Here is a 144179-nt window from a genome sequence, read left to right as displayed (position 1 = left end):
TCGAGTGGACACGCCCGTTTATCAAGTTCATTCGTTTGTCCCTCCTTATGTGTTTCATTGAGTGAGCATCTCTAGGAAGTGGACATCGCCTTGGGAGGTCTCAGCATTTCTTACTCCAGAATGCGGTACGTCGACTTCGTGTACCCATACCTGGTGGACACATTTGCGTTCGTCACCAAAGTACCAAGACGACTACCCTTCAAAAAAGCAATTACTCAACCCTTCCGCTTTGAGGTACGTATGAGAAGAAACGGTACGACCGGAACAACGTCCTCTCAATGAACACGACGTGTATGCACAATCACCATATGTGAACATTTGGCGAGATAGAAAGAGCAGACGCTCTGAGTTTCCCAAGGCCTGGAAGGCGTTCCTGAACCGATTCGAACCGGTTCATGGAGGTGAATTTTGAGCAGATTGCCATGGGTTAAGAGCAAGCACATCCTTACGATTCTCAAATAACACAAATGTACTTTTGTTGTTGTTGCACACATGCGTTGTTGCGACACATCACTGGTTCACAACAACACTGCGTGTTACAGATCTGCATTTCTGGTGCAACGTTGTGGTAGCATATAGTACTATGGAAGTTCATTCATCGTATACCCCTGTTACGTCCTGCTGAGGGACTGGCCATTATTTTCACAGCTCAAAATCAAAATTTGGGGGTTGCTGAACGACAAAAATCGCGTACAAGGAAGCCTACAACTGCCAAAAGAAATCAAAAATAAACGAAAAATCAATAAATAAAACACGAACAATGGCGTTTATTGCCCTTTCTGACCACATATATTGAATTATGCCATGTAACATTACATAGCGTGCATGCTCAGTGTTGACTCAGGCCCGTTGGAAAAGGCGCCTTCCCGAACGAGCAGTCAGGCGCTACTATTTCTACTTCGGGAGCAAGAAATTTGGCTCGCCATACTAGGATCTCCGACACAATTATGTTTAGAATGTCATTTCAGCTTACATTTGGCGTCCAAAGTATCCGGTGATTAATCGGTGTTACTTCAGCTGGTGAAATCAAGCAGCGCAGGACCTCAAAACTAACGCAACTGAATGAACGCAATAGCTGCAAGGCGGAACTACCTCGCGCATTTGGGTTGCAGTTTTGTTTTGTTCAGCTTCGCTTTCGACTCTCTCATTACGCCTGAACCGTTTCGCGAACGGGTAACCGCCGATTTTTTTTTTTTTTTTTCAGTTCAGTTCCAGTTCAACAAAAATTATGAGATTTTAGTGGTTTTCAGTTTGGGATCAGTTTCAGTTACTCGTCATTTCAAAGAATAAGGTGGAGTAAAATGAGACGCGGTGTCATATTGGACACTTTCTTTTTTGCACCAGGTATCTCCTGAACCTGAAGTCTGATTACCTTCGGACTTGGCCAAGATATATTGCTACTTGTGTACTTTGCTACATTTAGGTACCGTCATGCTCGGCTGAACAACAATAGGGAGAAATAAGTATGAGCAGGTGAACGTAGGATTTGGAAAAAAAAATGGCGCAAAATTCTGCAGTTCACTTTCTTTCTATCTGCGTAGCTTCATTATGGAAGACTGTTCTATCAACGCAGGCTGGAATTTAAGATGCGGGTGTGCTCAGTTGACTGATATGAAAAAGAGAAAAAACACAGAGTGATCTCGGTTTATATGAAAAGCGACATCATCTTCTATTAAAACGATGTGCGCAGGTCAGAACGCTACTGTATTCGGCGTTCGACAACGAGCTTGTTACTGATGTATGGGAGTTATACGCATTCCCGGGTTATACTCCCTCTAAGCGCACAATAGATAAATCCGCACGGCCGCATTGATCGAAACTTATATGGCGCAGTTTGATTCTATACAGGGCACTGAGTGAGCCTTCTCTGGACAGAACCGTCCAGGAAAAGAAGGGCAACTTACTGTTTTGCATCCAGCGCATGTTATGCGAAGAGGTCATGTTATGTATAGGCATTGCAAGCCGCACTCTTGTCTCGTTTTACCACGGGAATCCTGATAAAACGGGGCATTTACTGCTTTGAGGCATCGTGCCTTATAGGCATGAACAGCAGAACTATGGCAGTCGTCGTCTAAATCAGACTTTTCTGCTGTTCATGTTCTAAGGCATTGAGGCTTGTGTTGTGTTTGTCTGTCTGTTTCAGGCCTCAGAACAGTTATTTTCCATCGTCTTATAGGAATGTTTGGCTTCAACCAGTCTGTCTAGCCCCTTTCACCGCAATCCGAGAAGACTGGATATTCTTACAAAAAGCTCGTACGATGGAATCTGTTGTAACTCGGTCGTAGAGAAAGCTACGACGAAGTCTAGAATCACGATGGCCGCGCGTCGCAAAATCCTCGCAGCTTACGGCGGAATCCTGCGAGAGCTCCCGAGCGGTCTTACGAGGAAAGATGGTGGCGTAGTTGGCAGCGGTGGATTTGGAGACGGTAAACAAAGACTAGGTAATACGCGCCCACGCATTGCATTTTGCCACACTCTCTTGGGGACCATCCCCCGTAGCGTCAATGGCGCATATATTGGTTTGATAACCTTCAACATGTGCATCAATTTCGCGCTCCGTAAAATTAGGCCGTCGAACACGTTTACCCTGTGATTAGCCTGTGATAGCCTGTTTAGCCTGTGATTATCAAGCTTGGCTATCGAAAGACCGAGAACACGTGCAGTAAGAAAACAATAGACCTCTACCCGACAAACGTCATCATGACATTGGTAGACAGACTGAAATCGAAGCAAAACGGAATGGGGAGGGCTGGGTTCCACGAATGGGCACTTGTTCGCTGCCTCCTATGGGAAGAAAAGTAGGACCGAAGGTCGCGTCCCTTTCAGGGACCATCGTAATACCTTCAAGACCGTGGCTTTCGGGCGCGACCTTGTTCGCCCCTAGCTTCGAGCATAGTTCAACTGTACCAAATTGGTGGCGCTGTCAAACACTATGACGTCATTTGTTTACAAACCGGGAGAGGTCTATTGGGGACGGACCACTTCTTCTTCTTCTAACGGGAAGACTCTACGATTGCAAATTTTTGTCATCGTTACCATAGTGAAAACGTACTCTCTCATCCGCTGGCTGTTTCTTTCCGAGTTGCAGATGGCAGGAAATGAGCAACTCTCCCTTACTCAGCAAAGTGGGTACCCCCCCCCCCCCCCCCCCCCATGACGATAGCTTTGTGAATCGTGCTTATGACCGCTCACGACGCCGTCGTACGCGCGTCGCAGGCTGCGACGTTTTAGGCGCATCATATCGTTACTTACGGTCGTGCTTGAGAATTCGGGCCCAGTTTCTTTACTCGAGGAGAAGTGAAAATGAAATATTAATACTGCATCCCATTTTCGGTATCATTTAACGCTACCTTTTCCTACTCCTGCTGGAAAACGTTTGGCTACTTCCTGTATACGGTGCGCCAAGAAAAATGGAAACAAAAGTAAGGGAAGAAAAGAATGTAATGTGGCGTGCTATTATTGTGGTGTGGCTTTAAGCTTCACAGAGTGGGCAGAAAGGTGTAATTACGTTGTTTTCACTACGCTATACTCTCCTGTGAGTGTCCAGTGCGCCTTATTGTACCTATGCTTGTTGTTATACTATCTATTGAATCAAGTCCCTCCCCCTTCTGTGACCCTGAGGGTATTGAAAATAAATAAATAAATTTGTGAACAGCCGCAGTCCCTGCAAGCCATACTTCCCGACAATCGCCGCACATGGCGAAGCCCGGTAGGCCGTTCGAAGACGCCCCACAGGAAGACCAAGAGAGTCCTTGTAAACATGGGCAGTGTTATGGTTAGCATATGACCAGGAATTGGTTGCTGATAATTGGTAATTTAGATTCACCTACTTCTTTCTTTTCTTCTTTTTTACTGCGACGAAGTTGTATCGGGTTCCCTCTACGCAAATTACAGTAGTAAGCGAGGCTGTGTTAAATTTGACCATCCGACGATAAGCAAACATTGTAGGACGCACAGAAACAAATTCAAAGGCTGTCATTGGAGACCCAGCACACTGTTTGGTTGTCACTACTCTGCTGTTGCAGGTCTGGTTGTGTATTTTGGCATCCCTAGCTACAACGTCTCTTGTACTTGGCCTTCTTTGGCGGTGGACGCCGCGCCGATTTCTTGTGGGCCAACCCCCGGACTTTTGGCTGCTGTTGGCAACGCTTACTCATCAAAGTACGTTTCCTCCGCCTAACTGTGCCTCAATTCCATGAAAGTTTACATGTCATGTTCTGTCTCCGCTTGCCCTCGTGACACTTCACAGGCGGCTGGCGCTCAGCTTACAAGACAACCAGCTTCCGGTTCCTGCTGGGCTCCTGGCTTTTGCTGACCACTGTGACTGCAAACGCGTACAGCTGCTTGCTCTTATCCCTACTCAACGTTCCCGAATACGATGAACAGATTGACACCGTGCCCCAGTTGGAACGTGCGATACGTGCTGGAAAGGTCGCCGCTGGAACTGCCAATGGCACGGCGCAGGCTCGATTTATCATGGTTTGTTAAAGCATACCGTTCATACGTTCTGTTGCACATCGCCGCCGTGAAATACGCGAATATGACACGCCCACGTTGCGAGGGTACATATGAAAGGCTGCATGACATGTTATACCCGGCATAAGTAAAAGGAATGGCAATTAAAAAAAAAACGTAACGGCAAAGTAAACATGCAGGAATGGGCAAGGGCAACGTATACAGGCTGAAACTTAATCGGGAGTTTTAGTGAGTGTTTTCTGCCCGAACCAAACGACCGATTCGGAAACATCTCCGGTAGCCAACTTAAGCGAGTTTTAGTAAACCGGACGAATAATTCCTCTCCAAATCTATTTGAGCAGCAAGTACCTGATATGATGGATCATTTACACATGGTTTTCTCCGTGTTAAACACTTTACACTATACCTCGCTCCGCCCGGATAGCTCAAGCTGGGACGAAATTCAGGACGTCAGTCATGGTGTCGTCAACGTGCTCTCAAGCAGATGCCTGCACTTGAGCGACTCCGTCTGGAGTTAATGAATGAAGACGATGCAAGAAGGCATTTTTCGCTTTGATGCCATATACGTTCACACTACAGCAGTGAACGCCGCGAGCGACGGAGATGCCGGTTAACTTGTCATGTTCACACATGAATCCCGACTCACATGACACATGTTCCCGTGAATTCCGCGGAGGCCGCGAATGTGTCAAAAGCCGCGACGCGGGAGTTGAGATTGCGGTGGTGAAAGCGCTCGCCGTTGTCGGCCTCACAGAGGTGGGCAACGTCACGACTGACGTCCCGGGCCGACTTCTAAGCGAACTGTGCCGACATATGTCTGAAACCCCCCTGTCTGTAGAAAACCGAAGAAAAATCCAGACAGTACAGCCGCCACCTGGATTCGAAACCGGGGTACTTCCCAGTCTCGACGTGACATGGCCAGCACGCTAACCACTGAGCCGCTTTGACGCTAGCTGACAGCGGCTGAGACACTGAGGCGACTTTGTACCAATGAGCGCGCTCCGCGAGCAAGAATGCTGGGAGAAGAACAGCAGCGGCACGGACAGCAAACATTGGCGGATACGTAGCCTGTGTACGAAATTCTAATCAAAGCTCTAATGCAGTACTAAATGTTGTACAACAGCTGACACAAGGGCAACCGAAACGTAAATATGAAGACCGAGTCGTAGCAGCTGCTGAGAGACGTGGAAGTAAATGTGTCGGGTGAGTGGAAACAGTAGAATGTATGCGGTGTGCTGTTCACAACGGGCACCGTTTTTTAGTTCTGTGAGTAAAATACAATATATGATGATATAATATACAATGAATGTATATTCTACAACTGTTATCCTGATTTGTCACAGCGACATTATACGTATTACAAGTGCGGACCTTGAGTACAGATCGAATAATTGAACGGAGCAGAGTTTGAAGTGGAGGACGGTAGTGCCGTCATTACCGCCGTTCGGAGCAGTGTGAACGAAAGGGTCACGAAAGCAGTAAAAGCAACGAGCGTATTACCCGTGTTCGCGCCCTTCCATGATGTAGTGTGAACATTGCAGGTTAATGAATTCATTTGTCACCCGCGAACATCTGTCCATAAGAAGACTACAAGGACTAAACAAACGACGAAGGGGAATGAGTCACTTTGCATACTTGTAACCGCCTTATATCCCCAAACAGGCTTTTCACCTGGGGCACACGTTCTGGCCCAACTACTCGACGCTTTCTATCGTGTGAAATGCAGCTATTGAACACGCTCTTGCCACAACTTGCCCAAAATGCGTGTGGAATCGTAACCATCCTCTAGGCCAGGGGTGCCGAACTCATTATTGTCCGCGGGCTGCATTGAACCACGGAGGAACTACGCGGGCCGCATACGACGGCTTTGGGATAGCCTCTTTCTGATATAGACGACACATCTTAGAACTTAAAGCCACAACGTATATATTTGGGTTACTTGGAGTTGCTCAGTCACAGGGTCAGCAATCCTTTTATTTGCTTTGTTATGAGGAAACTTTGCACGTTGTGGTGTTAGTTTTGGTATAGCTGTGAACGTAAGTTCAGATTCATCACAGAAAACGCCTGCTCGCAGACGTACGTTGGCACATTTGTCTTGCGACCTAAAGTCACGAACGATTATTGTTAGACGCATGTTGTACCGAACATGGACAGGTTTATCCGCGACAACATTCGTACCATAAGATGCTTTCGTCCAACGTAAGAATAAAACAAAGCCGCACCAACTTTAGTGAACTTGTCCTTATCGGTGCGTCGCACACCGGTTAAATCACTTCCATTTGTTCGTCGTCGCGAACGTTGTCCTCAGCTGCGGGATTGTTTTCTTTTTCTTTTTTTGCGCTAGGTAGCTACGCAGGCCGCGACTTCGCCACCGCTGTTCTCGGCGGTTCCACATAGTTCCACAAGCACTAGGGCAAGCACCTGGCATTTTGCGTAGCGGTGGCAATCATTCGTTGCCGGGGAATAAAACAAAACGACTCAGATCGAGTGAGTCATTACGATTTCTAATGCGCATGCGTGAAACACGAATCGGTCCTTTCGTACGAACGAAAATGACTCTATAAAACTCCCTAGTCTCACCCATAACCTCTTTCTACCACATTTTATCTTACGAAAAATTTCATAGCAGATTTTAACATAAGATGCCTATCGAAAATATCTTTCGGGAAATAATACTCTGAAGCAAATTGATAGTAACGCCTACTCAGTGGGCTGTTTCGCATACTCTGATGCTTTGAGCAATGCCTCTCGTTGCGATTTAGGATTGCGCAACATAACCGGAGAGACATTTATGTGATCCATACTCACTGCCTCACTAGATTTGCGTGAACCACAAAGCTTCGGTCAATGACGCTTTCCGAGATTCTCGCAATTATGAAAATAAAGTGTGTTTCGAATGGCCACACAACTGGTTGCTTCCCGAAGGCATGTGGCAACCAAAGACCACCATTCCAGATTGGTTGATTATACTACCGTTTTTTCTTTAAAACGTAAATGTGAAGACATCGTGAGCGATTCGAGACAACTCTGCATTATTATACAACTCAGGATATGACAGTGAATCCGTCAAAAAGTGCAGAATCCCCAGAGAGCAGAAATGGGCAGTCTCTAATTGTGTGGAACCACATTTTTAAAGACACCACTGCACAGCTTGCCTTTTCTCACCCATTAAATTGAACGAATTATAAGAATATAAGAAACAGAGCAGTTTGGGCGTCACTCTAACCCTTGTGTGATTTGTTGGCTTCAGCCCTTCAGCTCTCAGCTGCAGCTTGCAAGCTGTGGTAAAAAAAAAGAAAACAGCTACTGTATCTTAATTGTTATGACGTCAATCAGCAAATAAAAGCGATCAGCAGATGATCGTTGGTTTTCGAAATAGCATTCTTTGCCTGTGTACATTGCAGAGCTCAACCGCCGGGACATTGAACCTCATACGGCAACAGGTCGAGAAGAATCCAGACCTTTTAGTGGAGCGCAAGACACTGGGTTTGCAGAAGGCGGCAAAGGAAAGTTACAGTTATATCGACACTCGGCTGGGGTTGCGCGGTGCCCTTGCCGAGATGAATGTTTCCACCCTGAAGGTCTCGACGGGAGACTTCGGCACTACTTTTTTCTCTCTTGCGCTGCAGAAGACATGCTTCTACGGGGAGATTTTCAGCCGAAAGTGAGCCTTCCCTCTCCTTCTGCAGAAACTGAGTTTCAGTTTCTCTTTCGTTGAGGCTCTGAGGTAGAAATATGATCAGTGAAGCTGGTTCCATTATTTTTCTTATACAGATCAAGGCATCTTGTGGAGACCGGCCACTTCCTCAAGTGGGAGAGGGACGACACATTCCGCTATTCAGCAAAGAAGCAAGAGGTCGCTTCAAGGGACGCGTCTACATTCGATGTCCTCGACCTTTCAGACATGTTCGGCGCTACGATGATTCTCCTCTGTGGAGTCGCATTATCTACATGTATGCTAGCTCTCGAACTTCTGTTTGTGAGACCAGCACACTGACAGATTTTACGACTTCTCAGAGTTTCTTTTTTTCCCCTGTGTGTGTGTGTGTGTTGGATGCTTCGCTTGCTCTCTCTCAGAATGCCATGACGTCATTTAAACCCGGAGAGAAGGAAAGGGCGTGTAGTACATGACTTGGCAGGCATGAGTGAGAGAAAAGGCAGAATTGGCTTGCTGAAGTGATCGCACATTACTTGTTCGGTTTTGGAGAGAGAAGATGATATTGCTCCGCACAACACTCAGAGAAGATTCTTTAAACCCTGTTGTGCACAAATTATCTCTCCAAAACCTTGTACATAGCGAGGTACAACGTATGCAGCAAAGGTATATAATAGCACACATTAATCTGGATACCTCGGTATAGGATAGTGATGGATAACTATAAGCTATGCGAATACCGTATGTCTTCGCATATGTATGCGTGAATACTTTTAAAAGGATTGTGAAACCTTTTCAAAATTTTTGAAGAAAGAAGTTGTAAAGACTGATCCTTGTCTGCTAAACATGCACATGAAATCGCTATGTCTCTGCGTCTCTGTTGTTCTCTTCAGCTCCTCGCCCATTTTTGAAGTGACGCTTCAGAGTGGAGCAAGGAAGTGCATACTTTTCGGGTTCCATGACGACGCAGGAGGTTGTGAAGCCACTGGGGAACAGCCTTCGCTATGGTGCATTGACCTTCGGCTACTTAGGTGAAGCCTGCACAGGATGATTTCAGGCAGAACCAGGCAGGGTGATCCGGTCGACCTCTCAGATGTTGTTCGTTGCAATATACAGGGTGATCCACCAACCATGATAGAAATTCATAGTAAAAAACGTAGGCCCCGGAGAGACATGCGGTCAAGGAATTTTTTCTGCGAATAACTTTTGCCACATGTTGGTGGCACATTTTTGTTTCATTTAATTTGACGAAAAAGTAATTTCTTGAATTAAACTCCGAAATTTCCCGAGGCAACCTAACGTTTTCTTTGAGGAAATGGGTTCCCCGTGGTCATTTTACTCAGTATATCACATAATCCCACTCGTAATGCAATGGTAATTGCAAGCTTTACCCACGGAACAAATTTAGCGCGCGCGATAAGTGCGGGAATCAGAGCTATCTTATCAAAAATGAGGTCACCCGACGGCTTGTAACCATTCCCCCCTCGTGTGGCGTGTCAATGTAACTTCCTTTCTTCTCAGCTTTGCGCTCAAACTACGAGCCGTCAAAAAAGAGGCGGAGCCAAGGGCTCATTTTCACGAATTTTCGGCGAATTTATTTCGGCAATTGCCATTGCATTACAAGAAATTAACTTTCCGTCATTTGAAATGAAATAAAAATGTGCCACCAACATGTGGCAAAAGTTATTGGCACAAAAAATTCCTTGACCGCATGCCTCTCCGGGGCCTACGTTATTTACTATGAATTTCTGTCATGGTTGGTGGACCACCCTGTATATTGAAGCCTAGTGCTTAGGAAGTGCATTGGCGGGGGAAATAGCTGAAAAGATCTACCTATCTATCTAAATAGTTGTTTTTCTCTCATTTTTTTTAACAGTGTTCAAGACAGACCATTTCGAGCGCTGCGGTTCCTAACAACTTTCAGGCCTCGTATCTTCGTATGCGGTTATTTCTTTCGACGCTTATTGCTCATGTGCTGATGTATACTGTTTGCTCCAACTTTAAGGTTCTATAGTCAGTGACAACTTAAGTCCTACAATTGGGACCGCCCGTTGTCCCAATTGGTAGCGTCGCCCACACAGGACGTGGTTCATGTCCATCACACATGTTGTTCATGACAAGCTCGCATAGCGTAGTGAAACAAAATTCACTTCAGAAATGGCCGAGGTTCCGTTGCCACCACTCGAATGTAACCCCGTCAGAGCAACATGTATGCAGTAATTTGACGAATGTCACACACAAGGTGCGAAATGAAAAGTGTCTATTTCCTGCAGGATGGATGATGTCATGAGATACAAAACCGTGAAACATTATCCCCTTTCCCAATAGTTATTGGAAAGACAATTGACAGAAGTGGAGAAAGCGCCTGTTTCCGTCGCTCCTGTTGTCTTCATATCACTTCATCTAGGCAGAACACATGAGAACACAAAAACCTAAGTGCTCCTTTGTAAGGGCGTACGATGAACAGAGCTTGTAGAGCAGACCGTATGCTGTGCGCGGACGATGCGCAAAACGATGTCACCCATGTTAAACATCTGGTACTTGCAGAAAAGCAGCTACGCGCCGAAAAAGTGAAAATTTTGCAAACGCGGCGACTCTGCAAACGAGGCGGTCGAAATTATCCTCAGTCCTACCCTGCGGCACGTGCAACATGTTGGCACACTGCGCAGACTAACCTTACGTGTAACATCACGGTACCATTTCAGGCGACTTGGTGATTTTTTATCTGGCCACCTGCAAAACCTACAACCTGAAAGATAGAGCAAACAGTGCAGCGGCACAAAAGCAATATGCGTGGAAGAAATTAACTGCATGGCATTAAGGGCTACGAAGGTACGAGACCTGAAAATTACGATGAAGTGCAGTACTCGAAATGGTTAGTCTTGAGCACTAATTTTGAAAGAAACATCTATAACATATTTTCAACTATTTCCTCCGCCAATGTACTTTCTAAGCGTTTAGCTTCAATATACAAGGTGTTTCTTTTTAGCTGCAAAAAAATTTCATTAGGAGGGGTGTTACAGGAACGAAACTCGGACACCCGCTGTCATGAATATGGTCCCACTTTATTCCAGAGGGGCGGAATCAAACTGGCTGAACGAAGGTACAGCCCCGAGTGCCAAGCTCGCGATTCCTCCTTCTCTTTCGGTACTCGCGTGGACAGAAACGTCCTCGTGAATTCCCAACATCCTCCCGGGGGCGGCCGTGGTGTCCTCGTGGGCCTCTAGTAGGTACAGACGCTGAGCAGGACGCAACGTTTCTCTTCCGTTTGCGAGTCTGGCAGTGAACCTCCTGACGATCCCGTCGCGCCCCGCGTGCGTGGCTACAAAGATGGCGTTTTTCCACAACAATGGTGGGAAGCGGTCGTCTTCAACGATGACAAGATCACCAGGCTTCAGAGCCGTAGGAAATCCGCTAGCACCTTGGTGCACAGAACGGAGCTGGAGGAGATATTCCCTTTTCCAGCGCTTCCAGAACACTTCAATGGCTTGCTTACGTCGTCCGCTCCGTCTGCGTGACGTCAAGGGCGTGCTCTCTTGCTGGACGTTCTCGAGAAGCGGCAGCTTGGCAATACGACTCCCGACAAGGAAATTAGACGGGGTAAGAGAGAACACCTCTTGAGGGTCAGTGGATACGCTAGTGAGGGGTCTACTGTTTACGACCGCTTCGACTTCGTGAAGGATGGTGGCGAGTTCTTCGAATGTCTTGCGACTATGGCCGAGAGTTAGTCTTAGGGATGACTCCACCGTGCGAATCATGCGCTCCCACCACCCACCCCACCAGGGGGCGGAAGAGGGGTTAAACCTCCAAGTAATGCGGAGGTTGCTGGCGAAATCTTGGACGGGTTCCGTGGACAGGAGAGTGAGGAGGTGAGCGCATCGGGGTAAATTGTGGGCATTGTCGGAGTATACAATTGATGGAACACCGCGTCGGGCGACGAAACGGCGGAAAGCGAGAAGGAAAGCCGGGGCAGTCATGTTTGTGACGAGCTCGAGGTGAATCGCTCGAGTCACCGCACACGTAAAGAGGGCCGCGTATGCTTTAGATGAGGCGCTTGAGCTGACTCGGACATGCAGAGGGCCGCAGAAGTCCACACCAGTGACGTCGAAGGTGGTGGTCGGTGTTATCCGCTCGCGAGGTAGTGGGGCGACAGGCGCGGATTCTGCACTAAGTCTCGTGCGGCGGCACCGCAGGCACTGACGAAGTACGCGTCTAACAGTTTGTCGTCCCTTGAGCAGCCAGTATCCGTCGCGGAGATCGAGGAGCGTTGTATGAATGCTTGCATGGCAGAGGCGGAGGTGGGCATTCATGATAATGAGGGCCGGGAGGCGGTAATGGCTTGGGAGCAGGATAGGGTGTTTTAGGTTACTTGGGTTGGGAAGGCGGCCACCGACACGGAGAATGCGTCAAGTATAGGTCGGAAGAGTCTGATGGCTGATGATTGAGCGAGCCGCTCGCCGCGCTGAGGCGCTGAAATCACGCCGACGCAGACGTCACCTTGCGACCACCGAAGCCAGTAGATTTCTTCCGGATGCGGAGAGGCCCTTGATTTCGGTGACGCGGTGCTGGACAAAAGCAGGTTTGGACGGTAGGTCGGCTGTGATCCAGTGTAATGCTATTGTGGAATCGGTCCAAAAATAAGTGGGTAGAGATGTGAGCAACGGAAGTTGCCGGATGTGAGCAGCGAGGCTTGCGGCGGCGAGGCATCCGATGAGTTCAAGGCGTGGAAGGGAAATGGTCTTGAGCGGAGCCACCCGACCCTCGCTGTTGAGAAGACTGCAGTTCCACTGGCCTTGGGAGGCGATCGTTCGAAGGTGTAGCGCCGCGCCCTCGGCGCATGGACTTGCGTCAGCGAAAACGTGAAGCTCGCCAGAAGATTTCGCGAGGTCACATACCGTTGTCAGGTGGCGAGGCAAGCGTATGGTGTTGAGGGTTGGTAACTGCGAACACCATTCGGTCCAACCGGAGCGTTGCTGGGGAGCAAGCGGGGTATCCCAACCGTAACCGAGACTCCACAACGACTGAAACAACAGGCGCGCGGATATCGTGAAGGGGGTCAAGTACCCCAGGGGGTCAAGATGCGGGCTAGTGCGTGGAGAATGGTCCTCTTGGTGACATGGTGATTTGCGATGTACACGACGACCGAACCGACGTTGAAGGTGATTTCGTCGGTGGGTCGATGCCAGAGGAGACCTAACACCTTGATCATAGGCTGAGTCGACACGTTGTCATAGGCAAGGCCGTCGTGTAGAAACTGACTATTCGTGGTTGGGGAGTTAGACGCCCATTTGCGGAGCTCCATGCCAGCTTTGGCCAAGATTGAAACGGCGTCCTGATACATTCAGAAGGCGTCGGCGTCGGAGGTTGCTCCGACAATGAGGTCGTCGATATAAAAGCCATGTTTTAAGCATTCGGTGGTAGCCGGGTATCGGTCAGCGGCGCCTGCGAGATGATGACGTAGTGTGGCGGCGAGTAAAAATAGACTGGAAGAGGCGCCGAATGCAACTTGAGTCATTCGCCATTCCAGGATGTCCGGTAGGGGTTCTTGAGGTGAAGGTAGCTTCTTAGTCCAAAGGAAACGCAAGGCGTCTCGATCCTCGGGAAATATCGCGATCTGCAGATAGGCCTTGCGAATGTCTGCAATCAGTACGACCGGATGGCAGCGGAACGAGATAAGTTGCACGAGGAGGTCAGCGTTGAGATTCGGGCCTTGGTGCAGAACTTGATTCAGAGAGAGTTCGCCGGGTATATGCGAGGAGGCGTCGAAGACTACCCGAACCTTCGTTGCACAGCATCTTGGCGTATGACTGCATGGTGAGGAAGGTAATAGAGGTTCGGCGGCTGGCTCGACGTGTTGGGCACCTCTTCTGCATGACCTTCTGAGAAGTACTCAGATATCGTGTCGTGATATTGCTGCATGAGATGGGGCTGATCGCGAAGCGATCAAGCGCACAGCGAAGCGACTAAGGCGACGAAGCTGCGAAAAAAGTCTGGCCTCTGCAATCGTTCGGTTGTCCGCTAGTTCGCCGAAGCAGGAGTCCTTGACGAGAAGCGGAACTTGATAACGTTTGCCTATCTTGGCGACCTGGTGCTCAAACTCGTCCAACGCTGGGTGTAAGTGCACGGGATCGGAGGGGTCATCGGTGATTCCGATGGCGTCTAACCGCCACTCATCAGCCGGGTCAATGTCGAATTCACATGGCGGTCCTGCGAACGAGAGCGCGGTAGTGATGGCAGGACAGGCTGAGGCGGAGACGGGGTAGGCTCCTTGGACTAGCCATCCAAAGCGGGTTTCGACTGCGGTGAGACCAGGGGTGAGACGGCGAATATTGCCTGACACGAGGGTCCAATAAATATAGAATCCGATGAGAACACTGATGTGGGCGTCGGTGACGCTACCGGGAAGCGGGGCATCGGCCGCAACAAGCCCTAGGCCACGCAGTTTGCCGAGGGCCAGTATGTCCAGAGTCTGGGTAGTGACAGAGCACACTTCAGGAACTTCAAGGGCCTCTATAATGAGGGGGCAATGAGCGTGCTGACTAGTCAAAGAGAATGCTACCCTCTTGCAGTGGTATCTCATCCAGGTGGACAGCTCATCCCAGGTTACCCCAGATAATCGTAAAAGAGAGTTCTTTGCACCGATGTGAACCGGCATTGAAAGTTTCACAGCGAAGAGAGTAATAGAAGCAAATTGCGTCATTTCTTCTTGGATGGTTGCGCCCGTGTACCGCTTGATGCTCGAACATCCAGGGCTAATTTAATACTGGCTCTGCCCACTTCATGCTGAATGGTGCATTCTTAGCCCACTGATTGGCTCTTCACACCAATTGGTCAATTCTAAGCCTACCGATGGCTGGCCCTGATTGGTCCATACTAAGCCTATTGCAAGAAACTAACAGGAATGGGGAACTCGACGACACATGCCTAGAATGCAATCCTAAACGCGGTCACGAACCAGCGTTCGCTCTTGTTTCAGCAGTTCCTACTTGATTGAGCAAATACATTCGGTTGGTGGACGAAGACCAGCGTGCGTGGTAGGAGCCTTGCTTCGTCCAAAAGAGTACACGGTGAGGTCCTTGGTTCCGAAGACGGGACAGCAGAGTCTGTGGGACAGGTCCTGTCGAACGTAAGTGCGATGGCTACCGGTATCAAAGAGCACGCGGACGAGACGGTTGGCTTGCCGTCCAAGTGCCCAGACGGGAGCGGTTTGGAGGAGGATGTGCGTGGGACGGCAAGTGCACGTGGCCGTCGTGGTGGGGTTGTGCGAGGAGCGTGCAGGACTGGCGTTGGATGTCGCAGAGGAGGGACAGATGATGCTCATCGCTGGTGGAGCACGTCAGGTACCTGAAGGAACGGCATTTGCGTGAGACATGGTTGTATTTGCCGCAGCGGAAACAGCAACGCTTGGCTGAGAGAATTCTACGCTTGTCGGTGGAAGACACAGCTGCGTGGCAATCTTGAATAGCGTGAGAAGGGCAGTTACACAGCGGACAATTACGAGGACGGTGATTTGTCGAGCGGGCTGCTAGTGAGAGGGCTGTCGTGAAACTGGCAGGCGGCTCCGGGGAGGGACAGGGTCGCTGCTCCAGCGGTTCCCTTTGGGACACACGACGCTGAGCAAGCTTGCAATCCTCTCGGCTCTCGATATGACTGCGAAGAAAGGCCAGTAAGCTCGAAACTGTTTCGGAGCGTTCGTCTAACATCTGCCCTTCAGCGCATGGCGGCTGAAGAGGACTTGATGGCGCTTTCTCGAGCTGTTGCTGGCGAAACTCAACGGACAGCTCTTCCGGAATGCAGCGCATCACTACGCGGTGCAACACTACTGCGTAACGGGACTGAGGAACTCCAAGATTCTGTAGGCAACCGGTTCTAAAGGTGATGGTGTCGTAGAGCTCTCGCAACTTCTCTACACCTCGAGCCGAGGATACAGGGTGCAAATTGAGAAGCTAATCGAAGTGAGCATCTACGAGCGCCGCTGGTCGACCGAATCGATTCTGTAAAGTCGTGATCGCCGTGTCGTAATTCGCTTCAGCGATGGCAATTCCCTCGACGGAACGTTTCGCTGGACCCGACAAGTAGGACAGTAGATATTTAAACTTTTCGATTCTGGGCAAAGCTTCGCAGTTATGAATTGTGGTACGGAAGGGATTCGAAAACGCTTGCCAGTCCTCTGCCTTGCCCGCAAATGTGGGGATCTGCAACTTCGGAAGAGCGACCGTTCTAATGCTGGATGGAAGCTGGTGAGGCTCACGAGGAGCGGGTGCGACGGCAGGACTGGGCGCGATAATGCGACATGCTCTTGCCAAGGCGAGGTAAATATCGTCCGAGTAACGTGTGGCTGTAGTGTACTCATCTTCGAACGCGTCATCGCCGACTTCGTCCTGGATTTTGGAGTCCAGCTCTCGAAACTGTCAAGGCTTTTGTTGCAGCAGATGAGCGTTATCGGTGATCTCGCTGAGGTTTGGATTATCGGAGATGTGCAGGCTTTCCAACTTGTTAAGGAGCCGTGTGACCGCCGCGCGAAGGATGGTACGAGCCTTCTGTGGACGACTCATTGTAGATGACGAAGATGGCAGCGGTATCCGAGTAATTCCTTGACGCGGGAGAGCGACAGGAGAATCCGGGGTTTCAGCACCAACACATATATGTAACAGGAAGGAAACTCGGAGACCCGCTGTCATGAATGTGGTCCCACTTTATTCCAGAAGGGCGGAACCAAACTGCATGAACGAAGGTACAGCCCCGAGTGCCGGGCTCGCGATTCCTCCTTCTCTTTCGGTACTCGCGTGGGCAGAAACGTCCTCGTCGATTCCCAACAGGGGATTTGCCTTAAGACACTTTTACTTCTGTCATTAGATTGGTCGACGGGGCTGCTACTACGAAACCGTGTTTTTCCCAATCAAGAGACTAATTAACAGAGCTATTTTAATCAACTTTTTCAGTATTGACTTTAGAGAGCACATTGCAATTGCGATATTAAAGCCTTATCTCCGCATAATGCACTCGAACCACTGATGAAGCACTCACAAAAGCAATCACAGCGCGCGTGGCAAGCACTGCTCTGTAGGCAAGTAATCTGTAAAGGAGCGACAGTGACGTCGACATCTCTGGCCTCACTTAACGTGACAGAAAAAAGTCACAAGCAATTTAGGCAAACCGTTTTCGCGGCATGTTTCACGATCTTTCTTTTCTTGTTTTATTTTTGCTCGAGCCTTGTGCATCACCGCTACATATCACCGCCTATCGCACCGGGGAAGGGTGTGAGCTGCACAGCAGAATGAGAGTGATACCTCGAGAGACTCCCAACATATGAAGGAAGAAAAGAAAGTAAAAAGAAAGAAATACAAAACAAGTTCGGGAAGCATACCAGGATAATGGTTCCCTACATCCCATTTTCCTACATCGCGTATGGCATTTTTGCGTGATGTTAAGTGAGGGCGGAGATATCAACTTCGCTGACGCTCTTTTGTCGGCTACTTGCGGATTACAGTATAGACGAGAGCGGTCAAATGCTCAGGTCCGTAGAGCGCGCTGTGATTACTTTTGTGCTTCATCAGTGGTTCGAGCACATCATGCGGCCACCAGGCTTTAATATCGCAGTTGCGATGTGCTCCATAAAGTCAGTAATTAAATGAGCACTAAAATGCAGATACAACTTGCTCTCAAATGAAAGTCCGTGTTTCAATTAGTATGATGCAAGCAAAATTGGTTCACAAAGCGCTACCGTATAGAAGAAAACCGCAATGAACACAGAGCCGTCTTTGTCGGCAACAAATGCAATCCCCAGGAGGCAAAGATTGGCGGCATCCAATGAGACAGCAGGAGAAGCGCGCGCATACCTATCGTGGCTGTGTGGGTTTGAAACGGGTCCGATCGTAGTGTTACATATATGCGCGGCATGATGCGCACTGCGGCATTTTTCAATTCCGATTCTCTGAATAGCCCACAACACTTCTCGTGTTGTTCCACTCATAACATTTATCTCCACGAATTGAAGCTGGTTCCGACTCTGTAACGGAATCAAAGTTTCGAATTCTGATAACAAGTACGAAATTAACATAGCGTGCAACGTAATACGAAGTAACCTTGTATTTGCATTTTAGTGCACCTATAAATAGTTCATTAAAATGTTTCTTCTATTTAATCCCCTAACTGTGAAAAAATACGGTTTCCCAGTAGCAGCCCTGCCGAGTAATAAAATGAAAAAAGTAAAAGCGTGCTAAGGCCCCTCTCCCCTGTTTATGAAAACCCCGTACATTTGTACGAGAAAAATCTGAGAGGTCGACCGGACTACCCTGTCTGACTCTGCATGAGGTCACCCCACAGTTAAAATGTCACTTCCCGTCCGTCGTCTGTCTGCCGACGCCTCTCAGCGCTGTTCGGTGCCACCGTCAGTGGCGACTTGAAAAAAAAATTATATATTTTTAAATGCAACAGTTAAGAAATCGTTCAAATGAGGAAGGTGGGACATTGCGTGTCTAATCCATGGACCATAACATATGAAACAGAGCCATACATTTACTGGGTTGCATGCCGTTTCTCAGCCCTTTTAAATGAGCATTATTATGGTATTCAATATGGCCAAAAACTGCTGCGATGGTGCAAAGTAGTGCAGGAAAAGCATTCCCATAAAATGTTTCTGCGGCGCAATTTCACTACCAAAATCACTGCCGCGGCGAGAGGAGTGCTCGAATTGTAAACCACAGTGTGACGTCTCTTGACTGAAAGCTGTCATTCGTTGGTAGCAAAAATCGCCTGCTTTGAGCGGCTACAAGCATGGCGAGCTGTTCCTTGTTGAGTGCTATTCATTATATCACGTACTCTGAAACACAAAGTATATATGTAGCCCGAAAAACTAGTATTACGATCACTACAGTAATTTTCCCGGCTTCTGTGCGATCCTTCGTTGCACGTCTCCAACTGGGAAGCGACGTACGCGTCAGTCGTGTGATGCGGCGTTCAAAGCGAGAATACTTCCAAGGCGTTGGCTGTGGTGCGTGTGGGTCTCTCCGCCGTATACGCTAATTCCCAGTCACAATATGTCGTGTCCCCATATCACCTAAGTGTGTGGCCGTACAGCTCACCGGTGACGCAGCGTGGAGTCGGAGTTTCGGGTTGCGTGAATGAAAAAGGTGACCCCTGACTGTCGCGTGCTCATGGTGACGCCGAATGAGCCAGGAAGAAGCAAGACGCTCGCCTTAATTCAACGTCAGGGTAACAAGCCTGATACAAACGTTCGAATACGCAGCCCGCACTTCAGCGAGAAGTGTTTTTGTCGTACGTCAACAAAGGAACAGCAGACATTCCAAGGTATGTGGATATTCTCGCGCTCGCTCTGCATGGCAATGCAGCTGCCGAATGTACACCTAGCAAACACATCCCCTTACAGTTCGACGCACATTTGTCACGTCCGGGTGAGTTTCTGGTGCTGTAACTCCATAGAGCCGCAGACTCTCGGAAGAACTGCAGTACCGCTGTACACCGCACAGTTAGATTCGCGCTGCACACTTGGTTCCTCCGATGGTGTCAGCTGTCCCATCGCGGTCGTTGGCGGTCTTCGAATCCTTCATTTTGGACATCGCGTAATCGAAGAAAGTGAAATGTCTCGGAAGCTGCAACCAACGCTCCGGCCTGAGCGGATCACGTCACCTGGATCATGTGATCCAAGATCCAAAGAAGAGCTTCCTGTCCACGCGCGTCACATCTGTCACCTGTCTATCATGAAGGCGAAGGAGGGTGTTTCGCGCATGAGATTTCGGGGGGCTGTTGTAGGCGTCGCAATTTCGCTACTGTTGTACTAGTTATGGAAACACGGTTTTCGGGCGCGTAACCTTCCCTACCAACCAAAAACAGAAACGTGGTTGTGTGCCTCTAGACTGCTCCTCTAAGGCTCCAAAATTGAAGTGTAAATCCAGGCGCCGATATTGTCAACGGTATTGAGCATGACACGTCGATGGAGGTGCACGTGGATACCTCGAAAGTGTAAAATATACACCTTCGCGATGGTACGCATTACCTACAAAGCATAAAAAAATATGAATTACACTGGCAAATTTTCGAGACGTAACTTATACCCCTGTCACAGGGCAAATTGAATGTCATTCCCAGCGAATGACATTCGCACTGAATGACATTTGTTTCCTTTCACACGGTGAAATCAAATGGCAGTACATGCGAATGGTATTCACCCAGCGAATAAATTCACGGAACTCATTCGCTTTCCCCTCTCGCACCAACGGCGTACCCTCTCAGTAGAGGGGTAGGAAAAACGACAACGATAAACCCTTTGAAGAAATGAAAGAGGAATGAAAAGTTGTACTCCAATATATAATCACGAATTTTATAACACTTTTGACAGGAAGGAAGGAAGACTGAACACTGTTTTTCGGTGAATTAGCTCCGTTCCCAGTCGCCACGTTGCAGAGTGCGGTGCAGATAGGCTTCTTAGTTGTCTTTGCTCGTGGTACTTAGCCAATTAAGTGTCTTTGAAAAAGCAAAGATTTTGTGAAATATTCTGATGTTTCACTACTTTCGAGCAAAATAAATAAAAATATAACTAATGTACCTCTATAATGCTTTACACGTTCGGCCCTGGTGTCTTAATCATCGACACTGACGACATTTGCGAACGACTTTTTGTTTCTTCATGTAGCTCAACGTAAGACAAACGAATGGCATTCGATACGACTGTCATTCGCTGGGAATGCCATTCAGTTTGTCGTGTGATAGGGGTATTACGGTTCTCTGTCAGTGGAGATAACAGATGTTGCACGAAGGTGCGGTAGGCATGTGATAAGAAAAGCGGAGGTTTCTGCAGATATGTCCATGATAGTGACTGCCAGTAGCTAACGCACGTATCTACCTCTAGAAGGCGAAGAGGAGCGGTGAGGTATCATGCTTGTGTTATCAAAAAGTGCAGTCAAATCGGCGCACAACTCTGCCAGTCAAACAACGCTTGTCTGCAAAGTGTATCCGATGGTCATCAGACCTGCGACGGTCTAAAGTTGGTCAGGAGGGTCGAATACGTGGCTAACGGGTGTGAGACAGTAGCATAGAATAGACGCTAACGACCAAGAGTTTTCTCTAGTCCAAGAGAAGCCTGTTCTAATCCTATTCTAAGCCAAAAATCCAGTTCTAATCCAACACAAGCCAATTCTAAGCCCTCTGATTGGTCGCCATTAGCTCCGCCCCTTCTCGTTGATTGGCCCCATGCTAACCCTTCTGATCGTTGATTGGTTGACCGTAGCTCCGCTCCTTTATGCTAATGAGTTGGCTTGGCTCCGCCCACTTCACGTTGATTGGCCCATGCTAAGCCTACTGATCGCTGATTGGCTGACTGTAGCTCCACCCCTTTATAGTAATTCCTTGGCTCCACCCACCTCACGCTGATTGCTGCATTCTGATCGCTGAGCACATCTCCGTCCCTTTATGCTAATTAACCGGCACCATTGATTGGTCCATTCTAAGCCTACTGGTCCCTCTCCACATCTTCCAGACTTTCTAAGGGGTCTGATTGGCCTTCCCCAATCTAAGCCTACCGATTGGTCCTCGCTGGCCCATTCTAAGCCCACTGATTGGCTGGCAGTCCTGATTGGCCATTCTAACCCTACTGAACATAGCTTTCACTAGCGCCCGCAAGATGACGCGCTCGGCACTGGCCTTGCTATCTCAGACAGACAAGAAAAATACATTTCAACGTTTATTGAGTACATATTTGAGAAAAAGCATAGCAGTCTTGGGAGAGATTGATTCCTTTGATGCTGGGCGCGGTTCCTCGGAAGTGACGGATCATGTAGACGTCTCCTGGACAGCGGCTAAGAAAAATTTCGTCCTCCGTGAGTTGGCACTTCCACGTGCACTGGATGTCTTCATAGCTGTCGCTTACGTCCAGCGATTGAAGGCACGTGCGCAACGATCCAGTAGCGTTCCTGTCCAGGTTAATGCTGGACCGCATAGGTACAATGTGCCACTCTCCGATGGCCAAAATATTGCCAGGGCATTCGTGCGCGTACGTGTGCTTATCCTTCTCAAGCTTGATGCTTCTCGTACACTTGCCGGCGTCCAGTGCCAGCGCGCACGAGACGAGGGAGAAGAGATCGAGGTACCACATCCTTCCAGTGACACAGTACAAATGACGCTACACCCAGTGGCGTATCTAGGGTGTGGCAGGTGTGGACAGGTGAACAGGGGCGCCATTATGTGGTCGGGTGTGAATGTGCAAGTTCGAGCACTCAACCTGGCGCATTCATAAATGATCTAAAACACCCGCCATTAGAGAGGTTGTAGTGTGAAACCTAGCGGAACACACGAAAACGCATCCCCAAGGACATCATGTTAACCATGTTGCCATGGACGCAGGTAGCTCTAGATACGCCACTGGCTACACCTTCTCATCCTCTGCATTATCTCAGAGTGGAAAGAACGCCAGGTGAAATGCTGCCATCTACGTCATCCACTCGAGCTTACCATATTCGCAGCATCCGTACGGGTAGGAGTCCACGTCATTGTAGAGGTATCGTTTGTCGTCCTACGCCATCAGACTTCTTTTCAATTTCTGATGGTGTACATGCACTGTTTCACTCCCACTATTGACACCTGTTCGTGCGATAGTGTGCTTGAATAGGGTATCGCGGTACGTATCATGGAGGAGGTGTCTGCGCACAATGTTCTTTTTGACCCCTTTAGCTCTTGCTATCTGTTTCCCCCCAGCTAATTTGATGGAGTACATTTTGGCTTTCAAGCGTATTACCTCCTCTATGGGTATGCTATCCGTTTCACTTTTGAACGCGTCAGGCCTACCGCGATTCCTCTCGCTATACAGCGGATGATCCCGATCGAAGGAAGACAAGTCTATATGGTTGTCAGCGATCGCACGTAACTGATCTTCGTAGTCCTTGCAGAATAGGCCGAGGATCAGAGAATCCGTGTCAAAGTAGCAGGTAATCACCGGACAAGTGAGCTTACTCAGCAGAGCAGGGTTTCATAGTAGAACGAGTACATGGTTAACTTACTCAGTTCTAAAATCGTAAAGCCAAACTGCAGGGGGAAATCATATCGCACTTTTCTTTTGCACATTTCGTACACGACGGAAGCGGGGGACAAATTTTCCATTCTCACGCATTCCACCCGACTCCCGAGGCGACTCGCCGTCTCCTCATCGAAGGGTACTCGAATATCCCGCATATTAAATTTATTTAGCAGCATTCTCCCGAAGACCGCGTTATTTGAGAGTTTATATAATTTTTTTTCGAACGTGGTGCCCGAGGCAACGCGTCTGGCAACATTGTCCTCGATGTAGGAACGCAGGAATGGTGCCTGACGAAACTTTAGAATTCGGCGAATTTTCGTCACCCTGATGCCCAATCTACAAAAGAGCGCGAGCAGCGCGTAATCAACGATGTACTCGACCTTGTCCTTGCACGTGAGCAGCAGCTTTTTGCTGTTGAGGAGCCCTCGCTGGAATGGTGAGAACACACAACACCCCACAGCATCGCGATGTAATTTGTCTCGCCAGCAGCACAACGCTTGAAATGGTCGTGATGCCGGACACGGGGTAGATCTTGCACGAACTCCCGTTTACAGTACGCGCTGTGGGTGGCAGCTCTGTGCTGGGCCCGTTGCTCATCATTCAGCACCACTGCGGCGGAGCAGGCATTCAGGGCAATCATCTCGTCCCTCATTTCCATCAAAGCTTTCTCGCACTGCCTTGCGGAATGCGTCCTGATGCGCATCACCTTTGAGTCGTGGGTCCGCACGAGCACAACACAGAAGCTAGAGGTGACGTGACACTGCATGCCAACACCACTGGGCGCGAGTACGCTCTCCGTGCCCAACGCGACGACGTAGTTGTACTGCTGCATGTACTGTATTTTAGTAAATTCTATGAAGTTTTTGCCCAGTTCGCAAAATTCCAATATGATTTCGTTTACGTCCGCGCACAGGCGACGATGCTTCGCCATGCTCTTTTCCTCGGTAAAAGAGCGCGTGCAACGTTCGCATACGAAACGGTAATTTCTTTTTGGCAACAGCCGCTCGAGGGACTTGATTCGAAAAAAAATCCTGGTCTATACCCAATAAGTGAATTTTCTTTTCATACTCGAGTTTTGAGGGTCGCGACGCGTGCACTCCCTGATCTATGTACTCATACACGTACACGGATATCTTGTTTTTGCCTTCGAATTCGTCGTACTCCCGTGGTTAAGAGGTCGTAAATAATGTTTTCCGAGAAATGAGGTCATGGAGCTTCAGCGGCCACGCTGCATGTCCCAACAAGTTGGGGCCATCTGTTTTATATCAAAACTCGCGTACTGCCAAAGTTTGGAGGTCGTAAATCATGTTCTCCGAGAAATGAGGTCATGGAGCCTCAACAGCCACACTGCATGCCCCAACACGTCGGGGCCGTCTGTTTTATATCAAAGTTAGCGTACTTCCATGGTTCGAAGGTCCTAAATAATGTTTTCCGAGAAATGAGGTCATCTAGCTTCAGCAGCCACGCTGCGTGCCCCGTGGCCGCGCGTATTAAAAATGTAAACTGTTCTGCCTGATAAGACAAGCCTATCTGAAGAAAATAAAATCTCTATGAGCCCACGTCACAGCGGACTACCTGTATTACATCATAACCCTCTCATTTTTTCCACGCCGAGACTGGGAGATGACATGGGTTCGAATCCTGTCACGGGCTGTGCTATCTAAGGTTTTCGAAGCTATATCGATAGAATGATATGATAGGGACCTATAGCGCGTATTCATCGACTAAACAAGTATAGCTTGTGGGGAGCTATAGAGAATAAAGGACGCCACGCTTTTTTTCAGCAAGAAACAACTTTTCTAGCATCTTTATTGATTTTAGATCATTAGCGGTGAGATTATTGAAAAATAGGGATACAATGGTCTTCAGTGATTTCCCTTTGGCCAACAATGTCGCCACGTTACAACAGTACACACCACACATTGGAGAATACATGCTTTGAATACAGACATCATTATATTCGTCGACGACGAGACGTTTCAGCTCGGGTGCAATGGGCGGCAATCCGAAGGAATCAAAGTAGATCAGTTTATTCTTCATTTTCATGTAGAGAATCCAATGCTCCCCGGCTTGCTGTCGCCGATCGGTGAGGACAACGATTATTCCCGGTCTCTCCAGCGCGGGCAGACGATAGTCTCGAGCGTATACACCACAGAAGAGTGCCGAAGTGTAATCGTTGTACTTCAAAAGTCTCTCGATGTCTTGCTCGAACATCGATAATCTAGTGCGACGCTCCTGTTCTGATGCATGGACATGATTCTCACACTCTCGGACAGTATCCGTACAGTCGTGGGTTCGGCCAATGCGCGTCGGAACTTGAGTTGCAGACGAACGTTTCCACGCCTGATCGGTGGCAGGAGGACGGATGATTGATCGGGATCCAGGTCGTAGTACAGTAGGAACTTGTTTCCAAAGTAGTGATCGTATTCGTAGGAGATGTGCTTCTCGCACAGCTGCTCCAAGAGGTTGAAGTAGCTTCAGTGGTTAAGGTTATTGTTGAAGTCGAACATGTCCACTCGTTGCGTCCCGTTCACAGTGTGCGTCGCCGACTCAATGTCGCAGTTCACAAATCGATACGGGTCGCGATTGAATGCTCCCTGGTAGGCTAGGGTGGGCAGGAATGCAACCACCACTTTAGCCGGTATCTTCTCTGGATATAAATCTTCCAGGCATACATCCAGGTTGCCAACTGGTAGCGAACGAATACGCGATTCACTTCCGGCCAGCGTGTAGAGGGCCTTGCGCTGATCCAATTACGTTTCGTGTCCGAGGAATAGGCTGGGAGACACGGTGATTTTCTTTATGTACAAGGCGGCACTCATGATTTCCACTTTATGCGTGCGCTGCTCCTGATCGGTCTTCATAATTCGGAATTCGTCGGAGTCTTGATAAAAAACAAGCTTAATTTCCACTCCCGATATGAGTAGCTTAGGCTGCAGGAAAATGTCCGAGTTGATCTTGGAAACCAGATCGACGGTCTGGCCGCCCCGTGTGAGGTTGTATCGTCCGGCCGGTCCACGAGTGCGCATGTTGTTTTCCGATTGACGTGCTTCTTCTTGCGTGTACAGACCCGCTTTATACACGGTATTTTGCTCCGTGCTGCTGGCGTGAAGCTTCTATAGCTATACAAATTATTATTCATAATCATGGTCTGATTCAAGAAAACGGCTACGTTCTTGAAAAGCGAGCTGGCGAACGCGTTGCCGGGGTAGACCTCGTCGTAGGTCGTCCGATCGCCAGCGTGTTTCCTGTAGTGACCAATCGTCACGTACGATACGGACTTTCGTCACTATGTACGCGGAGTTCAAATCGAGATAGTGATGCCCCAAATTCGAGAGCTGGAACTATATGACGGAGGATATGTCAGCGACCGGGTACAATACATCGTATTTGCCTTTCACTATATGCCATTGCGTTCCCGGCACGGAAAATAATTGTTTCCGACTTATCTAGCACAGGAGTGTCAGGGCGTACGACGTTAATCGTGTCCATCTCGCAACTAAATTGTTGCCGCACAACAGGCGTGATTTATGCTGTCGAAGACTTCCGGTTTTCTCCTCTTTCTTCGCCCGGCCCCTCCAAGATCTCGAACAATTTCTTGTCCCGTATCTTTCACCGATCTTTTAAGCGCTGTTTGAAAAGAGTCTCCCTCTGAGACATTTTTGGTCACGCGCTGAGCTGCTGCGACAGCTGTCTTTTTAACTAGGGCGATACGCGTTTAAAGAGTGGAATAGCGAAACGCCCGAGCTGAGAAAAGAAATTGCGTCCCCTCTGGCACAGGTGCGACCTGTATACCGTCGGAACGCCGAATCCGTATATTGGTACTGCTTTAGTGTACATGCTTAAAGTTCAGCGTCAACGTCGATCTACCGCGATTTTGTAGCGGTAGCTTGCGACCCGTGTCGTCGCGTACAAAGACGGTGATTGAGGAAATTTTGCGCTGCACTAATTTAAAGCACTGAACAGGAAGAAAGCTGAAACTCAGTTGTTCTTTCGTTCTATCGTAAACGAATGGAATTAATTTCAGTATCTGATGGCGCCCGTTTCCCACTACGGAAGGCGTGAGAGATCCGTGTATATCATAATACAGTTAATGGGAAGCTCTATGGTCACTTCGTCGATGCCTGTATCATTTTCGGTAACCCAGTAGGTACGCAAAGTAATCAGATAATGTAAGCAACACGTTTTCTCGCAAGCTCAGTGAACACTTCTTCGCCCATGCATCATACACGAGGGAAGCCTCGGGTTGCAGATGCTCATTGATGGTGCTCACGAGAGCTTCGGGTGTTTCGTAAGAATTTGGTGGATGTGAAACGCGCCGCGTTTTCGTCTCTCGAGTGTTTATGTGAATGCCGTACCTCTTCACTATGGGATTACACGTGATGCGCTTTCGGGATCCTTCTACGTGGATGTGCTTCACATGAATTAGGTTCAGGAACTCGGTTCACAAGTTGAAGTTCCTCTTTGATTCTGTATCATTCGTCGCTCTGAAGAATTCGTTGAATGTGTCGGTAATTAGGGATTGGGCTTCCAAAATTAGATCATTATTGATCACTATCACCCGGCGAACTCGCATCATAACGGATCTTTCCTCCGCAAGCGGTAACACGTTTGGGACAGTGTGTACTCTAATGCGCTCCGGGTGATCCCCATCGATGTCGGTGATTCCAAAAGCGAGATGCAATGGTCTGTCGATTAATTTCACCGAGCGCAAGCGCAATGGTAGCTTAAACACGTAATGATCTTCCTTGTAAGTCCACTCTATCCCGTATTCGGGGAATATTTTATTCAACAGTGTGTTCGTGTCTTCGAACGTGAGCTGTTTTATTTGGCCCTTCTCTGTTGATAACGTTATCAGGTTATCCGGCGCTTGGTTCACGTTCAGGAAGCTGTTGGGAATGAAAAATCCCTCTAGACCGACAACATACGAATCATCCAAGTGTAGCGGCTTATGTGTAACGCGATCGTGAAGTCGATCCGCGTGTTGGATGGGTGCAGGTCCATGCTAGCGTTCGAGAGCAGATACACGTAAAATTCATTTTCTGACATCGCTGGTGGCCACCCAAGAATCGTGATCACTGGCCTATCCGAACGAATGAACCAAGTACTGCAATACCCCGTTGATTTTCTTCTTTCTAATCACCGCGGATATGAGTCGCTTATCGTACAAAGAAAGATGGTGGACAGGCTGCAATTTCTGGTCGTAGAATGATCCCAGTATTGCTTTCCCGTTGAATCTTTCATATACACTACGGGTGGATCAGTGTTTCTCTTTCGCGACACCTCGAACACTTTGGCCGTCCCCCTTTGAACGTAGCCTTTGGCGAACACGCCGCGATCTAACGCGAGCCTCACCTGGTCCCCTACTTTATACTTGCTCTCGCGCGGGGTAGTCTTGCGATTCAAACAGTTGAACAGAGCTATTTCATTTCCGACGTTCACGTTTTTTGGCTTTTTGCCCGTGACGGAGTGTATCTAGTCGTTATAGTCGGCCACTATCTTTGGCAGCGCGCTGATATAATGAAACTTCCCAGTACTAGTGAAATGTCTGGCTATTCTTTCTCTAATTGTTCTTGCATGCATTCACAAGAGGCCGCCTTCGTTACAATTTGTGTGGTATAGTGATTTAGTAGCGACTCAAAATACTGACGAATGGGGAACCCCAAAATTCGCTTCCATGATCGGTGAGGAGATTCTTCAGAATGCCATGATGGAAAACTCGTTGGAAAGCTTTCTTTACGTCCTGCGGGCACTTTGTGCGAATGGGGACCATGTACAGGTACCTATGACCGTTAAGATGTACTTGTAGCCCTTGTTAACTTTCTGATATTTACGCATATCCAGAAGGTCTGCCTGATATAAATCCCTCACGTGAGTCGCGATGATAGAGCGCCGCTTAAGTTTTTTCTTCACGGGCTTGTGAAGAGTGTAAGCATGTTCTTTTTTCAGCTGTTCGATGGCTTCTCGGCGCGTGAGCTTGTGATAACGTGGGTATTACGTACGTCGGTACGGATATCCGCAAAATACTTGCAGATTCGGATGAAAATTTAGCACTTCCTGCGGTATGCGGATCGGATGCGGATCGGACGCGGATGTGAAAGCAGCGGATCGGTAGCGGATCGGATGCGGATATACCGCGTGCTGTAATTTTTCGACCAGCAATTTATTTGTATTGCGCGCTTACAACGAGCGCATGCTCGGGTTCACCTTTGACCATGCACGGCCAAGACGGGAGAGGAGGCATTCTGGCATTTCGAACCATGCGAGCACCGGCGAGGTAGCGTCCCACACGTTGCCGAAGTCTCTCCATGTCGCGTTTTTGAAAGGTTTACCTTTGCTTGTCATCGTGAGTGCTTCCATGACAGCATGGAGGCATCCGAAATTATACCAACGTATGCTTCCTGCGGTCTTTACGCATCCTTCGAAACGTGCGGATTTTGCGGATCGGATGCGGACGGTGCGTTTTGCTCAGCGGATTGGATGCGGATGTAAACTGTTGTGTATGCTGCGGATGCGGATCGGACGCGGATAACGATTGCGCGGATGCGGGTCTGATGCGGATGCCAAAAATCTCATCCGCGCAGGGCTCTAGTCGGTACCGATCCACTCCACCTAACCCTTTCTCCTCGACCTTTCAATAGGGCCCCATATTTTCTCCAGCGAGCAATTTGGTGCATTTTCAGAGCGCTTACAATTTTCGAGACTTTTTCGTTCCAACTGGGTTTCTTGATGAGCGCGCTACGACGTGCTAATTAGCTCACGAGAGCCACAATGTTTGAGTGGTTGATTCGCTTCCTTCTATATACTAGCACATTATCCGCCTGCCAGGTGAAAACTTTCTTCAATTCTTTTCGCACAGATTTTACGCGTGCTTTATCAACGCCAGAGAGTAGAAGATTAAAATAGAATTGATTGGGTTCCGGTTTTGGTTTGGGTGCCGAATGGACGGGTTCCAGAGGAGGAGGAGGAGGATGATAGTGAGCGCGCTTGAGCAAGTAATACAGAACTTCCAGTATTTTTTGCCCACCTCTACGTCGTCCGAATCGTTGGATTTCAGAACTTCACCTATTTATATTCTATGAGCCATGACCGATGGCTTTAGATATCGCTCTCCCGGCGACTCCCAGCGAAGAGACCCCCGCCGACTTGAGAGTCCTGGGAGGAGCAGTGGAAGTATGGGGATGAGACCATCTCTTTATCTTTATTTTCATCCATAGCTCCTAGCGCGATTGATGATCATCTCCAGGACTCTTATTTCTTCCTGACATAGTTCCTGAAGCTCGCGTAGTGATTGCTCCCTGTAAGCCGAGAGGTACTCATCCAAAATTTTGCGTATGATGTCCCGCAGCTTGTTTGCGGTGAAACCGGAGCGCGATATGTGGCAACACATCTCGGCGAAGTTCTCTCGCTCGTGTGGCGCCTCGAAGTGGAACCACGCGGAGTTCATGCACCTGAGTCGCGCCATCTGGTGGCGCTCTAGTTTGGACATCTGAAATAGAGCCGCAGCAAGGCCACTGCCGAGCGCGCCATCTTGCGGGCGCTAGTGAAGGCTATGTACGGTAGGCTTAGAATGGCCAATCAGGACTGCCAGCCAATCAGTGGGCTTAGAATGGGCCAGCGAGGACCAATCAGTAGGCTTAGATTGGACGGACAATCAAAGAGCTTAGAAAGTCTGGAAAATGTGGAGAGTGATCAGTAGGCTTAGAATGGGCCAATCGACGGAGCCAGTTAATTAGCATAAAGGAGCGGAGCTGTGCTCAGCAGTCAGCATGCACCAATCACCGTGAAGTGGGCGGTGCCAGGCAATTAGCATAAAGGGGTGGAGCTACGGTCAACTAATCAACGATCAGTAGGCTGAGCATGGGCCAATCAATGTGAACTGGGCGGAGCCAAGCCAACTCATTAGCATAAAGGAGCGGAGCTACGGCCAACCAATCAACGATCAGTAGGCTGAGCATGGGCCAATAAATGTGAAGTGGGCGAAGCCAAGCCAACTCATTAGCATAAAGAGACGGAGCTACGGTCAACCAATCAACGATCAGAAGGCTTAGCATGGGCCAATCAGCGAGAAGTGGGCGGCGCTAACGCATAGGTGGGGAAGTTACTTTTATTTTGTAGTGCACTACCGTTACTCACTACTTTTTCGAAAACTAACGCGTTACGTTATTCGTTACTGTTGCGGTAGTAGGTAACGCGTTACTAACGCCGTTACTTCTGATAAGTAATGCCGTTACTTTTGCATTACTTCACCAGTTGTCCTTATAATATGTACCATTTTTGGTTGAGTCACATAAGTGCATTCCGCAATTCAATACATGCAATGTTGGGCACAAACAAGGGTCACGCATGAACACAACTTACATGTACGATTTATTGCAACGCAGAAGTAGTTGATGTTCAAAATTTTCATCGGTGAGCTTCGCCCGTTGGGCTGAGAGGATGCCTAATGACCAGTGAGTGCTCCTTGTCAAGGTTGATAGAGACGGTGACCTTTTATCTCATACAGTACAAATCCAAACAGCCAATTACTTGGTACTTTGTTACTTGTTCAGAGGGTAGAGGCTATTTTTCTGCCGCTTTTGCCCCATTCGTCCGAAAAATACCAGAGGGAGTGAAAAACAGAGGTGGTGAACAAAGGTGACACCTCAACCAGGTAGGTCAACAACCCTTCTTATGCATTCTTCGTGGGTGTCGATGTGACCTTCTTGTCATTGTTGAAGATGAATAGAAAAAATCGGGGATTTTCCCGGATTCTGCAGGCACGGTCCTCGCTCAAGCTTTCAAGTTCCCGAACACGCAGTAACGCATAACGCCGTTACGCGTTAGTTGTTAAAAATGTAATGACGTTACGTTACTCATTACTTTTCTCGCAAATGTAATGCGTTACCATATTTCACTACTCGAATGTAACGCGTTACCGGTAACGCACTACTTTGTAACGCGTTACTCCCCACCTATGCGCTAACGGCGACCAATCCGATGGCTTAGAATTGGCTTGTGTTGGATTAGAACTGGATTGTGTTGGATTGGAACTGGATTTTGGCATAGGATAGGATTAGATTTGGATTAGAACAGGCTTCTCTTGGATTAGAGAAAACTCTTGATTGTTAGCCTCTATTCTATACTACTTGCGACTTCGCACACAGAGCGCTGACAACGTATTGGGTTGAAAAACGATGAGAGGACATTCGCCCAGAAGCTCGTGTTGACCCCAATGTACTTGCGGGGGGTCATGAACAGTGCAGTTCTCTTGAAGTTCTCAATCGTCCAACGACATATACTCTGCAGTTCATAGTAGGAGTCGTATGCCTGGCGGTAATCCCTCAGGTAAGAGGTCTGCATGATGGCGTTGTCAAAAGATCTGTCACCGTGAATTGTGGCATGTGGCACAGGCTAACTGACTGTGGAGATGTGGAGGTCCCAGTGGACGAATTACCATTCTGGGTGCAGGTTGCCGGGCTTGCAGTACTGTGGTGTGCGATGAATGGCATGAAATTGGAGGGTGGGGGATTGGCGTGTGCGTACTGGTGGCGTAGTCGCAATATTCTCTAGGGAGAAGTAGAGAAGGATGAGCTATATACGCTGCAGAATTTGAGATACCTGTTTCCACGCCAGTCCACAACCTCAGAAAAGCAAAGCGAAATGGGTCACCGAACCAAAAAAATTTACACTAAAGCCAATGAAATCTAGTTTATTGGCTACTGTTCTGTTATTTTTGTCTAGATGTGCATGTGATGATTTTGTGAAAGGACAACTGATGAACAAGGCATGGAACTCCTCCGGCATGGTTCGAACCCACAGCTTATTTGCAGCTGAGTAACGCAACCAATTACAATGCGCCCAGGAAATGCATGTGATCGTGTAAAACAAAAGTAACACCGATGTTGTTTGAGTATGGCAACACAACTGCTGCCTGTTAGACTCAAAGTTGACAACACAAATGCTAAGTAAATCTGGCATCTGAGGACTTGCCGCGTTTTCCTTGTCTGATCTCCGTTCCCCCATTCCGAAAGTACTGCCTCAGCATCGTTCCTCATGGGAGTCAGAGCAAAAAAATTAATCACGTGTACGTGTGCAGATGATCCGATAGTTAGAACTCTGTCAGGTTGAACAGGGTAAATACACCGTAGCGTTCTGAGTGACCTCTCTTTTTGTCTTTTTTCGCGCTGTATACCGCAACACAAATTCCGTGACTACGACTCGAAAGGCAAGGGTCTTGACGTCATGCATTCCTAAGGTTCTGGGCAGCGTTATCAGCTACAGCCGTATGCACTTATCCTCTTCTTAGGCTTCCACTGTTAGTGCCGCATCCCATCACAGATGCACAATACCAAATACTTGTCAAGCTGTGTTGGAATTTTCAGCCTCTATGAAATGTCCTGAAGAAAGTCAAGCCAGGTGCTGGTAAAATTAATTTATTTCCGAACTTCAGTGCTTCTTTTTCTTTTTCAATAATACTACGATGCGAGCAAATAGACAGCCAGCAATCCCTTGAGTATACAGATGACTATAGTGGCATGTGGCTAAAGTCAGCGGAATGTAAATCAAATCTGGTTTAGATCAGATCTAAATGGAAGCAAAGAGGTACTCGCTCCGCAACTAATACCCCTGTCAGACGACACGCTAAATGTCAGTTACGAAACTGGCATTTAGCTAAAGGAGCATTTGTGTTCATGCCAGACGACAGCTGAAATGAACCTTAGCGATAACTGGCATCTGAGGCTAAATGAGGTTGCTAGCGCCCTTTAGAACGTTAAAGGCTAAGTCTCGTCACCAGTGCGCTGGCATGTATACCCTTAAATGCAAGAGCCCATTGACTGTTGATGCTGGTCAGACGCCATATGTAATTGAACAGGGTGATTTAACGATCCTGCTTCTGCATATTTGCACCCATTGAAAGGCCGACTGCGTAATGTGTGTAAGTGCACGTTTTGTGGACTTTCATTTACGCGATGGTTGGCGCGCCACGGCACGACCGCGTAGGCTCGTGACCTCTGTTCTGTTTGTCATTCGACCAAGAATGTTGTAATACGTAGCAGCTCCAAAATAAACGTTCATTTTCTGTGCAAACTGGTCTCTGGTATTCGACGGAAAAAAGAAAGAAAAAATGTAATTACAGTGCGGGTATGATGTAGTCACACTGGTAGTTAAACTACAATTTGATGCAGTAGTTGGTAGTTATAGTTCTAGAAAGTAGTTACAGCGCATCTCTGAACTGCCGTCTTTCATGAATGATGATGATGGCGATATCCGCGAATGCTTGTGCGCGAAAGTTTAATAAGAACTTAAAAATTATCTCCTCTAGAAAGAAAAAGTATTTCGAAACGAGAACGGTCCTTCGTGACATCGAGTACGGAAACAACATCCTGGCGCCCAGACATTCAACATTAGAGACGCTCAAAATATAGTAGTCACCATGTTGGCTCAGGAGACAAGGCGGCTGAGTCTGAGGCCGGAACAGCCTTGTGCGTAACTTGCCTATCCAAACCTGACCTAACTAAAGTTACGTAATCCAACGTAATGTATACTAGATCACTGCATGGGCCTAATTTTCAGGCCCGTGCCCGGCCCAGGCCTGGCTGCTATGGCCCGCACCCGGCACGGGCAGCTGTCTTCTATAGATTTACAGCCCGGCCCGAGCCCGACTCCGCCAGCCCGATCCCAGCCCGCCTCTGCTCTCGAGGCCCGGAGGCGTATTCAGATTTACTAGAGAGCACAGTGCAGCGAGGAAAAGGAGGCAGCTAATTGATGGAGAGTGAGGAGGTACACTCGAACGGATCGGCTGTGTTTCTCTGCCGGCAAGCCGCTCTGTCCTTTGTGCTTGCTTGCTTGGGAAGGCAACGCGCAGCGGCGCGTGGCCGATATGTATGTACCTTGCGGTTCAAGAGAGACTCATCTCCGCTCTATTGCGCATGCACCGGTGTTAGTTCCCCTTTCTCGAACTCTCATGCGAACGAAAGATGTCAGAACACCTAACCTAACTGACCCTCGTGCAAGACTCTAGCGCGCCCGCCACACCAATCGTCCCCAAATGTGTGTGAGTGCACGTTTGAAATCCAGACCCATTACACGAAACAAGCATGATCACATATAAAAAAGTGATAGTTCTCAGGTGAAAATACCATGATATCCCATGCCCAATGGGGAAAAAAGTGACATGAAAATTCAGCTGTCCAGTCTTGTGAAATATGTTCGCGTACATGCCCGACCATGGCCGGCGTTGTCAAGCCCGTACCCGGCCCGGGCCCGCTGGCTGAAACCAGACACCGGCCCAGGCCCGCATAAACAACCCAAAGCCCGGCTTCAGGCTCGGGCTTTCGGGTAAGCCCGGGCCCGTGCATGCTCTAATGTATAGGTATGCACACTGTCGGCATGTGCGTCGTAACCCACATGCTGCACATCCGTATCCGTATGGAGTGCACAGTACACAGTTCCGGACTAGGTTTTCGTAGTCCAATATCCCTTCAGTGCAAGTGGCATGCTTTTTGGTTATGAGAGCTGTGCAATAAGCACTCGAAACGATTTTTTTTTCAATGTCGAGATTACCGCACATATTCCGGCAACAGAGTTAGCAGTCACTTTTGTGTAAAATTACGATTTTTTTACAGTGTGCCATTGTATACATTACGTTCGATTACACAACTTAAGTTAGGTCAGGTTTGGATAGGCAAGTTACGCACAAGGCTGTTCCGGCCTCTGACTCAGCCGCGTTCTCTCCTGAGCCAACATGGTGACTACGATATTTTGAGCGTGTCCAATGTTAAATGTGTGGGCGCCAGGATGTTGCTTCCGTATTCGATGGCACGAAGGACCGCCCTCGTTTCGAATTTTTTTTTTCTTTTTAGTGGAGCATTATTTTTATGTTATTATTAACTTGCACGCAGAAGCATTCGCGGAGATCGCCATCATCATCATCATTCATGAAAGACGACAGTTAACTGCAGAGATGTGCTGTAACTACTTTTTGGAAGTTTAACTATAACTACCAACTACTGCGTCAAATTGTAGTTTAACTACCAGTGTGACTACATCACACCCGTACTAGTTAAAACTACTTTGCAACTGTAGAGGAGATGGTGTTCCTCTACGTGAGTCCTGATCGGCGATGATGGGATGTCCCAGCGGGCAGGATGGTCGTGGCCTCCCGCTAGGACGGTGGCGGTAGTACTGTCTGGCAGGCGCAGTGGCGCGCGCCAGCAAAGGCACGTCTTCATCGTCGTCCACGGGCCACCACATTACTCCCCCCCTCAGACGCGGAGCGGTGTTGAGCTAGCGGTTGAGGTCCGCGTCGATACGCGAAGAGGAGAAAGAGCGGCGACACGTGGAATAGGGACGGCTGGGCTTGGAGTCTTGTTCAGAAAGCGCAGTAGCAGCAGAATGGTTGGTGCGGGCAGGCGCTGACCGGGCGGGTTCCAGGGGCGGTTTGAAGGCAGGTAGGCCGAAGTAATTCAGAGAGGGCGGCGACAGAACCGCGACCGATTCGTGAGCAGTGAGCTCATAATGTTGTCGCCAAGGAGAGTGCCGGGGAAGACCGTCGTGAAGCACGGGAAGACCGGGAGTATAACTCAGTGGCCTCCGTGCGGGTCCCCGGTGGAAGGTTGGCCCGGTGCCCCTTGATTGCAATTGGATGGGCTACCAGCATCGTGTATGGAAGCCTGGTGGGAAGGCGAGGCGCGCAGGGTTCTTAGACCCCTAGCGTAACGGATGCGGTGGTGCGGTCGACAGCGGCGTACCGCGACCGGTACAGGAGCGTGATGCTCGGGAGGGTGCCGCTGGTGGAAGCCTGAGAAGTGACATCACGAAGCATGTGGCGACGTGACGCAGAGTGCGAGACCATGGCGACATGAGCTGGGTAGGTGGGTGAGCTCGGTAGAACCATGGTGTTGAGCGGCCGGGCATTGCGATGGAGTACGTTGAGTGAGCCGCGGTGAATTAACGTCGTCGCCTAGCGGTTCCTCGTTAGAACGGTGCATCGGACCTTCAGAGATGGCTTCGAAGGTGGGCTTGCAGAAATTTGGGATGGTATTGGGCCGAATTTCGCCAAACATGGTGTTCTTTGTTCGGGTCACCAAATGTAGACGAGTACAAATGAGATGTACATGCGTCCTGACCGGTGATGATGGCATGTCCCAGCGGGCAGATGGTCGTGGCCTCACTCTCTGCCGGTGCCGGTAGAACTGGCTGGCAGGCGAAAGTGGCGCGCGCCAGCAGAGGCACGTATTCATCGTCATCCACGGGCCGCCACACAACTATACCATGATGTAGTTATTTAACTACATTTGTAATCACTCTATTTTGTGCGCGCCGTTACACAGGGTGTCCACGCTAAGTGTGAACAGATTTAAAAAAAAATATATATGTAACACTTTTTCCAAGATGAAATCAATTGCAATATAGCATATGCTAAAGGGCATTCCCTAGCAGGGCATTAGCAGAGTCCAAAGGCAATGTCTTAATTAACTTTCATTAATTAACTTTTTAATTATAAAAGCTACAAAGTTGTCCCAATGAGAACATCTGTTCCTTTCGGTCACCTGATATCGTAGCCGTTTTCAGAACGAAAATCCGTTCGATAGATCGCCCGCAAAAAATTCGTGAAGGAACGCCATTTTTTCTTTATTTTGTTCATTGCGCTTCTTAGGGCGTTTATGTTTAATCGCCCGGAGGCGCTCGGAGCGGATATGTCGTCACGGATCTGGCTCGAGAGCGTATGAGAATTGGCTCAGATCCGCCCGCTTTGTGTTTGGATATTCGCTCAGAGTAACCTCCGAGGCAGCTCGCTTCGCTCGGAGCTTGGAGGGCGAGCTCGCAGATCCTTCCCACATTTCCTGAGCTAGAAGATGGCGGCTATTTTGAAATTTTGAGATGGCTTTCATCCAGACAATCTAGACCGCCGTACCACACTAACCAGTTGTGGAATTAGTGCTTGAAAATGCAAAACTCTCTGACAGATGTCGATAAACTTTATGTAACACAGGCTTTGATGCAGAGTTTGCAGCCAGCGTCGTGATGGACGAACGCGCGAGTGGCCCCGCGTGAAAGGCAAGCAAATCGGTCGTCGTCGTCTTCCACACACTACGTGCAACATATGGAATGAAACATGAATGATGTACAAAAAGAAAAAAGAAGGAACACAAAATCAGAAAAACTGACAGAAGCGAAACCTTCAAGCCACTAAGGCATAAACGGTGCCCTACGACGAACCCCAACGGAAGCAGACGACACAGCAATAGATACTGCGCAAGCGCAAAGCCGTTGTCGCTCGGTCGCGTATGGAATTTAATTTTCTCCTCGCTTTACACCCGACCGATCGATTTCCGGTTCGGTGACGCACTTCCGCTCAGCTCGGGCTCTGCTCCGAGCGAATAAACATAAACGCCCTTAGAAGACGCGTCTTTCTTTCACCCCCAATGTGAGAGGGAGAAAGAGCACACTATCGTCTCTCGCGTCCTGGAAAAAGATTAAAAGGAAACAGAAAATGCAACCCAAGATAAGGCCGGTTCCGATAGAGTCACCCGATATATTTGTTTTTGTTTTGTTTCCGCAAGTTAAAGCTCATCTTCGACGCATGAGGCGGCACTGTGCTCCTTCCCCCTCTCCCGTTGGGGATGAAGGAAATACGCGTCTTCTAAGAAGCACAATGAACAAAATAAAGAAAAAAATGGCGTTCCTTCACGAATTTTTTGTGGGCGATCTATCGAACGGATTTTTGTTCTGAATACGGCTACAATATCAGGTGACAGAAAGGAACAGATGTTCTCATTGGGACAACTTTGTAGCTTTTATAATTAAAAAGTTAATTAATGAAAGTTAATTAAGACATTGCCTTTGGACTTTCCTAATGCCCTGCTAGCGAGTGCCTTTCAGCATATGCTATATTGGAATTGATTTTATCTTGGAAAAAGTGTTATATATATATTTTTAAAAAATCTGTTCACACTTAGCGTGGACACCCTGTATCTATGCTCGCTTAGGCGTAGAAATAGTTCGTGGGGAGCGAGATGTTAACTCCCACACTCGAAACAATCGTAGCCACAGCACGCGCCCCTCCATACAATACTGATATAGTGATAAGTCATGCAAGTTATGGCCTCCAATCTGACGACAGAGGGGGCTTAAGCTTCTTGAATGTGGTGTGTACCTGCGTTGAGCATTGCAGTGCGTTATGTAGTTCTCTCCCTGAATGATACCGCTGAGTGAGCTTTTGCTGCCTGCGTCAGATGCATAGTGCTGATGTTTTGTGCATGCGTGTGATGCGCAATATGAAAAAGAAAAAAAAAATCTCAGAGTTGTCGATAATAAGAAGACCGTGAAGCACACGGAAGGCTAAGTGAAAAAATGCAAAGTAGTTGTAGCCCACTGTAACCTAACTACTGTAGTTAAGATTCGAAGGCAGAAAAAATAGGCGATGTCAAGTTGCCGGTGGTGAGTAAATCAAAGAGTGATATTAAACGGTAAGAACAACTTATTTATTTACACATGGTAAACAAGACTTTCGTGTTAAATAAAAAATAAGATTAAGTTGTAGTTGTCAATACCATTTTTGCACGTATACTTTTTTAACTACCATGCAGTAGTTTAACTACAACAGTTAACTACTGCACATCCTGTGTTTAACTGCACGTCTGCCACCTGCACGTTCGAAATGGCAGTTAAAGAAATGTCATTTAGTTAACTCTGAGTTTAATAACAGACCTTTAGTGCGCCATCTGACAGGCGTATAAGCTTGAGCACGCCGAAGCTCAAGAGGTATCCGATGTTTGTCTCCGTTCTGCTACTTCCTTTACTGCATTTTGAATAGGTACATCTAGCGCTATGGGACATTTAGTTTACTCTGGTGGTGAGGCTGTTGTTAGAGGTGTAGGATAATACCGGAGTTTGAAATCACCCATCCGGACGTCTCTGCTCCGAACATATACCTGTGGGATAGAAATGGTGAATTTAGTAACGTTCTGGAGAGACACCAATTGTTTCATTAAACTTCAACGACAATATCGGTTCGTCCGATCAGTTTATCATGCCACAATTCGCTGTGATGCTTTGCTTGATCGAGTATAATTTAAAAGTTCGCTGCCATTAGAATGTCTAAATAGCTGTGGCAGACTGATTTCACGGTCGCACGCTACACTGTCATTACGCATGGAGCTGAGTGAGACTGACGAACGAACAGGACCTATGAACACACCTCTATTTTTTTAACTGTATAAAGAAACGCTTGACAAAAATTTATAGGAAATTACCAGATGATCGGTAGCTTTACTGCGCAGTTACCATGCCAGCTCTCTTCAGCCATGATTTTTCGTCCCTTGCATTAGAAATTACTGGGAGAAACAACAAGAAACTCAGGGAGAAACAACGGGAGAGCCGGTCACATGATCGGGCATTCAGGTGCTCAAGGCGTTACCCAACGTCTATTGTGTAAATATGCTTGTGCCATCAACACCCCTCAACATGAAACAGATCGGTGCCTAGAATTCGGGTCTTATGAAGCAGCAATGCCACTGGGATCAGCTACTAATGGACGAATTCACCTTCTTCATGTCACATAGGAGTACTTCGCACATACCACATGGTGCAACAACAAACCAGTTGTGGATTCTCGAAGGGTGAGGTGACCTCACATTCTAATCGCCAAGTGACTACGTACCACGTAGAGGATGTTTCCCGTTGTTGCGAATGGTGGAGGAGGTTGAACGCCGCAGGCAGTAGTTATTATTGGAGCACCTGAGCCGCCACCGTCGTAGAACCGCACGTATTCTGAGACACAGGGCTGTTCCTCTCTTAGGTTCAGGTTCACAAAGTACTGCGTAGATAATTGCAAATAACCGCATTATACTCCAATTGATGTGATGCACTGTGTGTTGCATACTGTTAAAGATTGGACCCTCCTAGCAAAACACTCGACCCGCACTCGACGCAATCAATCGAGATGTTCTGGAGCAAGACTTGAGTGTGCATTAGAATGGATGAGTTGGCCTGTTGGTACATAGTTATACGAAGAAATTGGAACTGTAAGGACAAGGGACATAAAGAACATAAAGAACACACGTTCACGAGGCCGAATGTTCCTACCTGATTATGCACTTGCGTTTGCGCGCTGCACATGGTATATGAAAAGCAATAGCGGATGTAGAAGCATTTTGATGCTCTAGTGGGTATAGCCACCACATCTCAAGCACGACAAGCACATTATCCGCCGGGCAGCAGAAATATTGGAAAGAACAATATCAGGGAAGAACTTCAGATAGAAAACTAGCAAGTAGCGCCGTTCCTCCCTTACACAAGTGCTACGCCAAGCATGAAACTTGCGTTGCTTTCGCTTTCCATGTGTCCGCTGCTGATAATTATTTGCTTCACATCGAGATACTGTTACGATAAGAAACAACGCCATAACCTTAACGCCATAATTAACAGCTATGTCTACGAAACTTACCACCCAGACGAAGGGGGACAGAATTCCCGCTCTTATGTATGATGCCGCAATAAAGCCAGGTATAAGAAGAACACTTTACTTGCTTGTAACTGTTCGTTTTGTTTCCTTTATGAGATCCTGTGAGCGTTCACTCAGCATAGTTCGGGTACTACACGCAGCACCGTTGTCCTCTTGCAAACAAGGTGACTGCTTGTACCTTCATCATGCGTCTTCGCGGGAAGGTACAACGCAATGCGAATCCTGGCATGAAGTACAGAGAAAACAGGAGCTACATCTATCCACCGCCTTGTCCCTGTGGCGTCGTTTGCGATATACACTTTGACTTCCATGCTGCGCACTACGAAGCTATTCGTGGAGGATCGTTGATGTCTAAAAGATAGTTCCCACTGCAAGCAAGACTTTTGGACGCGAAACGTCTGTAGCTTCGATTTGATAGCCATGGGGAAATTTACAATACAACGAAATTATGCCGAATTTCACGACGCGATAACGCGACTACTAAACCGATAGTAACCAACTGGCTAAATCCAGACAGCATACACATGTAAGATTCTAGCTAACAAGGTCATTGCGGCGGCTGACGGAGTCCTTAGTTGTCGGGTGCGCGTGCGGGAGATACGGAAATATAGGGGTACGCGTACCTTCCGGACAGTCTCTATCGCGAACGAATGAAGCTAGGACGTCGATCGAGGTGTCGCTGGAGAGCGCTTGAGAGGTTCTACCTGCTCCCTAAAGGCAGTGTCCGCACAAACAATACAGTTGAATAGAATGTGCTATCGGTATTGTGGGTGCCTGAAATACGTGTAAGCGGAATATTTCGTATTGAAACAGTCGGGCACATCAGAAAATGAACTTAATAGGATTTTGCAGCCCGCTGCGCGCTTCCGACTGAAATCATGCAACATTGTGCGGACCGGACTGGAGTCGGTTGCGAGATCGGGCTCTCCGTCACAAAGTGCGGTCTTCCGACTCTTAATCTGCTACCGAACAGTCGATAGAAACATATCCGTTCATGCTTTCCTTGGTATCGGATCGGAAACAGCAGGGCGACTCCGTCAGCTAAGCGATTAGGAATCTCGCCGGCAATACCAATTATGTCACCGGAAGAGGCGAAGCAGGTTAGGGCCGTTTCAACCGGAAGCTGGCAGATGGTTTCAAATTCGATTTGAATCAAATGTTTTTGATGATAATGTTTTATGAACAAACGCGAAATAATTTTCCGAAACTTTTTTGGAGTTCTTTTTGGAAGCATCTCCAAGTGGATATCACATCTACTTTAGAATACTGGACACGGCGCACAAGTGGGTCATCGTTGCTTGTGAGCGTCACGCGTTCTTTTTGGCGAATTACGTGAATGGTGACTCACGTCACCACATGCTCAACTCTGTCTTGCCGTCTAGGAGTCGTCCGGCACTCTAAGACCTTATACCCTGCACTACCACACAAGACATAAACGGGGGAGTTCCCTTAATATCTTTCAGTGTACTACTCATTCCTTCGCTATGGCAGCCCGAGGCTGTGCTGCCCATGCATCGTAATCTCTGTGCCCCCTGGTGCCTGTCGACACGTTGAAACAGTTGACATCCTTCAAACGTATGGCACTCCCCTAAGTGTGAGGTGAATCATCGTATTTCACCACGTTACCAATGGGGTAACTCCTCAATAAGCATAATGCTAGTTAAAATGAAGAGCAGATGAAAAGCCGACTAGCTGATTGAACATGATGGAAGGGAACCCCGACAGAATGCAGTTGTTGGTCGATGAGAATGTATGTTTTCGCTAAAGTGACTGTGCCGCAAAGCCGCAGCATTGCGCCTTAAAGAAAGCGGTGAAAGATATGGAAGGCTGGAAAGCCTATGTACCCTAACGTGAGGAAAGCACTCAAAACGTTCAGAGAGACACAATGAAGTCGAGATATACGTACCGCGCTTATTACCGTTCCGGGCCTACTTGCTACGCACCAAGTCACCCTGGTCATGTTTCTGAACGAGTTAATTGTTCCGATGTATCCAGATGAGTTGGTATTGATGCTGTCACAGGGCTCAGTGAACTCTGGAAAAATATTTCGTTTCACTTTTCTTTTTTATCTTTTTTTTTTCTTTTTTTGCACCAGTGAGTGCCACTGGAGCAAAAGCTTAGCTTGACCAAAGAAATCCTGGTGAGTCAATCGACCAATGAGGAGCAAACACTCGCAAGAGGGAAGCACGCAAAACATTGAATGACACCACAAAGTCTGCTAAATAGAGCTCGCACTCTTCTTGTCAAGGAACGCGACAATGGCCTCGGATTGGTCTCCTGAAACCGTTACCCGCGATGATTGGACAAATCGTTTCATTGTCGGCCTTCTCGAGTAGTAGGAGGAGAATGAAAGCAAATCTTAAATTGCGGCTTCTTTTCCTTATCGATCATAAATAACGCAACGGATAAATCACACAAAGCTGGCGTCTAGGGGTTGGGGGACAGAGGGTAACTGCCCCTCCCGCCTGATCCCGCCTAAAGAGACGCAAAAAAAGACAACTTTCGGTGAGCAAGAATACGGGAGGGGGTGCATATTCCCCAGTTGTCCTGCTGGAGGCGAAAAGTAGACGCCGAGGCATAGTTTCAACAAGGATAATCACAATGTACGCACTATGTAGATGAGTAGGGATGGTAGCACGTCCCGCTTTGTCCTGGGTTGATGTCTCCTCAACTGGAAATAAATAATAAGTCCATAGGTAACCATAGAGCATTTGACACACATGAGGAGATTGCTCACTTGGTTTTGCAATCTTATGGTTTCAGCTGAAAAACTAAATGACTAGCGATCAGGAAAAATCAGGTTATTCATCTTTTGAGTCAACCAAGCACTAGCAAAGAGGAGGACACGGTGAGGAGACAGCGAGCACTCGCTTGCAACTGACAGTTTTTTATGAGATGACGGTAGCTTTATAACCGCTTGCACACTCTTGCACACCCCGTATGGTACCTACAGGATGTTACCGTAGGTGACTGACGACTGAATGACTAGATGATTAATGACTGCCAGTATTCCAGCTCCCATTCCCAGATTGAAAAAAAAAAGCTGTTGTGTTTTCGTTGCTGAGAGGTGCTACCAGAATAACCTCTATCCATTGTATAACTTCTGGCTTACTGGCTTATTTCCTTTTTCTTTCTTTCTAGCTTGGAAAACCAGTGTAGTACATTGCTCCATATCGGTTATGATTTCCATATTATATTTCCATATATATGATGCTCCATATTGGTTATGATCAGGCTCTCTTAGAAATACGGCGAATTTCCCCAGGTTCCTCCAAACGGCATGGTAAGATTGACAAACAGACGACAACGGTAGTCATTCCACATCATGATTCCATCTCACATAATATCGTGGCTGTCGCGAGACACTCTGGAATTATAACTGTATGTTCCACCGCTTATGAGCTGATCAGATTGTCAACTTTTAGTTCTGTGAAGACTGATTGTCCGGTCACCCACAAAAACTCCTTTTGTGTACTGTAAGGAGAACGTCGAATACTTTATTCCTTTGAAATATGATTTTTGTTACGTTGGTGAGACGGGTCGCTGTGTCAATGAGCGTCTTAGAGAACACATGCTTAGCACCGAGATGAGTCACGTTTCCAGCGAACTCGTGGGCCACCTTCGGGAGTGTAATGACAGTCAGCATATTTTCAGTGATACTTCTGTTTTGCGTATAAAAATGAACAAATGGAAACAGTTGTTGGAACCTTGATGAGATTGCCACAAGGGTTAACTGCGTGAGTAAACCCTCGATCATACCCCTTTCCCCCCTACGGAGGTTTTTGGGAATAGAAGCGTTTGGTTAATAAACGGTTGTTGTACGAAATAATTTTTTTTCTTCCATGTCTCCGGCTCAAACCCTCAGGGTGCACTAGCTTGTCTGAGCTCTTTCACTTCTGTCGAAGTTAACGCTCTTCTGGATTTTTTTTTTTTTTTGATGCATTACATTTATATATTTCGGGGCTTTACTTCGCGAGACAACTACCATCATGAGCGACGCCACAGTAGTCGGGTCTGTGGTTTGAGTTGAGTTGAGAAGAAAAAAAAATTAGAAATAGGCACTCGAGTCTGTGGATTAATTTTTGCCCACCTGAGGGTTCTTTAAAGGGCACTGATATCTCAACACACGGTACACCACATTTAACGTCCCTCGCGGAAGACGGCCTGAGCGACTTGTACCCTTTTACCCAGTTGCCAGTGTCCGCGGCCGTGTTTGAGCCCGCGATCTTGGGATTAGCTGGCTGACACACTACCGACTGTTGCCATCCTCGCCAGCTGATGTCCGACAACACAGGACCTCGACTGACTTCCACTTCTTCTCCAGTGTATAATAAAAAATAGCTGATTGTCACGGGGCACGCGATGACACACAGTCATTCTGCCCGCAGCCTCAAAACGGTAACGATGCCTTTTGTCTGACTCTAGTCCTGTCTCATCACCGACTGAGCCATGCAGGGCGGTCTTTATCGATTACATATTTTTAATACAAATACTACGAGAGCACATAGATGCCGCTTTCGCAGGCCCATTATCCGACCAGGCCGACATTGTGTCGACGGGACTGAGTGAATACGAGATAACTAATTGTTTATAATTCGTTAGCTTCTTAATTATATGTTGTCAGGAAAGCCGCAATATTGCAAAATTAGAGCTAGTCGTTCTTCATAGCCGTCACGTTGTTGTGAAACTCCTGAAACAAGCGAATACGTGGAAATACCAATTGCCACATGGTGCTATGCAAATAAGCCGATCCAGAAACCAAAAGAAATATGTTTTCAGCGATGGGAGAAAAACGGGCGTTGCTGCTCCACGCGCAATGTTGCTCCATTACATGGAGGAAGAGGTGCACGACATGCAGCGAACTCTCGATTTAATAACGTCGGGGGACAACGTGCTATGGAGCAAATGGTACAAGCGGTTGGTATAGACGCTAATCTGCTGGCCAGATAAACCGCCTTACAGCCCAGTGAATCTCACAAAGGCGAAGGTTTAGTCTTTCTTCCTCTCCACTTGTGCTTGGTTTCGGTTTCAGCTCACTAGAACAGCAAAATTTGGCGATGGATACAGTGCGTGACCGTTTCCAGATTAAAAATAGTTGGCTTCAAGTAAGGACGAGGTCCAATTCTGTAGTCTCACATTTCACCGAAAACATTTAGTGAAAGTTAAATTATTGCTTTTAGGTATTTAGTCATCTAGTAGTTGCATGCCGTCTAATTGGTCTGCCCCGCACAGCGCTGGATGAAGTGGCACACCGACCTCGAAAATCGAGAACCCCCCCCCCCCACACACACACAAAAAAAAAAAAATATAAGAAAAAGAAAAACAAAACAACACCAACCTCGAAAACTTTCTCTAGGACCAAAAATTTTTAGACGCCGCTCGCAAACGCGCCACCTTGCTCCATTACACCGAGGAAGAGCACGATATACCGGAGTCACCCCTCGATTTAAGGAGGGTTAACGTTCCTGAGAAACTCGTACATAAACCACGGAATTCATAAGTCCAGGTCTGAAATGAAAGCGATGTGTCTCATTCCAGAGGGGTGACCTCTGGGACACAGCACAACACACATAATCAGCGAAGGAATACCTAACTTGAGAATTGAGTGTATATCAAAAAGCTACACCTGAATGAGACTACGACCCACCTGTCGTACGTCTGAAAGAACATTTGGCACAAAGGAAGAACGCAGTATACGAACGCCACGTATTCCGCCAATCAAGACAAGAAGCGGAAGCACAATCGACGCCGGACAGGTTCCAGATCCGACGGAGAAGACTTAGCACGGCTTGCGAGTTTGCGGATATCGATAGGCAGCTGGTCTCGTAAATTCGAATTTAAAGATATTTGCCAAGACCACTCCGGCACATTTTCGGAAAATTGCATACTTCTGCTTTCGGCTCATATGTATAGCAAAACTTGACAGCTTATATCTCAAAGTACGCGTACGTTCGCTTCTCAGTGTGTTTAAGAATGACGAGGGCTTTCAATAATGACTGGCTCCAATTCTGGTACCTCGCATTTCCCAGAAAAGAAATAATTAATAAGTTAATTAAATAATTTTAGCTAATTAGTCGTGCACTAGTTACACGCTCATTCCCGTAGAACGCCTGCCTGGCCGCGTAATCCGCCCGCAAAAATGATATTTGCTGCTCTCACAATCTTTTCTTTTTCTTCTTTAATATGTCGGAGTTAAAAGGAAAAAGAAATCCCCCTCTATGCCCACGGCGGAGGACAACACCAGCATTTTGCGTCGCGTGCACTCTTAAAAATGAACTTCCCCGCATAGCACGCTCCTAGCCAACCATCATCTCGAATGATATCGTTCTCTGCCCTGATTTGTTGAAAACGGGAGGCGTACGCCTTTTTTGTGACAATTATGAACAGCATCAGTGTCACAAAAAAGGCGTACGCCTCCCGTTTTCAACAAATCAGGGCAGAGAACGATATCATTCGAGATGATGGTTGGCTAGGAGCGTGCTATGCGGGGAAGTTCATTTTTAAGAGTGTAGGGCACCTATAAGAGATGCATTCTAAGTAGGTATAGCCGTAGCTATACAGTCTTAAAAATGAACCTCACCACATAGCACGCTCCTAGCCAACCATCATCCCGAATTACGACGTTCTCGCCCCCGATTTTTTGAAAACGAGAGGCGGAGCCTATTTTGTGCCCATTATGTACGACACAAAATAGACTCCGCCTCTCGTTCTCAACAAATCGGGGGCGAGAATGTTGTCATTCGGGATGATGGTTGGCTAGGAGCGTGCTATGTGGTGAAGTTCATTTTTAAGAGTGTAGAGCTAGATGAGGAGGGGTTACGAGCCAGAACGACTTTCTCCACGCACGTTGGCTAGGGAAGGTATATAGGATCGCTATTCGGAGTCAACGCACCAGCTGAAAATTTCCTAGAGTGCATACGACATGTTCTGCCAGTTCAGAAAGGCGTAATCAACGTCATCGATCACATTCCTGTCTCACAACGGACGATCGGAGAACATGACCAGAGGGACATTTCATATGCCGCTTGAGAAGCGACGGAAAATTTCGAAATTAAAGTTTCTCTTCCTCATTAATCATGGGCAACTGAACACTGATGCTGCAAAATTTGTCACACAACGAGTTTTTTTTTTTTTTTAGTCATCGGACTAACCACAATAAGCACATTACACCTTATGCTGCGCACTTGGATGTGTTTAAATACTCTTTTTTCCCAGATACCATTGATCTATGGGACGCCCTACCCCAGTCTATAATCATGACAGAGGATGTAAATGTTTTCATTAATGCACTAGTTGACATATCTAAGTAGTGTTGTTATTGTGACTTGTATGTTCAATCTAATTCGACGCGTTGAAGCGTTGTTATCATTACTTGTATATCGCCTTCTTTCCCCCTTGTAACGGTCCGTTAGGACTAACAGTATAATTAAATAAATAAATAAATAAAATATGCTCGAGCATCTTGAAGAAGCGGGCCTCGACCTGGCAGGCCACATCTCTGGAAAGAAAATGCATTGTAGGCCCCCAGAGCTTAAAGCACTTTGCAGCCATTGGGGCCACTTTGGACAGAGAAAAGTGGAAGTGGTAGCGAAATGATACCGCTCTGGTATGTAACTGTGAGTATTGTGAATTACTGTAATCGGCTGGTTCCTTGCCTGGCCGGAATGGTTAAGCCATTAAGGTGCCTGATACACAGTTGAACTGAATCTTCTACTAAAGCAACACCAGATACAGTAAAGAAAGGGAAGTGCGGCGCGCAAGGATAACGAAAGCCTCGGTCGTAGTCCGCGGAAAAATACGAGAAGGTCATATCCTTCAATTCTTAATCCGGAGAGGAGGTAACCATTTTTCCGTCCTTTCCACATTGGTGACCCGAACGTGATAGTCCTACTTCGAATGGAACTCCAAGTACACCAGCTGAGCCCTCGGTTTCCCACTTGGTCATTCGACTACCACCCTTCACGAGATCGCGGCCCGAAATATGTTTTGGTCCAGCCGAATGCCAGTTTAGCTTGGGCCACGACACATAACAGACCACAAGATTGTCCGTTCTTTCAAGTGGTCGTCATGGAGGTAGCGGACATTCTTAGTTCCCTGTCCCTCTAGCAGTCCTCATGAAACACTAAAAACCGCACTCGTCGAAATAATTGATTTCATTTTATTTTAAGGAAAAATAAAATCGACAGTTTGGCTTCACTGTGAGGCCCGCAACTCCACATCGCTTGCACCAGTTACTTTGGTGGAAAACTCCTGCAATGATGATACCAATGAAGAGGAGGATGGTGATGACGTTAATGATGATGATGATTAATGGTGGTGGCGATTCCGATGAAAAACAATTGCACACACAATGACATGTCACAGAACGCGAAACATTCAACACGCAAATAGTCGAGCCGTCAGCAGTTGCAGGAACTAATTTCGAATAATCGCCTCAGAGAACTTAAAGCTCAGCTCCGCCGATTTTCGACTCGACAGAATGGAGCCATGCTTGGGCTGTGCGTTCGTTTCCGCACAGGGAGCATACATGTGAAAAATTTTCACCCATTTGTTTGTAGTTTTTAAGAAAACAATTTTTTAAATTTTCCTGGCACGGCGGTCCTGTGGTCGGCAAACCCTGACCAATCCCGGCTTCGTCCTGGCTTGGCCGCGCTCATGGCTTGGCTAACGCCAAATCGTCGATGCGATGGCGGAGATCTATGGGCGAAGGTGAATGTTTTGGGTGTGTTCCGTGATAATTGCTGTTGTTAATAGCCTCAAAGATAGTTTTGCCGGTCTTCTTGAACAAGCCTTACAGGATGGCCTCGTTGTGCAACGACGGCCGTCGTGAGCGGACATTCTGTGCCCGCACTGTGCTTCATGCTACCAACAAGACCTAACACCTAACGTGTGACGTACACTTAAGCATTCTCAATAGCTTTGGCACGTCTGACCACTTTGACGTTCTCTCGGAGCTGCTTCATTCAATCGAGCGTGTAATTTCAGCTTTTGAGGATACTGACCTCGAAACGTTGTCAGCGCGAGCTGACAGTGTGATGATATTGACAAAATATTTGAGGACTCTTTCTACTGTAATGACAACAGGGCTAATCCTAATCCTTTGTAAAAGCTCGCCTATTCTATAGGTCAAGAAGCTCGTGGCAAGCAACACTTTCTTGCGGATACAGGTGCGGGCTTTATTCAGGACAGATCTTCAAGTCGCTACCCAATTAAGTACATCGAGGCACTAAACGGATCACGAACTCTGTGTACTTCCGCCGCTTCTTGACACTTTACTTTCCATTAATGAGTGTGTTTCACTGGGTGTTTCTCGTAGCAGACACCACACACAGCATTTTAGGCAGTGATTTGTTGGTCCACAACAATGTATTAGTCGACGTATGAAAGCGAAGACTACTTGACCATCTCACCAACCTCACCGTGGACAGAGTATCGATCAGAGTGACTTCCGTGGGACTTAAGACCCTAGGCACGCGGTACTCTACCTGCGCATATCTCTTAGACGAGTTTCCATCCTTGACGGCTCTATGCGACCGGACGAAGCCCGTCCAGCATCCAGTGGTATGTCGTATACTCACTCATGGTCAGACAGCTGTTTGTCAATATCACGCCGTTGAATCCTGAAAACCTTGTCATGGCGCGTCAGGCATTTCAGCACATGCTCGCCGCATCTAGAGCAACTGGTCATGTTCCCAAACCTTTGCATATGTTCCCCAAACAAACTGGGGACGAGAGGCCTTGCCGGTGATTACCGTTTGCAAGTTGGCAACAATCCCCAATCGGTACCCACTATTCAATATATCCGCATGCATCAAACAGGGTTGTGGCCATCGTCCTACAGCAATATAGCCAAGCCGAATGGAACCTTGTAGCTTTCTTCTCGAGGAAGCTTTTACCACCGTACGAAAACTACAGCACATTCAGTCGTAATCTCCTCGCTGCTTTTACCGCCCTGACGCACTTCAGGTTCTTCCTTCAGGACAAACACCTCATCATTTTCACTGATCATAGCCCCCTCGTTCACGCCTACAAGCCTCCCTTAGGATGGCTAACCTTCTTCACCCCTTAATCAAACAAACAAACAGATCAGGAAGCTCCAGCTATTCGTCCCGAGAAATCCCGCGCCTCGGGTTCTTAGCAGAGTTGAATGCTGACTTTGAACATCTCAAGCGCACAGACAACATTTTTGCTGGCACTGTAAGCCGAGTCTTGGCAATTCGCAACACCCCTATTAATCTTGCGGAACCTGCGCAACACCGACCTCCCAGGTAACACATGGTGCGCTAGTATACGGGATAACTAAACTAAAAATGGGATAACTTGAGACTTTAGGGATACCGATAAATTTAGACGTGTAGAAGCTGTCCATAACGCTATCCATTATTTAGACGTCTAAAAGGGATGGTCTACGAGACATCACCGAGATATTTTGCTGTAGACGCCTACTCTTAGACGTCTAAAAGCATGTCATATGTGGGTCACATTTGGACTTGCATCACAAATTTATGCAACCATTTTCACAAGAGCTGTAACATGGCGTTGCCTTGTGCTCTCCGAAAAATTATCAAAGTAGTTGGTTTTTGCTGCTCTAACAACAGAGTGACTACAAACCGTGTGCCTTGCAACAATGAGGTTCAACGTGATTAAATTAAATTATTATTTGCACTGACCCCATGAACAATAGTCTGAATAAAGTTAAAGTTCGTTACAAGCAGACAAAAGAAAACACGACTGCGCGAGAGTGAGACGAAAATAGGTGCGAAGCCCTCGGCCCCTCGGTAGGCGCCCACAGCTCCCTATAGAGCCCATAGTTTGAGATAATTCAGGCAACACTGGACGTACGACCAATGAAAATGCGTCGTGATGCCTAGCAGCCAGCCAATCAGCAACTTCTCCGTTTGGCTCGCCTTTCGGCCGGCCCTGGCTACCATTGACTTCTACTGGTTTTCGTACCTGGCGCCAGTTATTCCAGAATAAGTAAGACATATTTGACAGGCCAAATACATATTTATTGATGCAACGTATAGACTCAAATGTTGGACTGATATATTCACCGTGCGTACAGCACGTTTCGTTCGTTGAATAGACTGCAACTAAACCACGTTTGAACTTGCAAAGCACACACACAGTCTACTTCTGGAGGCGAGCGAAGTCCACGAGTGCGTGCGTTTCACAGATGAGCATCTTCTCATACTGGCGATGCACCGACGGTCACACAGTCACGGGAAATACTTGTGTCGTTACGAACCCTCTCTTCTTGGTCACTGCATTTGAAAATGCGACAGCGCTCGAAAGTGTTCCTCAGGCGTCAGCTCACCAAGCATTCCAGTTCCAACCCGGCTAGAATGTCCGTAGGTTGATACTTTATCGGAGATCAGTACGTGGCCAGAATCACTATAGCTCACGAACAAACCCGCGAACACACTTCCTCTTTGGTCGTTGTGGTCAACCGACATCGGCGAGCCGCGGAGACGCAGCGACCTTGCTTAGACCTGCCCGCCTGGCTGACTACCCAGACTGCCCGCGAAAAGTGAGCTGTCAGATATTTCGAAACTTTGTCAAGCAATCCCGGAGCGCGCAACCTCTTTTGGCCAATGTGCATCCGTCATGATGCCTGACGATGTAATACCACGTGATTCTGACGTGATTTTGTTTTGCTACCAGCCGCCTGCACTAAAGCGAAACGCACCGCCTCCAAAATAGTGTCGCCACCGGCGCGCGCGCTCGGATGAACTCTGATTGGCTGCGCATTATATGTATAAATATTTGGATGCTCATTGGTCTCCAAGAACTGGCGTCAGTTTCCTCCGCGCTGATTGGGCGAGAGTCATTTCATTGAGGAGCGAGTATCCAAACGGTCTGTCGAACGGAGGAGAAAGAAAAACGGCGAAAGAGACTTCATGTCTGCCCGGCCACGCGTGTTCTTTCGGACTGCAACCGTCGTGCACGCAGACGCTAGCGGGTAATTTGAGGGTTTTGAATGTTTTACATTTAGATTGTGGCGAACTGCTAATGTGAGAACGGAATGGCACATCCACCTGATCATCACAACAGCGGGAAGACGAACATGACATGTTGGGTGAGGAGGTTCGCCTGCGCAAAATATATCGGCGTTAGTCGTGGGAATCGTCGGCGTGGTGCTGACTTGTCTACACGATTCCTCTCGATTATGGGGCCGATTTAGTTCAATGTACGCGGGCTTTCAGCGTCAGTGAGGGAGCATTCACAGCACTATCGGATGTTTGTCTTGGCCTGCTTCTTCCGGCTGTCAAAGCCTATCGCAGAAATTCTGGGAGGAAGGTGCTCAGGGAAGTGTTCTGACCCAACAACGTCTTGACTTCCATTGAGACCGAGTGATGATGATGAATATGATGATTAGGATTTTTCTGGCGCATTGACCATTGAGACCCAGTACATTCGCAAAAGTGTCCCAGATTTTGGAAACCGTCGAAGAAATTCTGCATGATTTGTAATTATCGCAATTGTTTTGCATATCGCAATTTTGCAATTATCGACTTCGCGAGCTCTTATCGTGCACCTGTCACGTGGGAACCCGAACTGATCGTGCACAGCAGGTGCGCGATCCCTGCCACGGCAACCGAAGACAAAACCAACTTGCTGCGACGCGTCCAACTTCCAAGGGCCACCAGCCTCCCGTAGCATCGTGGCGCCCTGATAGTTATTGCATTTCCTTTGGATCAGCCTCTGCAATTACGGCAATTACTTTTTCTTCTAAACCCTAAATCAGTGATCCCCTGTCCGCGTTTACGACCAAGAAGTATCGCAAAGACTTTGCGGGAGGAGTTGCATAGCCGCTAAATGATGGCCAACGTTGAGCGTTTGAAGATGTCGTGAATGCCGCTAAGGACAGCAGATACTCGCACCGTTAATGAGCTCAGAACTCTTCTCGTATCGGAACCTGTACCTTGCGAGGAACTGATGGCGAAACTGGCATTTCTGGAAAACAAATTGTGCATTCCTGGACACGAAGACGAGGAGATTCAGGCTTTAACTGAGGACGACGACGCACTGGAAATTGAATGTCAAGCATGCGACGGTTACCTGAAATCGATCACCGCTGCCAAGCTTAAAGTCTCCAACGCAATTGGCAGTTCGAACACTGTCCAGCCTGGGTCAGCATCAGGTGACGGGAGGTAGGCTCAACGGTACGCGCCGAACGGTGATCGAATCTCACTGCGAAAGCTAATGCAAGACAGTTTAAACGGTGATTTGGCCACATAGCCAGGGTTTCCGTATCAGTTCCGAGCAAGTATTCACGACAAAACTCGGTTTACCAACGTTAACAAGATGAATTACTTCGTTTTCCTCACCACCAGACCAGTCGCTCGAGCCATCGCCGGAATTACATCATGGACGACAATTATAGGACGCAGTTGACATCCTGCGACAATCATTCGGCAAGAGCGAGCTCCTTGTGAACGAACATCAAGGGTCACTGTTTGAGCTCAAGCCTGTTAGATACATCGGCGATACAAGGCGCTTACGAGAACTGCATGAGACAGTTCCAGTTAGGGCAAGAAACCTACAGAGTCTTGGAGTTGTGACAAGTGAGTATACGGCGTCGCACTTCACCAAGCCTTACTGCACAAGCTTCCTCAAGAATTGGAATTGGAATACGACCAGCTCAGATGCATGGAGTCAACACATGCTACCGCAGGGGTATAGTCGGCAAGTTGTCAAACTACAGGAGTTTCTGGAGACAGAAATTGAATATCGGGAACAAATCCGAACAGGGTCGGACGAGCCTCGCATCTCTACGTCCAGAACGCTGCTGCCGGCCTCAGCATCGGCACTCACAATAAGCATCTCCGAAACATCATGCGTGTTGTGTAATCTCATTAAAACATCCCTTTGGGCTTGTTGGTGATAGACTTTCATAACGTAAAAGCGCTAAAAACAGGGCGAACACAAGACACACACAACACAAGCACCTTATTACACTGTCTAACGACTTGGCAGAAACGTTATGGAGGAGGGCTATGCAAGAGTACAGAAGTACAGGAATGAAGAAAGAAGCCACTCGTAGTGAGGTTGCACATGGAAAAGTGGAACATGTAGGTGCAGTGGATATAAGTGACAACACCAGGAAGATCTTGGGAAAAGGACCGAAACATGCACCTCGGTTGGAGACCGATAAAGTCAGCAGCTTTCTAGTGGTCCACGAAATTGTGAGCAGACTGCCAGAGGAAGAAAAAAGTCGATTCATCTCATCCGCAGTTGATGTGTTTCAACGAAAGAAGGACGGCAACACATAAGAAAAAGCGTTGAGGGCGGCAGTTAGAGAATTGAAAGGGAAAGACCTCAGACTCCTGCAGACAGACAAGACAGGAGGCTTCTGCGTTCTGGACCAGCCTTCCTACAATGAGCGAGCAACAGCGGCCTTGAAAAATAATTTCAAAGAAGTCAAAGGCAGACCGTCTAGACAGGAGAAGGTTGAAGAGAGAGAGAGAGAAAAAAAACGGTGTGTCTAGTGGGGTCAAGAACAATTAGCAAAGAAGCTGGATCTAGAAGAAGAGAACTATTCTCGAGGTGTTTTTCTCAGTGAAAACACACAAGAAGAGTTTGCCTTTTAGAGCAATGGTATCCGAGAGGGGGACATGGAAGATTGCCCTTAGCACATTTCTACAAAAGTGGTTATCTCTTTTGACAGTGAAGGCTCCCTTTATGGTGATAAATTCGGATGAGGTGTGCAGGATGTTAAAAACACTGGGACCTAAGAAAAATAGTGTATTTTCACTCGATATAACGGATTTATATTACAGCTTACTGGTTGATAAGATGTGTGAGGAGGTTATAAATTGTATTGATGAGTTTGGAAGTGTAAGGTTTCAGAATGCTGTGGGCATGGGATGTGATCAATTAATGTGTCTTCACAGGAAATATTTAACGTCAACGAACATCGAACATGAAAAACAAATTTTCATCCAAAAGCAAGGGGTGTGTATAGGATCAAAGGTGGCGCCGGCTCTAAGTAATATATACCTAGCTGCAGTAGACAGGTCTATCAAGGAAAACCTGAGAAGAAAAAAGATAGATGGAGTAAGAATTGTCCGATACGTTGACGAGTATTTGGTGATAGCTGACGATATGTAATGAGGTGAACAGAGAAGTGATAATCTCGGTATTCAAAGACATGGCTCCAGAGCTGGAATTCACCACGCAATTTTTACATGAAAGAAAAATACAATTCTTTGACTTATTGCTTATCGTCAAAGAAGACCATCTTTGTTGGCGCTACCAACAAAGGTCAAATAAACCTGTTATGTCATTCGACTCAAATATTTCGAAAACAGTGAAAAGAGGTGCGGTCCTAGGGCCTATCAAAGCAGCTCTGTCCATGTCGTGCAGACATGAGGTACAGGGTTAGTCTAGCAAACGTTACACATTTTTACCGCATCGTAAAAATAGAAGACGTGGTTTATCTAACCTCAAACTTTGCGTACTGGCAGCCATTTGTCTGAAGTTTTGTTGGAATTTTTTGTGAGCACTATGGTCCTGTGGAAGAAAAATTAAAAATCAAGCAAAATTCCACTTTATGCATTTTCTATGGCCTATCTCACTCACAAGCTGCCATTTTCTCCTGTGTGCGCTTCATTTTCATTGTACCACACACAGGTGGCACCAGCATACAGAACAAGACTGGAACAAGAGGATTGGTGTATAACATCAGAATTGGCATGTAACATCGTTGTAGGCAGCGCCACCTGTGTGAAGTGATATGAATGGGAAGCTGACACAAGAAAAAATGGCGGTGTTTGTGTGGAATAGGCCATTGAAAATGCATGGGGCGAAATTTTGCTTGATTTTTAATTTTTTTTCTACATGACCATATCACTTACAAAAAATTTGAATGAAACTTCAGACAAGTGGCTATCAGCCTACAAAGTTTTGGATGGGCCAAACCGAGTCTTCTATTTTTATAGTACGATCGAAATGTGTAACGTTTGCTAGAATAACCCTGTAGATGAGCTCTTTCGGGGACAGATAGAAAGGTTGAAACACGCCGAGTCGCCTTGGGAATGATATAGTGTTTGTTGTGGGGTTCTTAAGGGAACAGGGCGAGACATGGATAACACGGGGGGTAGGCGGGATAGGATTGTTGTAATTCCGTATATCCATGGGTCATCACATAGATTGATCAAGATGGCACGTAGCCATCATGTTCGGGTAGTGTGTGGGCGCAATAAAAAACTGTCGTCTCTACCTGGAGTTATCAACAGAGATAAAAGAATAGGTTGTACAGTTAGGCGTCTGGAAGCTCAGGTGCCATGTGCACAAGAAGTGGTGTATGAGATTCCATTGAGTTGTGGGAAGAGCTACATAGGGCAAACAGGGAGATGTCTGAACACCCGCATAAAAGAACATAAAAATTGTAAAAATAGTAAACAAGGTAACTTGCACATAAACACAAGAGAGTGCGGCTGTGGTGGCATTTTCGATAAAGCCGAGATAAGAGGGAGGTATAAAAAGCAGAGAGATTGAGAGATCTGTGAGGCTTGCCTGATTGAGCAAGCGGGCAAGACGTGTGTTAGCTCGGAAAGTAGTTCGATATCTGAAAGGGAGTTCCTGTTGCAATGATTATAAGTTGTTGAAAGTGAGCGCTCGATGTTGTGTGTGTCTTGTGTTAGTCCTGTTTTTAGCGCTTTTACGTTACGAAAGTGTTGTGTAAATCTCGCGAGCATCTCTTCGAGAACTGTGACGCTTCCTTGACTCCGAAGAATGGAGAAATATCTTACGGCGAGAGGGCTGCTGTTTCCTGTGTGGTAAGCTTTCCCACCTCATGAGAGAACTGATGTTCTGAGCCTGGAACAACATAGAAAGGACAAACACATACAAAGCCTCAATTATAATGTTTTGTATTTGTTTGTCCTTTCTATGTTGTTCCAGCCTCAGAACATCAGTTCTCTTATGTTCAACAGTTGCCGCTTGCTTCGATACCGTCGTATGATTGTGTGTATTAATGAGGAAAATGTAAGAGTGAAAGGGGATGAGTGAGAGAGAGTGGTTGATTTGTCCCTTCAGATGACGCGCCCTTGGAAGTCGCTGCGGAGGTGTGTTAGCTTAGCTCAATTGGCAAGAGCCCTGGACTGGTAATCCAGAAGACGTGGGTTTGAGTCCTACAGCCTGGCTAACCTTTTCAATGACTTCCATCTTTCATCGTTCCCACCTCGCTGTGGATTGTCGTGTCTGCTGGAGGCTACGCTGTCAACTGTGTCAATGGCGACATCTTAGGTCGTTGTGCTCAGGGTCTTCTGAAGCCCTGTAGGGCGCCTCGTTTCTGCAGGCCCTCTTCCTTCTGCTGAAGACTTGGTGACGTCTGTCCTCATCTTCAACCACGTGAGACACTTCTATCGGTTCCAGTGTAGTTCTGGAGACATTTAAAGTATGGATCGAGGGCGCCCAAGGACGACGATGTTTAGTTCGAGTTGTGTAAGACGATGGTAGTCAGCGAAGCTTCATCCATCGAGACCTGTCATCCGAACTCGGATGTCAATTCTTACGATCTGAACACTTACACATCCGCAGCCTCGGGAATATATCTTCGTCTCACACTAAGCACAGGTGCATGCAAATGATTTTACGCAACCAGTTTTCTACTTCCACTGATACGATCGGAGCTATTGAGTACCACAGCATTTGTTTGGATAATCTCCCTTCCTTGAATGCGACTTCTCAGGGTCAGTCAGGTAGTCTCTGTCATGATCCATGACAGAGGGAGCTCGAAGGGAAACATAGCTTCTATGACATGGCTACAAGAGAAATACACCAAACAACTGTGAGCTGAAAAAGAAGGCGAGTGAGAGAGAGAGACCAACGTGACCTATAAAACGCAGAAGAAACAAGGCAGGCAAAAATAGGATGTTGGGTGACCAATTTTACATAACCCTCGGAGCCTATTCATGCTGCGCTCAGTGGAGACAAACGCAGCATCGCAAACAAGAAAGGTGCGCCGGCACTTACGTATCTACATGAAGTTTCAATCGGATCCATGCATGCCAAGTGGTGTATACAACAAGAATCCGAACTTCCCGCTGTTATAAGACGCACGTGTTGTCAGTAATGCATTTCTACAGGATAATGGAAAAACAAGTGGCGTATATACCCGAAGTCACCGCTTTTATCTCAATGAGAAGGCATCTGCTGCAGCTCTATTGTCGGTGACTCTCAAACTGCTTCCATACAGAACGAGTCACAACAAAGCCGAGAGAAGGGGAAAAAAAGAAAAACACCCGTGTTGGGGACAAGACATCCCTGAGAGACCATGGTAGAGCCCTTCACAGGCCCGACCCGGCCCGCGGGCACGGCCGGGCTTGCTATTGGTTGTGTGCTCAGGGCCGGGCCGACCCCGGGCCGTTAGAATATGCCACCACCGCGGACGGGCCCAGGCCGACAAATATATTTCCGAGAGTCAGGCCCGCCCGGGCCACGCAGCTAATTCCACACAATGGAGATGCATTAGATCATATCATCATGCGCTTGCGTCATTCATGTGCATATTTTGCAAAGAGAAGCAAAGGACACTGCATTATGCATATGATTCGACCATCTAGAACATTCTCAAACCCACTTTACATTGCTCCTCACTCCTCACGTATTTCACAATCACTTTGGCAAAGCTTGGTGAGAGGGGTACGGACTGGGAGAAGGAGTTTGACGACAGCATCCTCTTCCTCCGCAAAATCTTGACAGTGCCCATGCCCGCGTGCGTTCTGGATTTGATTTGGTCTCGTGCGGTTACGGTGTTAAACCGCCATCACTTGTATGTTTGTCTTCTCTCCTTATAAATTTGTTTGATAATCGCCAGGAACGTTTACGTCGCGGCTGGAAATACTAGGCCGTGATCTACTCGCCGAGTCACCGGGCCGGGCTTGGCCGGGCTTATTTGCTTAGACGCCGGGCCGGGCCCAGTCGCATAAAAATATGAAGGTCCGGGCCCAGGTCATTTTTCGATGCGCCCGGGACGGGTCGGGCCCAAAAAAGTGGGCCCGAGCAGGGCTCTAGACCATGGGCGAGCACCGTGCAATATGCCGCCGAGCCCGCAGAACATAGCAGACGACGCGTCGTTGTGGTCGGATTGGTTGATACGTTGGTGCAGCACACTCCTCTCATCCCGAATCGAGTCTCCCTGCCTCGCGCAGGCACGGAATCTTACTCACCGAATGGCGCTAGCCTTCCCAACCATGATGGGTCAGCAGGATGCGCCCATCCGATGAAGGCGGAGCCATGCTGATATGCCGTAAAAACGATTTTGCCAGTATGTCGCCCCTGGAATCTAAGCGACGCAGCGTCTCGTAGCGGCAGGCTCCGTCTGGCCGTCAGGGAACACAGACACTCGTTCTCGGACAAGATATTGCGCCCCATGAGGGCAAAAGAATATCCACAGGCACATTACCGGCCCGCAGTCGTTGTACCCCTAAACGAACGCACGGCTCGATGAAGTGCGCACAGACGTCGTTGGTCCTGAGCTCATCCAATGGAAATTGGTTGCTCTGCACTTCGATCGATCGGTATACGAGGTGGTCAGAGGGACTCCACTGCGGGACTCATCTGCAGAAGCTGTAGCACGTACCTTCGTCTCAACTTGGGTCGCGCGTTTTGGGGTTCCTTCTCAATTAGTCGACGACGGGGGAAAAGAGTTCGAATTCCAAACACCAAACGAGCAGAACGTCGAAGAATATGGACAATGCCCAATCCGAAACTCGGGGGCACCCAAATTGTAACACTAGCGGAGGCAGCACGTGAAACGCGTGGGAGGACGCCAAGGAAACTAGCAGACTTCATTTTGGACAGAATGAAAGTACATCTTAAAGTGAGAGGCGAAGTAGCGTTGTTGGACAGCACCGCCTCCACAGGTGTTATAAAGAGAACAACGATGTGGAGAGATAGACGAAGGGGAATTGAATGCGCGTGCTTGATAGTTTCGGAATAAACATGATAGAAGTCGGACATTCGATTTACACTATGGAGACGCCAAACGCGGTAAGTCGCTGCGCAACACATACCATGAAAGCCGTGGACCTAAATCATGCGCCTGCTGATCATTTTCAAACAGCGCCATTATTCTTAGTTGCCTCGAACGTGTCCGGGTACAGTAGTTTGGAAGCCTTATACGTGCAGCGTTGAACCTTCTGAGGTGGCGTGGCTGGTGTTGATCCCTGAGAAAGGGATCAACCCTATTCTACCAGAACGTGAACGTGAAATTGGGAGCGTGCTTATGATATCATCGCTGGCCTAGTCATCAGCTTTCTCAAACAATGCAACCGTTGCAAATGTAGTGAAAGCCAGTGCCGTAGTCACGGGGAGGCTAGGGGGGGGGGGGGGCTCGAGCCCCCCCTACCTGCCACGGGCCGACCCACGCATATCGTACAAATCTGAGGAGAAAATAACGTATAAGAAGGGGGACCAGTGTGACGATCGCGAAAGTTCTTGCAGTTCCTGCATCTGTCTACACTCTTGAATGGCTTTCAAAGTATGAGCGTATCAAAATACTTCCAATCTGGTGACAGGGCCTCATTGGTCATAACAGCCTTCATGTAATCGCATTGTGAACGTTCAAAACAGTCTAGATTTGCATCTCTTATCTTGCGGTGTGCGCAATAGGCAGCTGGCAATAGAATGTGTATGTTGGCGGACCTAGGAAAAGCCTAGGGGGGGGGGGCAGTGGGGAGAGTTTTCGTATCGAGCCCCCCCCCCCCCCCCTGGAGATCTGGCTACGCCACTGGTGAAAGCTTATCTCCTACGTCACTTGCCCAACACTGTTCTCTTTTCTCGAACACCTCTAAGCACTCCTTCTCTTCTTGCTGCCCCCATGGTACTGATGAATATATTGATTCATTGATTGATTGAATGTCCTAATCCACAGCAAATAAGCACAACCTAAGTACACATACACGCAGTGAGTTATTATGCCGGAGGCAGTGAGATTATGCGTGACGCCTTCATCTACGCCGATTTGCTGTAGATTACAACTGACGTGTATTCGAGCAGAGGTACGCCTTGAACCTAAACGATACTCGGAACACCCACGATGTATTTCATGGGAGCTACACGTGGACGACCACAAAATAGCACCTGTACTACACAATCGTTCCTTCCACAGACGCACTGATGTACTGCACAACATTATGCAGCGCTCTAATAAAAACAAACTTACGTGTAGATCGGGGCTGTGTGGTTTCTTCTGTCTGGACTTCAGTAAACGCTGAAAGGGGAAGTTGAAGTGAATGACAAGAACACGCAGAAAATCAATTTCTGTGTGTTTTTTCATTTTATTGCGGGATGCTGGAAGCACTGCGTGCAATGAACAATAGTTAGGCTATGTTCATGCTCAAACTTTTTGGTCTGTCAAACAGCTCACGACTGTAGGTGAGGGCGGTTGAGGTTATAGCAGCTGTTGTCCGCAGATGTTGCTGCAGATTACGAGTAAAATACGCGTGCGTCCGCAATGTGTTCGCGAGTACAGCGAATATGCACGCACAGCGTCCTTAAGACGGCATCACGTGGACGTCCACCTCTACTCACGCTGTGTGTTTATTCAAGGAACAACGACACATGTCAGCGGAATCATTATCACCAACCGCGTCATTAGGATCGTCGTCGTGCTTCTCGATGGTGGAACATACGAGCTCCTAGGAACGGTGTCCTATGCACTCTCTATTTTTAGGCTGTAACCTACGTCTTGCAAAACCTCCCTTCACTTTTTACTGTCTGAGGATGATATTCTGCAGTGTAGTTGCTGTTCAACGTTTCGTACATAGCTGTACATATAACGGATGTTACAGCTTCGACCGGTGAGGCTATAAAAAAGCTACAAGAAATAAAATTCTTAGCATACCGTCGAGGAACAGCATCACTTAGTGCTATGGATGCGGCCACGTTTCTCTCCATTTTCCTGTGGCATGTTGAAACGCGCACCGTGCGTTGTGTGTTGTTTTTGTGTCGTTCCTTTGTGCTCCATAGTTCAGTAGATTTTACCGTTTCCAACTATCTAGGGCTCTTGGGAGATATTTAGGTGGATGTTAGAGGTGTGCTAGGGGTGGTTGGGAAATCTCTTGCATTTAAGATACAAAACGGGTAGGGAAAAGGGGGCTAAAAGTGCGAATACAAGCAGTCTCAAAACTGCGACAGAACCCTTTTCCGCTGCATAGGGCGAAGCTAATCTGTCAAATCGGCTTGAATAAAGTCCTAATACACGCAAGGCAATACTAGGAACAAAATACGGCAACGTCATCTCCGCGTTGCCAATCCACCTGGCAATACTCTTTCGCACGACAGTGTGAAAATGGCAAAGACCTGACGATAGAACAATATGACCTCGAATGTTGAATGTTGAACTTGAATAACAGGGTGTCCAAGAAAACGTGTCATTGAATTATAATAAAAAACTACACCACGTAGAATCATGCGGTCAACGACATTTGTTCTTGCTAGGTTTTAGCCACATCCTGATATGAATATCGTGTAATGCAAGTTTAATTATGTAAATTTTTGCGAACTGAAGTCGCAAATTCGCCAAGTAAAGGTCCCTTCTTCTACCCCACCAATGTGAAGAGCGTGTCTAATTTACTCAAATTAATGATAATTGACAGGGATATTCAGGGGCTATCCCGTCAGAAAAATAGCTTTACATCACGTTCAACGGAGCTAGCGTACGACCTTTTTTTCAGCGCAATCGTTGTCAGTCCGACGAAAGGAGGTTGGAAACCCATCCCACACCGTCACCGCAGAAAGACATAACACCGGCATGGCTTATCGCGTCCGGCTTTTGCGGGGATCATGCTTTCCCTCTCCCAATTTCAGGAACTGTCACTTTTTCTACTATCACTGTGTGGGCTGGGTTTCGAACCTCCTTCCGTCGGACTGACAGCGATTGCGCTCAAAAAGCCGTAGCGCGTTATGTCTGGTGCTCCGAAAAGCATGATGTTCAGCTATTTTTTCCGATGGGATAGCTCATGAATATCACTGACAATTATCATGAATTGGGTGAATTGGGCACGGGACAGAGAGAGGAGACGACAGGACAGGTGCTAGAGGGTCCTCTCTCTGTCCCGTTCCCAGTGCTAGTTCGTCATGCAGGATCAACACCAACACGCCCGGTTTTTCACCTTGATGACCTTTACTTGGCAAATTTCCGAGTTCAGTTCGCAAATATTTTCATAGTTAAATTTAGGGTACATGGCATTCACATCAGGAGGTACCTACTAAGAACAAATGCTGTTGACCGTATGATTCTAGGGGGCGTACTTTTTTATTATTATTATTATTCAATGACACGTTTTCTGGGACACCCTGTATGTTTTGGAGCCCTCTCCTGATAGTTGTACACTACGATAACTTAAATCATGGGGGGTGATATAAATATTAAAATAGAAAGGCGGCAAAGAAGGCATTATCCCGTATTGTATTGCTCAGAAAGGTACGTAGACCTGCCTGGTTGATCGCTGTCTTTGCTCGTCACCACTGTTGCAGTACCTTCTCCCGTCATCGTCGGTTCTACCGTCGTGCTAGCTGTCGTCCTCCTCGTTGACGTTGCTTTCGTTCTTGGGGGCATCGTCCTCTTCGTTGACGTTGCTGTCGTCCTTCTAGGCGTCGTCCTTCTCGTTGACGTTGTTGTCGTTCTTCTAGGCTTCGGCCTACGCGTAGACGTTGTGCTTGTGCTCTGTGTAGTACTGTGTGGCGAAGTGCTTCCCGGAGTGGTAGCGGATCGTGTCGGAGGCTTCTTGGTCGCCTTTGTCGTCGTTGCCTCTGCCATTTCCGCACTGGATGCGCGGAGATCCTCTTCGGTGTCCTCTGATTTCGCGCCTAGAACGACTGTGCGGACAAAACAGTTATACACCATAGAGCATGCAGTAACACACTATGAACGGTAGCTAAAGCCAAGCAAGAGACATTATATATTCCGACAAGGCGACTCATTCATTTTTGTGGTACTAAGTAGATGTAAAGAATGCTTAACTGCTTCGGATTTTCCTGTCGCATCACTGCTGTGAGACCTAGTTCATGACCTACTTGGCTGGCCGGTCAGTGTCACTGACCCTTAGCCGTGTATCGCTTTGTGCACGAAACTTTGGAGGTGCCTAACTAAAATGTACAAGTAGAAGTCACCTACAAGTGTGCTCGATTGGGCTGCACTTTTTCAACTAGTCGAAACGGAGCAAGTCCCGGCATTCGATTCGGCGCAGGTGCAAGTCTTGGCCCTGTACTCGACCATTCGATTGAAAAAAAAAAAAAAAAAGTGCCGCGAGAGAGGAGCACGAGCTCACGGAAATGTTGCACCTCCTCCGACGTCCATGCAACGTTGCCTGCAGCATGGAGCGGACGACGTGAATAGGGTGCCTGTGGTTACTGCTGATGTCTGGTACAGGACAATCAATTTCGTTAAAACAGGCCTATGTGCCCCAAGAATACACGCGGTCCTCAGGATGTCCTCAAAGTGTCATCACGTCCTCGTCCGTGATGGGATGAATGGAGGAGGTCCACAGGCTGTCATCATAGGAGCGTCCAGTGACTGTTATTTGCGTACATCCTGCGGTCGTCAAGCGGAGGACGAGCACAGGAGAAGCAAATTACTTTAAGACTGCGTTGTGCATTTTAATGCCTGCTAGCAGTTATCAAGTTCCCGATTTATTTCTCACTACCCAATAAAATATCAAAGGAGGGGTGCTCATGCATAAATTTAAAAAATACAAACAAAAATATAAAATGAAGACAGATATAGGGTGCAAATACTGAGCTTCGGATTTTAAAGGAATTCGTCCATGTGCTGCGTTTGACGTGCAGTAAAATACAGTTTGCTAGACCTTTCACAGCGGTCTTGTTGCGTGAGTGTCCGCAAAGGGTCCCTGGCAGGCGGTTGCACGGAGCATTTTATTTCCGAAGAGACAAAAAATAATAGCGTTTCACTGCCCAAGCTCCGCTTACGATGCATGCCTCAAACCAAAGCACTACGAAACGCGGACACTACCTTGATAGCGATTTAATACACCAACGAATTTCTCAGTTCATTGTTGGTTATGTCCAAAATCAAGTTAAACTTAGATAGCTCATCCTTTGTTTTGACTGAGATGCGAAGAGCTGTAACATGGCGTTGTCTTGTGCTGTGCGAAAAAAATATCAAACTAGTTCGTTTTTGGTGCTGTCACGACAGAGTGACTACAAACCGTGTGCCTTGCAACAGTGAGGTTCAACGAGATTAACTGACCCCATGAATAACCTAGTCTGAATGAATGGAAGATCATTACAAGCAGGCAAAAGAAAACACGACTGTGCGAGAGTGCTGCAGTGAGACGAAAATAGGTGCGAAGCCCTCGGCGCGCCCATTTGGGAACGGTGTCGGGAGAGGGCGCAGCCACCAGCCCTAAAAATCCGACGGCGCCCGAACGCGTTCTTCACTCTCCAACCGACGAAGCATTCCAATTCCGGAGTTGATATACTGTAACAGATAGTAGTCTGTCCAGAAACAGCACAACACGCGCAGAATCACAAACTGTTCTCCCGATTGACACCACCGAAACACGGAACACAAGATGACGGACGCCGTGCCGGCCGATGCGAGCTATTTCGAAACTGTGCTGAAACGGCCGCCGGGACCAGGGGCACGAAGCTGTAGTAGAAATCTATTGTACCTGAAAACTCACGTGACCTCCGAGCTGGACCAATGAGTGAGGACTAGCCACCCCATTTCTTTTCCTTTTTTATTCTTTATGTCGCGAATGACGTAAATGACGTGTTATTCGTTTCTGTCTCACTACTTTCCTCCTCTCTGCTCTGCTTCCCGTCTTCTTTTGTTGTTCCTTTTTTTCTTCCATGCACTGTTTTTTTTTTTTTTCGCGTTTATCGGAATGCAGTGGGAGCTTCAGGAATACGACGGAGCCTTGGTTGTTTTTGTTACATGAAGTATTTTATTGTGCGACATACGGTTATGCAAGCAAGGCGTACACAACATGACATTAATGTTGCTCCAGAATTTGCTTGAAGAGGCCTGATAATGTCGGACTGCTCTGGCAAGAACTGCTACTGGGAACTGGAGCTCAGTGGCTGCAAGATGAAAAAAATTGGTATCAGATATACAGTTATGCATGTGAAAGTTGCAATGTAAATAGAAAGAATAAAGGTGTATTGAACGCGAAAAGTAAGAACGGTGGTAGGATTATGAGGAGCTCGCAGCCATGGGGTGTGATGAGCGACCTTAGTACAAAAAATAACTTTTATTGCGCTACTTCACAATGATATATCCAGACCGATTAGCATGACAATCTTGGCTTTGGCGCTACGTACAGAGCAGCTACTACGTGAACGCGTCGGACGAAACTTGTCGAGTGAAATCACCGAGAATCAGACTTACAGTAGCGTCATACCCTTATACAGTACGACGTGAACGTGTATTTAATCATAACATTTAGATGATATTGTTTCACGAAAAGAAATATAGCCTACCATCGTATCTGCAAAGCTACGCTGTCTGTATCGGTCACCGCGTAATCCGGTCCCGATTTCCGGTAACTGTTAAGCAACTTATTCACAATACACGAAGTGAACGCGGTGTTGTAAGGCAACAAGCAACGACAAATGACTTACCTCTCGGCAGTCGTTGACCACGTATCGGGTACGAGGCGTTCGGACGCTCGAATAGTTTCTACACCAAGAAGCAGAGCAAAAATGTTGCGCAGGCATCTTCCCTGGCAGCTGTGACTGTTCGAGGACACTCACATGATACAGCTTGCGTTTTTAAACAGGAAAAATCAGAACTCATAGTCCAACACAACCGCTACACAACACGAGCCGTCCGGAACGGACGCAGGTTCCAACCGGCACAGCCGCCGCGCTGTCGCCCGTTCGAGCGCTCGCGAGCAAATTTGAAAACGGCCAATCATCGCTCAGAAAACGAATTCATCCTCATGGGAACCAATCAGTAATCACTAGCCACCGGATGTCTTCATGACGTTCAATTTATGACGTTTTCTGACGTCCGATGACGTGGCACATCTTTTAGAAAATGTGCCACATGACTTCAAGGGGAACGCGGTGCCTGCGAAAGCTGCAGGTGCCATGTGCCCCCTGAAGTAACTGGTACGACATCCCTGCTGACGCCAGGAGCCACAGTGTACCGGACGTATCGAAGGGTTACTTGTACACACTAATACGCGAAACACATTGCGCCTCTCGAGTTCCCTAACAGAACAATTACCTCCACGCTTCGCAAAAAAAAGAAAAAGCAAGGAAGAAAATGCTCCAAGCACATCGAACATGAAACACCAAATTTTATTGGCTTGCACATACCTTTAAATTGCATCCAGCACATCATCGTTTGCCGAATGGAAAGCATACACGGTTCAGTAATCCCAACACACACATATGGAGCACACGTTGCACGGACACACAACCCATCCAATGATCCGATGCACCAGGCAGTCCTCCAAACGCCGAACACACAATCCTCGGAACTTCTAACAGGCTGGCACTGAAAGCTCAATGAAGATCCTTAGTGATGAACACGACGGTTCCTCAAACGAAATGGCCGAAAAACAATTGTCCAACAAGTGGCAACAGACACCAATTCCTTTTGAGAAGCAGTTGCAATCTTTCACGCGTATGTCTGACCGTTGAGACAGGAAACAACCTGTAAAGAAACCGAAGTGAATATCACGCTGGTGTTGTTCCAACGTTAATGCTGGAATAGTACTCCATTCTGTAACTGACCTCCTCGCAATCGATACAGTCGCACGGTCACCTATAACGAAATAATACAATTAACCTCGCTTGTAATGTACATCGTCGCTTCACCGATGCAGCCGATCCTCTCCTGCCGCCATTTGCAATGCGTCCACCGTCTGCAACAGAATGTACTTCGATTGTTAAACACGAGTAAAACGCAGGCGCCGTACGATCCATCACAGCTAGGTTGGCTTACCTTAAGCAAACATGAGACCTGTACTTAAAAAGCAAGGTGTCATCCTTCTCAAACGCGAGGTTGCAACGCAGACAGCGTCAAGAAAGCGGGAAGCTGGAAGGAACGTACTGCGGGAGAATACGTTGTGCCGTGTCACTCCTTACCGGCGGAGCGCGGAACAACGTAGTACGCTCCAACGAAGGCACGCTTGGTCAGCCGGCACACGCATTATTCAACAAGCACACGAGTACAAGGTTCAGGAGGCACACATATTATTCAGCGGGCACAAAGCCGTTTCATACCAACGTGACTGCTTTGTACCTGCTGAAATTTGGCGATGAGGATCGCTGTGCTTGCCATTTGGTAACCGTTACGGCTGCTTCCAGACGGTTACGGCTGTGTACCGGCTGCACTTTCTGAGGGAACTTTTTTAACTGGCACATATCCGTCACAGGATTTAGAGTGTACATACTCTACAGCCGCATCCTCGGTTACCTGAGGAGGATTGGATCACGCTACAGAGGTGTTTAGAAGTTTAGTAAGTTATTTCTTGCCCGGCATCGCGCATATTTTGTCTTGCAAGCTTTGGGTCAACGAGGCAGTTCCTCCATCCTGTCCAATGCAATGGATGATGGCGTAACAACGAGCCCTGTTGTGGCAGGGAGGCAACGTCCCTTTGCTCTCTGGACTTCCAGTTTCAGGGGTGAGTTTTCTTTCTTTCTTGTCCTTCGCTTTGCTATTTGTTCCGGCTTGTGTTCACAATCGCATGCTGTAGGGCTGTGGAGCACAGCAACTGAATACCGTTTTCTTTGTCTGCAGAATGTCGTTGCGTATGAGTGACGGACACAATGGAGATGTGGGACAGAAATAAATGCGTGGTAATAAAATTCACTCGTCTGATTACGCTCAGTGCTGTCTGTGTTGCAGTAAAATACGGGTTGAGTGAACACTTTGCTAGGGGCAACATAATTAAGATTGTTGCATTTGTTTAAAAACAGTGCGTACGTTGAGCAGTTCTTTCATTTGATAGCTGACTGTGTAAAACCGCACACATCATGTTGGCTCGGGTATCTCTACGTTTCATGTCTTTGTTATTTTTATAGGGACCGTGCGACACCTAAAGATGGCACGCTGCTCCGTCGCGAGAGCGCCGCCAGTGGCGGTCTTGGAAGTATCCGACGTGATACCACGCCGCCCGTTCTATGCACTCTCAAGTGGAACCGTAGCTTGCGTGGCGACCGCTGTAATCAGAAGGGCTAATTTTCGAACTGCAAATAATGTGGAACCTTTCTGGGGCGCGAACGAAGAGAATGGAGACAAACTGCACAGAAGCAACCACCGCATTTATAATGTATGTAACAGTGCGGAAGGAGAACAGCCACTCGCGTCTGTCTGGTCAAAACACCTGTAAGTGATGCGTCGAGAGGATGGTTATTTGACGCCTCACAAAATCATGGCTTGCTACCGAAGGCTATATACGTGTATTTCTCTGACTCCAGCCATTTGTAATATAATGTTTTTGACTGAGTCTTGTATTCCTTTCGTCCTCTTTGCTTACACATAGCTTCGTCACTGAAATCTACATCGTGTGTCCGTTTTATCCATACAAATAAACTCGTAAGGTCACAACTTATTGTCTGACTTGTACTGCAGTTTTTCCAGTATCTTCAGATACAATAACGCTAAAGCGATCCTCAAAGAAGAAATTATGAGTTTTTACCTCGGCTACCGCCGTAGGTTTGCGGCACGACAGCTGTGAAATGGTCGGTGCGTAAATACAAAACCTTTTGGACAACGTAGAACTTCCGTTCTCACTGTGAGATTCGTGAACCATATTACCGGGAGCAATATCGGCTCTGGGCACTGGCGATGAAACACCTCAATCATCATCTCGAAAGAGGTTGCCGTTTGGTCGGTGCATTTGACGGTGATGCAGTATCCAGCGGGGTTTCACCGTCACGAAAGTGGGAAGTGTAATTCATTCAGAGAACTGATGTTCTGAGGCTGGAACAACATAGAAGGGACAATCACATACAAGGCCTCAAGTTGCTTGAGAAATTAACGATGTAAGATGGAAGTCACTGAAAAGGTTAGCCAGCTGTAGGACTCGAACCCACATCTTCTGGATTACCGGTCCAGGGCTCTACCAATTGAGCTAAGCTAACACGCCTTCTCAGCGACCTCCAAGGTTGCGTCATCTGAAGGGACAAACCAGTCACTCTCTCTCACTCATCCTCCTTTCACTCTTACATTTTTGCACACTCATACACACATTCATACGACAGGGATCGACGCAAGCGGCAAATGTTGATCATGAGAGAACTGATGTTCTGAGGCTGGAAAAACATAGAAGGGACAATCACATACAAGGCCTCAAGTTGCCTCAGAAATTAACTGACGTTAGCTTAGCTCAATTGGTAGAGCCCTGGACCGGTAATCCAGAAGATGTGGATTCGAGTCCTACAGCTGGCTAACCTTTTCAGTGACTTCCATCTTTCATCGTTAAAATCTTAGGCAACTTCAGGCCTTGTATGTGATTGTCCCTTCTATGTTGTTCCAGCCTCAGAACATCAGTTCTCTCATGTTCAACATTTGCCGCTTGCGTCGATCCCTGTCGTATGAATGTGTGTATGAGTGTGCAAAAATGTAAGAGTGAAAGAAGGATGAGTGAGAGAGAGTGACTGGTTTGTCCCTTCAGATGACGCAACCTTGGAAGTCGCTGAGAAGGCGTGTTAGCTTAGCTCAATTGGTAGAGCCCTGGACCGGTAATCCAGAAGATGTGGGTTCGAGTCCTACAGCTGGCTAACCTTTTCAGTGACTTCCATCTTTCATTGTAAATCATTGATCATTTTGCAGGTCCTCGTTCAGTTTCATTGAAACCAGAACAAAATAACTATATATACGCTCATGTTGTACACACCTCATGCAATGGTCGAACGCGCGTCACAAAAGCTATTCGCTGCGAGTATTGTGCCCTCGGTGGTATTGGAAGCATAGAAATCACGAGAAATGAAACATCTGATCCCTAATGAAGAGTTCTTTTAGGTGCTGGCACAGTTAGCGATGCAACAGTTCCAGTGTGGCAAAAAAAGACGCCCGCACTTCACATGTAAAGAAAGCTAGCTACCCGGCAGCTATCACGCAAGGTACTTTCTCCGGAGACCGCATCGCGGCGCCACCAGCTTGTCGCACGGTCCCTATAGATGCTTGCAGACTCGTGGACTGGAGGTGACGAATACACGCCTGGCCTGGGAGTCATTTGTTGGCAACACTACACCTGATCCTTTTCAGGCGTCTTCTTGTATACGCCCTTTTTTAATACCTTTGTGGACTTATCCCTTTGTCGATTTTATTACCAAACAGGGTCTGGGCGTATACAGACAAGAAGCAAGCAGCAAACGAGTATGTACTCTGCTGTGAATGCAAGTATACCTCAAGTATACCATTATGACTATCAAAGGCACTTCCAAATACATTCATCTATACATAACGTATCTTTGTCATGTACCCAAGGAGACTGGGATGGAAGCCGCAAACACGAAAGTTGCTGAAGGCCAAATAGGGCACCCGTGATGAACATGGCTCCCCAGGACAACATATCTTTGTGTTGAAGCCGGTCTGTGCATATTTTAATGAAGTCTATGAGGTCTGCACCTCGTTCCACCCTGTAAGTTCTCATGCACCATCTTGATTCTGAGAGTTATGTGATAATATGATCATTGACACATTTCTTGGTGACACACATGCAAATGAAAATATCAAAGATCAGTGTAGTATGATTGACATCTGAAGGTTGTGTCAGTGCAGGGTGTATGATCTTTAATTCAGACAAGCAGTTCTAAAGGCAGCAGCTAGGCAATCACAGGCGATTTTCTCCATTGTCTGTTTCCTGTCTGTCAGTCATACGGCAAAGTGCAGACAAAAGTTTTGTAAGAAGTAACGGGTGCACAATGTTTTTTCATGTTTGTTTTTTATGATATATTTAGTTTTTGTATAATGTTGCATATTTTCTTGTGTCTAATTATTATTATATGACTGTTCAATTGTTTGCATTACTGAGTGAGGTATCAAATCCTTCCTTAGCACAAAGCTGGGCCAACAGCTGTGGAGTAAGGACCATCAACACCACGCATCTGCTATTGGTGGGTAGTTTCATTTTAAATTGAACAACGTGTGAAAGTCGTATTTTTTAATTCGCCCAGAAAACATATATGTTAGATGACAGCTCAAACGACGCAAGTCGCGCCACGTGCGACGCTCGTGCGTGGAGTAGTTTCCGCATGGGACAGGAGGAAAGTCAGAGGCTGCTCGAGCGCGCATTCTTCTGGACCGACTTTGACGGGATCTAGCACCGCTGATTTTTTGCCTAGGAACTGGAGTTTTTTTGTGATTGTAGGCTGCACCATAGACACTGTCGACAGCCACCCACAGAAGTCTGAGGGCCACAGATTTTCTGTTAAAAAATACCAAACTCGGCGTAAACGTTCAAAAAGGCCAAACTTTGTTACCAATTCATGACGGAACGTCTGAGGATATCGATATCGAGCTTAGTACCATTCGATAGGATGTTGAAAGACCTTTCGTGCTGTATAAAGTTCATTTTTCTCAGTCTAATGCTTTCTGTGTTATTAGCTTGTGAATCGCACAGGGGAGGCGAAAATTGCCAATGTTGCATCTCAATTTTCTCAAAAATGCCATCTTCGATTTCCTTGATTATTGTTGAAAAGGTGGCGTCATGCCTCTACTTTAGACGCCAAGCGAGGCAATCTTTTATTTTTACCGGAGAGACGCGCAGCGATTTTTTTTTTTTTTTTGTCAGGCAGAGTCCACGAGGCTGCGGCCTTGCGCGCCCCACCTACGAGCACGCGACGTTCAACCTCTTCTTTGCTACAGGTCTCCCGCTGACGGAGAAGTGAATGACCACACTGCGTGAGCTTGTTGTAGTGTCCCCAGAGCATCACTTTACGTTTACCGAATGGTCTCCCAGTTCCGTCAGGCTCATTCAAACCGTGGGAGAGTACATGAGTTGCCTGTGCGCCCTTGACGAGAAGTCCCAGTCCTCGAACATACCGACAAAGTAGTGAGAAGAAACGAAGCGCGTCGTAAAGGTCCTTTATCCAGTGGTAACATCGTAGCTCCTGTTTCAGGTTGTCACCAGTCCCCCAAGCAGTGTGAAAGTCACATCATTTTCATTGGTAAAAGAACGTCGTGGAAGATTCGCAAAACTTAAAATGTACCCATTGCGAGACCCCTGCAGGTGATGGATGCAACCATTGGATTAGCATCATCCGATAGGTTTAGATATGACCTTTCACATAATATAAAATGACTGGGTTCAAGCGCATAGACGCCAAAAGGATTATTGAAGACCACACCAACACAGGTTTAAGGTACCTACGGCTACCGGAAACGAGGGATTTTAGTTGTGCGATGTTCTGTCGGAAATTTTGATTCCCACGGTGGCATTGACACAGCTCGTGGAGGGCGAACGTGTTATACTTGAGAGCAGCAAATACTCTCATCACAGCTGTCTTACGGGCTTTGTATATAGTACTCGTCGTGGTTCCGAAATAACGCTACGGGGCATAAAACTAATTAAAGGTAGCATGCACAGCTTCGGAACTATCACTTATTGCGCCCAAGCTAAGAGACGGCTGCAACCAGGCAATTTGTATTCTCACGTATTGTAACTTTCTCTCCCCTGTGGCCGTAGTTCTGCCTTCCTAATATTAACTCGCACGACAGCCTCATAGTGTGCGTATGTGCATTGCCTCAAGCACATGTGCGGGAGAATAGTGAATATGGGCACATGCATACGCACACGTCGTTCGTGCGACTTCCATGAAAGTGCGTAATAGCAAGTTCAAGGCGCCCACAAAAGTATTGCCCTGCGTCTCCAAAGGAAAAAATAAACATACGTACCATAAGTAAAAAATAAGTACAGAATGCAACATCTGGGCAATAAATTACAAAGCAAAGATTACGAAGCAAAGCACGCTCGTAAACATACGAGGAGCGCCTTTGTGTGGAAAAATCGCTCCACGGAAAGGTAGCCCAGCATCTCAATCAAAAAGAGAAAAGGTACCTACCTTACCAGCAGCGCAAGGTACAGGTATAATTCTGCCCCTATGGAATAAATCGTGAAAAATATCCTGGCGTTTTAGAAATAATTAAGATCGAACATACAAAATTTTCGCGTACCACTCGTGGTTTTGCGATACTAGGCGGACGAAAAATGCGCTTGATCCCAGTAACTTTATATGTGAAAGGTCCTGTAACGCTTTCGGATGATGCTAATCCAATGGTGACAGCCATCATCTGCAGGCGTCTCGCAATAGACACATCTTACGTTTTTCGAAACTTCCGCAACGTTCTTTTTTGAAAAGGATATGAATTTCGCGCTGCCTGGGGGACTGGCGGCAACCTGAAACAAAAGCTACGATGTTACCACTGGATAAAGATCTTTACGAAGCGCTTCGTTTCTTTTCACTACTTTGTCGGTATGTTCGCGAACTGGGGCTTCTCGTCAAGGGCGCACAGGCAACTCATGTACTCTGCCATGGTTTGAATGAGCCTGACGGAACTGGGAGACCATTGGGTAAACGTAAAGTAATGCTCTGGGGATACTACAACAAGCTCACGAAGTGCGGTCATTGATTACTCCGTCAGCGGGAGGCCTGTATCAAAGAAGAGGTTGAAGGTCGCGTGCTCGTCGATGGGGCGCGCAAGGCTGCAGTCTCCTGGACCACGCCTGACCAAAAAAATCGCTGCGCGTCTCTCAGGTAAAAATAAAAGATTGTCTCACTTGGGGTCTAAAGTAGAGATATGACGCCACCTTTTCAAAAATAATCAAGGAAATCGAAGATGGTATTTTTGAGAAAATTGAGATGCAACATTGGCAATTTTCGCCTACCATGTGAGATTCTCAAGCTAATACACAGAAAGCACTAGACCGAGAAAAATGAACTTTATACAGCACGAAAGTTCTTTCAACGTTCTATCGAATGGTACTAAGCTCGACGTTATCAGACGTTCCGTCATGAAGCAAATTGTTAACAAAATTTGGCCTTTTTGAACGTTTACGCGAAGTTTGGCATTTTTTAACAGAAAATCTGTGGCCCTCAGAGTTCTATGGGTAGCTGTCGACGGTGTCTATGGTGCAGCCTACAATCACAAAAAACCACCAGTTCCTAGGCAAAAAATCAGCGGTGCTAGATCCCGTCAAAGTCGGTCCAGAAGAAAGCGCGCTCAAGCAGCCTCAGACTTTCCTCCTCTCCCACGCGGAAACTACTCCACGCACGAGCGTCGCACGTGGCGCGATTTGCGTCGTTTGAGCTGTCATCTAACATATATTTTTTCTGGGCGAACTAAAAAATACGTCTTTCACACGTTGTTCGATTTAAAATGAAACTACCCTGGTAAGAGTACTTCCATTTCTTTGAAGTCTTCTTTGCCTCGTATTGGCACCTTGCAGTGGTCATTTCTTCTTGTTTTTGTAAAACATATTTCTGTTTTGTGCAACAGAAAGAAAGTATGCTGTCACAAAACAAGAGTCTGTGCTGCAGCTGCAACCTGGGCCCTCAAAGCATTTGCACCACTGCAATAGATTTATAGTAACATCTCTATCTTATAGGGTCATCACTGCTACACTTCTCAGGCATTGTTCTGACTGCATGGAGCGTGGAGAAAGCATTGGCGCTTCAGCTCGGAGTGTATTTCAACTACGATGTGCAGTGCATGCCACAAACGTTTCTTATATGTTACAATTCATGCAATGGTATGCGTTCTCATGTATTACACTCATCGTATTATAAATCGTTATCACGTAGTCACAACTACTCCGCTCTATTCGTGGTTGTATTGTTCATAGTTACCCTGGGGTGACAATAAGTTTCACGGCCATGTGTTTCAAATGTTTCTTTTTTTCTGTCTTTCTATTCCTTGGTTTCACAGATACTGAAAAACCTGCTGCTGCTGCTCTAGGCAACATGGTGTTATTGGGCAACTGGGTTATCATACATTCACTTGTGGACAGCTAGGTTTATTATGCCAGTTCCGGTGGCACAAGAAAATTAGCGGCCTTATCTAATTCATGAACAGATGGCCGACCTGCACATGAAGCTTTGAAGGCAGTTCAGCACCTGACATGGTACAGCATGAAAAATTAGGATTGTTGAAAAATGACCTTTTTATTTCACAGCTATTTTGGCCACATCAGCACAGAAAGAGGAACAAAGCACCCCCAACGGTAAACAATAAGTGGCATGCCTGTTTGCGTTCTATCACTCCTCTACAAACTGGGGTAAATTGAAAGGTAGGTATCCCGTTAGCCCTTTCTTAGTCTGCCATTTGATGCTGATTATTTCTATTTGGTCCACATTTCCTAAAATTTCATACCCAACCACTGTGCTTTTGAGTCCCTATTTGTGAGTCTTGATATTGTTCCTTGCATCTTCTTCTACATGTGTTCGTTAGGATAAGCTGAATACTACAGGGTAGGCACAACAGACATACTTCTGTGCTTTCGCGTACTTTGTCCACGTACGTGCATTGTGCTTTTTCAAGTGCACAGATTCAAACAGTGTGTTGAGCGCTTCAGTTTATACATAAATATGTCTTGTCTGTTCGTATGCCTTACCACTCAATGTTCCTAATTTCGTGTTTTGTTCTGATTTTAGGAGCCGTTGCAAGCTGCCGTGCTGCAGAAAGTTACTGCACTGTACACTTCAGTGAATATATTGTCTTATGAACACAGAACATGTGGTGCGGGTGTCTCATAATGATACAGGCCGAATATGATTCCATAAAATGGTAGACCGTAATTTTTACAGGCTGGTGCGTGTTCCTATAATACAGTGCCCGATCATAATAACGGTGAACCATTAAACAGCAAGAACACGGTCCCATCGATGGGGTGAACACGTAATGTAGGAATACAGCGACATGTGAATTTCATGAGTTTGTGTCGTATATCTCGAAAACACTTTCCTGTCATTGTCACAGTGTTCACAATTAATACAGCTGCCATGCATTTTAACGTTTTTTTCACGGAATATTTTTTGCAGTGAACTGGCACTTGTCTGCCTCACATCTTTCACAGTATCCTGTACAGTTGCAATATGATTTTTAGAACCACACATTTAGAAAACTAAGAAGAAATGGAGGGGGCCTGGCCCGTGGCCCAAGGTATCTCTGGTGGATAGACTTCGGCCAGACAGTAGGTAGACTTGCTGTCACCAAATGCCGGTAGACGTTCTACAGAAAGTTGTGTTCCAATAGCCCATAGAAAGGTGACGTGGGTGGTAGACAGTCTTGATACTTTCTACACACAGCCTCATGGCTCGGTGATTAATGTTCTACCGACTTATTCATTTCGAAAGACAATCAATGTTTTTGTAAGGGCGGTGCATGGAGTATCCATTGAAATCATTCAATATGTATTTGTACCCTTATATTTGCTTGTATTTTCTGTTAGTAGTGGCTAGTTCCATCTCAAATCGAACAATCCGGTACACTTGATGTCTCGAATGAACGGGAAAAATATATGTTGAACCCATCGGTAAGTTAGGAGAAATAAACGCTTTCCGTGTCCTCTGCGCTGCGCGATTCGGGAAGTAGGAGAGGAGGAAAAAACTGCCTCTCATAAGGCGACGTCGTCGCGAGCGGGTTTGAGCGTTCGCTACAGGGCCATTTCTTCTCGCATTATAGTAATTTCTTGATCTGGCTTTAGACCACTTAGGGCACAATAGGATCCTTCGTTGGCAGTGCTGTATCGGTTTTTGTTTGTCTGCAAAAAAATATCAAAGTTGACTCAGAGTACCGAAAAACACCATATTCACTGCAGCTTTGCGGACGATGTACAAAACGGATAAGACTGGGCTTTATGCCGTTTAATTTGTCGTTCATGTGGCTATCGAATGATGTATAATTTGTTGCTCTACTCTGTCAGGAACGTAAGCGATACCTCTTTCAGTAACACCATACCACGGAAAAATGACGAATTTCGGAAGCCTTTATCTAAAAAACCCCACAAAAAACTTGCCTCAAAAATTTTATATGTTGTAGGTAGTTCCTTAGACTATGCACAGAAGAAAAATCAAAAGTCGGACTTTATCGCTAGGCGCACTGTGAATTTTTTGCCAGCCCTATACGCGGAGCGCATTCAAGCCGGGCACCGTGTCCCGCGTGTTGCAAAATCGAATTTTCCAAAGGGACTTTCAACTTCTGTCTTAATTGCTATCATTTGAAACCGTTCTGAGCGCTTGCATTCATAATAGTGTTGTAATCGCTGAATGTAACTTGTGGAGCAACCATATGTGCTCACATTTTTTGCGGGATGACACACATGCATAGCAAGTGCTGGGAGCCCGTAAAGAACAGAATGCTTTAGAATACTTTTACGTCTTTATAAGAGGTATATTTGTCCATGGTGATCATATCGAAGCACATTTAGAGTACACAGAATAACAAGAATTTGACAGCGAAGAAGACAAGGTGACGAAGGTAAGAAGGTAACGTAAGTTATGCAGAGCATTCCGGGTGGATGAGAGTGCTCGTGTCATGAACTGCTTTAGGCCGTTGTGGAAGCCACTTTCCTTAATGTTACTTGTGATGGCAGGTTCTTGTCAGATTTTCTATCAAATGTGGGCAACATTGCTGCGTGTTGTGATTCAGCCACCTTTGCTGTGAAGTACTTGAAGCAGCTTCTGCATAGCTGGCCCATTTCTGTTACGCCTTCGGCTTGATCTGCTGGAACCACAGTCTTTATGGCAGCTACGCCGATCTCCGAAGCAAAGCGAAAATCCTTTGTCTATAGCACTTTTTTATTGTGTATGAGGCGGTAGTCAGCGAAATCCACACGATCAGCACTGTACAACGAAGAGACCATGGAGGTAGGTGTGATACCAGGACGACACACTACAGTAATGCAGATGTCGTCGCACTTTCTGTATAAGGGCACTCCATGCACTTCTGTAGTCGAGAAGTGAGTGAAGCGTCTTCTGTGTGTAGGCGAAACTTTGCGCAAGGTGTCTTCAGGGAGTAAATGCGATTAGGACCTTCCCATGGTCGCAGCATGTCGAACCGAATAACATATTGGAAAATCGGGCTGTTTCGGCAAGGTTCACAAAAGGCACCATGAATTAGCCTTGAGTGTGTGCGTATGACACTACAACATTTTCCTCAGTGCAATTTCCCCCGTCCGAGGTCATGGGGCCGTAGGAAAGGAAATGTTTCAAAGAATACTGGAAGTCACTGCGTCCCTCCTGCCATAATGCATACAGTATACATGCTTGTTTAGAATAACCCTGAACAGATATGCCTCTTACAAACATGTAAAATCATTCTGTTCTTCCCGGGCTCCCAGCACTTGCAATGCATATGTGACATCCCGCAAAAAATGCGAGCACATCTGGTTGCTCCACAATCTAGATTCAGCGATTACACCATTGTTATGAACGCAAACGATCAGAACCTTGAAAAGGAAACCTTGAAACCTCAGAATGGTTTCAAATGACAGCAATTACTTTCTATATTAAGACAGAAGTTGAAAGTCCCTTTGGAAAATTCGATTTTGCAACACGCGGGACGCTGTGCCTCCGCTTGAATGCGCTCCGCGTATAGGGCTGGCAAAAAATTCACAGTGCGCCTACCAATCAAGTCCGAATTTTGATTTTGCTTCTGTGCATAGTCTAAGGAACTACCTACAACATATAAAATTTTCGAGGTAAGTTTTTGGTGGGGTTTTTTAGATAAAGGCTTCCGAAATTCGTCATTTTTCGGTGGTATGGTGCTACTAAAAGAGGTATCGCTTACGTTCCTTACACAGTAGAGCAACAAATTATACATCATTCGATAGCCCTATGAACGACAAATTAATCGGCATAAAGCCCAGTCTTATCCGTTTTGTACGTCGTCCGCAAAGCTGCAGCGAATATGGTGTTTTTCGGCACTTTGAGTCAACTTTGATATTTTTTTGCAGACAAACAAAACCCGGTACAGCACTGCCAACGAATGATCCTATTGTCCCCTAAGTGGTCCAAAGCCAGATCAAGAAATTACTATAATGCGAGAAGAAATGGCCTTGTAGCGAACGCTCAAACCCGCCTTATGAGAGGCAGTTTTTTCCTCCTCTCCTATTTCCCGAACCGCTCAGCGCAGAGAATTCGGAAAGCGTTTATTTCTCCTAACTCACCGATGGCTTCAACATATATTTTTTCCCGTTTATTCGAGACATCAAGTGTACCGGATTGTTCGATTTGCGATGGAACTAGCCTAGTACTTGTGTAATTTGTACATGATCACTGCTCGTTGGGTTGGATTAGGTTATGACAAACAAACCGGAACACCAATTAACAGGCGCAGGCATTAAAATACACAACACAGTATTGAACTAATTTTCTTTTCCTAGATACGTCCTCCGGTTAACGACCGCTGGACGTACACAAATGACCGTCCGTGGAAGATCCCTAGATGACACTTTCAGGCTCTCCTCCTGACACCCGTCACGAACGAGACGAGGGCAGTACCTGTCGTGTACTTCATATGCAGTCCTTTTTACTGCTCCTTGTACATTTCCACGAATCTGAGACAGCTATAGAAAGCTTCTACCAGTCACTTTTATCATCTGCTTCAAAACCTGCAAGGGGTCCTGGGAGTGTTTGTCAAACCTTGCCGTCGCATTTGTCCAAACTTGGTTAATCTTCATGTATTGTTAAAAAGTGTGGTGACGTGGCTAAAAGTAACAAATAGAGACCGGTCAAATGACCATGTGGCCTTTCCGGCTTGCCGTTCGTCGGGGGAGGGCATGAACTGTGTACGCGGTAAATAAACTCACTTCGCTGAAGCTAGTTTTGTTTTGCTACGGCTTCCCCGTTGGTAAGGCGGACTAGTTGCGCCGATGAGGCGGATATTTCCCCCAAGCTTTACCACAAGCTTAGCAAGTAGAGCAAACATGTACCTTAAAGGGACCATGAAATGATTTTCCAGAATTCCGAGTACTCTGCAGGAAACCGTTCTCATGATCCATCACTATCGTACACACATCGGCTTTTAACCGTATTCAGTACAACGGGAGCGCAGTTATCAGACAAAAATAGCAGGGCGTGATCGCTGGATATATGCCTTCGAAGTGGGCTTACGTCATCGCCATCCAGCCGACTGTGAACGAGGAGGAGGACACACCCCGCCGGACCACATGGATGCATGGTTTCGGTTTGGACAACAACGACGTCGTATATCTCCTGTCGAAATCACTTGAAATATGGCAAAAGGCAAATTATCAGCAATTGAGGAAGAGGTTATGCGACACGTGCAATGTGTCGTTCGGTACGCAGCAGCTCGTAAAATGTCACCGACAAAGGTATGTTCTGATGAAGAAGAAGTTCAAAGAGGAAAACGTGCTCCGGTAACCATGCTGACAGTCAACGGCTATATTACATTTCTCGTAAGATTATGTGTCAACGGTTAGTTACATTCTCGTGTCCAAGTCAAATTAAAACATATTTCATGACAAAGTATGCAAGCTTGTTTGAAAATTTTGCACTTTGCTCGCAAAAGCCCGTCCGCGAATCGACTACATGTTCTGTGTATGATGTCACGGCCAGTTCGCCTCGGAGGCGGGCCATAGTAGCTGCCGTCCACGCATGTGGTAAATATAGAATATTTTCGCTATTTGTACGATTTTCAACTTCATATTTCACAGAGTGAATGCTTTAGTACAGGGGAACTAATTAAAGATGACCATGGGCTTTTCAAATATCCTTTAATGGTCCCTTTAAGAAATTATCAGGCTCGATCATTAGTTCGTAGTATTCGATTTTGCCATGCCGACACTGCGGTGTTGGAAATTTATCGTTTGTCACTTGCCGTTTGTAGTCACAACGTTGTGTTTCCGAATGCGCCTTGCATTTTGTTGAATTAAAAAAAAGATAATATTGGTGCGCTAATGTAGATGGATTGTCAAGTGGAGAAGAACGAACACTTCTGACATCATCTTGTGTTTGAATTTAATGGAGCAGCAATGGCAGCGGACATGACTCGGACAATGGATGGCTCGGAAAGCTCGACGACTCGCAGCGGATTTGTGCCAAGGGGATGAAACTCGCGAGTTCCTTTGCGGACTAAAGTGAGGCGCTGCGAGCCTTTCGCGTCATCAAACGTCATGAAACGTCAAAATTGTTACGTCGAAGCGCGAGTTCTCTACCGAGAGCATCCCATTGGCTCCTGCGGCCGCTCTCCTGGTATGCGAGCGCTCATTGGTCCGTTTGAAATTATAACCTTTTCGTGGCGCGGGAAAGCGGGCACCGCCGCGTCTGGGGTGCCGGAGCAGTTCGCCGTAAAGTTTCGAAATATGGTGCAGCAGGGACGCACGCATAGCATCTTTGCCGGTACAGCTTTGGATGGCTTTTAGTGCCAGTCGATACCGACTCTGCAAAACTCGAATCCTCTTGGATACTTCTGCAAGTAAATTCAGTGATAGATAATTGGAAGGCGCAGGTCTGCTTCGCTTGCTTGGCGCGACAACGATTCAAGAAGGATCAATACTGTGTTTTTCCACTCGATGGCAGGTAAGTCAGTTCCTATTCCATTCTGCCACTTAGCGTAGCATAGCATAGCACCGCACCTGTGGCATATACTCAGCATTTCGGCCGGTAGAATTTTTAGTTTTCACGTTTTCTGATCCCTATTCTGGTCTTTCTTGCTCAGGTATCAACTAGGTACTGCTCAACTCATATCTGCTTCAGAAAAGTATCGGCATGGACGCAATAGAATGGATATGCCACTCTGAGTGGTTGGAACATCATCTTTTGGCCTAGCAGCTGCACAGCCTTGACGGGTACAGACGGGTCAGCCTTGACATGTGACACTATACAAGCAGCAAAGGGATATGGACATGTTTCCTGTCATGCTGGATTTGTGAATGTGTGTGCCTGTGCAGTGAATTTACTGATCTACTGTGAAGTCTTCCACTTGAGACATCAGCTAACAGTGAATGTGAAGTTGCTTCGGATATTACTCGAACTTCAGAAACAATGTTCATGTAAAGTTCGTGTTTGGCGCAGATACAGAAGACTGCATATGTGTGATTTGGAAATACCAATCCCGAAAAATAAAGCACCTTGTGCAACAGAAAGAGCCAACGCTTCCGCGTTTTATTTATTTCACTGGATGCGAACGAAAATCCAGAACCGCCAAAGCGGGGAGAGAACAGAGGGGAAAGGGAAAGAGAACCCCTCGGCAGCGTCGCTTTACGTCACGCGTCACCCATGGAGACAAAATAAAACAAAGCAAAAAACTACTCTACCGAGGCCCAACGATTGGCTCGACGTCTGAGGTCACGTGAGTTTTTCCCGACAATAGAAATATACTACACGTTCATTCCCCTGTTTGTGCCATGTGCGAGGAGAATGGCCATGCCGAGGAGAAAGCATGGACTAAAAACATCGTTGCACGAGCTGAAACGACGTTCACTGCTTAGCGCCGAAGCAAGAAAGAGCCCGGAATAATTTCGACTGTAGCTCCGTAAAGAAATCGAAGTTCTGAATTATGATAATAAGTACGAAATTAACATAGCGTGTAACGTAATTTGAAGTCAACTTGTTTTTGTATTTTAGTGCCCCTTTAACTCAAAGCCAGCAGATTTCTTCAGATGGGAAATAGGAAAGCTGCCCCATACTTTTTTGTCTTTGTTGATCTCAAATGAATATCTAATAAAACGTTTTTCACGGGGAAAAAGGACACTGCGATATTATGTACCCAACTGTATAACCGAGTTACATAAAGTCTGCACACTTCTGCGATTTACTTACTTTCGCTTCCAGTGAGGGACGGCGTCACCGTCGGAAAATTGTTTTCTTTTCCCCCGAGAAAAAAGTTTCCCCCGCTAGGGAAGCGATGTATTCGGCGCCATCGTGCAGTACTGGTAGCGAACGAGAAAACCATCCGCACTGCAAAAATGCAGCAAGTTTCTCGAATTTGCGTACTGCAATCAATTCCTAGACTATTACTGTAGGGAATGACATCATTTTGGCCCAGATATCGCGGTCGTGCGTGCATCTTCCATAGACTTCCATGTAGCCAAGACGCGACTGCAACATTTGTGCGTGCGAAAGGCACAGCTCCACAACTGCAGCTCTGCACAGCTCCAGCTACGTTTCAGCGAGTCATGGACACCGTACTGGCTGGGTTAAAATGGCAAACCTGCATTGCGTGATATCCAGTACGTCTTCATCTTCGCCATCCTGCCGAACTGCCCCCGTGACGTCATCCTCGGAATGGCTCGGAAGCGGTCATCGCCTTCACCAACGGAGTAATTTCCTTGGAGACGCCAGAAAGGGAAGACGGCGATAATGCGTGGCTGACATGTATAAGCACACCCTTCTGCAAGTACTACAGGTTTTGAGTGACTGTTTCGCCACTTCGTCCAAACAGCGACAGACGTCGGTAGGAAAGTTTTTCAAACTTTAATTCGCCGACAATCAGTGGATCGCTTCATCCTTTCCCTAGATTCCCTAGATAAACTGGAGGGGAACACGCCTGTGCACGTTTCGTAACAGAAATTTAGTGAGGATTACAAGAACCCTGTGTACAAAAATTCCCGATAGGCTGGCTTTCTTAGGAGTGAGCCCGCCCTAAAAGGGACCATGAAATTTTCCCAAACCCCCCGCCATTTGTATGCCTGGAAACGGCGCTTCGTGTGGAGAAACAAACCTGCTAGAAATTTTTCCTGGCGAAATTGGTCCATTCTATAAAAAGCGCGCCGTTCGAGTTTCTCTTGCGCATTCGTCCTCTCCCACGTGCTCCCTTGCCACTTTCCTACGTGTCGACCAACTGCACGTGCTGCCAAATGTCACTCGTTACGTCACCGCTGTTGTGCGATGCTAAGCAATGTCCGTCGACAGCAGCATGGTGCCTTTCGCATGCACAAAGGTTGCAGTCGCGTCTTTCCAATACTGAGGCATGTCGCTTGTCTTCGTTGCAGGTGTTCGGGTAACACGCAATAATGAATTGGTTTGTTTTGTGTGTGTGTGTGTGTATGTGTGTGAATCTTTCCATGTACTTGCGTTGGCAGTATAACCCATCAGATGCAGCCAGCCTAGGCGAAAATCTGGACTTGTCCCAGTTGGATGTTTGATGGTCCTGGAATAGTTCCAGTTGAATGTGGATGGTCCCAGCTGGACTCCCAAGTGGAGTGGCTGTTCCGCTTTGGTGACACCAGTGGTACCACTCTGGTCTCAGATGGTTCCAGAAGTTCCAGCTGGAGTCTCACAGGTACCATTTTGTTCTCAGAATGGTCACTTGAGATGCCGAGTTGGGCAGCTTCCCAGCTTCCCCCTTTGAGATTTCGTCTCGTCCACACTTGCCATATATCCTTCTGGTGTTGTTTGGTTCTGGTTTGGTGGTCTGATCTATTTTAGCACACGCATGATCTCTTTGTATTACTTTTTATCCAGGTGCGCGTGTCAGCGATCAAATATATGCTGTATCCTTGTAACTTCAATTCGTGCACATATTCCCACCTCAAGGTGAATATCATCAGAAGATATTAAGTACCAGAGATATGTAAAAAAATACATCTCAACAACAACAAAACCTAAGCTGAAAAACTAGAAGAAAGAAAACGAAAAAAAAAAACAAGAAAAGGTAATTGCAGAGGTTGATGCAAGACGCCAGCTGGTGAAGACGCCACGGCGGCTACAAATTCAAACTTCAAACGGCGAGAGCAGGCGAGAGCCGAGAGGGACAGGAGAGGGCGAGAGTGGTTGTTGGAACTTGGCAGAGACTTGGACCAACTTGGACAGCCGCCGGCTCTAAGGCGAAACGCACCGCTTCGAAAATATCGTCGCCAGTGGCGCGGCTGATCTGAGTATCCCTAATTGGCTGCGTTATACATGTGTAAATATTTGGATGCTCATTGGTCTCTGAGAACTGGCGCCAGCCTTCCTTCGCGCTGATTGGGCGAGAGTTATTTGATTGAGGCGCGGGGATCTGAATGGTCAGTCGAACGGAAGAGAAAGAAAAACGACGGAGGAGACTTCATGTCTGTCCGGCCACGCGTGTTCTTTCGGACTACAACCGTTGTGCTCGCAGACACTAGCGTGTAGTTCAAAGAGGGTTTTGAATGCCTTACATTTATACCCCTGTCACACGGGCATTTCGATCCTTCTCGAATCCGATTTGCATCGAACTTCCCGAGCACGCTCGAGTTTTGACGCTGCTACACGGCCACTTTCAATGCGCATTGAATGGTTGACGGTGTCGAGAATATAGGCAAATGAATAGACGGAACTCATTAATTTCGCGTTTCCTATATAACAGCGATATTAGTGGTTTTATCGTATACCGATGTAAGCATCATTTGCAGCTTCGCGCGCATGTCCGTCTTAAGTTATGACAGTTCACCGGGGTCGGGGATGCAAATGGCGGCCGTCGAGCCGTCTTGAAATTCTCAATCCTAATATGGGAACTGTCTTGAGTCAAGCAGGATCAAAGTTCGATCCTGCTTGGAAGTGGCCGTGTAGCACCATCCGATCTGCATTGGGTTCAAGCAGGTTCGGTCGAGCAGGATCGAAAATGCCCGTGTGACAGGGGTATTAGATTGCGGTGAACTGCTCATGTGAAAACGGAATGGCGCATCCAGCTGATAATCACAGCAGCGGGAAGAAGAACGTGACAGGGAACTGATGGTGAAAGAATTCCTGCACCTCCAAAGCACACAAAAATCGTTCGAGAAGAAGTCTACACTCGTTGCGATGTCCAGCAGGTGAACGGTAAGACAAGTTTGGTCACTTTTTGTTTTCGAAGGAAGTAGTGCAGGTTTATCACGTTAAGTGTATTACGTAGAGTATTTATGAGTCACTCGGTACGTTAGCGGCTTTCATAGTGCAGTGCATTGCCGTAACTTGTGCGTTTCGTATATGCCGCTAATCAAATTATGTGTGGTTATGTTAGTTGCCCTCATGCACGTCGCAGTCGTTCATTCACTGTGATCTACGAACATTTGTGACACGTGTGCTTTGGTATTCAACTACGAAATCACCGTTGGTTCTTAACAGTGATTTCCGTTCAGAGTTACGATCATCAATAGATTGTTTTTGTTTTGTTTTACTGCTCCCGCAGCCATCGGTAACAACAACGACGCACCTGGCCCAGCTGTTTTCGAAAACTGTATACCTGTACCAGAGGAGGCACGGTTAGCCGGTTTCGCCGCCGCGAAAATAGTGTCGCCGCTGGCATTTCCCGCCAAATTCCCGCCACTTGCTTTTCATTGGCTCCGGTCCCCCACGTGACCATTCTCGATCATGATTGGCTGAGGCTCATTTAACCGGTGGATTCGGTCGCGTTCGTTTCCTTCGAGGCGCCGACCCGTTTGACCGTTGTGCAGCTGGCGTCTATGCGGGCAGGCGGTCATTTCGTTTCGTGGATTTGGAAGATGTTCGAGCCACAGACGAACGCCGGAATGAAAGGTAAGCAGACAAACGTATAGTCCATGTCAGTGATCAGACATTTAATACTGCCGCCTAACAGTGTGTATACCTAAGTACCCTTTTCCGATATTTAGTTTCATGTGCCACGTGGAGCACCATGTTAGTAGCGTATCGAGGTCTGTAATAAGTCGGAGTCAGAAGTGGTACATACTTTTCGATAGATAACACAATCCTCGGCGTAGAGATGAACAGAAGAGGAGAAGAGGTTAGGAAGGTCGTTGATATAAGAAAAAGTAATGGGCCGAGAATGGAGCCTTCCCAAGCAGTACAATGTACTAAAGTCGAGTGCAATAGGGGTGGACGGGTAGGTGGAATGCCTTGAACAAGCTCGTGCAACTAAATAATATTGGTAAGACACATACCGCCCACCCCTATTGCACTCGACTTTCAGTACATTGTGCTGCTTGGGTTGCGATACACCAGGTAAGACAGAAGTCCCATTGTTAGTAACGACATACTGTAAGCGATTAGATAAGAAAGAGTGTATCCAGACTATAACATTTTTGTCATCGTTAAGTCTTGTTAATTTGAGAAGTAAATACCTGTGCGTGACTTTGTCAAATGCTTTAGATAGGTCAATGAATATGCAATCTGTGCAGGTCCCAGGATCAAGGGCCTGATGAAGGTCATCTAGGAAAGAGACCAGTTGGATTTCGCAAGAGAAATGTTTCCTAAATGCATTTGACTATGGTGAGAAAACGAGTTAAATTCAAGATGCTGGACCAAGTGGGAGTAAATTATATGTTCCATTATTTTGCAGGGAATGCTAATTAAAGAAATTGGGCGATAGCTACTTGCACAGTGTGTATCACCATATTTAAACAAGAGAACCACCTTCACGACAGACCAATCATCAGGAATGCAACCAGACTCTAGCGACTGCATAAAAATGTTAGTTAGAAATAATGCCGAACATGTGGCCGTGTTTTTCAAAAACTTTGTATTAAAATCATCATGCCCAGACCTAGCAGATAGTTTGAGAGTATCAACTATCTTAATATTGACGTAGGTAGCAATTAGTATAGGATCCATAATAATGTAATTGCGAACACTCAATTCGGGAAGGGTGTCGGAAGTAACAGAGGAAAAAGCGTTAGCAAATGCATCGTTCAATGCATTAGCACACTGTGATGGGGGTATTACAACACCGTCTGGAGTACGTAATGTGATTTCTGTGTTATTCTTTCGATTTACAAAGTTCCAAAACTGCTTTGCGTTGCGTTTACAGCATTTCGGGTAAAGTGTTCTTAAAATAGTTATTGTTGGCATCATGAAGCTCTAGCCTGTAAGGTTTCAGGGCTTTCTAATAGGCGTCCAAACTTGACCGGCTGGGAGATAGCTTTGAGCGACGAAATAACCGTTTCTTCCTGTTAAGAAGTCGTCTAAGCCTTTTGTTGAACCATTTATGGATGAGCTGCTTCACCTTGCTCCCGAACATAGATGCCAGTTACTTTCAAGCAAACGGAGTGGAAAGTCAGCTAAATAGAAATTGAGGTATTCATAAAGTTCATCATTTATAACAGCAAAGCTAGCATTTTTATAGTCCATGATTATCTTTTTGTCCATTCCACGCCCGACTGAAGTATTAATGTAATAATGAAGTATAGAGTGATCACTAAGCCCGTCGAAGTGGGAAAGCCTATCAACAGCTGCTTTCGAATTGGGATCGAACATGTCGCATGGCCGCCAATACAATAAGTGAGGAGCCAGTTGATGAAGGAACGAGAGTAAAGTGTGACCAACGGTACATCATCACTTTCAAATTTAGTAATCATATGGTCTGGCTAGCGTCAGTGTCCAAGATAAATGGAGCGTTCCCCCTATCAACAAGATCGGGTGTTGAAGTTAACAGCAAGTCGAGTACGTTGGAAGATGCCTGGGTTTCTCTAGTAGGACTTGTAACTAACTGTGAAAGGTTAAATGTGTTACATATTTCTATGAAGGTAGTATATTCATGCGATGTTGACATAACGTGTGTGTCATGGGCTTGCCAATTGATGGAGGGATAATTAAAGTCACCCGTAAGGAAATATAGGCAAATGGGGATATCGTGCCACAACCAGATTAGGTACATCAGGTAACTGATATAAGATATTTCCACATGAAGGCGGCCTGTAACATACCCCAATTATCATCCTCCTGTGTTTACAATCCGCACTTACCCAGATCATTTCTAAAGGTGAGTTAATATCAATCAACTGAGAGCTCATATGATTAGATACCGCAATAAGGACACCGCCTCCAGTTCTTTGACCTCGGTCTTGCGATAAATGTTATATAACTTGTCGCAGTGAAATAATTCTCTGTTGCATATTTTGGATGATAGCCAGGTTTCGGTTAGAATGACAATGTCTGCATCACACGAGTCCAATAATCCAGCATAATTCATATCGATGCCTAGTAATGCTCCGAATATTAGTGTAGAGAACACAAATTTGTGAATGCGATCAGTTCTGCTTAATTAACCGTGGTTGCAATGGCTGATCAAGGAGGGATTGTCAAAGACAGGACATGATTGAGCATTATTATTAGGACAATCATTTTGCGCTGCAGGAGTGTTTGAGGCTCCAGAAACACCGAATGTCTTTGAAATTCCCAACACTGCCAGTAGGTGGATCGTAAACGAAACACTTGTCCTTAGCATTAAGCTTAATATCGCGAACTTTGAATTTCTTCCCAGCAATACGCGTAGACAGTGAGAAATCGGGAGCAAATGACACAGCATTAACGTTCTGTTTAGGTTTTGTTTGGAGTATAAGATCACGTGTCTAAAGGATGTGAACTTCACAATTATAGGATTCCCGCTAATTCTATAGGTGCCTATTCTGTGTGTACGTTCTATAGTGTCGCTTGCTATCTTTAACCCAATCATTTCATCAATGACGCCTAGAACTTTCTTCTCGGATTCATCCCATCTCTCACCATCAACGTCTGTGATGCCATGAAAGATTAAATTGTTTCGCCTTGATCTGTCCTCCTGATAAGTTAAGCTTGCGCGAATTAGTTCATTTTCAGCTCTGAGTTGTAGCTGAATCTTTATTTATTTCGGACTTTACGGTGTCAACTTCAGAAGCTTTGGATTCGACAATTTCCAGTCGTGTGCTGATATTAGTAATCCTTTCTGTACTATCGTTTTGTGTGCCTTGTACTGATTTAACAGCCGCGAGAAGGTCTGTCTGTCCTTTTTCAAGTGATGCTGAACGTGTCACAAGGACTGCAGAACGAGAGTTAAGTTCATGTAGCACCTGTAAGATTGTATCAAGCTGCTTCGCTTGCGTGTCCGATTTTGGGGGTCCCGGATTTAGCTCGACGTCGCCCGACAGAAGTAGTAGACGTTTAAAGGCATCATAATCATTCCGAGCCAGTTGGCAAAGTTACTTAGCATACAGAAGATAACGCGAATATGGTAGAGCTGTGTAAATGTTGTTGATTTATCTTGACGTTCGACGAAAAAGAAAAATTATCGGCCACGAATAACTCGCTCCATTCATACACACAGAAATCGCAAGGCCGAATGAAATTGTTCCTGTCGTGCCTTCTACTGCACAGGAGTGCATTGTCGCAGATCCCACAGCACCACATCTTTTTGAGAAAACTGCATACTGCATAGCGGGTGCATGCATTCAAGAACGAGTGCCTGTTATTCAAAGATTAAAAGTCACTTCCATAATTAACTGAGTCATTCTTTCATGCAGAAGTCCCACAATTCACAAATGTGGATGTTGAGCCCTCCGTTGCACATGAATTGATGGTGATTGATCCGTCACACTCATACACTGGTACTACATCTCACTTTCTATACCAGCTCTCAGATCACGGCAAGTATGAGAGATCATGTATTACAGGTCATGTAGTAGTCGGTGAGACTGCAGAAATGGAAGATATGACAGCCTGTACAAGTGGTATGTATTAAAGAGTATGAATAAGTGTAAGAAATGAAAATTCAGGTTGATCTTGATGCTGTTGATTTTACACACACACAAATTCCACTGGAAGGTGAAACTGTTGAGCTCGACCCTTGCGCTACACAGGAGTACATTGTGATGAACCTTGTCGATCAACCGGTGCTCCTTCCTGGTAAGAAAACTGAAAGCTGAACATATGGTAGTTTGTTTTTGCATAATTGGCTTCATTCGATTCGGTATAGCTGGAACAGGTTTGAATAACGGTACGTCCGAGAAGATGACATAAAAATGCCATTTGTATTAGATCACACAGTAGTTGGTGAGGTTTGTGAAATGAAATATGCCCGCGTGTCGATGAATTACTTTAGCTACATGGCTTGTGAGACAATATCACATTTCTCAACAGACCACATACTGTTCGACAATGAAGGTGAAAGGGAGGCCAACACTTCATCGGTCTCGGCGACCCATTGTAAGTGCTACTCCCAGTAGCAAGTATGATTTTTATTTCTTGGTGACTGATGATTGACAAATATTTTTGCAGTTGAAAACTCTGATGCAAACCGTTCCCTGGATGTGAGTGGACTGCTGTCCAGCTCTCTGACTGCTGACACTGGTAAGAGTTCTTGTAGCCGTGAAAATGGATTATGAACAACAAAGTCATATCGAATATCTGCAAACACTTCCAAGATAATTTGTAACACTCTCATAGAGCTCATTTCCTTCAGTAGATGTTCCGCCCAGCTGCAGCAACGCAGTTGACATACCATCATATCAGGACCGCCTGCTCTGTTGTGGTAAACCTTGTCAGTATGAGTTATTCGTTGCTGATCTGAGACGCAGGCTGAACGTTGCAGAACAAAGTCTGTCAATTGGAGCAGAAACTGGAGGCTCTTGAAAGTGAGCGCTGCGTTTTCGAAATGGTGGACCCACTGCTTAATGTTGGCTCTATTTTCAGAAGACCCACGACTGCTCCTGTCACCCGACCAGATGAGAAGCATGGAGAACAGCGATGCACGAGCAAATAGGTAGATATTATTCCCTCTCACTTCTCTAGAATACCACACAGCAAGTGCAATAAAATTGCTGTTGTGTACACAGTCGATGAAATGCAATTGACACCTGGCTTGGATTTCGACCCCACAGCAGGTGACTAGGCTTGAGGACGCTGGATATCCAAGGAATATAATCAGTATGTCGTAAATAGGTTGGTAAAGGAACCTTGTGATTCTCACGTGCGATGTGAACAGAGAGATTGGAGGGGGGTTGGAGTGATCCCGTATTTTCATCAGGCCTCCCATCGCCTAAAAAAGGTAGCATGTAGGCATGGTGTTGATGTGGTTTTCAAAAGGGGTTATTGGCTCAGGTCTTTGATGGCTAGGGTTAACCGGACAAAAACTGGGGGTTGTCATGTAAAACACGTAGATCCTTTTGTGACTTGCAGTGTTGGTGTTTTTATTCAATTCCCTTGTCTTGTGGGTGCCAGTATATTGGTCAAACTAAACGTTGTGTTAATGTACGTCTGATGGAACATAGAGCTTCGATAGGAAAGGGGTATGGTAAGCTGGCGGAACACTTACGCACCTGTTCCGAGCCGCTGTTCAAAAACACAAAAGTGTTGTTTAAAAGTCATCAGTTAGGTGTTCTTCTTTATAAGGAAGCTTTGTTGATAAAACAGGCTGGAGATAGTTGCATTAGCGTGCCTTCCGTGTTGGTAACGGATACAATTCAGCAATTCATTGATAACTAACTCGAATTCTGGTTCCGGGGAGGCGTTTACTTGGTGCTCTTGTTTGCGTGATAACTTTGTGATTACAGCATGATGGCCTTGGCTGCCACTAGGGGTCGGGTGTGTGCAGTTGGTATATTTAAGATGTGTCTCTGCCATTAAAGTTGTTTGTCAGTCAGTGCTTCGTCTGTTTTGTCTCTGTGTCCCCGGCACCGGGGTTTTATCGCCCTTAGGATGTACCACCAAACAGCCCGGTTTTTATCGCTTTTTAACCTACTGTCTATTCAGGCGGGCATTCACTGTGTTCGTTACATTCATTGTTGGGACTACACGTCTTATGTACTGTTTATCGCAAAGCTGCTGCAATTATCCAATGACCTGGAGTGTAAAGCAAGGCTTTACTCCTTCCATTTGAAGAAAGGTGGCCTACCGGATTGCCTTGTAAGTTGCATTGGGCCTTTTTTGCCATCCAATGCCCACCGGCGCAGATTATTACGTCTCTCCCGGGCCGAGTGTTACCATCAATGTAGGATACATAGAAGAGCTGCATTTGTTTTTGCAGAGCTCGTGTGGGGAAGAGCCTTTCACGAAGTACAAGACTTTAAGTATCTGCAAGCACTCAACTTGAAGGATTTAGAGGATAGGTGGTGCAACATGTTACGGAGTCGTCCTCGGTGGAAAAGTTCTTCGGTGAAGAAGTGTCAAGTGGTACAGGTGGGTGAAGTGTCCGTGTCACGGGACTCTATGGCTTTGTTGGAAAAGGGCCCCAAGTTTACTGTCCGTTCTAGTGTGTCCAAATGGGATTTGCTGGACATGGTGTATGAAGTCGGAAAATTGTTCGGGGTCGGGTGTGTGCAGTTGGTATATTTAAGATGTGTCTCTGCCATTAAAGTTGTTTGTCAGCCAGTGCTTCGTCTGTTTTGTCTCTCTGTGTCCCCTGCACCGGGGTTTTACCCCTTTGAGAATCTTCCATCTGATGAGGTAGGTCGCGTAACGTTCTGCAAGTTAATGAATAAATGTTGTGCTTGATATTATTATGCGGTTACATAATACTGTGTATTTGCTCTTATGTCTTATTCTCATTTACAGGTGTCAGTACGCCACATCAGGAAAGCTGCTGAAATTGACGCTGAACACGACCTTAAACTTGCACCCCACCTCAAGCTGGAATACCTGGACCCGAGCCACTATGAGAAAATGAATGTGTCATCTGCCGTGGCTGTTCTCAACCATGCTGTAGCTGCTGCCATCAGGGTTCTTGTACAGCTTGGGAAATTCGAAAAGGAAGCCGTGACCACTGCCTGATTTTTGGAGCAGGTGGACAAGTGGTTTTCTCTTATGCCATCACGGTCAGTTTCAACGGGCCTGAGCAACTTCAAGGAGAACAAACATCAGGACGTTGTGTGCTTTCTTGAGGTATTTGCAAGGTTAATGTTGGCTGTGAAGATAAGAAAGAGAACTCAAAATGAATGCTTCAAACCTGTCCGAGCAGGCATTATGGTTTCATCTATGTGTGCAGCGCAATTGCAGGATCTTCTGTTGAAAAGGTACAACTTCAAGTTTGTCATGCTTGGCCGGCTGTGCCAGGACGCACTGGAGAACCTCTTTTTTGTGTACGTGCAAAGAACCCTGTACTTCGGCTGCTCGAGTTCAAGATAACCTTACGACTGATAATGCTGTCGCAGTATTTCCGGCCAAGTCCGGCCAAAATGGCAGCTACCATTTCAGTGACCGCTCTGATCTGTTAGCGTTTGTTGAACTCAGAAAATGACTTGTACACAAGGAGAGCCACAGCAAATATGACAGTGTTGCAAATGTGGAACCCGAGTTGCTGGAGTGGGAGGAGACCGTGACACTGGACACCCTTGAAGCTCAGCCACTCTGCTACGTAGCAGGGTATGCTACCAGAAGTGTGGCCAGACGATACAGGCTCTGTGCAGCATGCAAAGCATTTTTGGAACATGACTTGGTGGACAAGGATGACGAATTGCTTCAATTCAAGTCATATTGTGGTGCCGGTGAGTAAAACCCACGTTGCCGGCCAGCCAAAAAAGTTGCCAACTTGTTGCAGCACACGGAAAAGGTGTTTCGACAGCACGAAGACAATATCTTGAATATATCTATGCCAGTTCTTGCTGAAATTGTACTGCCGTCTGCCGCTTCACATGAGTATCCGTCCTGTCACGGGATTGCTAGGAAAGTAGTGGACAAATTCCTGAGCCTGCGGATGCGTATTGCAGGAAAATAAACTGTGCACCACGTGCTGCGTCATCAAAATATGGCAGCAAGAGAGTAGCCATGAGAATACTTGCTGAGCGAATCAAGTAATACCACTACCACCACACAGGAAAGACAGCACCACTTTCGGTGATCTGGAAGATGGCTGAGAAGAAAAAGGCTCTTTTCAGGGCCACACCACTTGCCATACATAGAGGCCGTGCTCCGTGTTTCGAAAACCCTTATAGAATTCTTAAGCTGCACACTGCACTTAAGCTGCTGCTGGGACACAACTGGGGCACAGCTGCTGCTACACAACTAGCTGTACAGACAGCTAGTTGTGTTTTCGTCTGCCGCTTTGTCAGTTGATGCACATACCAAAATCGTCACAATCAACGGCGGTGTCAGACTACAACCGTCTACTCAAACTGGAAGTTATCTTCAAATTAAATCAGTTTGAAACGCACATCGCAATGTAGATCCTCTCCACACATATCAGAACCACAATGGCAGTGTCGAAGACTATACTCGAACTGGATGTTCAGTTTCAAACGCAGAACGCAATGTAGATCCTATCAGAACACACATCACAACCAACGGGGGTGTCAGACTACAATCGTCCACTCAAACTGGAACTGATCTTGAAATAAAATCAGTTTCGAACGCAGAACGCAGTGTAGATCCTCACGACACTGATCACAACCACAACGGCAGTGTCAAGGACTACAATCGCCCACTCAAACTGGAACTTATCTTCGAATTAAATCAGTTTCAAAGACACAACGCACTGCAGATCGCATCAGCACACATGAAACTTTGAGCACCCGCAGAGATCGACGCGAGCGAGCAAATCACACCAACAGCTCCCCCGAAGAGAGTGGGAACTGTACGGAGACCGTATCATAACGTCATAACCGAGAGAAACCGAAACCCGAACCACTTTGCTGCCAGGATAGCTACGCCACAAAATGACCGCAGTGTTGGCCGCGTAGCTCAGTGTGGATACTGTAAGCGTAGCTTATATAGTGACTGTATCGTTTCAGTTATCCGTTGCTGATACCAGCTTCTAATTTAGTTTCCGTTACGTTTCCGTTACTCTTTCCGGTAATGGAACGGCTGTTACAGAGCTGCAGGAGGACAGCTCGTCTGGCTCTGTCAGAACCCTGTTATGCACAAGTGCAGCTTCGGTGTCACGCGTACACACTACACAAGAAATTGTACGTCGCTGGGATGCACACATCTTGCAAGATTTTTAAAGCGGTGTAGGAACATGTCTTCAGTCAGTCTTCAGTCACTCTAAGTCCAGCAACCCAAGATGGATGGGCGTAACCCTCCAATGTTGCATTCATAGGCGGACGCTCTCAGTCGATACTGTAGCCACAGCGAAATGAAGAAAGTAAAAATAAAAGAATCATGTGCTGTCATCCTCGTGCTGTTGTGGAGTACAGTGCCTGGAGTCTATGTTGTGTAAGTCTCATGTCTTGATGTCATGTAGGCAGGTAATGTCATGAGTAGGTAAGCGAGTGATGCACCCTCGATATCCTATATCGCGCTTTGTTTCCATGCTGTCAGGTAGTATTTAGAGCATTACAGGGAATGGAGTCAACAAAATACAAAAAGAAAATGAAAAATCACTGAAATGTCATCGCACAACAGTAATAGCCATTACCCGAATTCAATACCGGACGATAATTTTCGTTTCCGTTTCTGTTTCCGGTAATGGAGGGCATTGATATGCGTGTGCGTTTCCGTTACCATCTCCAATTTCGGTAATATACCGTTTCTGTTTTCGTTACCATTACCGTTACCCTTCCCTGAACATAATCATTACTGCATATTCAAAAAGTGCATAGGCAATGAGAATTTCTATGTGGCTTTATTGGCAAATCCTTGCTGCGGTACATTGGGCCAATAGGAAACTAGGCTGACCTCGAATGGGTGCGACCGAGCGCTGTTCCACTTCGTTCGCATTGACATTTACAGTGATTTCTTATTGAAACCCACTAAATTCCCTTTGCTTTCGATATGATGTTTGTCCAAAATTGTCGATTGGAAATTGGAAATTATTGTCACAATCAGAATTGTGAATGCGATATCCACTTAAACCGAATGAGATTTCTAGGCTATTTTGAATTGGACTATTTCCAGTAGGGGTGATCTCTGCAAGCTGTCCCACTTTGTGGCTCGATTTCTTTGTACGCATTATAAATGTAAACGATTGGGTGGAGTAATGTTTTGTTTTGCCCTGGTTCTACTTGCGTTCTTCAAAGCAGCTACGCACTTTCAAGTTATTCTGATTTACTCTGCATTTCGTGGTCTACAGACGCGAAGGATTCTTGTTTGCCTAAGAATGTGTTTGTTTCAAGCAAGAATTTGTACGATGTATTCAGTGTTGAGCACGTCGTAAATGTGAACGGTTAGCATTAACAAAAAACCATGTCTACAGAAACTCAACTGCAGCTCTCACGAGATTTTCATAAGCACATAATAGGAATTTAAAGTTCAGTACAGAAGACAAGGGTATTCAGAACATTACATTTAGTTCTGGTTCTTTAACACATTCATGGTTCAACCAAGTTTACAGTGCTATGTAATGCACCCATAATCAACCCTGAGACTGAGGGACGCAAACAAACGACATAACACCAGCTCGCCTGCTTCATTGCCATCTTACTATGATGTTATATAGGCTGGAAGTCACCAATTAAGGTACCTGGGAAAAAAGGTAAAAGCGCTAGTACTCACACAAAACGCTTGTAAATACAAGAAAAACAAAGACATGAAATTTGCAACTTATGAACCAGAGTGCACCTTCTACGTCAGAATATTCAGATTTTTGCGATAGACCTTTGTAGGATATTCTGTGCTGCAAATATTTCCGTTTGGAAGCTAGAAAACGCTGAGATATGGATATTGCTTGAGATGTACACAGGCCGGAAAATCCCTCACCACTCGACAATACGAAGAGACTACCTGCATTGTTGCTGTCAGGCTGCCCTACAAACCGTCTTTGAGAATCTGAAGTTACGGAAAGTGTGGATATCCATTGACGAAACAACAGACGCCTCAGGACGCCGCCTAGCCACTGTTGTCGTCGGACCATTAGGGCTGGCACATGTGAAAAGAGTTACCTACTGACAGTCGATGAGCTTAGGTCAATCATTCGACAGTGGCACAGCTCTTCGTAGACTGTGTTCAGATGTTCAACGAGTATGTGGAAGCAAATGACGTGCTGCTTTTTGTTACGGACACAGCTTCGTACATGGTGAAGGCTTGTGCCGCCCTTCGTGTCATATACCCAAAAATCGTTCCTCGTCATCCGCGCAGCTCACGTACTACACAGAGTAACAGAAGAAGTTCATGGCTGTTTCCAAAGTGTTGATGGCCTCATATCGAACACGATGAAAGTGTTTGTAAAGTGTCCCATTCGTGTGCAGCTCTTTAAGGATTTGGCACCAGATATGGCTTTGCCTCCTCAGCCTTTGCTGACCAGATGGGGCACGTGGATCGAAGCAACAAAATATTCTGCCGCAAATTTTGAATTCGTGCATTAAGTGGCCACCAAGCTAAAAAAAGAACATGCCGCAAGTTCGGCGCAGCGACTCTTGGAGACATGACGTTGAAAATAGCTGAGCAGCTATTGGAGCTAATTTCTCGCTCTATTCCACCTTCCATCACAAAGTTGGAGCCTGCAAACTTGACTCTTGTGGAGGCTTTGGACATCTTTCGGGACGTGCGGGATTCCTGACAAAGAGCTCGAGGTTCATGTGCATCTGTTGCTAAAGCAAAGCTTGTAGTAATGCTTGAAAAAATAAGGGGCTGAAGCTTGGCAGTCATTGGACGTCATTCTTGAAGGCAAAGAACAAGACATCGAAGCTCTGTCAGCATATAGCACAGATGAACTAGCTCGTTTCAAGTTCGCACGGACAACGTCTTGCAATGTAGAACGTACATTTTCTCGAGTATTGTGTCTTGTTCGACAACAGGATGTCTTTCAAATTTGAAAAATTAAAAATGGCTTTGTTTACGTACTGTAAGTCGTATAGTTAAGACTTGGCTTCAATAAGAAACGTACGTTTGGCATCCTATGATCCGTTTCTGTTCATTATTTTGCTGCACGAATGGGCTAATGGTAGGCTTTTGTGCATTACTCTTGGGGTCACGTTTCATGAAGCGAAAATTTCGCTATGCATATTTTGAGCATAGTTGACCGTTGTATTTTACATATTTACATGCATATTTTCGACGATTTTCTAGCATAAAGTCTCGGGCCCTAATAATAACTAAAACACAAATGAGCTAATAACTGAGACGGCTAAGTGCCGTGATTTATAACACAAAAACCTGGCATTGGACGCTGTGCATGTGGAGCAAGGGGTAAAGGGAAGTAACAAACAAACGCAACCATTGGTGGTCAGCCACACCAAGCAAGTGCTAATCATGCAGTGTTTTATGAAAGTCGATATATTCATCAACGGCAGACACATCCCAGGCAGCCCACTAATGTGGGTCCCAGGCTGGACAAATATTGGCTACCGCGGATCCCCAATGTTGGCCCAACTTTGCAACTGCAATCCTGCCCAAGCAAGGCCTAATGTTGGCATCCGATATTCAGTTCCAGTACTGCAAATGTATATATTGATATCACATATTGGCCAGGCAGAAGCCCAATATTTGCCTCACATTGGCCCCATATTAGGCAAATGCTCATTAAACGTAGACCAAATCAAGGTGCAATATTGGCACGCCCACATTCAAGTGTCGGTTTGTCAGTGGAGTTATCAAATTCCCAATCTTTTTGGTCTTCTATAATGTTTCCTGCGTTACCGGCAGGCCTATGAACAATGAACGAAAGATTTCGGGCTCAAGAAAAAAAAAGGAAAGAAAAGAAAAACAAAAACGAAGAGGAGCCTGATACAGCATGCCAGAACTCTTGGCCCAAGACGCCCAGGGGCCCACACTGGGCTTTAAACTACTCACCAGGGTAAACTGGTTTTTGTTTGACAGCACATTTGAGCAGATCCAGAAATAAAAACAGGCCCAGGGCAATGGACGGTATGACGAGGGAGCAAAGCGCGCTCGTAACGGTGTGATGATTGTGTTTTTAACCTTTGCAAAACGTAAATCGTGACAAATTGTTGGCACGAATATTTCTGGTATTCATTCGTAACCGCTATTCACGTTCTTATTCGATGTGTCACGTGTATTGTGACAAACTATTACGTATCGAGATACCCAGAAATTTTTCCATATCATGGTAGGACCGCAGTGGCAATAAGGGGTCTGAATGAGGGAACGCCAATATTTAACACGTCTAGGGCAGGGTTCCATTTGTCAAATTCGTCCAATGTTGCTAACGTTTGATCGGTTTGGAACCGGTATTGGCCTCCTCCTGCGCAACAAGGTGAACTAATGTGGGTTGCATGCTGGACAAATATTGGACAGATTGGATGCCAGTGCTGGTCCAATTGGTACAGTATCGGAACTAGAGTAGTCATATCTGAGCCGGAAACAGAGCCATGAAATAATTGGGTCAATAGTGGCATTCCATCTATCCAATAAGTATATACCCACTCTGGGACCCACATCGTCCGTCTTTCATGGAATATTGGCTTGTTTGGCCGGCGTCTATATGTAGACCATATTGCCCGTTTTCATCCAGTACTCTTTTCTCGACAGCTACATGTACACCATATATTGCTCATGTTCATCTCATATTGTTTGGTCCTCGGGTATATGTAGACCACGTTGCCCTCTTCAGTCAACATCGCCTCTTTGCTGGCTATATGGCGACCCTATTTCCAATGATCAGTCAATATTGACCGGTTGTTTTCAATCTTAGACCAATATTCCCATGCTGCAACAATTACTGGAAGAACGATGGTGAACATGGTCCTTTATGGGACCGGTAGTTCCAGTGTACCGACAATAATGGACCAAGTTGCTGCGTGGGATGCACCATAGAAATGTTTTCGTACTACCACAAGCTGTGCATCTTCCTATACCGGGTGTTTCAGTTAAATCCCCGGGCTAAATAATTCGCGAACCGGTGCAGCAATCGAATAACTTCCTTTTTTACAAGTATCTGTCCAATACCGCCTACAAGATGCGCAACGCGTGAATGAGCGGGAGGCGCTCATTATTTAAATAAAAATTCAAATGAGAGTCGTGAAAAAAGCTAACTTCTGAAGCAGGGTGCCGTCGGCATTAAAATGGCTACTACCCCTTTTGGGACCTTCAGTAGACACGTTTTAGAGAAAAATCTGCCACCGAAGCGGGTCATTTGTTGCTGTAATTAATTGGTTTCGGTTTACGTATTTTTGTCGCGGCTGGTCGCGACGAAGCGCAAAAGGACGTAATTCATTTGTGTAATTCATTGGTGTAACTCATTGGTGTGAGGACGTAATTCATTGGTGGACATGGGAGTGAAAGAGCGTCCTTTTGCGCTTCACCGCGACCAGCCGCGGCAAAAATATGTAAACAGAAACCGAAACCAATTAATTACTGCAACAGATGACACGCTTCGGTGGCAGATTTTTCTCTAAAAGGTGCCTACTGAAGGTCCCAGAAGGGGTAGTACCCATTTTAATGCCGACGGCGCCCTGCCTTAGTTAGCTTTTTTCACGAAACTCATTTGAATTTTTATTTAAATAATGAGCGCCACCCGCTCATTCACGCGGTGCGCATCTTGTAGGCGGTATTGGACAGATACTTGTAAAAAAGAAAGTTATTCGATTGGTGCCCCGGTTCGCGAATTATTTAGCCCGGGGATTTAACTGAAACACCCGGTATATACATATTATATGCTAGCAGACGCGTATTATTTTTCTCTCATCAGAAGTACATGCAAGCGCAAGATGTATACTGTTTTATGCTGCCACACAGCTCATCCAACAAGTGTATTTGCACCAATGATATCAGCAAATAAGGGCTGAAGTCCATCAGCTATATGCAATGTGAAGTCGCTGCACAGGCTTTACAGGATGCCCAGAGCAAGTTGAATGTAGCAGTACAGCAGTGATATGGTATGGTTGGTAGGATTATTTTTGGTAACGCAAAAACAAAATATAAAAGGGCTGTACTATAGGAACAAAATCTCCTGACGACACGGAGCATCAAACGTAGGCAGCTTTATTTTAGAGGTGAGCTGCAGAGAATTTCCTGGAGTTCTTGCATGTTACCCCGGTGAAACACTTTCGAAAACTGCCATGCTTGTGCCACTCTGGTGTAGCGCTCAAAGACTGGACGGAGATACTACATGCAGAAACGTGGTTTTATTTTATCTGTACTTGCCGATGACGGCAGCAGGAATAAACATAGCGCGAGGGCCGAGCTCGCGCCATCACAAGGTCCCGCGCTGAATTGCACGTGCGTTGCCAGAAACGTTCCTATGCAGGTGGCTACACTGGTTTGGGAGAAGAAAACGGATAACAAAGTACGCAGCTGCAGTTCTGGTGAATGCAACTGGATGCAGTGCACGTGAGTGATTACAAGATAAGGAGCAAACGGTTGCACCTCTGCTTTGCAGAGGTGCAACCACCAACGGATGAGGTGCAACCGACCTAGCAACCTAGCTTATTCAGGAGTTAACAGGAAGTTGTCCTCCTGAACATCATATTCGTGCGCGTGATCAGGTGAACTGGAAAGCGAAAAGAAAACAAAGACAAACACTTGTGAAGGGAGCCTGAATGGTATAGGGAAGATAATGCTGCAAAGAGGAATCAGAGCGGCTGCACAACATTTATCTGTTCTGAATAGTGGGTTACAGTGATGATGCTCTCTCACTTCAGTGGCTTGAGGCTCTGTTGAGAAAGTTACCTACACGAAAGCACATGAGTGAAGAAAAGTAACGTATACATAATATTCAAGCTATAATATACATATTAGGTATTGCCCGTCAAAAATATGCTGTAAACGTATGGTTTCCAAGATACTGCTAAGTATCTGCTAACACACTTCTAAGTCTATTTTTATCAACAGTGAACCTGAGTTTCGTGGCTAGATTCGATAACTTGTATTTTGTCTTCTTTTTTCTCCCGCTCTCCCTTTTTATGTGCTGCAAGGTTCCAAGTAGTGCAGATGAGAATTAACCCATCTACAAAATGGTGATATCTGCGATGAGCATTTGGGCACACGCACTGAGAGATTAGTTTGCTAGCCTGAATAACGAAAAGTTCGTACACTTTTGTGCCATTTAGGTGGAGGTTGTTTCGCCACTACGGACAGGTGCTGTGATGGCACTGCGCCTTGTTTTAGACGACACTGAGTTCGATATTTAGCACTTTGAAGAAATTCAGCGTCCCCTTCGTAGTCGCTAGCATGGAAATGTTCGCCACAGACAAAGCAGTCGATAGCCCCGCACAGTCTTTCCATTCCGGCCGTCCGTTGCTTCGTACCATCAAAAGCTGTATGTCTGCTCAGTGGGAAGCATATGACATTCGATGCCCCGCGAATGCTGATCTCAATTAGGGACACCACTAATCCAACATCGTCTCGGCATGTCGCCGAAAAACGCACAAGCGCAGGTACAGTTGCTCACGAATATAACGACGATCCAAGCCGTGAAATTGCTGCACAAAGTGAACGAATTGGTTGAGCTGCTCGATTCAGGGTCGTTGAAAGCTTAGTGAGCCTGAGCATCTTCATGATCCGTTTACAAGCCGACAGGAACTGGCGAGAAACACGACACCTCGGCCAGACAGTAGGGCGCCAACGAGCAGCAGCTGATACTGTACCCAAGATCAGGCTGGTAAGGCATGGAGAAAGAATACTATCATCCATTCTACCAAAGTAATGTTGAAAAATTGGACGCTCAACCACAGACAGACACCACAGCGAAACGCATGTGATGGCTTCGCTTTGCTTTGTATTACGAGACGACGCGACCGGGCATGGAAGCTGACGTCAGGGAGATTTCAGCTCCCGGTGGACGCGGATGCAGGACCCTACGGCGAGAAAACGTCACGATGACGTGTCTCGCACATGGCCACAGGGGTGGCATCTGATGTATAGCTCCGTAGACGAAAGCGTGCGGGGCGAACGCAATGCATTCTTGACAGGTCGTGGCCACACGTCACAGGGGACGTCACCACGCCCGTGATGGGCGGCCAAACCTTTTGTATACAACGCGTTTGCTCTTTCTCTGCGCAGTTTGGGCCTTTTTTGATCCCAGTAAATATTTATATCCGATAATATCGCAGTAAAACGCACAGTTTTGTACATCAGGACTCGTACTGTTGACCACTTCCAAAGATGTAATGACGACCTCGCGTTTATACACTCTTAGCCGACTTTATTTACTTGAGATGAGACACCATGTCGCAGAAGAAGCACCGCATAGTTTACGCTGGAAATATACGTTCATATCTTGACTTCTTGACTTTATGCGAACGGGAATATGTCTGCAAGCGCTAAAGCGACATGTAAAGAAAGTGGCATGACCTCAAAATCAAGTTGCCTATGACGTGTGATCACGACAAGATGGCGGTTTTGCGAAAAGGACCCACTTGAGGGTAGTTACAACCATGGCGGGTTTGTGTCACCCCTGTGTACCTGGCCGTGGTTCCGTCAAGCTGCTCGGCGTTTCTCTGCTCTGCAGCTCGTCACGGCGCGCCACCAGCTGTACTCCCTTCGCCGCTCCGTTTAAATTCGCTTCTGAGGAAACCGCTCGCATAACGAAGGTAAAATATCGGTGCTAGACTCAGAAAAATGTTTTCTTTCTGATGAAGACAAGAAAAAAGCATCGTTTCATAGATCCTTTAAGTCAACCTCATGGATTCCGTTAATGAGTGAGCTGTCCATGTATACCACGGATTTTGGATTCCTCGAGGCATCAGCGACTCACCTGCAACAAGGAGGCCTACTGCAACGGCTCCTACCATTATTCCGGCTGCAAATCCCAAGGCGAGATTCTTTTTCCTGTTGCTGCTACATAGATAAAATAATGCGCCCTTCAATACCACTGAAGAAGGCTGTTAAGAATTTATGTATGCATCCCAGTATGTTGTTCAATGACGCGCCGAGCGTCCTACCTTACCTGTTATCTTGTGTGTGCGGACATCAGGTTGTGTACACGTTATATGTGCTTACGGTGTTCAGGGAAACAACGGCGGGCCTTAAAGAGTTCCTGGACTTCCCAGTGTTCTGAGTTACCTTACGCAAGCAGGAATGAATGAATCCGCGAGGTTTCCTTTCCAGCGAAAGTAATGGCAGATATTTCAACTCTGGCGTCACGACTGTTCTCTATGCCAGGTATGAACCCACATGAAGCACGAGGACCAGCATGACGTAAAGTTATCAGGTACACAATAAAGAAATCTCACACACGCGGATAGTTGATGCCACTTCCACCTGAGAGGTGATCCTGTAACGCGATCACAGTTGTACATGCTATCGAAAAAGTAAGCGAATACCGTTAGTGTTACTCTTGCGGTGAGAGTAATGCTTTCCCACGAGAAATGACTAGACGAAAATGCTATCGAGTCAGGCTAGAAACATAACGCGGTACTTTTACCGTTACTTTCGATTTTTGCAAACACGTTGGGTCACAGTGTTCCAAACATAGTTGCCCCAGTGACCGCGTCCCATGACACACTCGGAAGGACCACCTCGAAGGAGTATGTATGTTTTATATCAAATATACGCATATTTGCCTTTCTAGAATGCGAGAAATATCAATAATGCATATTTATACAGGGTGTCCCAGAAAACGTGTCATTGAATTATAATAAAAAAAACTACACCACCTAGACTGATGCGGTCAATGGCATTTGTTCTTACTGGGTTTTTGCCACCTCCTCATATGAATGTCGTGTAACGTAAGTATAATTATGTAATTTTTCGCGAGCTTAAGTCGGAAATTTGCTTAGTAAAAGTAATGTCTAATTTAGTCAAATTAATGATAATTAACAGGGATACTCAGGAGCTATCCCATCGGAAAAAATAGCCGAAAATCATGCTCTACGGAGGTCGCACAGAATAGCGCACGATGAATTTTTCAGCGCAATCTTTGTCAGTCCGACGAAAGGAGGTTGGAAACCCAGCCCTCCGCGACATCGCAGAAAGAGATAAAACAGGAACGGCTTATCACGTCCGACTTTCGCTGGGATAATGCTTTCCCTCTCCCAATTTTAGGAACTGTTACTTTTTCTACTATCACTGTGTGGGCTGGCTTCGGAACCTCCTTTCGTCGCACTGAGAGCGATTGCGCTCAAAAAGTCATCGCGCGCTATGGTCCGGTGCTCCGAAAAGCATGATATTCGGCTATTTTTTCCGATGGGATAGCTCGTGAATATCACTGTGAATTATCATGAATTTGAGTGAATTCGGCACGCTCTTCATATTGGTGGGGTAAAAAAGTGACCTTTACTTGGCAAATTTCCGAGTTCAGTTCGCAAATATTTACACAATTAAACTTGGAGTACATGACATTCACATTAGGTGGTGGCAAAAACCTAATAAGAACAAATGGTGTTGACCGCATGATTCTAGGTGGCGTAGTTTTTTTTATTATAATTCAATGACACGTTTTCTGGGACACCCTGTATATGTTTAGATGATATTTACATATATACACATATACAGATCATACACATGTACATACATGTACATGTGCAGGTGTAATATGTACAGATGTACACATTTGAGATAGATGTAATTTACATATGTATAGAGTAGCAAGTGGTCAGAAGCCAGCGAAGTAACAGCTTCGTTACAGTAGTCTCTCGAAAAAACCCGGCAGTTCTCGCGCATTCCTGTTAAGTTGACGCGTGCAGTTACACTAAAGGCACTTTCGACGGCCACATTCCACGGATCTTCTGTGTTCTCGATCCCGAAAGCACTGTGAATTACCGGAAATTCGCGTTGTCAGGTCAAGCAAAACCAACTGACGTACAATAGACGATATGCAAAACAAGCGCCCTCTTGTAACGCGCACGAAAACCTCCGGAATTCCGCCATGTCTGAGGCTCCCTCCCCGACCTGAGTCATACACACGACTCAGGTGTAGCTGTTGTATCGCGCGCCTTGTCTCACACATGTGCTGTTTCACTACGTTATTCCCATGGTAAGACAAGGGGCTAAAAAGGGAATGCAAGCAAGGTAAGAATGCTTCTGGATTCCTTGTCGCATTGGAGCGCGGCTATTTAGATTTTGGGATACAGAATTGCGTTAACCTAGTGCAAAGATGCTCTTTAATGCCATCCTATGACATATTTAGACAGTTCAGTACAGTCCATTTAAGAACTATTCAGTGCACTGTATACGGCATAAACATTTGGTACACAATAAAAGCTTAGTACGATTGCGGCAAGTATCGATGGTCAATTATCCATAAACAATCTATGTTTCTGGACATTATCGATGACTTAAAGGTAGTTTTGCATCACTAGCGATTAGCGATTATGGGTTTTATGGCACAAAGGCCAAAGAGGGCGATAACTATGGTGACTGTGTGAGAGATGAGGACGAGAGAGAGAGAGAGGAGGAGGACGATGACAAGTGAGTGTGGCAGTTAAAAGCTCTCTACAAGTATGAGCGATGAGATGATCCAGGATGAGAGATTTACATGATGGGTTAGGTGACAAAGGTTGAAAGCGGAGTAATGCTGAACATGTACATCTGACTAAGTAATCTACACATGGTCAAAAACTGGACAACATTATCAAACTGCACAAGGGGAGTCTCATCCAGTAGAAGGGCTGGGTGAAGTGGGACATGGTATCTGTAGAATGCGGTGAAATACTGTTGGCGTTGGTGTTCAAGTTGAGGGCAGGATGCCAGCACGTGCAAGACAGTCAAGCCGTCACCGCAGTGCACGCAAACTGGCGCATCCTGACCTCTGAGTAGGTGGTGATGCGTGAGCCACGTGTGGCCAGTCCTCAATCACAGCTACGCGTTCGTTTGATAGTTTTCTCTGAGGCTCCTTCTTCTTGAATGTCCCGTCTTCCATTTTGCATGTTTGGGACAAAATAGGTCTCTTTGAAGTGCCATGAACACACCTTTGGTGTGTCAGCATTGAACTTATCTTTTCTTTTGATGGCTAGCAGTCATTTCTGTCCCAAGGAAGCTGCTGAAGGTGACTGTATGGCGCGCATGAGGTGTCCTGGCACTGAACGATTGAAACAGTCCGAGTGCACCGTCTGAGGGGCACATCTGAGGATGACTATCTGTCTGGTAAACAGTCACATGAAATGCAGTGCAAGCAAATGTGACAATTCTGTGGGAGATGCTCAAATAACGAAAACTCAGATCTACGGAGCTGAGAAAGACCACATACCAGAGCGTAACGGTGAGGATCACAGGGGGTTTCATAGCAACAACTGCAATCCTACTAGCCTTCTATTGCACTAGCAAGTTCTCAAATCAGCTGTGCTAAACTGTATAAATTTCTCCTGCGATGGGATAACAAAGCATTGTTGCACTAGGTTAACGTAGTTTTCTAGCCCAACATAGGTCACCGCGCTCAATGCTTTCAGTGCAATAAGGAATAGAGACATTTGAGGCTCTCTTACCTCAGCGACGAAACATCCCACTACATCATCATTACTTATTTGCTGTTCTTGTTGTTGTTATCTCGTTTCATTCCCCTTTGAAACCTGCGTCTCATCACGCAAGTAGGATAGTGAAATTGCATATGTGAGAAGCATGGCACGCGAGAGAACTGTTGTATGACAGTCGTCTGCATTGCCCAGGCCGGGTAGGACGCCTCAGACATGGCGGAATGCGGGTGGGTTCCCGTGAGTACTATGAACTGGAGCTAGGTTTTGCATACGGTCTATATGAAACCTACTCCATGACCTAATTCTTCATGACCTAATGTATTCTTTCAGTGGGATGTGGCAGGAAAAGTTTAAAGTGATTAGCCCCGCACACCTAAAAGGCGCCTGGGGAATGCTGTAACAATGACGTGTACCTATTGTAGCGGAATAACAGAAGAGGCAGTAAAGACAGTAATAAAGCCTGTGGTGGAACCATAATTTTGCTTGGGATTACCTGCGCGCAAGGAATTGATTGCTAGCAACGCGAATACTTCTAACACGCTACATACAGAGCTTTATTTAGGTGAATCTAGGCGTCACTAGGGTACACGTCATCCGGTGTGGGAGCTATTTGCGTCACCATCGCCCCTTCCCAACAGTTGCTCTTTTTTCACACTATGCAATACAGCGATACACGATAAAAACCGTGTTATACCAGACGCAGAAATATTGTCACGTACACGCCGAGGGCTCGTTGTCACTGCGCCACATTGAAGGAGGAGCGGTCTCGCCCTTCTGTAATGCCACCCGGTGCGGCCCGCACACCCTGCACGACCCTATATTGACGCCGCCCGGCGAGAATACAAAAATGAAGACAACTTACTTTTCAACTGTCGAAGAAACGCATGGGTGCTAATCACAAATGCAAACGAAACAGCAAGTGTAAACGATTACCTTCCAATTCCTCTTTCATATCTTCGTCTTTGACCATCTTGCCTGTCCAAGAGAATACTGTTCGGGAGTAACCTGTAGACAAACATATCCTTGTCAGAACTTTCCGTTCATTGGCGAGCGATGTTTCAAGTGTTCTGAGTGAACAAGATATATAGGGAAATGCATTCTATTTCCTCTGCCTGATGCATGACGATGGCTTTAAAACGAAAGATTTTTTCAACTTCAAGAAGCACAGAAAGTCATCACAAAATTGTCAGTTCCAAACGCGTTGTAAAAGTAGGTAACTTAACTTCATGATTAACACACAAATTTTCTCTGTACGCGATATTTTTCACAGAAAAAGAAAAAAACGAACATCGCGTTCCCGCTCGCCTCGTTCCGCAGGGTCAAACGAGGAGGAGGTGGGAAAAACGTAATCGGTGATGTTCATTGCGGTTGAAAGGGGTGACCGCGCAGCTGTCGAGGTCAGCGCTGACCTTCCTTTTCTTTTCTTTTTTTGTTGCCTTCTCTCTGTGAAGTGGTGAGTGATGGAGGACTTGGAAGTGCCTGCTGAACATCGACGCGTGTTGACACTTTCAGAATAAGAAAGTGGAACTCTGTTGAGATGCGTATTGATGAGCTGTACGCCTTGCGGTGATATGCCTTACATACCGGCGGGTGGGAACTTAACCAGCGTTGTCGGTCACCGCGTGGTAACAAAACAAAGGGCGTCAAGACAGCTCGGATGAAAAGAAACAACTGGTGTGTTTGTGTCGTGCATGTTGTAGCCTGCCTCGGCTTATTCTCGTCATTTAGTTCGATGATTGGTAAGTTGACCATAAATTGTGGTGATTAATGACATTGCTTGGCTCTGACAACGTGTTCACAAGAACACACCTCCCTCTCGAAGGAGACATTAACTGAATGGCTAACAAAGGTGCTAATCGAAGGCATGGGTGCAATGACGTGAGCGGCTGGTCAGCTCGTTCCGGGCATTGCTACCGTTGCGCACGCCTTGCGATTTTTAAAATCAAATCGAGCGATTCTCTGCATTTCGCATGGTGCGTTTTAATAAGCAGACTTTTAAAAAATGGTAGTGAATAAAGTGCTTTCTGAGCTCCTTTAAAGGCTTGAAAGACATTGTGTGGAAACGTTTCATGTGTTGCTGATTAGGAACGATCATGGGCAAATGGACGCCACTCGAAATACGCAGTTATCAGTATTACTGAGCTGTGCAGTATTGCTGCACAGATTACAAAATAGAGAACTAACTGGTAGGTTTACGCAACAGTATAGCGTTCGTGTTCGAAGGTCAGGTCCTGCATAAAACGAATATGCTCCGGATGAAGCATTGTAGGCAAGGACTTCGATACATATATAGAACACGAAGAACAATGTCTAAAAGGTCAAAGCTTTGAATGAATGGGTAATGTGATCGTCGTTATCATACGTTACTAACTTTAGTATCTAACCTTGACATTGTTCCTACTGCAGACTACTTCTTTCCGTCTGCGTTAGCCGACTGCATACCGTAGCATTGATGTCATCTTTCAGCAATGCCAATATCCACATGCATGCATATATCGACATCCATCCTCCGAAATACCCTTTGGCTCGGAATTGTTACGAAAGTCAATGCAGCCGTTATTTCATTATCGACTTGAAATTATCCACAATCAACGCTAAAAATTGTAAGGAACGAGTTTATGCCCCCGAGCTGCGTTATGAGATCGCGAATGTGTAAATAAATAAGCACGCTGTGGTGAGCACCTATCCAGTAAGATCAAAATATTTATAAGGAAGGAAGGACATGAGGGAACTTTACCATAACTCGACGACCGTGTAAAGAACAACGAGTCGAAAATAAATAGAAAAAGTTATTGATATTTCAGTTAGGCGTCTTCTTGCCATATGGAGTGTAACGCGGAGATATGCACGCTACACACATCTTTGCATGTAAAATTGATGCTCATGTTCGTTGCGATATTATGGCAAAGACACCGTGATCGCCTGCATAAAGTCAATATATCAAGTGGATCTAGTCTAGCAGAAATTAGTGATGAATTATGCAACTTACAAGAGCCGTCGGCTGCTCAAAGGTTTCCTCAAGAAAGCGTCGCGTGACCCGTCTACACTTCGTCCACCTCTATTCATGTAACAGGTGACAACAACACTTTACTTTGATGACAATGAATGGGGGGTTTCCTCACGACAGGCGAAGCTCTGTTTCACAATTACCGCTAAACAACAGACTCAGGCCTGTTTTGGGGATGTCCGGAGTGGTCATTGAGGAGAGCTGCGGAAGTGACGCGCCATCTCGACTAACCGCTGCCTGTTGGATGCTGCCGCAGGCACAGTAGTCTGCTCGAGCCGACGTTGAGGTGCAGTGAAAGTTATCGACGACAAATATGGCGTAGGCACGAGGGCTTGAACAGAACTGATAATTTTAATTGAATAAGGAGGGCACAGCATTGTGGAAGGAATGAAAAAGGCGACTCAGTTATAACACACATAGGTTTTCGCGATGGTTGCTTCCGAAAACCCTTCAAACGCTTACGATGCCACAAAATTGGAGGACATTCGCACTCTTTTCGGCTGGGTATACACGAAACCCGTTACGCCCCGTCTGTATGCTTCCTAGTGGATCGTTGGTTCCCGATAAATCGATATGGCTACAGAAGCTATGTCGTTGGCTTGTGTAAGTGAGGTCTGGCTTCTTTGACAATTCCAATATTTCAGTTGCTCTTTACCTATGTCCTTCTTGTTAACTCTCGTGACCAACAACGCCACAAGTGTGCCCGAAGTGCAAGCCATCAAGTATCGCCGACACCGCCCACAGAACCGTCGAGAAACCGTTGTGTGGAATGGGCTCGGCGATTGTCGAAGGTAAATGCAAACTGGTAGCGAAAGCCACTTGCAATACCAAGGATGACTATCGACACGGTCACCTTCGAGACTCGCGAGAGATCCTGGCTGTTCGCAGTACAACTACGATCGTAAACAGGAAGTATCGTAAGGTTCGTAAAACATTTACGAAAGGAGGCTGCTAAACCCAACCTTCTTTCGTCGGACCTACAACTAGCACGCTCAAAAAGAGGTCGAGCGCTAGGCTCTTAGTGCTCCGAAAAGCATGATGTTCGGCTATATTTTCCGATGGGCTAGCTCCTCAAGATTCCTGGCAGTTAACATGAACTTGAGTAAATTTGGCTCGCGCTTCACATTGCCGGGATAAAAAAAAAGCCACCATGACTTGGAAAGTATTCGAATTCAGTTCATCAAAATTGACATAGTGAAACTTACGTTGGACGACGTTCATATGAGGAGGTGGCAAAAACGAAGAACAAATGCCGTTGTCCGTGTGATTCAGGGTAGCCTAGTTTTTTTTTATTGCAATTTAATGACACGTTTTCTGGGACACCCTCTGTACAGAGTCATGAACCGCTCCAGCACACTTTAGTGTCCTACTCATCGTCTCAGTGTCTCTAAGCATGTACCAGTGATCCTTTATCCGTGTATCCGAGCGTCAGTGTGCTTGTATCCGTACGTCGTAACACGCAGTTTTTGGTAAGACAGAAATGGTAGGAAGAGAGGATCACTTGCCGAAGCTGTAGGCTAAGATTAACACGTATGGACTTTCATGCTCTACAAAAAAAAACTTTTCACCATGGTGAGACCGACAAGGTCGTCTGCGTGAGTACTAGCAGGTACGGCCAGCACTGTATTGTTTGCACGACAGACTCATTATGGATTTATGACCAGTTGGAAATATGACAATGGTTAATAACAACTTGTACATTCAGCTCTGGGTGATAAATGAACCTTAAATAACCTTCTTGATCTCTATGTGGTCATTCATTAGGATACCCCTCCTGCTAAATATATCAGCACGTGTGATATCTCCATGCATTACGACGTGTCATGCGTCATTAAACCAGCTGTTAACACGACTCAACATGGACTAGTGTTTTCTCCGTTCTCGGTTGGTAACCGGTGACAGGCTGACAGGTTTATTTTTAGTCAGGAAAAGGGAACGTTTCTCTATGGTCATGACTCAACGGCTTTGAAATCTGTTCCAGCTGTCATTATCAGAAATTAATAAAACTCAAACAACATGCGCGCGAGCAGACGCAGCAAGACCAGTTTTGGACTGTTAATTATTCATACCGGTGACATCATCTCTGACGTCCTTTGTTTACAACCGTAGTTGTCCTCACAATGGAGGGATGGCGTCTTTATCATGGTGCCTTTCTGAAAACAGAGGGTCCTATGGGAGTTTCGCTACCTGCCTATATATATTCATCGGGTTTTGTGTCGCGCTGATGTCACGATCACGGAGCTCGGTGTCTTTCTGTACAGAAAGCGTCGAATACCGCTCCCACTTTGTAGTGAGGAGCTGCTCGGAGTGGAGCAAGAGCGGAGCGAGCAAGAAGCTCGCTCTCGAACAGTGGGAAGAGAAGAACGCTAAGCCAAAAGTATAGGCAAGATGAAATGCAAAGTGTGGCACATTTTACAGCGGCGGCGGGTAACGGGAAGGTTTCAGGTGATCGCCGTACCTGTGGAACAAAATCCCCCTCGCCTCTACGCGTCACACAGGAGGAAAACAGGTGGGCGCGCTGTTGTGGAATGGAAATGCATCCCGAGAGGGCGGCAGTTGCGTGCGGGGCCAGCGGATTGAAAAGAAAGCACGCACTAGGACGTTTTACCACATCAGAAGTGTTCCAGGGAAAGAAACTAAAATAAAAAATGAAGCTCTCAAGTCCAAACTCAGCAACGTGATGCCAGCCACTTCGAAGGAATAAGGTGCCTGGCGCACCATATCTTATCGTATACGTTATCCTAAAGACCTTCAAATGTCATAAATATCTTCTAACCCTTCCAATCATTCCAAACCATCCTACTGTACAGGCGGCGCGACAAGTAAACAAACCAAGGTAGGCAGTGTGATGTTACAGGGACACCGACGCCCCCAAAGTGTGTGTTTCGCATTACGTTGACTCCCTAGCGCTTGTACCATTACGATAATTGAAGGTTGAATCTGATGAACAACATGACTCTCGATATGAAGGAAAAGTACACTGCGGGAACCAGAAATCACACTAAGAGACAGAAGACCGAGGGAATATTGCCGAAGAGTCTCGTCAACTGCGAGACATAGCGGCAGGCTGTCGCAGTGATTACACGAAAAACGTGCTCTCTGCTGACAACTCTGGGCCATTCGCGTCAGGGGTCAACAAATGGGAAGTAGGCAATAGATAGCTCCTATCCGAAGCCAACCTGACCACCTTTCGCATTTACTCGGCGTGTCCACGTTCACTGAGCTCCGTCAAGGTTCCGGCACTCGCAGTGTGACAAGGCTATGTCTATCCGCCCGTGCCTACCGATTTGCAGGAGCTCAATTTGGTGAGTAAACGACTGATCCCTTTGGGAATGCGGTTCATGCAGATCCAGCGCCTCAATCATGCCCTTATGCACGGCGGAGGTCGATGCAACATTAAGGGATCAGCTTTAATATCATTGAAGGAGAAGTAAGATGAAGAGATGTTGTTGTCCTCTGCATGTCTCTTCATTGTCTCGGAGTTCCTTTCCAGCAATTAATGACCTCCCTGCGAACATATCACGAATATTTTACATGTGCAGATCGTCACGGAAAGTGTTGCGACGTTTAGCAACAATGGCAAGGTTTCGTCAGCGTCAGGAAAAGTCACTAACGCAGTCACAGCTGCCGCAGAACATCGCAACACCTTCCGTGATGATCTGCATTTTTTTCTAATGCATAAAGCAACTTTAGTCTTGTTGGGATGTAGGCTACCCCACATGCTTTTTGATAAGCGCTTAGAAACTTCGTTCAGCGTTGCTGTGGAAAAGAACAACTTTATTTTATATTGATGATTGGGGAGTTTAATCTCCAATGGCGATACTCAATCATCAGCACCACCACCACCATCTACCTCACTGCTGTTGGTAATGTGGGAAATGAACAATGAGTCGCCTCAACAGTGAGAACCTAAGTCCTACGGTATCCAAAAAGGTCAGAAGAGCTTTCAGGACGTTGGTGTATTGCTGCGAATACGCTGTACGCGCATACATATTTATGTGCGCCTTTTCGGCGACTATGTAGTTGACGTTATACAGGGCAGGAGCAAAACGCGACGCTAAGTTGCACTAATGAATTAAATTAAGAAAACAGCACTGATCCGATGTAATTTTCTCAATGAAATTCACTTCGTAAATTGCACATCTGCTTGAGCTTTTCCTCGGCTCTCCCCCCCACACAAGAATTATTATGAACAGAATCTTACTAGATTATTACCATGGCAATCCATGTGTCAGACACTGTATTCTCATAAAACATTATTTGACTATACGTGACGCGGAAATATATACATACATATATATGTATATATATATATATATATTATAGCTGAAATGAAAATTGAAACACAGACTACGAAGGTACGGGAAGTAAGAAAAAAGGGGTAATTTATTTACATTTAAGATACTTGGAATGCTAAAAGGGTTGTCGACGTTTCGACAGTGGCACTGTCTTCGTCAGGACTAAAAAGTCCTTTTACTTTTTAAAAGTCCTTTTACTAAAGTACTTTTTTAGTCCTGACGAAGACAGTGCCACTGTCGAAACGTCGACAACCCTTTTAGCATTCCAAGTATCTTAAATGTAAATAAATTACCCCTTTTTTCTTACTTCCCGTACCTTCGTAGTCTGTGTTTCAATTTTCATTTCAGCTACATATATTCGCGGTCATCCGAACCCCATTCACCAAGTATATATATTATATATATATATATAGAACAAATAGGTTAATATATCAGACGGCTACGAAGTTGAATAAAAGTGAAATAATAAGACTTGGACTACAGATTACAGGAACGTTAACAGAAACTAATTTATTTAATGAGCAATTTAACACATAGATTAAAAAAAGAATGGTCGACGTTTCGACAGTGGCACTGTCTTTGTCAGGACAAAAAAGGTCCTTTTTTGTCCTGACGAAGACAGTGAGTTTGAGGCTGGCCAACCAGTTTGGGCTGCTGATCAGATGGACAGGCGGCACTGGGTTAAGGGATCCATAACCGGTAAAATGGGCACGGTCATCTACGAAGTCCAATTCGCTGGTGGCCGGCGACGCAGAGTTCATGCCGACTACTTGAAGAGCCGATAGCTCCGAACCGTCACAGACAATTCCCCTGCCGGAGCCAGAGACGTCAATGGCACCAGCCTCACCGATACAAGGGCACGGCGACTCTCCCATACCACCACCGGCACGCTATCCCAAGAGAGACCGGAGACATCCGTCCCGATACGTTCCGTCTTGATGGGAGGAATGTAGTGGATCACGCATCGACAAAGAGCACGCGCCATGCGCATCAGCTGTGACCCAGCTGATAGAACAGCTGACCGTGCAGTCGTGGTCTAGCCATGACAGAATAAACATGTTCCTACCCGAACTTGGGTACACTCTTACAATTAACGTCGATACAGGCAGGGAACAACCCGAGTCTTGCTTCATTTACAAATTCCAATCAATCATTAAAGAAGATCCCGGTGTACTTTCAACAGTAAGGAATCTGGTCGCCTAGATGGAATATACACTCATTTCCGTTTTCCTTTTATTATTTTTTGTTATACATATTTTCCTTTTATTTTTCCTTTTTTTTTTCTTTTCAGCTACGCCCCCAGTACAACTCACCGTGAACTGGCTCCTCAAGAAGAATGACATCACCACCCGGATTTGACCTTGCCGAATGTTCCAGAATATGACTCACGGACAACTGCCACGTGGCACACTTGTACCGATTGTGACGTCACTTACGGAACCTATTTAAGCATGTGCAACCCTTGTACAGCTTGGGACAAAAGTTTACGGAACACCAGAGTATCACATTTCTCTATTTGGGTGACACCTTAGTGGCAAACAGGAGTGGACACACAAACTGAGGGACGGACAGAATATCCGGTCACCTGTTTCTTATTCGATCTCTTCGTAATATCTAGAAGGGGGAGGTCCCGACGAAGAAATACGTCAGTGCCGCGTTCTGTGAACTTTTGTCCCAAGCTGTACCTCTTTTGCCCTGACGAAGACAGTGCCACTGTCCTAACGTCGACCGTTCTTTTATAATCTATATTTTAAATTACCCATTAAATAAATTAGTTTTTGTTAACTTTCCTGTAATCTGTAGTCCACGTCTTATTATTTTACTTTTAACCGTAGATCAGAGTGTTAGAAGCTAGAGCTAGAGAAGGTAGAAGAACACTGAGCCAAAAGTATAAGCAAGATGTGCACTTTGCAGGAGCACAAAACCTTCCATAGTATTATGGAATGTTCTAACTAAACATGCAAATGCGATTTGCATGTTTAGTTGGAAGATTTCCATAAGTTAGCTTAGCTATATTGTTTGAATAGAGTAAATGCAGTACGCAAAGAACGAGCACTCCATTTATGTAGTTCGGGACAAGAACCCGTCGGTTCTTGTCTCGTCACCGTCCTGTCTAATACCCCCACTCGCTGCTCCTGAAACTGAAGGAGACGTTTCCATTCAATGGAAAGTCTGTTCACGCAAGATGCTGAAATCATCACACTGCATTACGGAAAAACAAAGAAATATGTGGGCACTGTGTGCAGCAGAGATGCATCATCAGGTGGCTCCATTTATTATATAATTTAAAAGAATAATCTGCCTGGACGGCTCAAAGTATTTACAGAAGTAGTTAGAGTATTTAAATACTGTCTTAATGTATTTATATTGTATTTAATTACTTTCATCATAAAGAACCTGAAGAAGTGCAGTCTCTTGCACGAAAGTTCTTGTTCAAATAAATCTTAGTTGCTCCTAACCGTTTTTCATGTTAAAGTATTTATAGGCAGCATTTAAATACATGAAAACATGTGGTATTTAGTATTTATATTTAAATACCCGAAAGGTGTATTTATGCCCATCCCTGATACATATATATATATATATATATATTCTAGTTTTGGGAAATACCACGACAGGGGATGTCTCACCTAATAACACGTGACTAATAACGCGTGCCGCACCCTGGGCTACATTCGTCGAAACTTCTCGTGAGCCCCGGTTCACGTGAAGGCCACGCTATATGAAACACTTGCCTCGTCTAAACTGGTAGCTTCAGTCAGTTCAGAACACAGCAGCCCGTTTTATATTAGGCAACTACGCGTTTTTATATTAGGCAACTGGAGCAACGAGGATAACCGTCGTTGTGAAGTGGAACAGCCTTTAGCCTTTAGGCTTTTTCAGAGCCGTTGAAAAAGAAATCGAACCATCACGGACCTCCCGCCGCAATCTGGACGGGAGGTCCAACGTCTCTATGACACTTACCACAGGTCAACAGGTCCCCGTCAGCCCCGCCAAACGCCAACGGGTAGGGAGCCCTTCCTCTGGTGATCCCAACATTCCACAGATCGTGAATGTTCCCGATAACACCATGGACACTTCGGCACCGCCAGCTCCTCAGCAGACAGATGCGATGAACGATAGCAACCTTGCCACTTCACTTCATGACCCGTTCACCACTGTCACCTACAAGAAGAACCGAGCCGGCGGTATCCCCATACTGTTTCGACCAGCAACTACTGACTACTCCTTCTGGAAGGTGAATCCTAATGCGGTCGCTAGTGAGATACGCCTGCTAACCTAACAACAGGTTATGCACCACCGTTTCCACCGAGATGGTTCTCTCTTCGTCTCCGTACGGTCCGAAGCAGCCGCCCGCAACTTTTGTCTGCTAAGTGCTTAGCTGGCATTCCGGTGATGCCATCCATACCCCAATCGTACGCCAGAAATATGGGCAAGATATATGATGTTCCAAGAGAGTATTCGAACGACGACCTCGTGCTCTATCTTAAAGACGCAGGGGTTTTATCAGCACGGCGACAGGTTCGGCATTCCCTAGCAGAAGATGGCAGTGATGTGTTCACCCCGTTACGGAGCGTTATCCTGACTTTTGAACCTACAATCCGTCTTCCTCCCGGAATTGCCCGTGGGTTTCAGACCTTCACAGTCCAAGAGTACATAGATGGCCCCATACAGTGTTAGAACTGCCAACGATTTGGCCATATTGCACGAAATTGCCGAGATTCTACACGGTGTGGCATCTGCGCCGGACCTCACCGGAGATCAGACTGTAACAATAAAAGAGAGTCAAAGTGTGCTAACTGCAAATCCAGCCATCCCGCATCATTTTCTTTATGTCCTGTCAAGACCGCCGCCACCAAGAGGCACCAAGACCGAACCCTACGACTTCCGTCTGACGCTCCTAGGGATGCTAGTGCCACACTCCCGTCTCGTACAAATGCACAAGAATTTCCTGCACTACCCCCTCGATCTGCACCAGGTAAACGAGGGTCGCTGAACACAGTCGCGGCTACGCCTATCACAAGCGCACAGCCTCCTCGTCCATCAAGACAGACTACAAACACTTACGCCAGTGTGACGGAACCAGCACCCTCATCAGCCCCCCAATATATGCCTCCTCTGGGACTCTTCTCAGCGGTACTCGCTGCCCTTAAGGCCATTGTCTCTGCTTTTCCTGGTGCGTCGCAACTGCCCGAGGTTCAAGCGCTTCTGGCACTGGAGGCATTATCTTCGCATCAGCATGACGGAATTGTATAAAAAAGCCCTGGCCATGCAGTGGAATCCTCGAAGCCTGCGTAACAAGCTCCCAGATTTTAAATTACATCTCCAACAGTACAAGTTCCCTTTCATAGCTATATGCGAACACGGCATGGATTGTACACATCGTGTTAGTGGATACACAATCTATCGCTCTCATCATTCCCCTGAGAGTAGAGCAGCGCTATACGTTCGCAATGACCTCGTTGCTGCACCCATCGGCTCAATTTGTCATCGCTCTTATGATTACGTCACATGCAGGATCCGCCTTGGCCCCATGCTGTTAACGGTCGTCAGTATCTATATCCTTCCCGCGGTACAGGTCCCGTGGAGTGACCTCGAACGCTTACTTGGTTCTCTGGAAGCCCCGGCGCTTGTGCTAGGGGACTTCAATGCACATCACTCGGCCTGGGGAAGCCGAAGGACGGACAGTAGGGGAAGGAGGTTGTTAGAGGCAATGGAGAATAATAACATGTGCCTGCTGAACAACCGCGAGCCCACTTACATGCGATCCCCAATGTCACTTGATGTATTGGACCTCTCGTGGTCCTCAACCGAAATAATTCGCCACTTGTCGTGCGCTACGGACGTCGACACTAGAGGTAGCGATCATTTTCCTCTATATATTTCGCACAACAGACTGCCCCTCTCAGCCAGTGCTGGACTGATTTCTTTCACAAACTGGAGACGTTTTCGTGCGGGCCTCAGAACATCTGTGCACACCGGTATGTCCCCAGAGGCTCTCTCTCAAGCAATTACCCGCGGTATTCAGGACGCGGTGGTCATGTCTAAAAGGGTAACAGGCCACATCGGCCATTCCCCCGCTATTAATCACCTTAGAGCATTACGTCGCCGAGCAGAAAGAACGGCTCGTCGGACAGGGCAACTTACGGACATTGTGGAATACCGCCGGATGAAAGCTAAAGTAACACGAGAACTTAAAAACGAGGACAGGAAGCGTTGGCGTAAGTTTTGCCACCACCTTTCACCGTTCGATCCGGCCACGAAGATCTGGCGGACAATCCGATCTCTGAAGGAGGCGCCCCCTCAAAAGAATCCTCTCGCGGCCTTGGTTATCGTTCAGAGTGTAGACGAGAACACGCTTGCGACGGACTTCGGTGTGGTACTAACGACTCCGGCGGCTGCCTCGACCACGCCCCTACACCGCAGTTTTGTCCACAGTTTGACGGCTGAACTTCACCACGACTGGCCCCGTCCCCCGGAAGTTATGGACCGCGACTTCACACTCATCGAGCTAAAGGCAGCGTTGAAGCTTGTGAACGCCAGCTCGTCCCCTGGGCCCGATAAAATCACCTATGCCGCCCTACGAAACCTTGACGGGCGGTCACTCCAAGCTCTCCTTCATGTCTATAATACGTCTTGGCAACAAGGATCTTTACCACATACATGGAAGGAGGCCTTGGTTGTTCCCATCCTGAAACCAGGCAAGCCCCCAAATGCCCTATCCTCCTTTCGCCCGGTGAGCCTGACAAGCTGTGTGGGGAAACTGATGGAGAGAATGGTTTTGCATCGCCTCGACTGGTGGCTCGAAAAACGACGTGCGTTCCCTCACGAAATGGCTGGATTTCGTCGCCACCGAAGCTCCATGGATCCAGTTCTCGACCTAGTCTCTACAGTTCAACATGCTTGAGCCCATCGACGGATCGTCCGATCGGTCTTCCTCGACATCAAGCGCGCCTATGATACCGTCTCGCACATTTGTGTGCTGCATGCCTTGCGCTCGTTTGGAGTATCCGGTCGGCTCTTCATCTGGCTCCAAGACTTCCTTACGGACCGAACTGTCGCTGTCCGTACGTCCCAAGGCCAAAGCCCTCAGCATCCTGTTCCCCAAGGAGTCCCCCAAGGAAGCATTCTCAGCCCGACACTCTTTAACGTGGTGATGGCCGGCCTACAATCAGTAATTCCTCGCAAAGTGTCGTTCTCCGTGTATGCAGATGACGTCGCCCTTTGGACAGTAGGAAAATCACGCCCGGCTCTCCAGAGCCGCCTGCAGCTCGCTTTAAACAATATCCATACGTACCTGACGCACCTCGGGATGGACCTTTCACCCGAAAAGTGTGTCGAGCTCCCTTTCACGCGTAAAGCTATGGCCAATTTCCCACTTTGGCTTGGTTTAAAGAAGCTAGAACCAGTACGCTTTCACCGCTTCCTTGGCGTGGTAATCGACTCGGACTTGCGCTGGGCTCGGCACATTAAACACCTTGAAACTAAAGTGCAGCGATGGCTCCCCGCAATCCAACATCTTTCTGGCCCAGGATGGGGCTGTGATCAGCGTTCCCTGCTCGCGGTTCACGCGGCATTGGTGAGGGCAACTGTGCTTTACAGCCTTCCTATTCTGCACAGGATATCAACAACTTCATTAAATACGCTTCGGTCCCTGTTTGCTCGAAGCCTTCGTCGATGCCTCGGAGTTCCAAGAATGGCTGAAACACGACAAGTACTGGCTGAAGCTGGTGAGCTCCCGATTGAAGTTCTGATTGAGTAGCGCAGAGGACACGCCGGACTCTCACTGGCTTCATAACTAAGGACACTATACCGCCGGAAGCCCCCTGGTCTCTACCGGTACCGCCCACTTTTGTACGCCTCCCAAACCTTCTGCAAAGAAGAGATCAGGTCCCCCCTCAAGTCCTCCGAGCCCATTTTCATGCTCTGGTAGACGGGAAGTTTTCTACGTTTACGGCAGCATTATACTGATGGCGCATACCGAAACAACAAGTCCGCCTCAGCCTTCGTCATTCCATCCGAAGGCGTCGTGCACGGAAGACGCCTTTCACATCCAACCTCCTCCACAGCTGCGGAACTCTATGCCATCCTTTTCTTTCTACAACACATCGCTGATTTTCCACCCCGGGAATGGGCAGTCTTTACAGACTCCAAATCTGCACTTGAAGCAATTGAAACTTCCGGCATACGAGGCCCATCCGCACCCCTAGTCACGGACGTGTTAATGGCTTACCACACTATCTACGCCGCAGGCCACAGGCTAGTTCTCCAGTGGGTTCGAGCCCATTGTGGTGTCGTGGGGAACGAGCAGGCCGACAGCGCCGCAGAAGCAGCACTCTCGTCTCGGAACCGGACCCGTATTGTTCTGCTGAGAGGAGACCGCCGTTCAATTCTGCGACGTCTAGTGACACCCCTGGCTTCCCGCCAACGGACAACCGACATTCTTCCCCCCTCTATGTTGAACAGAGTTGATCCCACGCTCGCTTTCCGCATGCCACGAAACACATCTCGTCAGGATGCTGCATTAATCCACCGCATGCGCCTCGATGTGGCCTTTACAGCTCAGTGGCGTTGCCGCTTGAGACAAATTGATTCTCCCACCTGCTGCCACTGTGGTGCTCTTGAGGATCTGGAGCACATTCTTCTTCATTGCCCTCACTACGAACCTTCCCGAACCACACTCTCCGAGTCTCTTCGTCAGCTGGACTCTCGCCCTTTCTCCCTACCGAAATTGCTTGGTCCCTGGCCCAATCCAGCCCAGCAACGCTCTGCGCTCCAAGCTCTTCTGACATTTCTGGACACCATCGGACTTCGATCGTTATTGTAAAGGGGCTCGTTATTTTATTCCCCCCATTCCACCAAGCACTGGGGTAGAGTATCGCCTGTTGCGATGAAACTCCCTACTCTCCAAGGCCGAAAATGAAGTTGTTGTTGTTGTTACAATCGCACTGCCAGCGTCACCGCTATGAAAACTAACATACGATTAACTTATCTCTCTTTACGACAGAAAATGCTCCGCCTCTGCCTGTTCCATAATTTTTTTTATCACAACGCGACTCAAAAATCTTCTTTGGTCACACCACCATCGTACATTTTCCCTTTGTGTTGATCATCGTCAAAAAGTAGGTGTAGTGCGTTCTTCAACGTGATCATTCCAGGGCTCATTTATTCCCCGCACCTCATCAAAATGGAATAGTTTACCTGGTTCTGTCACTTCGATTACTAGTATTATAGAATTCAAAAACAGCGGGTGCGACCTCCTTCCCATATAATGTCATTGTATATTGTCGCGTTAATATCACTAATATGTTCTTGTCAAAGTTGCTCGTTTATTGTCATTTTGTTACGTCTGCATGTTTATAAATTGTTACTGTGCTTTGACCTTGCGTCGTGTCCTGCTCACACCCCTCTTTAATGCCCTCTGGGCCTTGTGGGTATATGTATCAATCAATAAATAAAATAAATAAATCTGACCACGCGGCTAGCAGCATTGCTTCTCGAGGTCGATATCCGTCTTCGTATTGCAGCTGCTGCAGTCCTCCAATGATGGAGAGTAGAGGCACAGGATATTGCTAGGAAATTGACGCATAGCTTGTTGTGACGTCAACCACGATTGTAAAATCCGAAACTATGGAGTTTTGTGGGTTATTTCGAAATGCAGTACAAGCACCGACTGACTCGTATATGGTTTGCGTTTTCACCCTTTCAACACGGGTGGAAATGTAATAAATGTCCTTTTTGTAGCCCGTAGTGGCACTTTAAAGTATTCGTCTGTTTTGTTTCTTGAATGGCCACAATGATCAAATCTTCTGGCATGATAATTCTGGGCCTTACGACAGGACATTATGACATTATGGAATGCGCACAAAAAACAAGAAAGAAAACAAGCACGAATGAAGGAGACAACGCCAGCTCAACACGCCACGCCACAACACATTTATCACACGACACAACTGCATTCAAAAGCGGCGTTACAGGGCTTAGGTGTTCAGGATGTCACTGTCATCGCGTGGTGGACGATGCAGAGCATTTGTCTTCGACGATAGACTAAACGACACAGTCAAATTACTGAAATTGTCCCAGCTTGTACTGTACCAAATTTTGAATCGAAGTCCGTATAAAAAGTATATGTACCTCTCGCGTTCCTGTTTCATGCTTTATTCAGCAAAATGTTCAAAGGGAACAACTTGCTTGTTTTTGCATTCCAATGTCTAGAACGTGGGAATTGCGCAACTGTCGACTGTAAACAATCATAAAAGTTCACGGTATTCCATTTAAAACTTTTCCATGCGGTATCTGAATAGATGTGCTCGTTCAGATGACTCGTCTTCCTCATCCATAGAGATGACATATTCTTTTATGCCAATGTTTGATAGATATTTGTTATAGTTTTAACAAGCCATGATCCTACAACATCGCAATATTACTGCAACCTTTTGTGCTGCCTGGGTTTATGACAACTCAGTAAAGCATTCGAAGGACACTCCTGTTTCCAAAGGGTGGATGAAGCAACACTAGAGCAACAGTACTGTTTCTTTGAAGTTTTTGAATGCTCTCAGGCAGGTGTGCGAGACCGTTCTAGCACGACGTCTGCCTGACATGTTTTTCTCGTCACCTCTATCCTGTCGGAAGTGTTTCCACGCACGTGTGCGACCAAGTAGATGCAGAGTATAAATACAGGCCTGCATTGGCGGTGTGCTCCGTCTCTAACTGATTGTTGGCTGTAGCTTTTTTACTTCAGCGCACCTCGACGAACATGCGTAAGTAAAACGTCATCATTTCTACTCTTTCTACGTTTTTTTGCGGGCGGTCTTCTGAAGGGAATTTCTACCTTTTTGACATACAATACCATAACATATTTTGATAAACAGAAAGAACATTGGATATAGGAGAAGACAGATGTAAAGACGTAGGCCTACCAGGCGGTCTGATAGCAATGGGGGCTCTTCCTGCGCACCCTCCACACTCCCTAACTAGCACCCTCTCTCCACAAAACGCTCTTAGAGCACCGCATAAATAAATAAATAAATAAAAATGACTGCCCGAAATACCAAAACAGGCCGAAAATCCCGCACATATGACCGTCACACACATAGAGATATGAAACTGCTTCCCCGCTGAATAAACTAGATAATTCATGACCAGTACTTCCGCGAAAGTATATATACTAATGTTATCAGTTGCAAAATACATGAAACGCAACTTGCTACAGTCGCAAGTATGCGTCTATAACAATTGTTTAAAGAAATTACACACACAGGGTTGTTAACACAGTTTGTTTTTCTCTAAAAACGGGGGGTCATCACAAATGTATAATTTTAACCTAAACGCCCAAAACAGAGGAAGGCGGCTCCTTTAAGTCCTCAACCGTAGGGATAATTTATTATGAAATCACAAAAGTGTGCAAAGAGCTCTATTGTTTTCTTTTTTCTTTTCCAAAGGTCCCTTGGGGGACATTATTATGTAGGCAGTCCTGGTGATTTCCGATCGAAAAAAATGTAGTTACAGAGTAGGGGCACGCACAAACCTATTTTCATAGCTTTATAAATACAAGTTAATAATCTAGATATTGATATCATTTCAATTCCAATTGTCCCAATATGATTGAAGAGATGGGAACTGTGCTAACGCGTTGGTTAGCGTTGGGAAGGTCAGGTTAGGTTTCGGTAAGAGCATCTCCGGTGTCCACGAGACGCCCCACTCATAGGTACGTGTTATTGTTTTTGTTTAAAGTTGTATTGTGTCTGTATCTATATTAGTATATTCTACAATGTAATATATTGCGTAGTTATAACGTGGATTCTGTTCCTTTGTTCTCTGTTTGAAATTTGATGTGCTCACATGACTATGAGAGTCGTTCTTATTTTACTTTTGATTTCCGGATGTCTCGTGGTAGAATTGTTTAACCGATAGGGCCCATAGTTTGATTTGGTTGATGCTGGACTAATGTATTTATGCCGCTGAAGGGCGTCAGGGCGCCTGTGTCAAGTTCCCGGACCTTTTGTCCCGAATCCCTTTCCTGAAAGTCATACATATACATAAATATAGATTATTATTATTATTATTGTTATTATTATTATTATTAATATTGCACGATTTTGAAGTATACAACAGTGTGTTAATGTTTCTGTTGCACGGTAGCAAGTACAGCAGTAGTAGTCAAGGTAGATTACTGACAATTCAAAATATATTTTCGTCCACTGAGCTAATAATTTGCTGATGCGACAGATTGCTCCTATGGTTTGAAATATATGTGTCCTGACATGTGCAACATGTAAATTCCAGGTTTATGTGCGAGTAAAAGTTATCTGATCTTAGCGACACAGGAATCATCCTCCGCCCATTACGACCGACTATATTCTGATTGTTAGTTTCGATCAACTGGCAACTTTTAGATAACAAGATATTGTATTTTTGTATTTTGTTTCACCGCTGTCTAAGTTCCAGCTTCTCCTCGCTAACGAGATTGATTGCTTCTCCAAATGGCTTTAGTGAGGAGGGAGCTTGTATTCCCACTTAGCTGGCACACAATGATATAAGAAAATATCGTCCGCTAATAAGATCAGCGGTGCGCTTTATGAATAGTATTTTGATATAAATTAATCTAGCTGAGGAATTTTAAATCGTTTATCACGGGTTCTTATAGCAATTTTCTACGGAATGAACAGCGATTTCAAAATTCGATTTCATCGGTCAAGTGTATGAAAAACTCCTCTTAAAATTCGCAACGCAATGTTCGTCCATATTTCGGGAAGCGCAAGTAACGATGCGATGACGACAGAGCGCACACTTTCAACAAAAATTTACTGACAAAAGGCAGCCCGTTTTTATAGAGACATAAACACCATTTCCCTATTACTCAACGCAAGGGAAGCCATGCTGACCAACGAGATTCTCCTCTACTGAATCAGGAATGATTCGTATACTTCACTTCGAATCCTTTTGCTTGAGCACTACTTTATCTGAGTCCCCTTTAGCTGTGAGTTCATCCACGCAACGAAATATCGTATACACAGACTGTTGAGCACCCAGGTTTGTACAATATACTCACAGAAAGTATTTAAGTTTAGTTACTGAATATCTGGCAACCAAGTAACTTGGTAATGTACTAAATACCAAACCTTGAAATCTATTTAAGATATATCATTAAATACTCCTAAAAGCAACTCATTACTTTCAAGATACTTTGATGTCACACTCGGAATTCTCCATCAAAGAAATACGTAAAGCATGACGTTAACAATGACATTATCAAAAAGCTTTATTAACACGTAGGAACTCCTACTATCGGATAGCCTGCCCTGGATTTTTTTTTTGGCACATTACCCACAACACTGAACAGACGCGCTACAGGTGCGAACAAAGTGCTCTTTAGAAACGACAGAATTAACTGTGGTTCTTCTCCTTATTGTTGCTCTAACCTCATAAAGAGCTACTCATATTAATATTTTACGTGCCCTCTCGCTACGGCTTTTGGCACGGGTCTTCTATCCTGTCTAATAGGGTAGAAGTCTAGTAGGGTAAAATAACTACTTAGGTTATATTAGTGAATACTGACCTCACTGATATTTACTAGATACCAAGTTACTCACAAGATTATTTAAGATACGTGAGTTAAATACTCTACTCAAGTTACTGTACAAGTCTTGGGACACTGAGCAAACTTATTGACGTGGTTCGTGGCACACCTCAAATGTGTCTTGCGTATCGTTCGTTCGTTCATCTTTATGGTTTTCCGGCTAGTTTAGTGGCATGTAAAGGATCGATTAGGGCCTGTTTATTTTTCTAAAAATTTTTGTCGTATGTTTGTATGGCCAACTGCGGGATGGAACAGGATGTAGTGCGTGTTTCGCATCTTTCGTCTGCGCGCTATGTAACCTCCTTTGAACGTCACATGGTAAGAACTGATCACCAGCCCTGTTAAAACAGCGTCTATCGTGCCAAGATTGACAGGTGACACGTGTTCAATCAGCGGTTGTGCTGTAAGTTTTCCTCGACCATCCCGGAAAGCTTCCTCTGTACTTCGCCCAGGACCTACGAGTACGCTCCCGTACTGCGATCGTGCCGCTTTAACCCTTGTCCAGACCGCTCTACATACAGTTTATACTACATCACTGACATAACAACTGGCGAGTGTTAGTATAGTCTACGTTAGCGGTACTTGTCGTGTGGGAACACGTTGTTGCTCATTCTGGTATTTATCCAGATATTTATCAGGTATTTATCCAGCCCGCAGTGAAGAAAGACAACTGCCTGTCTTCCGACTTCTTTAGCATGCTTCCGAAAAACTGAAAGACTGAATAGCGTTCCAGTTTAAGCCTTTCAAATTGCGCCTCAAAGATAGAGCCTACGGTATGAGGACAGGATTTTGTGAGGGATGTACGCATGGCAGATTTTGCCACCGCCCTTTTGACCAACTTTGACTGTGCGGAGCTATAGAGGAGGAGTCCCTTTTTTGCTCTGGGATTGTATTGCCAACATTTTTTATTGTGAACATTGCTAATAGATAAATCCAAGAATTGCAGCGCATCTTGTTTTGGGAGTTCAATGCCGAGTGATAGTCCCATGGTGCTATTTCTAAAAGTTTCTAGCACCCTTTCTTTATCCGTACTGTAAAACACAAAAAATCTACCTATGTTTTGCAATCTGGCCGATGCCTTATTATTACATTAACAGAACACGCGTCTTCCATTGGTCGATCCCGTCTAGCAATCTTTGCACTCCATTGCAGACAATGCTCATGCGCACCAATGTTTCACCAGACTTCTGTGCTATCAAAACATAGAGACCAAACGGTGGTTGAAATAACCGAGGCCTTTGCCATCGACATGTTTGGCGAAAACTATGTCAGGACGCCAGCAAATTGGTTGCAGGGTAGAAGTTGCTTGTGTTGAGCGGCAGCAATAAACGGAATCGACGTAGTGCGCGTGCGCAAGAACGCCAGTACAGGTGCAGGTTTTTCTCTCCTGCTGTCGTTGTCGTAAGTCCAAGAGCTTGACACGCCGTCTTTCGCGGAGGATGCCAACTACGGTGTCCCGTGTGCTAAGATTTCGGGACGCGTTAAAGAACCATCTGGTGGGCAAAATCAATCCCCAGACCGGCCGCTGTGGTTGTCGGTCATGATCCTAGTTGCTGTGTGTCGTAGAGCCACAAATTTCATTATCAGTAAAATGCGAGACGCTAAGCGGGTTTGATGGAGGAGGTTAAGCGAGATCGTAGGGCGAAAAAAAATTCTAGGGAAATCAGATGCGGTTCTGGTAGGATTCATTATTATTGAGAAATTGTCCCTGATGGAAATATACACAGGATAACCAATTCCGTAGCAGCAGTGGAGACAGCTGTGGGATGGGTAATGCAAGGGCTAGGAGCCCCTCTCGTTAGCGAACAGGATCACAAAGGCAATGTAACGGCATCCTCCAATTTCCAATGAAATCCTCCGTGGCATCCACACAACAAGTCACCGGAGAAGCACCGAGAAACCGCCACGGGGGCTCCATGCACAACCTCGAAGATACCGAGGCGTTAAAAGGGATCCACAAAGTACTTTCGATCAGTTTAATAAAAACACGTACTGCAAAACGGTGTTTGATGGCCACATAACAAAATTACGGCAGAAATTGCTGCGCAGAAACTGTCATTGAAATGAGATATAATTTGCGAGTTCATTGCGGACACAAAACTTGTGACCAAGTAACATGCCTCCAATGAGGTCATGAATGCTATCGCATTTAAACGAGAATCATGGCAGCGATTTCTGCCGTAACTTTCTGTATGAGGTAAATTGGGTCAATAAAACGCAATGAAAGAGAGATAGAGAAACGACTGATTCCAATGAAAGCCAATAGACAGCCGCTATTTCTCCTCCACTATTCAGGTATAACGGTGTTCTTCCTAGCTGCCTTATCCGGCATGCTGATCGTCGTCCAAGCACAAAGTGGTGGAATCAACTGGTCCGGAATACTTCGCTGCCTTAGCAACGCTGGGGGATACAGACCGAACAGGGACACCTTCTGCGCTGCGCGGCAAATGCTCGCTGGCTACACGGAGATGCGTAGAGCTAACTGCAGGAACTGCGACAAGTAAGTTGACGTACACGAATACCTTGAGCAGAGCCATGGTACGAGCTTTGGAAATGGGAGAGGGAGGTTTCAGTAACTGAATCGGATAATGGTGTGGGACCTGAACTAGAAAAAAAAAAAAAGAAGAGAAAGAAAAAAGAAAAAGCGCTAGTGTGTGAATCTTTTCCAGGTGCGGCGTTCCTTTTAATCCACCATGTTTTTAGACAGGCATGCCCCACACTCTGCCTAAAGGACCACTTTGGTTTTGTTTGTGTTATTGTGGTGAGATGTCCGATCACTGCATTATGTTTTAGCTCCATAAATTCGATAATAGCTCATGTACCTGCAAACAAAGCCTCGGCGATGTCAGTTGACTGCACCGTATTGTGTTCAAAGCAAAGTGTTGCACTGTTTCCCAGTACAAGTATTATCCCACAAACAAGTGTATCCAGTCCGGCCGGAAGTGGAGTGCTGTGGTGAGTTAACGCCCGAGGAACACTTTCGAGCGCCGTCACATTTCCTGCTTTGCAACACCTTCTGGCGATCCATTTCTCAAGTGAATACTCGGCACCGCGGCCACTCTCATATTCTTTACGCATGCCTTTCCTTTCATGTATACTGTTTGTCTGTGTTGCGCTTCATTCGCTCTACTATAGTCATTGGAATAAGTGTTAGTTATGGCTCTGTATCTATAAGCAGCTTTGGAGGTGATGCATTCCGATAGCAACGATGAGTGGACGACGTATGCATTGTGCTCGCCTGTGCGAAAGGGAAGGAAGATTGCAGTCGTGTTCCTGGCTATCACGGGAACACTGTGGGAAGATACTACGAACACGTGCTCATGTTTTTCCTTCTCGGTCCTCCATCTCGGCACATTTTATGAGAAAGAAAAGATTATTGATCGCTCCAAAGCTTACACCTCCTTCCAGCACACTAAAGACAAGTGCAATATGCTTCCCATGCAGACAGAAATGCGAATCATCCCTTCGGTAGGTCTCAAATATAACCGCATTATCGCTAACCACGTATATGTAAACGACAATGGAACTGGTATTGCCTCGCACACGTGTCAAGGAACCGTCAGCGTTAGAGACGTGTCGTCTGCGCTCCGCATGCACTTGTATTACACTTCCTATCCAGCAAGTGCAGGCCGTCTGAGAACTCGTGCAGAACTTGTGATGCGCCGTTACAAAACGGATAGGAGAGCGCAGAGGGCGCGAGCGACAAAACCAATACAGAAGTGCCGCACCGCCTGAACCAGTTCACCGGGTGCGCCCAAATCGAAGAGCCCCTACATAGGCTTTTAAATTAACATTGATGGTCATGAACAATAAAAGTTGCACGCCATTAAATGAGGAACACAAAAGCGACTATGTAGCGGACACAGCAGCCGCATGATCCTCATGCCCCTGGAAAGCCCTCCCCTTCTTTTTCAAAACCCTTCATCTTACAGGAGCGCTAAAGTGCAAAAATATCTCTTCGCGATATGAAAGATTCCGTCATTATGATAATTATGAAAAAGGAACGAGATTCACCCGTTACTTCGTTTGTGATTAAAAACATGAATAAAAGTGCCAGTTTGGAGGTTCCACTTTCCTTCCACCGAATCGGCGCACAACGTCAGGGGTACGTCACCCCCAGCGCATCCAATTATCAAAGCAAACATACTACGGGAACTGCCGCTTCCCACATTTCTTTGTCCAACCAGCACGGTGCAAAGGAAGCTCCGGCTTGACTGTTGGATACACACACCAGCGGTGGTGGTGATGTTTCTGAAAGAGCAGGAGCAACTCGCATGTTCCTCGTGCACCTGCTGAATAAGGAATTAACTGAATGGCTAACAAAGTTGCTAGTCAAAGTGACGGGCACTAGTGATCTTAGCGAATTAGTGATATAGCGTATATTGATATAATGACATAGCGGACGGAATTAGTGGTCATAGCCATGGAGCGATCATTTCGAGGCGTGAAGTGAAGCAGCGCTTAGTGCCGCACTGTGTTTATACGTATTGCCACCAACAACACAACAAGAAACAGTCACCACGATAACGAACAGCGTACAAAACACAGACACGGAGAGAACAGCGTTCAAATGGCACCTGAAGTTTATTTTCATAATCCACCTACTCCGGAGGGTCGCTTTAGGGAAAGCAACGTCAAGCGGGGAGAGGTTGACCGATTTTTGGTTGACTTCGCCCGGGGAGTTCAATGAGGAGGCCTCTACAATCTCACGGTCTAACCTTGAACAGTGTCTGTAGACCAGTCTTTGTTTACTGTATCTGATCAGCCAAAGAAAAAGCAAAAGAAACGTCTTCGACCGTTGCAGCGGGGTTCCGAGTGAAAAATAGCAGACGATGTTCTTCGAAACCAATCATGGGCTCCACCTTTCTCACGTCAAAATGACGCAAGCGGCTCGACGGCTCGTTCCGGGTATTGCCACCGTTGCGCACGGTCGCGATTTTCAAAATCGAATTCTGCGATATTTATGCACCTGTTGATAGTATTACTTCGCATGGTGCATTTTAATATGCTCATTAACCACTTGGTTCAAAAAAATGCTAGTGATTAATGTGCTTTCCTAGCTCCTTTAAAGGAGCGGTCTAAAGGCACACAACTTTATTTCTGTTTTTGTTCGCTATGGAATGTTAGGCGCACGAAAATCGTTTTCCCACAATTACTACAACCGTAGGGAACTTGCGACGGCTACAATAGCCCACAGAATCTCTCGTGCGTGAGCAACCCTCAATACCTTCAGGATAGACGTATGACGAGGGCCAGGACGTCCGTCAGCATGACACAGGTGTAGGAGAGGCCCTCCTCTTTGGGCCTGAGGTCACATGATCGAGGTGGCGTAAGCCACCATCGGTGAGCAACACCGCTGAGGCCGGAGCGTCTGCTACCGTCTGCTAGTGCTTGCCAGACGCTTGACACTCTTAGGTTACCTGATGTTCGAAAAGAAGGATTCGAGGGCCGTCAACGATCATTCAGCGGAACCTTGTGCAAGCGGCAGGCAAGCGTACCCTTTCTTATTCACGCAACGCTGAAATCTGCGCTGGTGAGCCCTACGGCCACACACTTCACTGGTGTGGGGACAGAGGCTTTGCTGTGACTCGGAATTAGCGAATACGTCGGAAAGACGCCCTACAGCAAACGACTCGAAAGTATTCTCGCTTTGAACGTCTCGCTGACACGTGCGTCGCTCCCCAGTTGTAGATGTACTACGAAGGATTGCATAGAAGCCTCGGACATTACTATTGTGATCGTAATACTATTTTGTCTTGCTGCATATATGTTTTGTTTTTCAGAAAGCGTGGTATAAATCATATAATGAATAGCAGTCAACAAGAAACAGCTGGCAATGTTCGTAGCAGACGGTTTTCCTAACAACGAATGAGGGGGTTCTCTATACCGCAAACGTCACAAGGAGGTGTGGTCTGCAGTTGGAGCGCTCCGACCAGTCACCACGGCAGTGATTTGGAAGTGAATTGCTCCGCAGTGAAACAACTTTGGGCTGAAATATTTTTTTTATGAATGCTTTTCCCATACTGCTTTACAGGAAGGCAACTGTTTTTAGCCATGTTGTATACCTCTAGAATGCTCCTTTAAGTGCATGGTTACGTGCATATTATGCTTGCCTTTAAAATGTACTCCTCATTCATCTTCTCCCCAGGTACTTCCACTGTCAGGCAAACTACAACGCCGTGTCCCGATGTGGAAGGTCTAGGAGTGCGCGTGAAACTGCCCGGAAGATAAGTGACTGCCGCGAATATTCCCAGGGTGGAGGCCCTGACAGCGTTGCAGACCAGGAAGCCAACCGCTTCGGAAGGAACCTCGGCAACTGTGGTGATCGTTACCTCAGACGAGTCGGGTGCGCCTACAACCCTTCTACCAGAACTTGTAGAAGGTGAATGTTGTGTTAAACCCGCCTTTTATATTACCAATACCATCCAGTATACTTGGAATTCTAGTAACTAAAGGAGCAGCACCCTCGTTCTGCACCCATTATGGGCGAGAGCTGCCAGGTTAGCTATGTCTGCCAATAAAGATCATTACATTATTTTCCCAAGAATATCGTTTGCGTCACTCATTTCAATAGATCGATTTTGTATATTCGCTGACGTGGCCCAATTCGGGCGGCGTCCCTCCCTATCGAGTGCTTTGTCTCATTTGGATCGGCTCGCTGGGAAGAATTTGATAGAACTATATTTCAAGTACTATTGTACGGCAACATGTCTATGATACTCTCCTACACATTTGCTCCCTACGACAACGAGCTCTCTGGCATTAAGGGGAGATGGTAGGGTTTTTACCACACGTCGTTAAAAGCATTGTAACTCAGAAAGAAGTGAAGGTATAGTTATAAACGTTTGCATGGTCATTAAGGATGCCCATAGGCTTGAGCTGGCACGTTTTGTAGCCAAATGCTTCATCACACTTCTGTCAGCGGCCAAATTTTTAGGTGTGTTTCAAAATTTAACGTACCTTTTCTCAAAAACCTAAAGGAATAGTTCCATGATATTTGGCAGTTTTATTCAATGCAATAGTGCCTTACACCTGAACCTAACAAATAACAAACACTCTGAAAAGTTTGGCTAGGAAAGATAAAAATCTCAACTCATACTCCTCTGTACCCCGGGGACTTTTGCAATTCTTGCTCGAATTACAAATATTGTGCAAGATTTCCAGTATATTTTAGGTTCACTGTATTGCTGGATAACTAGACCACATCCCAGCAAATCTTTTTTGCAATTCGTTCAGTGGTTTTCGAGAAAAGGAACATTGAGTTTGAGAGATTCACCAGAATTGCAATTTGAGAAAAACGCAATTTTATATACATGCGTTCTTTATCGGTACCTAGAATGCTCCAGGCGCATACATTTTCCCTTTGTGCTGTTCACAGGCCTCTCCGAAGCCTTTTTTTTTTTTTGCATTTCTCTTTTTACTTCGTCTTTCCTTGCTTTCGACTGAGCTACGAAACTCTGCCTTCTCAATGCGTTCATTGTCTAGCCGGCTCAGAGCCACAGCACAGAACACTCCTGGAGTTAACCCAAGGGCTACGAGAACAGATTTCCAGGCTGCATTTTCATTATTGTAGCAGGCAAAAGCATCGTGGGCTGCAATCTTGAAAATTGCTGACCCGACAAACATTGTCTTGGGCGTGACACTTATGCCCATGATGCCAAACCGCTCCTCTTTTCGATGTTTTCTTCTAATTGCACTTCACCTTCCCTGCAGATACCGCACACAACAGTGTCTCCGAAGATGTCCATAAGCAGTTCCAAATCAATTAGACGGTAACCAGTTGCACTGGCCCCATCCACATTGAAACTCTGGTGCCGGTCTCACCGATTTTCTTGAAGCTAGCGCTTCGTTGTGCTGGCTGCTTCGTTTCTCGCTCTTCGTCTTTTTTTCGTGAACTGATTCGCCTTGAAATATCTTTTTTCCCCCACAACATCGACGGTCTAGGCATATCTATGTCGAGAGAAAAGCGAGGAGCTACACACGAAAGTTCAGGAATGACAACAAAGAGACACACAACTTGGTACAACAGCACCCCTATTGGGCACATTTGTGAGAAATAAAATACGGAAATAGTTGCCAATCTAATTCATAAGCACTGTCCTTTGTCACAAGAAACAGTGACAAGAAGAAAATAAAAACCAACAACATAGAAGGAGGCGTAAACTCAACTGAACTGTGCGTAAACGAACGTCGCATCCGCCATGTTTAATTACCAGGGGCCGCGGTGCGCTTTGGCGCAGGATTTAAAGGGCTTGGAGCGCGCGCTTGGCTTCGCCGAAGCGCATGCTTGTTCTCGAAGTGCGCTCTATTTTTCTACGACAAAATTGAATATTCTACTTTTTGGTCGCGTTACCCTACCATCCCTCCTTCAAGGGGTTCCGACAGGTCATCACAGGTTATCCCAGATAAACATAACAAACGGTTCTTTGCACCCAAGTGAACCTGGATATAAAGTTTCTCAGCGAAGAGTGTAATAGAGTCGGATAAAATAGTCAATTGCGAATATCGAAACTCATGCGGCTCCGACATCACAGACCCTCGCCGCCGCCAGTGAGGCAGCGCAAGAGAAGTCACGTGTTTACGGCCGCCAATAGGAATCGACGCAGCTCTGAGCTCTCCCAAATCTACGCTTTCCTCGTGAGTACGTTCGAGGGCTTGTATCTAGGCTAAGAACGACACGTAGAAGAAGAATAATTATTTTTCCTCAGTATTCCTGCGTGCCGTGCAACGGCCCGTTATGTAATGAACCACATCTATAAAAGTGTCCCAACCCGTTTAATGTGTGTCGTCCCGCCAGCAAAGGTTCGTAACATGTATTTTATACTACCCCCGGTCCTTTATGTAGAATGGAAACTCCGTTAAAGCAACGTACCTCCTTAGACACCTGCATATCATGTGGCGGAATGCCGCTCGAGGCGGTGCCTTGGCTTTAGGTTAAATTTACGATGAAGTGTTCTGACATCTGCATTAAGTCGAACTCTACGGAATGACGACCTTGACGGAAAGTCAGCGAATGCCTGTGGCTATAATCTCCTTCTGGTCACTGCTTGGGCATTCGTGAAGCTTAAACGTTGAGTACTTCGGCGTGTTGGTAATCGTTCGTCATACTAAAAGCGCTAAGATAGTCGACACAAACACATAAGTGACACAGCCTGTCTGCCATCCGTGTGCTTGTGTCTTCTATCTTAGCGCTTTTAGTACGGTGAGTTTGTCTGAAGTGTTCTCTCAGCCTCTGTAATCTACGTTACTCTAACAAATGGATAAATACATTGTTCAGAGGGGAGAAGTTTTTTTTAGTCTCACGACGCAACGAACATGAGAGACTCTCTTAAAATTATCACCACAGAGGGGATAAGGAACTTTGGGGGCAGGTCGTCACTCAACAGCCGATCTATCGACATGTAGTTATCCATGTCAGACGCAGGAGCAACATCAGACGCACGAAAGTGACATACAGCGGACACATGCCCCAATTATCAACAAATGTTTAACAACAACAACTTTATTTAATAATGGTGAATGGAGAGTTTCATCGCCAGGGGCGGTACTCCACGCCACTACTGCTGGTGTTGCGGGGAATGAAATGATGAGCCCATTCACACTAAGGATCGAAGTCCTATGGTATCCAGAAAGGTCAGAAGAGCTCCGGTGGGCTGTATGCCGCCACAGACCAAGCGATTTTGATAGAAAGGGGGGGGGGAGGCAGAGTGCAGCTGATTAAGAGACCAGGCAAGTGGTTCGGAAAGTTTGGTAGTGTGGGCAATGAAGAAGAATGTGCTCTAGATCTTCTAGAGCACCACAGTGACAGCATCTGGGAGAGTCAACTTGTCTCAAGCGGTAACGTCAATGAGCTGTAAAAGCCACATCGAGTGGCACTGGATGAATTAATGCAGCATCTTGATGGGACGTGTTTCGTGGCATCCGGAAAGCGAGCGTTGGATCAACTCCTCTCAGCATAGATGGGGGTGGGGAGAGAATGTCCGTTGTCTGTTTGAGGGAAGCTAGGGGTGTCAGTGTCACTAGACGTCGCAGAATCGAACGACGGTTTGCTCTCAACAGCGCAACACTAGTCCGTCTCCGAGACGACAGAGCTGCCGGCCTGTCCTTCCCCGCGACACCACAATGGGCTGGAACCCACTGAAGAGCCAGCATGTGCCCTGCTATCCTACACACTGGGGTAAGACATTAACACATCCGTCACTATGGGTGCGGACGAGCCTCGTATGCCTGTATTTTCAATAGCTTCTAGTGCAGATTTTGGGTCAGTGAACACTGCCCATTCTCGCGAGGTAAGATGAACGATGTGCTGCAGAAACAATAGAATGGCATAGATTTCGCAGCTGTTGATGAGGTTGGATGCGAAAGGCGCCGTCCTTGCACTACGCCTTAGGATGATATTACGAATGTCGAGGCAGACTTGCCATTTGTGGGGGCTTCATATGTGCGAACTGCTGTGCATACTGTTGAACAAACGTTTATTCAAAAACAAATAGCACCCATAAAGCCTAAGTGCATATGGCGTGGTTCAAGTAATATCCCTCACCGTGTGTCAGTATAATGGTTACAGCACAAACCCATTCTTGACCCATTTCCACGATTGAGTATGCCTTCGACTACCCTTTAAACTTTGTAAGATGTTTGGCATGAAACTGGGGGGGGGGGGGGGTGAACTGTGAAACGCACCCACACATGTGAGTATACCCTTGAATGCGTTGAGATTTTCACGAGATTTATGCTCATTCCCACATCAAGGCGACAAGGGTATCTCTTTTTTTTTTTTTTTTTTCAACTACATTTGATTCCACACTTGGTGTTCGCCGAAGCTTTTCGTAATCTTTCCGGAATTAAGAACGACGAGCAAGATAATGCGTGACCATGCCATATTGCCACGCTTGTGAGTACCTCATAGAAACTGTATGCTGCTCCCTTCAATACAAATATTTAAAGAAACAATTACTTTTGGAATTGCTAGTCTTTACAGACCACAATCAGCGAGCTCTTGCTGCGATGCGGGCATGTGTACATGATGGCACCCGCATATTACTAGCGCTGTTGTTAGCAGTATGGCATTCACCTTTCAATCTACGCTTTGGGGACGAAGAATATTGCGAGCCGCACAATTATTGGTACATCACACGTGTTCATCTATAGAACATCTCAGGACGCGTAGCAGAGATAATCGGGAAAAGAAACGTAGGGATACGAGGAAGGACACACACCCAGCAAATAATCGAATTGTAACATATACATTCTGTCTCTTACGTATGCATCAGTACCAAGCTGCCTGCACGATATCTATGCTTTCACATTGCGGCCAACCACAGAAGTGTCACTCCGGACTAAAACAAATGATATTTTTTGTATCATAAATGAACTTCGCTGAAAGACCCGGGCGTAAATTCACGATGAACATTATGTATTTCCATGAATTTCCGAAAGAACCCACAAAACTTCATAGTTTCAGATTCTTCAAGAGCAGATGATGCCATGTGTTCTATCTATCTGTCTCTCTGCTCTCTTCCCTAAGTTGGACGATCGCCAAGCGGCTGTGGCTACGAGACGGAAATCGGCATCCAAGAAGTGTTGAAAGCGGTGGCAGCCACCGATTACATGCGCTGTTTTGACGGTACTTTCCAATGATGGATGCCATTGCGCGAAGGAGATCAGGAGGAGAACTTTGTGTTCAGGGCAGATACTACCATGACCTCACCTCATGAAACGCGAAAACGACGGCAACACCAACGTGCTCTTGTTTTGCCAACCATTCACCCTTTCCTAGTCATGTGGTACGAGGGGCGCTCAAGTCAAACCGGGACTTTTCATCTTTCGCAAAAGTAAAATGAACTTACAGGCGAGAAATTAGTTTTAATTTTCAACGTGATCTCCAGCTGCACTAATGCACTTGTCCCAGCGTTTCACGAGGGCCTGGATGACAGCAGCGTAGAAATCCTTACCGGCGCGTAGCAGCCATGATCGGACCGCATTCTTGACCTCGTCGTCGCAGCTGAAGTGGCGGCCCGCAAGGAACGCCTTCAGTGGCCCGAAGAGATGGAAATCGCTGGGGGCGAGGTCTGGACTGTAAGGGGGATGTAGCAGCAACTCCCAGTCAAGTTCCTGTAAGTTACGTGTCGTGAGATGCGCGGTATGCGGGCGTGCATTGCCCTGTAGGAGGAGGACCCCTTTGGTGATGAGGCCGGCCGCTTTTGCTTCAGCGCCTTATGCACAACCCTGAGAACCTGGCAGTAATATGCACTATTGATGGCGGTACCACTTGGCAGAAAATCATGAACAACGCCAGCATTGTCCCAGAAAACCGTGGCCATGACCTTACCCGCCGACGGGGTGCTTCAGCACTGCTTCGGGGTGCTTCCTGCACTGATGTACGGCCGTCTCGGAACCGTTTGCACCACCCAAACGCTTTGCTGCGGCTAAGTGTATCGCGGCCATACTGAGCCTGAAGTCTTCTGTGAATTTCAGACGACTTTACGCCTTTATTCACGAGAAACTTCATGACAATTTGCTGTTCGATGTGCGCGCTCACCTCGTTGTCGGCTATCTTGTCCAGCACGTGTATTCTGTTTTGCACAAAGTTTGGACCACCACGTGGTGAACGCGGAGGTGTGAAATGTGACACGTGTGAAAATGACGAAAAAGAAGCAGCGCGAGCCATTTGTACACTCACGAGACAGAAAGGCCCGGTTTGACTTGAACACCCCTCGTATATTGGTGTGACACGGTGCGACGGGTTTTACGTCACTCGCCACAACACTATGAAGCACCACACACTATGGTGAAGATGATTCAGATAATTTAATTTGAGATTAATCTAAGAGTGATCCAATGAGACCGTTCTACGTGCACTATGGGGAAGGGAAAAGCTCGGGGCCTGCGCGAAAGGCTGACCCACTTGAATTGCATAATATGCGGCTACCACTGACACACCTGAAGCATCGAAGCCGTTTGGGGTCAGATGGCCAAACGCAGTGCTCGACGGGACACATGCAGCGTTTCGTACAACACGCTATACACTATGAAAACTGCACGATACACATACCAAGGGTTGGCTGAGGCAAAAACGGATATAGGGTACTGTGTGTAAGCAACTGGCGAATGATCAATAATGGTTCACGACGTTAGCCAAGAATGACTTCCAAGGTAGCTGTGCATACTCCCTTTATGAAACTTACGGACAACTTATGATGTGGAGGGGAGCCCTCTTACTCAGGGGGATATTGTACAATTGCTCACACGTAGGTGCTGATTGCGCACAAATGTTCGCCCCACTTTGTACGTTACCTGGCATCAAAGCCTTTGTCACAGTCACCTGTAGAACACGGACGGACAGCGACGGAAGACACTCTCCGAACTTCCGAGACTCTTCCGAACTTTACAGACACAAACACCTTTTGGTGACAATTATGTGGAAAGAACAACAAGATACATCCTAGTCCACTCGTTCAACCATGTGTTTCACGCAATCATCCTCTTCACAGGTAAGCAAAATGGAAGGTTCAATTATACATATCTTCCAGTTTCGGGGATATAGGGACCGCGCGACACCTAAAGAGGGGCGCTGCTCCGTCGCGCCAGCGCCGCCAGCGCCGGTCTTGGGAGTATCCAACATCACACCACGCCACCCGCTCTATTCATTCTCAAGTGGAACCGCAAGTTGGCAACAGCCGTCATTAGAAGGGCTTATTTTCAAAGTGCAAATAATGGGGAACCTTTCAGGGGCGCGAACCAAGAGAAGAGAGACGGAACTCCACGGAAGCAACCACCGTATGTATAATGTGTATAACAGTGCGCAAGGATATACAGCCACTCACACCTGTCTGTGTCGGAACACCTGTAAGTGAGGCGTCTAGAGGATGGTTATTTAATGTCTATTTGGTTTTGTCTCACAAAATGCTAGTTTGCTAGCAAAGACTACGCACGTT

The 144179-nt window shown here is 46.5% G+C and overlaps 5 protein-coding genes and 3 long non-coding RNA genes across 10 annotated transcripts; 5 read left to right on the top strand and 3 right to left on the bottom strand.

Moving 5' to 3' along the window:
• The first annotated feature begins 108 nt into the window (after positions 1 to 108).
• Positions 109 to 8473, top strand: LOC135384267 (glutamate receptor ionotropic, delta-1-like). Its single transcript, XM_064613478.1, has 5 exons — positions 109 to 234; positions 4026 to 4161; positions 4250 to 4479; positions 7881 to 8140; positions 8251 to 8473. The coding sequence occupies exons 1-5, from the start codon at positions 121 to 123 to the stop codon at positions 8471 to 8473; spliced, it is 963 nt and encodes a 320-aa protein (XP_064469548.1). The 5' UTR covers positions 109 to 120.
• Positions 8474 to 11196: 2723 nt separating this feature from the next.
• On the bottom strand, positions 11197 to 12441 carry LOC135384266 (uncharacterized). The gene has a single exon (XM_064613477.1). It carries the CDS (start codon positions 12439 to 12441, stop codon positions 11197 to 11199), a length of 1245 nt encoding a protein of 414 aa, XP_064469547.1.
• Positions 12442 to 15279: 2838 nt separating this feature from the next.
• LOC135384265 (uncharacterized) lies at positions 15280 to 15933 on the bottom strand. Its single transcript, XM_064613476.1, has one exon. The coding sequence runs from the start codon at positions 15931 to 15933 to the stop codon at positions 15280 to 15282; it is 654 nt and encodes a 217-aa protein (XP_064469546.1).
• A 23978-nt stretch (positions 15934 to 39911) lies between these two features.
• Positions 39912 to 113438, bottom strand: LOC135383030 (integumentary mucin C.1-like). 2 transcript variants are annotated; one of them, XM_064612663.1, is made up of 8 exons: positions 113347 to 113438; positions 111291 to 111362; positions 65062 to 65442; positions 62786 to 62833; positions 44222 to 44281; positions 43517 to 43644; positions 40807 to 40962; positions 39912 to 40078 (listed from the first exon to the last, which is right to left on the bottom strand). In XM_064612663.1, exons 2-8 carry the CDS (start codon positions 111325 to 111327, stop codon positions 39989 to 39991), a joined length of 900 nt encoding a protein of 299 aa, XP_064468733.1. In that variant the 5' UTR covers positions 111328 to 111362; positions 113347 to 113438; the 3' UTR covers positions 39912 to 39988. The 2 variants fall into 2 exon arrangements, with proteins under 2 accessions (XP_064468733.1, XP_064468732.1); XM_064612662.1 differs by lacking the exons at positions 111291 to 111362; positions 113347 to 113438 and adding an exon at positions 106703 to 106779.
• LOC135383029 (uncharacterized) lies at positions 88873 to 92727 on the top strand. Of its 2 annotated transcripts, none has more exons than XR_010419624.1 (3): positions 88873 to 88986; positions 89607 to 89697; positions 92507 to 92727. It is a non-coding gene; the product is annotated as an uncharacterized LOC135383029 (long non-coding RNA). The 2 variants fall into 2 exon arrangements; XR_010419623.1 differs by lacking the exon at positions 92507 to 92727 and adding an exon at positions 89768 to 90048.
• LOC135383028 (uncharacterized) lies at positions 93242 to 93795 on the top strand. The gene is made up of 3 exons (XR_010419622.1): positions 93242 to 93384; positions 93457 to 93528; positions 93644 to 93795. It is a non-coding gene; the product is annotated as an uncharacterized LOC135383028 (long non-coding RNA).
• LOC135383027 (uncharacterized) lies at positions 95004 to 95471 on the top strand. Its single transcript, XR_010419621.1, has 3 exons — positions 95004 to 95082; positions 95204 to 95355; positions 95430 to 95471. It is a non-coding gene; the product is annotated as an uncharacterized LOC135383027 (long non-coding RNA).
• Positions 113439 to 127317: 13879 nt separating the features above from the next.
• Positions 127318 to 136789, top strand: LOC135383025 (serum amyloid A-5 protein-like). The gene is made up of 3 exons (XM_064612660.1): positions 127318 to 127423; positions 132538 to 132742; positions 136391 to 136789. The coding sequence occupies exons 1-3, from the start codon at positions 127420 to 127422 to the stop codon at positions 136626 to 136628; spliced, it is 447 nt and encodes a 148-aa protein (XP_064468730.1). The 5' UTR covers positions 127318 to 127419; the 3' UTR covers positions 136629 to 136789.
• Positions 136790 to 144179: the final 7390 nt, after the last annotated feature.

The sequence above is a fragment of the Ornithodoros turicata genome, chromosome 2 (assembly GCF_037126465.1).
Source record: "Ornithodoros turicata isolate Travis chromosome 2, ASM3712646v1, whole genome shotgun sequence".
Classification (NCBI taxonomy): Eukaryota; Metazoa; Arthropoda; class Arachnida; order Ixodida; family Argasidae; genus Ornithodoros; species Ornithodoros turicata.
Note: the sequence above shows the minus strand (reverse complement) of the source record. Positions and strands in the feature narration are given on the sequence as shown.

Coding starts and splice junctions, on each gene's coding strand:
- LOC135384267 (XM_064613478.1), top strand. CDS start 121: ATGCGGTACGTCGACTTCGTGTACCCATACCTGGTGGACACATTTGCG. Junction 235..4,025: donor CTCAACCCTTCCGCTTTGAG/GTACGTATGAGA, acceptor CTGCTGTTGCAG/GTCTGGTTGTGTATTTTGGC. Junction 4,162..4,249: donor GGCAACGCTTACTCATCAAA/GTACGTTTCCTC, acceptor GACACTTCACAG/GCGGCTGGCGCTCAGCTTAC.
- LOC135384266 (XM_064613477.1), bottom strand. CDS start 12,441: ATGAATGCCCACCTCCGCCTCTGCCATGCAAGCATTCATACAACGCTC.
- LOC135384265 (XM_064613476.1), bottom strand. CDS start 15,933: ATGCGCTGCATTCCGGAAGAGCTGTCCGTTGAGTTTCGCCAGCAACAG.
- LOC135383030 (XM_064612663.1), bottom strand. CDS start 111,327: ATGGTCAAAGACGAAGATATGAAAGAGGAATTGGAAG. Junction 65,443..111,290: donor TATGAAAGAGGAATTGGAAG/GTAATCGTTTAC, acceptor TTGTCCGCACAG/TCGTTCTAGGCGCGAAATCA. Junction 44,282..62,785: donor CACACAGCCCCGATCTACAC/GTAAGTTTGTTT, acceptor ATTTATTTCCAG/TTGAGGAGACATCAACCCAG.
- LOC135383025 (XM_064612660.1), top strand. Junction 132,743..136,390: donor AACTGCAGGAACTGCGACAA/GTAAGTTGACGT, acceptor TCTTCTCCCCAG/GTACTTCCACTGTCAGGCAA.